This window comes from Episyrphus balteatus, chromosome 2 (assembly GCF_945859705.1).
Source record: "Episyrphus balteatus chromosome 2, idEpiBalt1.1, whole genome shotgun sequence".
In the NCBI taxonomy this organism is placed as follows: Eukaryota; Metazoa; Arthropoda; class Insecta; order Diptera; family Syrphidae; genus Episyrphus; species Episyrphus balteatus.
Window position 1 is genome coordinate 78765289 of NC_079135.1, and position 121896 is coordinate 78887184.

The following is a 121896-nucleotide window of genomic DNA, read 5'->3' on the forward strand; positions in this document are numbered from 1 at the left end:
TTATATTTTACCTCCTCTGGCAAACAAAAAAAAAAAACCACACAGAGTTGACCTTAGCCCTGGCAGTAACATCAGCATCAAATTTTATGCAATGGTAGCACGAATATCCCACTTATTTTTTTGTATTTTTTTAGTCTTGAATGGACAAATGTTTTTATTATCATTGTGTGTGTTGTCAGCGAAGGATATCAATTTATCTTGGCAATTTTTTACCGCCCCCCAATGTACCATTAGTGCCAACATAAACAAGATTCTTTCTTCTATTTTTTTTTTTTTTTGGCTTGTTGTCATGTTTGATAGGGACTTTCTTCGGGTCATTATTTGAAAGGGAGCTAGATAAATAAGCCGCATTGCGAGAAGAGGGATAAAATTGCCAAGATGAAGAGAAAAATACAGTAAAAAAGTATAAACGTGTCCGTCAAGTTGAGAAATTTTATTGCATGTCCTTGAAGCTCCTTAGCGCAGGCAGCAGAAAGAATGATAAAAAAGAAAAAAAAAAATGATACAATTGAGTTGTCCAAGTGTCTAGTTGTTGATGAAATCTTCAACATAGTTGCTATCCATCAGTTGAGGTAATAATTGAGTTGAGTTGAAGACGGGTGAAACTTGATAAAACAATTTCAGAGAAAGAACACTTCAAGATGATTGAGGACGACAGTTTCTTATGTGGTAGATTTGTTTGTTTTTTGTTTATTTTTTTCTAAGAACGGATAGGAATATAATATTTATTATGAAAGCAAAAAAAAAAAATTATTTAGAATTGTAAGTTTAAAAGATTGATGAAATAAAATAAATTCATTGGAGTTAGTTAACAAATTAAAAAAAATAATGTCTTTGGGTTGTTTATGCTAAAGTTAATTTAGGTTGGTCAATAATGAGAGCCAAATATAACTCTGATGGATTGAATATAATATAGTATAACATTCTTAAGAAATTCCTTTTAAAATGGTCGGATTCTTAGAAACTTTTTTTAAGTTTTATCCGAACAAAATGTCCGTCAAAAGCTTGTAAGACAGTTTTGTATAGGAATAATAAAAAATCATACGCAAAGTCCAGGGCCCTATTTCATAAAACTACAAGACTAATAATTATTTGTGAATTTACTTGTAGCTTGTAAATTATCAGCAAATTTCTGTTTCATAAAGAATTGGAATAGACTAATAACTACAAGTATCATAGACTTTTAACTACAAGTAAAATTTACAAGTGAGGCGAATATTTCTGTTTCATAAAAGTATGTATTTGAAAAATTTGTTTTAGTGATAGACTTGTAACTATAAGCGATTTTTACAAGAGCAGAAAAACTAATAAAATAAAATGCACGACTGGGTCGCACGAACTTGCTCTTAGAGTTAAAGTTGGCTAAATTTTTAAGACTTTTTATATAGATATTTGGAAAAAAAAAATAAAATAAAATCTGAAATCAAATTGCCCTCCAAAACAAGTATGCAGTTTTGATTGATATATTAAGATGTGTTAAAAAAAAATTTCAAAATCGTTAGAGCCGTTTTTTAAAAAACTAATTTTTTATAAATAATTTTTTGGAAAAAAAGTTTTTAAATAAAATTGGTATGCCATTTTGTAGAAATCACTAATCTAAACATCTAAAAACAAAATTTCAAAAAAATTCAATGTCTCGTTTTCGAAGATTTGATTTTTCAAAAAAAAAATTTCAAATTATTTTTTGGAAATTTTATTTTTGGTTTATATTTAAATTTTATAAAAAAGTTTCGTTGAAATCGAATAAGCAGTTTCGGAGATAATCGGATTTGAAAAAAGAAACGGTTCTGTGGCAGGTACCGTTAATAATGATTTTCAAAAAAAAATTTTTTCATTGAAATATAGACCTTAGCTTAAAACTAACATTTGAATTTTTTAAACAAAATCGGTATATGACAAGTACCGTTATTTTTGGTCCAAAAAAATTAGTTCCAAAAACCCCTCTGGAGAGTCGCCAAATAACGCTACATACCAAGTTTGACATTAATCGGTTCATCCGTTTAGGCTGTAGCTAGTTATGCAGACAGACTGACAGACTGACAGACTGACAGACTGACAGACTGACAGACTGACAGACAGACGGACTTCCGGGACCCACTTTTTTGGCATTGTCTACCATCGCAATGTCATCGAAAAATGTTATCTCAACTTTTTTTTTGTACAAATGCATAACTTGATATATAGTACCTATATCGCAAGTAAAAATCAGACGCAAAGTTCAAGTACAAGATTTTCACTTTGAAAAAGGGCGAGTCTCGCATTTACTTGCATAAATATCGTATAAATCAAAATCTAAAAAAAAAAAAAATTAGATGTCCTCAATAATTTTGTAATTTTTGTAAGGACCACCAAAATGTATGTAGATTGTAGAGTCAGCCTCAGCAGTTCAGGGTATTAAAACTGTTAAACGGTTTGTTTTTTACGAATCCCAAGACAGCCTAATGCATTTTTTGATTGAAAAATACATTTTTTAAATAAACTTTTGTTTTTTAATTTTGTTTTGTGAAATTAAAACAAATTGGTAAAGCGTGAGTTGAATATTAAGGACATCAGAATTACACAACCTGGTTTCAAATAACGTTATCATGTAAAATTATGGTCCGTAAACTAATTTAGCAGACAACCAATTTTTTTTAAATAATTCAGTGTATTTCAACATTTTTGAGCAATTAAACAAAAAATGTGGATTTTCCTACCAGAATTTATAAATTGATTAAGTTTTTGAAAAAAAAAAAATATTAAAGCTTCCTTAAGACTGGGTTCCCTTTTTCAGCAAAGTCAAATCTCATGTAAAAGCATTTGTGTGTATTAGTGAATGTGTTTCGCTCTCTCGCCATCGAATTCTCTGGTTTTTTACTCTCAGGATGTTGGTTATGGTTTTCATTCATTGTCTCTTTGTGAGATCGCCATCGCACTCACGCGTGCGGGGTGACATGCAAATGGATGTAGGTATACTACATAGATCTTTATATGGATATGGTGTTTGTGGACGAAAACTGGTTTGAAATTCAATATTTTCATGAAAGATTTCTGGAGTGTATACCTATTTATTTTTGAAATGAAAACTTGTTTCCATGTTGCTGTTGTGGATGGCATTTGAGTTTTTTGTGTATCAGAGAAATTTTTTGCATTATAATAATAATTATAGTTGTTCAGCGGAGAAGCAGGTAGAGGATGTGTTATATGGGTGCATTGATATAATATACTTGACAGTATCCTTTGTGTAGTTTGTATAAAAATATGAGTAGATGCGCAGAAGGATTGGTTTTCAGGTTCTTGCTCACTTTTCAGTTGTTCTTCGTTGAGCAATTTTTTATCTCGCACACGCGCGTGCCGGCTGACATGGAAATGTATTTACTTACAATATATAGAATGTTTAGGTTCTTATCTATATGTTGTTTGAGGATGGACTCGATATCAATCCAATTTACTTTCAACACCTTTTTAATAAAGATTTTTTTAGAGTTACCAATGCAATGAACTCAGTTGAATCGATTTTGTTTTTTATTTACCTATACCTACATTATTAGGAAACAAAAATAAGGCAGCATTAATAACACTGGTCAACAAAATTGAACTTTTTTTTTGCCACAAGAACCAAGATATACTTTTCTATAGGTTTTTGATATGCTGAACTCGAATCTGAAGTCAAAAAAAATTTGATTGGCCTCCGTTTTTGAGATATAACAGTTATAAAATGCTGAAAAACGTCATTTTGGCTCTTTTCTAGCTTCTGTTTTTATGTGGGGTAATTCATTATAAACAAATTTGTTGCCAATAGCATTTTTCTGATTGCGCATTTGAGCTCAGCAACTCAAAAACCTTTAAAAAAGTATATTTTGGTTCTTGTGGCAAAAAAAGTTTAATTTGTTTGGCCAGTGCTATTTCTGAGTCAAAGACCACTCCTTAAATTTTAAATATCTCGGGAAGTAAAAAAGATATTGGAAAGATTTAAACATTTTTTGAAAGAATAAAACCAGTTCTTATAGGAACCGTTACAAATTTTTTCATAAGGAACTACCCCACATAAAAACATAACCTCGAAAACAGCCAAAATGACGTTTTTCGGTATTTTCTAACGGTAATATTTCAAAAACGGAGGCCAATAAACATTTTCTGACTTCAGATTCGAGTTCAGCATATCAAAAACATATAGAAAAGTATATTTTGGTTCTTGTGGCAAAAAGCTTGTTGACCAGTGTAACTTATAAGTTACTTTTTTTTAAACCTTGAAATTAATTTTTCAACTATGTAATCAAAGTTTAGGGAAGTTTTCAAAAATAATTTTCAAGCTCAACACTTTGAAAAAAAAAAATGATCTATTTTTTCAAACTGATATTTTATTTATAAATTCAGATAGGCATTAGCTACTTTTTTGCTTGTTTCCTCAGTAGGTGTAATTTTAAAAACTTTGTTTTTGCTAAGGAAACATACTGAGCATCTTCACCTATTCAAAACTATTTCTATAAATACCATCAGGTGCATTCTAACCACAAATACACTTATATAACCCTTTACACATTCCCCCGCGAAAATATAACTATTATACCTACAAACCTACAAAAAAAAACCGAATCCGCAACATATAAACAAAGACTATGAAAAACAAAACGATATATTTATATTATATAACCCCGCACGCACGCGCGAGTGTAGTATAATAAACAATACAACCCAGAAATCAACCTAAATATAGAAATCAATCATTGTGCACAAGCACATGTCAAATGTCAATACACATTTTTACACACAAACAAATGAATACCACATATCTAATCCTTTACCTATATCCCCGCACGAGCGATGTGAATATTACACAATGCAAAGAATTTCGCTGACACAAAAAAAAAAAAACCCAAAAGTGTCAACTCGCAACCGCGGGTGCGATATTATAAACACGAAATGAATTGTTAGAAAAAACCCAAGAGTCAACAAGAACAAAACAACCCTTTTTGAAAACAAAAGATAATGATCTTGCAAAAAATATCTACTATCTACCTACTCTCTGCAGCATCTTCATAATTTCATGAATGATTTCTGCCTGCCTGAGTGAGGAAATAGGAAACAAAAAAAAAAAAGTACATATTATGTAAACACAAAAAACAAAAACAAAATATAACGAGAAAATGAGAGCGCAAGAGCAAGTTTTTTTTCAATAAATAGAAAAGAACAGAAAAAAAGAGTTCATCAGCGCCAGCTTATGCGTGGCATTCTTTTGAACTAAATTTGCATGTGTGCGTGATCAATGGAATTTTCAAAGTAAAAAAGCTAAAATAGACACTTTTTCAACAATTTATATTAAAAATACTGTGAGCAAAAATATATATTTTTTTTTTGAAACTGATTTGAAATATAATGAAAAAAAATAATAAAAATAAATTGTGGATGCTTTGACTGCCCCTTCCTCAAAAACAGAATGCAAATATTGGTTTATTAAAATCAAATTTTTAGTGTGTAAATAAAAAAAATATTTTTTTTTGGCAAACGGGTTGCATGAACAACTTTATTAACTTCTCATTAAAAAATACATTTTGCATTTTGACACCTTTCCTTCAAATTAACCGTTCAAACTAACTTCAAATTAAATTTTAGAAATTTTATTGGATTCTCCTAATTTCCCTTTATTGTTTTCTTTTTGTTTCATCTAAAAACACTAATAAACGGTAAAGTTATTCTAAGAAGAGTGAGTAAAAAAACATGAAATTACAACAAATTAACGAAGCTTTTTTTCTAATAAAAAAAAAAAAAAAAAAATCTGTTTCGCGTACTGCATGAAAACACATTTGATCATTATAAAACAAAAAAAAAATAAATAAAAAGTTTATAAACAACGGTGCCCCAACCAAAATTCTGATTCAATCTAAATTTGCAGGAAAAAAATCATTTTCGACCCTTATAAAAATCGCACAAGAAATGTTTCTAAAATTTAAATGATGCAAAAATATTTGTACGTTTATTACCTTTTCAAAAAAGTACGTTTCATAAGATTATCTTATAAACTGCAAAAGTTATACAACAATTAGTCAACCGTCTTCCATTAAAATGCTATGGAAACCCCCCCTTAAAAAAAAATATTAGACATAGAGAACTATGGAAAACACCTCTTTTCGCGTTCGTTATATCTCAGAAATTTCACGTTTCTGAGATCTCAAAGTGTTCACTAAAGGTTCATCACAAAAAGCTGCGATTATGTTTTTATAAAAATTAGGACAAACAAAATTTAGATTTTCATTTCTCGAGAGTTTTCTACGAGGAAATTCTTTCAAATCCAACAAAGCAAAACTTTGTAAATACAATTATTTGAAAAAATGTCATTTAAATTTATCTGAAATGTTAAGGTAATTATTGGGGATAGAGGCTATATATCTGGCGCCACTTGAGTTAATAAATACATATACAGTAGTGACCTAAGCACCCCAGCTCAGTGAAAAATGTTGTTTTTTTTTTTGTAAAAATTTCTTGTTCTTCGAGAAAATGCTTATTGGTAAGTTGTGTAATATTTACGAGTACTTCTTCTTTGCAACATTTATTTAGTTCATTTAACTAGTGGCTGTTACATCTTTAAAGACTTATCTGACCACTTTGGTTTTAATGCATATTCCACTTATGAGAGAGTGCCCTGTAATAAATATTAAAATAAAATTACAATAGTTTTGAATTAGACGCACAGTTTATTGTTTGCAAAAATACCAGACATAATATTTTTGGAAGCCATCCAAACTAATTCATTAAGTTTTATTTTCGCTCATATTTTTTTTTTGCAACTTATTATTTTTGTCTCATTATAAGTAAAGAATACTAAAAACGCTTAAATAGATTAACATACATATCTATGGAATGAATATTTTCATCTATTTACTGTTTGAAATCAAATAAAGTGGAAAGCAACTGGTTGCCTTAAGTTTTATTCTGGAATTTAATTTCTCTCAAAATGTCTGGTAGCGTCCCCATGAGTGTCAATAAAGAGGAAATTCACACTTTTCGTTTTTTTTTGTTTTATACTTTTTCCGAAAGAAAGGAATGGAATGCGAAACCCATTTCCACTGTGTGACTTTTTCAAAATGAAAAAGAAAAAAACAAAACAAACAAAAAAAAAAAAGAAACTGAAATAAAACCATAAAGCCACCACCACCACCACGTGGATGCGAAAAGCTTGAATTCGAGTACAATGACTGGCAATATTTGTGTTCTTCTTTCATCGATCAGGAAAGAAGAAACTGAAAATTTAATTCCATTGCTGGAAGCGTTAATTTTGCAAAGTGCATATCCTTCCTCTAGAAACAACAATGAAAGCATACGAACGATTCGAATCGGCCATATAATATGACTCCAGTTGAAAGCTGCCACGCTGAAACGCACAAGAGTGTATCATATGATGTGCGCCTTTGTGCGCCGATATGCCTTCACATTTCGAAAACCATCCACATAGCTTCACTCTTTTATATAGCTACATAGAAAAAACCAAGAGAAAAACGTTCCGACTTCCCATCGGGATTGGTTATATTGAAACTTTCTGTTTACTTGAACTTCAATTATCTGTTATTGGCAAACTGTCATGTTAACTATCCTGTCTTAGGGGCATTTTCTGCTTGAATCAGGTCTGTTTCGAATAGGTATAGGTATGTACTTGTACATACATCTGTCTGACTGTTTGTCTGACCGAGTATTATATACGACGAATAGGTACCTTCTCCACCCGACACAGATCATTGTGAGCTCTTCCGGGAATGCCATCATCATCATCATGCAACACAAGCTCCCCACGCTACGCTGACATGTTTATTAGAATGGTCTGTGAAAATGTCGACTTTGATAAAAAACATTTTTTCAAAATTAGTTTGGGGAATTTTCATTCACTTTGGTTTTCCTTTTTTTCTTCTATTTTCTTTTGTATTTTTTTTTTATAAAATAGTTTTGCTGCTCTATGTAATGTTAAATGAATGTGAATTGATTTCGATGATGAGAGCAAAACGATTGATAGGGATTTTATGCACAGAAGTTCTGAGCTGAACAACACAACGGAATATACGGGCCACGGGATTTGCATTCATTATTTCGAAAATGATTTCCGGGAGGCTTTAGAATTGCATTCACAGAGAAATAAATATTTGTTTTTTTTTTCTATATAGAAACATCGTTATTTAACTTAAGTGTTTGTTGATAGCTGTCTTTCTAAGGAATTTCAAGCAAATCATGAAAAAGTGTAGCGATAATCCTTGTGTTTTTGTGGGGTTTCACTAAATTCTATAGAATTTATATTCAAAGCGGGTAGGATAATATTTATAATTCTGGAAATCTGCACTTTTATATAGTTCAAATTTCAATGGAGGGATAAAATTGAGTGTTAGAGCGTTCAAATTCTGTGAATTTGTGATATATATTTTGTATTGAACAAAGAAAGAGCAAAATGGGTGGTTTAAAAATAGGACTAAACTTTCTTTTTTTGTATAAAATTCACTTCAGATAAATATTTAAATATTTCAGTGAAATTGAGAGTGAAGGTTAAGAAAATAGAATAACATTTTTCTTCACTTTTTACCGACTTTCAAAAAGGAGGAGGTATTCAATTCGTCTGTTTTTTTTTGTGTTTGTTACCTCATAACTTTGGACTAAGTGAAACAATTGTGATAATTCTTTTTGTATTGTAGAGCTAGTGGCTGCAGTGTGGTCCCATTTCAATTTCGTTCAGTTCTGTCCTTAGGAACTATTAGAAAAACCAGAAAACCCAGTTTTGATCCATGGAAGTCGGTTTTGTTTTTCGATAAAAATGATTATTCAAAATATTATAATATTTTAGTATATTTTATTACAGTAGAAAAAAAAGATTTTTCTTACAATTCCCTAATCTTAGTTTTAGCCATTTAATAAAGGCCATGACAAATGCCTTTATTAAATTTCTATTAGCATCCATTCCGAGGTTAAACCCTTATTTGACTGGAGTATTCAATTAATTTACAATTTGAACGATTTTCGGGTCACTGTGGCGTATGCGTATTATTTTTTTCTATATCCAATTTTTCTTTGTTTATATAAATTAGGCATACATTTACATTTTTGTAAAAGCCCCCCGGTACACTAGATACTAGATGCGCACAGTAGCAGACTTAATAGTCGGCTTGTTAAAATATATTTTACTTTGAAGGCAATTGTGTCGCAAAACAAACTTTTATTCGATCGTTCATGTTTTATGATCGCCTGATACTTGATCGTTTTAGTGTGCACACTTTCAAAAATTTTCATACTGATTAATATACCGATTTGATTTGTTATTGTTAACAAAACTTCGGAGTCCGAAAAGGAGTACATATTGCATCGATGTTCTTGTAAATATAAAATATATCTAATAGCTTATCTAAGTCATGAATAATAACACTGGTCAACAAGGTTTTTGCCACGAGAACCAAAATGTGCTGAACTCGAATATGAAGTCAGAAAATTTGTATTGGTCTCCGTTTTTGAAATATTACCGTTAGAAAATGCCAAAAAAACGTCATTTTGGCTGTTTTCGAGGCAAAGTTTTTATGTGGGGTAATTCAATGTGAATACATTTGTAACTGTGATTATAAGAACGTATATTCTTCTTTAAGAACCTGTTTAAATTTTCCCGATATCTCTTTTATTGCTCGAGTTATCTTAAGTTTCAGTTAATAAGCCAAAGAGAAACTAAACTTAATCTAAAGTTTAAGTCACTGGTCACAGAATTTTTGCCACAAGAACCAAAACATACTAGAGGTTTTTAGGTTGTTAAACTCGAATCTGCAATCAGATAAATTCTATTAGCCTCCGTTTTTGAAATATAACCGTTATAAGGAAATCTTTTTTTTGCATTTTATAACGGTAATATTTCAAGAACGACTCAAGTAGCACAAAAGTCTAAAATACACCAAGATATTTGGAGTATTTTTTGCACTTTCATGATATGCATTTTGAATATAAAAAATATACCATTTTCTCGTATATAATAAACTCCGCTGGTTAAAAAATTAAACCGATTTTGGTATATAAATAGAGCAGTGGTATAAAAAATGAACTGGTTTTTGGTGAAAAATTATTCCTTTGAAATTGAAAAATACACAATAAATCTATGGATAAAATACACCATTTAAATTATTCTGATTTATAATTTGAACCAAAGTTTATTTTTTAACCTTAAATAGTTTGATGAATTAAAATGTAGGTACACTATTTCTTATGAAAAAAATGAAAATAAATTATTCTCTATCACAATACAATTAACTAATGATTAAATATGAATTTGAGTGCCTAATTTAAAAACGAAACAAATTCCATCTACTTATTTTAGACACTACCCCGTCTAAAAATCGAGCGCCTCAAAAATTTCAATGAATTAATGATTTTTTTTTTCGATTTTAAAAATCAGTTTTTCAAAAATAATAATTTTTTTGTTGTTTTTACATTTTTTTAGAAGCGTTCTCTTATTATAATATAAACGAATCGAAAAAAAGTAAGAATGCGGGATATTAGGCCGATATAGTACTATTATAGTAAAATAATTAATCGCTGTTTTCATTATTTAAATGGCGGCCATGGAAAAATATGACGTCTCCCACTTATGCAGTCTGGTGAATTTTATGTCCACAGGGTGTACTTCCTACACCAAAGAGAGTGTACAAAATATACCGTTTCGGTTCATTTGAGAATCGAATAATTTTATGCACCAATAATGGTGTATTATAAAAACAATTGAATATCTGCGTATTTTTTGCACGGAATCTTAAAAGAAATGTTGAAATTTTGCCCAGAAAAGATGATGGTATAATTTTTATACCATCTTTTTTGATAAATACACCATTTTATTCAAATTTCTCAATTTTACACCAAAATTAATGAATTTACACCAATTTATACACCAGTGTGCTACTTGAGGAAGGCTAATAGAATTTTTCTGATTGCAGATTCGAATTCAACAACCTAAAAAACTCTAGAAAAGTATGTTTCAAAGGCACAAGAAGTACATACTGTCAACGAGAATCTGAACAGGTTTCCTCAGAAAAATTTCTCAAATTAAATTCTCTGTCAAAAAGAGTAGAACGAAAATTTTGTATTCCCTTCTTTAGCTACTGTCAGAAAAAATTCACTGAGACCTAAAAAAAAACAAATTTGGAAAACGAACCAACCCAACACTTACATATATTGTCAATGACGGAAAAAACAAAAAGCTGAGAAAGAATCAAATTTCAGGAAGGGTCATTTCTATGAAAGTTGAAGGTATCAAGAGCTTTGCGTTCAAAAGTAAGTAGGTAATATATTTTTTTTTTTTTCTAAATATTGGAGATATTTTATTTTACATCATGTCTATAAACTACCACAGTAAAAGCTATTTGCTGAAACAAAACTTAAGGATTTATGTTCTACATAAAACTAGCTCACTGGAATATTCAAGATTATCAGAAATTCCATTCGAATAGGAAATTTTCTACGAAACCTAAAAAAGCAATCATAAAATCTGCAATGAAACAGATTTTGTGATTGTGTTTTGGGGATTTGTAACAAATTTCCGATACAAATGGAAATGATGGCCGATTGCGAGTTTAAAACATGTATTGATCCGCTTCTCTAGGAAATAGTTGCTCTGAATTTATGTCTGTGATATCAAATCAAAGAAAATAATATTCTTATTCGATCATAAACCTAAAAGTGTAATTTTGTTATCCAGCCCATTAATACACGGTACTAAAATTTGATTATAGGTAAATATTGAAATTTTAGTCTCCTAATCTAAATTTTCTAAGAAATTGGCCAACTATTTACTAATAGGTCTTTTCCTTTTCGTTCTTATAGATAAAAAAGTCTTAATTTAAATTAATGTATCTAAACATTTACCTGCTCAGAAAAAACAACGAACTTGAGAAAGGACGTAGAAATAAATCAACAAAAAAAAATCCATCTACCAACCCAACACCTTTTATAAATATTAATACAAAAAAAGAACAAAGTTCAAAAAGTTCTCACAAGCAAATATACCTACTTTTGAAACGCCACACACAAATGAAATTTAATGAAACACTCAAGTAACACAATCCATCAAGAGCCACTTAGCATGCCCTCGAGTAAAATTACTCCAATTATTGTGTGCCGGCCGCGCGCCGCACTATCGAACTTGTTCGAGGGCGCGCATAACTATTAACGTTAATTAATTCATTGCAGGAACAAGAGCTCTATTCCACCAGCCATTCGATTACAGAATTCGAGATACATGCTAGCGCTACAACAGTCTACAGTAACTATGTATATAATTGCTACTTGTGCTCACTTTGCAGTTCTACTGCTTGTTGCCATTTGCCAGCTTTTGCTTACCCTAAAGAGCTCGCGAGTGGCAGACGGCCCACCGCAGACGCAAGAATCAATGACGACGATGACGATGACGACGACGACGTCAAGTGGCTAATTGGCGGCGCTGTGTCTACAGTGTCCGGTTACCAACCATTTATATTCCACAGTTTCGAACAGTTAATGGCAAGTAGCAGCCGTTTTTATTATATCGACATGATTTTAAGGGAATCCAAGTCCATCGTCCATGGCGGATTGTGAGACTTGAGTATTGGTTAAAATGGCTTCCTCTTCCTTATTACTTACAGACTACAAAACTGTTATGGTCGAAATCAACTGGTGGGAACAGAATATTATCAGCCACAGAATTGTCGAAATTCTATTGCTGTATATGTAGTTTATCTTTTGTTTGATTTGGTCTACTGGTTTTGGTAGTCCCTAAATTGCGAGAGATAACATTTTTAAGGGAAACCTTTTTATTAAACTCACCACAGCAAGTTTATAACAAAAAGAGCTTAAGAGAGCTTTGGAGGAATACCTAAAATATAGAATATTAATAACAACTTTGAGTATGAAATTTATCTCTCCAAAAATATTTATCTAAATTCAATGTTGATAAGAGTAAAGATTACCAAAAGCTAAATAATGCCATAGATTGGAAAAAAATTAATTAAAATATGTTGCTCGCAAAGGTATTTGCAACACGTAAGTTTGAAATTTCAATCGGTTCATGTAAGATAAATACAAAACTTGAAAACATTTAAAATACCTACTTATAACCAGCAAGCTGTACCGGTTGTAAAAATCGGTTTCAAAACAGTACGTTGCGTTAAAAATTCTTGTATCGAAGCTCGAGTTCGGTTTACATATCCAGGGTTTCCAGCATTTAAAAGGTTAGGTTTTCGGTAAGTGTAGCAAATATACCCCAACGGTTATTGAATCTCCTCACCAGTATAAGGTTGCTAAAAGTTAGCCCCATCTAAAGTCGCCTGCATTGAAAATTTAAAACTGATGCTAGGAACAACCTCCACCAAACAACATTAATCAAAAGTAATTAATTTACTTTGCAGCAGTTAGTGGTACCACTATACATACGACTCTGGTAGAATCGAATCACCAAAAAAGGGTGTTCTTTAGAGCAGTTTTTAAAGAACAGTGAAAAGCAGTAAAAAGAGTAGTTGGTCTTTTATATAGCTGCTTTTTAATTATTCTTTAAATAGCAATAAAAGCAACTGTTCTCTGCTCAGTTGCAAAGGAGAGAGATTGAAAGCAGTTATCGCAATGGCCAGCCTCAGCTCAAATCTCCAAAATTTGCGTCAGTGATTTTCATGAGGAATCCCCTGATTTTTCTGGGATCCACATGATTTTACAGGGGAAACAAAATCATTGGTTTTACTGGAGTCATCCTTGGCTTTACATAGTGGCAAAGCCTGTGGTTTTACCGAAGCAACTTGTGAAAACCCTCGATTTTACTGGGCGACCTATGATTTTTTATTTGGGAAGTAGTGTCGTAATGTGAGGATATGTGATTTAACTGAAACAAGCCGTGATTTGGGGTCATCCTTGATTGTATCGGAGAAACTCGTGATTTTACCTTTCCTTACCAAATTGTGATTTTTTCCAAGTTTTTGGTGACTTAAGGAACAAACCTATGTTTTAACTGATGCGACTCCTGATTTATCTTTACCCATAATTTGATAATTTGATTAGGGAACTTATATAAACTTCGGTGGTTCGTGATTTTATGTAGGCGACTCTTCAACAGGGTTGTAAAAATATCATTAAAAAAAAAATGCATTAAAATAAAAAAAAAGTAATTATTGCAAATAAAAACAAAACTGCATTACAAAAAAAAAAATATTTTAACTGAAAAAATATGCATTAAACAAATTTTTTATTGCAATTGAAAAATATTTGCTTGAGGAAAATATTTGTGTTGCAACTAAAAATATTTTGCAAAAAAAAGATGAACTGCAACTGAATAATATTTGCATTGAAAATACAAATTTTATATCAAATAAAAACATTTAGCATTAAAGAAAATGTTATTGCACATACAAAATTTTTTGCATTAAAAAAAAAATTAATGCAAAATTAATACATAGTCTTTGAATTTCTTACAATTTTGACTATATGACCATAATTTAGCTGTTTCAACTTTAATATTCAACCGAATGTAAGGCCGAATAATCAAAATTGTAAGAAATTAAAAGAAACCATTAGAAAAAAATTAATGCACACCTTTTGCATTGTAGAGGCGGATTTCATTCATTTCACTCATACAGGTTTTTAAAAACTCCGCTGTAACGAAAAAGATTCACTCACAATTTATAATTCTTAATCTTTTTCAAAGTTTTCAATGTTAGCCCAGGGTCGATAATTTTTGAAACCAAAAAAAAAATCAAAGTAGGATGAAACCCATCGAAAAAGGAGGTGAATATGATAAAAATGAAAGGAAAAATAAATTATGGGCGAGCCAAGTTGGGGAAGCGGGTGGGTTGCGTTTTTAATGGTAAAAAATGGTAAATCTCGATTTCCGACAAAACAACAAGTGCTATGGAAAAAAGTTGTATGGCAAAGTTGTAGGTAATAAATAGATCGAAAATTCACGTGTCAAAATATCAGCTTTTTTCAAAAAATCGGTGGGTATTTTGTTCGTTAAAATCTCTATACTTTCTGATGGTGTAAGCAAAAATTTACATTAGTATAGCATACTACTTGGAAAATGCAAAAAATTAAAAAAGCTTTAATTCGAAAATTTTTTTTATCATTATTTACAATTTTGGTCTAGGTACTTATTGAAATTTACCTTTTAATTATTCAAAATTTGTAAAATTTATCATTGTAACATATAATCTTACGGTTTTTGAGTAATTAAAGTGTAAATTTCAGTAAATAGGCCAAAATTGTAAATAATTATAAAAACATTTTTCGAATTAAAACGTTGCCATACAACTTTTTTCCATAGCACTTGTATTTTTGTCGAAAATCGATATCTACCATTTTTTACCATTAAAAACGCAACCCACCCACTTCCCGAACTCAGTTCGCCCGTAATTTATTTTTCCTTTAATTTTTTTCATATTCACCTCCTTTTTCATTGTGTTTCATCCTACTATGATTTTTTCTTACTTTTTAATGTTTTTGAAGGCTTCGGCACTGGTCTATGTGGTAATGTCACGTTTTGAAAATACTATCGATTCAATTAATCAAGGTGTTGATGTGGTAGTTATTATGTTTGTTAGGTACTCCTTCTGGTCATGAATCTACATATGTTCAGTTATTCTTATTAAATATTAATTTTCATTATGTTTTTATGATTGATAAATCCTTATGAAAGCTTAATCGACTTTTCCAAATGCATTTTACCTTCCTTTTCGAAAATTCTCAAGCAACAATATTGATATTTAAGGTAAAAGAACAAATCAATTAACACCCAATTTCTCAGTCTCAATGTATAGGTATTGCCGACATAACAAAACTATATAACCAGCCAATTGAAACGAATATCCAAAAAGCTAAACACTTTCAACTTCAACTCAATCGAACCGAGCTGAGGTACCCCAAACAACGATTACACTATAACTTCTCCTTTAACCATCCTACTCTACTCCACAATAAACAGTATACACACGCCTCCTGAGGGCCCTTGTCGACAATATAATGAACACGTAAGGAAAATATTTGTTTGTGCTTCCATTTTGGTAGCCAAATTGCCACATTCTATAAATTTCTCATACACCAAGAGTATGAAAGTCGAGACCAAACTTACCAAACCGACAACTGACTGCCATTCGGCCCGAGGACCATTTGCAATAAACGCACTACTTATTCATTGTATTCGAGTCGTTTCGTTTCGGTGGAGTGAGTTATGTGCTTTTAAAAGAATGTACCTATCTGCACATCTCTTCTACCTGGGAGTCAATTACATGGTGGGATACTACTGTTAAGTAGCACTTTCTTTGCATCCCTGCGGCAGTGTTTCAAAGAAGTGGTGATGGTGCTATCAAGCGAAACCAAAAGCCCACTTTTCACAATCCGTCGTGTTCTGGGCATATTTCAGTATGTAGTTACTTCTACTTTTATATGTATTCCACGAGTATAATACCTATACGTATATGTTGAATGTTGATGGTGCCGAAAGCCTCTCACACAAGATAATTCAGCCATCCTGCAATCACAATGGAATGAGGAATTTCTCCAAATGATTTTTGGTCCAGACCAGAGTATAGAGTCGAATGCATCTCCGCTTTGTCGGTCATTCCGTTGTAGTCGGCGTAGCCTAACCAGGCTATATGAACATGAATTCCTACTCCAATAGTGCAATCCCAATGTAAGGCATTTGGAGTGGGGTATAATTTTTTTTTGCAGAAGACAACTGTATTGCTTTATTGTGAGAGATAGAGAGAGGGAAAAAATAAAACAATGTAATTTTTTCTGATACACGTATATGAACTTTCTGGGGGCCTCTTTTTTGTGACGATCCACCAGGGTTCAAGTATGATTTATTATAGCCAAACTGCCATGCTCTGGGAGAATAATTATACTTTGGCTTGTTTTATCTTTATATAAATGAGGTGGAAATACCTGTAGAGTATTTTTTGGTCACCGATGGTATACTGGAGACTCTTTGCTATGATGTGACCTACGGGGACTATCGTTTAACTTGGTAACATGAAATTAAGCTAAAAGCTAAAGTAGATTATTCAAATTGGCTTATTTTTCTTGTTGATTCAAAAGAAAAGTGAAAATCGAAATATCACTATTGCCATATAGCTACACCGAAAAAAAACCTTTTTTTAAATATCAAATTAACATTTTTTAAATATCAGCCAAAAATGCTCTATAAAATGTGTTTTATGATATTAAAAATGTTAAAACAACATTTTTATTATCAGGATGATATTTAAATGTCACATTTTGGAAATTTTTTTTGATATTTTATTATCATTTTTTCATATCAATTTCTCATTCCAAATTATTGAAAAATATTAAATAAAAAATTCTTAATGTGTACCAATTTAAAGGCGCTTTGTGTTTTTTTCGAAGTAAAATGTATGATTTACTGAGAAAATTTGATCGGCACTAAGATTTTACTTCACTTAGTTTGGGAGAAAATAACAAAACAATTATATCACCTATGTATAATAGAAAAAATAATATCACCATTATTTTGTAAAGAATATTCCCTTTCAGTAATGTTTTGAAAAAAGAAAGAAAATTCTTAAAATAATAAAAATAATAAAAATGAAAAGGAAAGAAACGTAGAATCTAGTCAACATTGACATTTTAATAATTGTCAAAGTGAAATTTTCACTATCCCACCTGAAATTAAAAAATGTCAAAATGATATGATAAAATATCAAAATTGATATTTTAATTGTTGGACGACTTTTGTCACTGAAAAATGTTAAATTGATAGCTGTTATTATCAATTTTTTACTTGCGATATAGGTACTATAGGGCAAGTTTAGGATTCGTAAAAAAAATCGAACTCGAGATAACAATTTTACATGACATTACGACGATGGAGGAAGTGGGTCCGGCAATTCTGTCTGTCTGTCTGTCTGTCTGTCTGTCCGTCTGTCTCTATCTGGAGCTGCAGCCTAAACGAGTGAAGTGATTTTCTTCAAACTTGGTAGTTAGCAGTTTTTGGTGATTCCCTAGAGGGGAAATTGAAATTTTTTTTTATGACCAAAACTAACGGTACCTGCCATATAACGGAAATAGAAAAGTTAATTTTTTTCAAAAACGGCTCTAACGATTTTGATTAAAATTTTTGTGTGTACATAAGGGCCAACTTTTTAAATAAAACAAATATTTTTTGTACCGTTATTAACGGTACCTGTCATAGAACGGTTTTTTTCGTTTCTGAATATCTCGTACAAAATTAACCCGATTTAAATGAAAATTTTTATACAAAAGTGTGTAAGTAAAGATAATATTAAAATTTTAGAAAATTTTCAAAAAACGCATTTTTGGTTTTTTAAAAAATATTTCAAAATTTTTTTTTGAAAAATCAATTTTTTGAAAACTGATCAATGAAAAATTTTGAAATTTAGTTTTTATGTGTAAATTAATTATTTCTTCAAAATGGCATACCAACTTTTTTTTTGAAAAATGTTAAAAAAATTTTATATATAAAAAATTATTTTTTTAAAAAACAGCTCCTACAATTTTCAAAATTTTTTTTCTTAAAATACCTTTTTATACGAGAAATAAAATGGCATATTTGTTTTTTTTTTTTTAAGATATTTTAAAACGGAGTTTTATTAATTATAAAAACAGATTTAATTTTTTTATACTATGTACTTATGAAATTTCTTCAAAATATCGAATTTTAAATTTCTTGAATAAAAAGCTTTAACATTATAGTTACTTTAAGCATAAGAGCAAGTACGTGCGACCCCAGTCGTGCAATTTATTTTTTCGGTGTATGTATTTTTATATGCAATAACGGTGGAAAGATATTATGATGTCAAGCTGTTTCTTCAAATATGAATAACTATCGTTTTTTGATTTTTGTTTGTTTTATAGTTGGCACTAGAGGTCTCTATTACTCCATTTATTGCCATGAAACATCAGTGTTAACATGTCGCCAAGTAGCCATGTCACCTTTTCACCGTGTCATCTTGTCGGCATGTAGTCTTGTCGCCTTGTAGCTTTGTCGCCTTGTTGCTATGTCGCCTTGTCGCCATGTCGCCTTGTCGCCTTGTCACCATGTCGCCTTGATGCCATGTCTCCAGTTCGCTATGTCGCCTTGTCGCCATGTCGCCACGTCGCCAAGTCGCCATGTGGCCTTGTGGCCATGTCGCCTTTTTGCCATGTGGAATTGTCACCTTGTGGCCATGTCGGCTTGCGCCTTATCGCCTTGTCGGTCTTGGCGCCTTGTCGGCCCTGAGATGGCATAAAATTGGGGTTTTTGACATCATCATTATTTATGAAAAGATACTTCTTTTTTTTTCTTAACGTTCTAAGAGTGTGTAGAGTGTAGGATAAAATGTTAACCTTGAACTTCTTTAGACTCCTACAACCTACATACATACCTATATTATGTCAAGAAAAGTCTAATTCTCTTTTCGGACGCACAACCTCTGATACACTTATCATAACTCAATTGGTTTGTAAAAGAAAACGTATACGGAAAATTAATTCAATTCCAATTTGTATATTATCCATCCATCAATTTTTTGATTTATTTCAATATCACTTAAAAATATAACTAGCTCATTTGGTATTTGTCAATTTCAGTATTGTCCTTTATCCAAAACGTCTTAACATTATATATAAACCTCTACTCTCAAAGTCTTATTAATATTGCGGTTAATGAAGTGAAAAGCAAAATGTCAAGCACAAGTAGTAGGCCGATCATTTTTCAGGGCATTTAGATGGAATATGTTCAAATATTTTTCCAAGTTAACGTCTTTTTACCAGGAGCGCTATTATTCAAATGATGCCTGAAAGCACTTTACTGTAGGCCAACAAAAATCTTAAAATCTTCGACATCATTTGTTATTTCATTTGCCTTATAAATATGACAGTATTACAAAGTAGGCCCTGAAAATAAATCAATGTTTCTCTGAATATTTCTTATCAATTTATTTTTCATTTTCATAAGGGACTCAAATAGTATAGAATTAATATCATGGGGATAAAAGTAGCCCTGAAAAGCTCGGCCTATACTGGGATCCAATATCCCCAATCGTAAATATGACACTGTCCCTTCGACCAGTTTTTTTTTCTTCTTTTTTTAAGCATACAAATTTCTTATCCCTCATAAGCTAGTTAAATAAGGCTATTTGCACGCGCTCCACCCTTACTTATATCTGAATTGAGTTTGCCTTTGTCATATGGTTGCCTTGTCCACAAAAGAGGCAATTTACTATCAGTTGATTCAGATGGAATCCCTGGCAGTAGTATAATCGCCGATAGGAAATGAACCCTCTGAATAGGAAAAAAAAAAAAAAAAATGTTGCCGGATATGTTTTACGGAATTTTGTTTCTTTTATGGTTGAACTTGATTGGGTGGCTTTTAGCTGTGATTTAGATCCAATTTAAAGATTTACTTTTTTACTTTTACTTTTAACATTATTATACTTGCAATGGAGAGAAAAATTGACGAATAAGCTCAAGAATAATGATAAAGGAATGGTAACGTTTTTTTTAGTTATATGACAGTTAACCTGTATAGTTGTATCAAGGGTAAACTAATAAGTTCAAGTTTATTTGAGAATATGCCAAGTAAAAATGTCTTGGGAAAACAAAAATAGTCACACTACAACAAGAAGTATGGCTTTTTTATTTTATTGTAGTGACGTTATTTTGAAAAATGAGTATCAAAAAATAAAAAAAAAACACCTTTTTAACCATGATATTCTTATAGACAGTGTAGATTCTTGTTTCTAATCACAAAAAGAACATAGTTGCTGAATTTTAATAGGGTACCACTATTATAACGAACTTTTTCCAATATACACACATTTTCTCAACACCTCAAAAAAAACACCCTTTCGAATGAAAAAAGAAATATAGGTATAGTCTTAATTTATTCTTAGTTCCCATGGGAAAGACAACATTTTCGATACATTTTGTAAACGTTCCTTTTTTACCCTTGATTTTATCGGGCTTATTGAGGATTTTCCTTATTTCCCCAAAAAAAAAAAACACCCTTTCACCTAAAATAATTGTATAGACTGCTTAGATTCTTGGTTGTTACAAATGAAACATTTGTACCAATTTTCATTGGTGCAACATTTTTGTCCCATTTTTGTCTTATAACAAACAAAACTTTTTCACTAAGTTTGAAAAATTAACAAAATTCTTGGCAGCTGTTATGATATCATTCTCACACATAACTCAACCCATAAAAAAAAAAACACCCTTTAGCCAAAAATATTTTTAAGAACTTTATGAATCGTTTGTACCTGCTTTATCATAAACCTTCATCCCGAATTTCATCAGTGTATCATGTTTTTCACATGGGTTTCGATATCATTTTACCTGTTAAAATAAAACAAGCAAGCACTCGTATTGACTTAATTTTTATGTCGTTAGATTCAGCATCAAAAAATATTATAGAACCATGTGTCATATGATGATATTGACAAACAATTTTTGTCACTACATTTTTGACCTTCACTCCCTCCCTCTTCTCCGCTAAAAAAACACCCTTCCACCCAACATTTTTGAAGTTATACTTCTTATGGGAGGGTGGGTATGAAAATTTACTTTTTGACAAGAATGTCAAAGGGATTATGAAGCGATCACTCTGGGTAGTCGTTTCACCTTTAGAGTAGGCAGTACTTTAGTATTTAAAAATGCAGTACGCCACAGTACGGCAAACATAAAACACACAACACGTAGGAAGTTACATGTTTCATGTGGCAAGTTGCATGTGGCAAGTTGTATGTGGCAAGTTGCATGTGGCAAGTTGCATGTGGCAAGTTGTATGTGGCAAGTTGCGTGTGGCAAGTTGCATGTGGCAAATTGGGTGTGGCAAGTTGCATGTGGCAAGTTACATGTAGCAAGTTGCCAGGGTTGCAAAAAGCTAACATTTCAGCTCAGCTCACAGCTCAGCTCAAATTTGAGCTAGGTACCATAGCTTAGCTCATTTGAGCTGAGCTGAAAGTGAGCTGAGCTGAAAGTGAGCGCCCCAACTTCCAACGCCTATATCTCGGAATTTTGAAAAAAATGAAAAAAATTTTTTTGATGCCAAAAGGTAGCGGGGACTCTAACCTACATTTGGGTACAACTTCCATCCCTGTAGGTACACGCGTTCTCAAACCAGGAGAACTTAAAGGTAAAAAAAAAGTTAAGCCCGATTCTGAAAAAAAAGGCATAATGTGGCGGTTTAACATGGAAGGCGATTTTTTAAAAATCTGATAATGTGCAAAGCGTAGGCCCATGACACAAGCTATCATTTGGCACCACTCCCAAAAATTGCTCTCAAGCGGTTTAGCTTCCAGGAGCGTTCAAAGATTCGGGGATTTTTCGAAAAAAAAATTTACCCCAACTTTCAAACACGATTTTCTCGGAATTTTGAAAAAAATCGAAAAACCGGATTATACCACTTTCGGGTAGCTGAGAATATAAGCTTTCATATGGCACCACTCCCCTGTCTCTAGATCAAAGCCTTGCAACGCTTATATCTCGGAATTTTGAAAAAAATGAAAAAAATTTTTTTGATGCCAAAAGGTAGCGGGGACTCTAACCTACATTTGGGTACAACTTCCATCCCTGTAGGTACACGCGTTCTCAAACCAGGAGAACTTAAAGGTAAAAAAAAAGTTAAGCCCGATTCTGAAAAAAAAGGCATGATGTGGCGGTTTAACATGGAAGGCGATTTTTTAAAAATCTGATAATGTGCAAAGCGTAGGCCCATGACACAAGCTATCATTTGGCACCACTCCCAAAAATTGCTCTTAAGCGGTTTAGCTTCCAGGAGCGTTCAAAGATTCGGGGATTTTTCGAAAAAAAAATTTACCCCAACTTTCAAACGCGATTTTCTCGGAATTTTGAAAAAAGTCGTAAAACCGGATTGTACCTGATTTTTTTTATGATTAAAAAAGAAATATTTTACTAAAAAAATAGAAATATATTTACTATTAACCCTAGAAAGATAATCTACGTCTGTAAGACGTATGGCGTGTAAAGAACTGTTTTATCTAATTCAATTCAAATTTCTGGGTTTTTGTTAAATTGATTTGATTTATTATATCACTTCTTTAAAATAATCTAAGTAATGAGTTAAATAAATATGACAAAAAGTGTTAACATAAGACCAAAAATCTTTTTTAGAATCATACGTCTCTGAGACGTATATTATGATTATCTTTCTAGGGTTAAAAAAAACCAAGAGAAAGATCACGAAAAATTATCTGTTTTATTTATAAAAATATCCATGTGTTAAAATAATTCCATTAATAACTAGAACCAAACATCTTGAGCTATGGTGTTTTATAAAAGTTTAAAATATCTTCATATTTCATTATACTTTCCAAATAAAAATCAATGTATCCTCTCACCCATCACAGCTCAGCTCAGCTCACTTTACCTTAGCTCACCCAACAACTCAGCTCACCCAACAGCTCAGCTCAACCATCAGCTCAGCTGACTTTCAGCTCAGCTCAAATGAGCTGAGCTATGGTACATAGCTCAAAAGTCAGCTAGCTCAAAATTTGAGCTGAGCTGTGAGCTGAGCTCAGCTCACTTTTGAGCTTTGTAGCAACTCTGCAAGTTCCATATTGCTACTACTAGTGCTGAAGCACACTCAATTCTCATAAAATAACCATATCGCACATTTTATGCTCAATTCATTTAGTTTCGTTAAGCGTATACCGTACGTTCTGAACCGCACAACATGTGTAAATTTCACAGGATAAATTGAAAACTACATGGACGCAAGGAGGATGAAAGAATTAATTTATTGTTCACTTGATAAAAATGTAAAAAAACGATGTGTGGATTAATTAATTTAATAATAGAAATTAAAAATATCAAATAAAATTCATTTACATATACTGAATGAGAAGTATAACTTCAGTCGCGTGTACATGTGTACACACACTCTTTTTTTTTGTAGACTTTTTTGATCCTTGGTTCTTATCCTAAAAGGAAACTTTCTTTCAAGTTTCATGAGTGTAACAATTTTTTTTTTTTAATACCTATTTTACTTGAACTATTTTCCTTTTTTTTTAAACACTTTTTTGAAAATGGAACAATGCATTTTTATGAAACTTTGTTTTATTTTTATTAATATTTCATTTTTATTGGCATAAAGATTTTCACGAAATTAAAAACCGAAATTAGCTAAAGTTTCAGCTTATTATAGTAATTTTCAATTAGAGTACCCGACAATTAACTCAATGATAGCAGGATCGCGATCTCTTATGTAAGACTCCCAGCTTTTTTATATGGCTCCCCACAATTGGACCCATAAAAAGAAAATTAAATTAGGTCTCAAATTGGGGTATTTTTTCATAATGAAATAGGCCCCAACGAAATGAAAAAAATAACCCAGAAGGAAATGAAATAACCTCCAACAAGTTTTGACTTTTTTTTTGTAAAAAATGCAATAAACCCCAATTTATCTTTTTCATAATGAACTTTAACAAATTCTTTTCAATGTAAAGATCAGATCGTGCTGCAACTATCAGGAAGTCCACAATAAACGGTACTTTGCCAATTCTGTGTCCTCGATTAGCGGATTTTCATAAAAATTTTTGTGAAAGACAATTACTTATTTACTTTAGCATTTTCATGTAAATTATGAAAATTTAAACAAGGCCCTAAATTGTTTTTAAAATAAAATAAAATTAAGCCCCAAAATTAGTGTTGGAGTCCAAGGCCCCAAAAAATGAAATATCAACCGAAAATTTGAGAAAAATCGTTGTTGTGCTTTTCTTTGAGTATGAGGTTCGGTCCACAGGAGCCTCACCAGGCTTATAGCTACAACGATCTGAATAAAATTACTGAACAACAGAGGCAGTAGAAATCAGTGGGCCTCACCACAGCGAATTGATCACTACGACGACTCTATTTTATATAGCAGTTGCATTCTAGCCTTGGCTCTTCATGAACTTGTCCAGCCAAAATATCATTTGCTGACCGTTTACTCCTTTTCCTTATTAAAAAAAAAAAAAAAAAAACAATTATTAAAAACCTTCCACTTGTCAACACTTTTCAACTTTCATCCAAAAAAAATAAGATGCAGCGGGCGGAAACATAAAAAATGAAACATTTCCTCTCTTTCGACACAGATCCTTAGAAAGATGCTAAATTCTATGCAACATGTTATTAACATAGCAACCAACTGTTGTATACTCAGCAGCATAAAAGAAGCGCATCCAATAAGAGAAACCTTCTTTGCAGCTTCTGTCAGATTCAGAATTTTGTAGATACTTTCTTTACGCAACGATGACGATGCGCGTGAGAGTAGAGTACCAACCACTAAAACCTGTCAGAAAAAAATTCAAAGAACCAACTTCACCACACAACATCCAGTCATCCATTCATCCACCTTCTCTGAGCTGCTGCTGCTGGCTGGCTGGCTGCTTCTGTGTATCTGGATAATATGCCAACAATATGTGAGGCTGTGCAAGCAACCACGACACCGAGCAACATTAGTTGCATACAATCTCTCGTCGAGTTGAAATCGAATTCGCTTAACGCTGCTCAGGGTGTTTCATTGTTCATTGATACTTTTATTGTCACAGGTATATTCCTTCGTCTCCCCTCCTTGTCCTCCCAGAAAAGAAGTTGATTTCGATATGGTAGAGGAACGGATGTTGTGATGGGTGTTCGAATCAAATTATGCTAATGGCCCTGAAGGAACATAGTGCATCAGTCAGTGTTTTCGTTTTCTGAGCCAGACTGTGTGTCGCCAGCAAAGTAAACATTTTTCGTTACGGGTATTTTGCGTCGACGACGATATGACTCCGCTGCTGAACGGGAGTGACAACGTGTGAAGTTGGGAATAAAAGTTGGGAATTATAAACGACAAAAAAGAAAAACTAAGGACCAAAAGTGAATTAAAAAGCTCTACTACGTCGCGACGTGTAAATAAATTAATGAGAAAGGAATGCTCGTCGTCGTCGACCAGCATCATCATCGATTGAGGGTCGAGACTCTGCTGGGCACGTTGTTCAAGAACAACAATAATTAGCAAGTGCTGTTCCGGTCTAATTAATATCGCGAAGCAACAAACAAAACAATCCAAGAGAACGTGTGTGGATGCGAGAGTGGCGACAGTGCGCGACCGGTTTTTCGAAATTGTTCGTACTTTGCTTGTGTTTGTTCCATTTTTAGGTTTGTTGTTACTTGAAATTTGAAAAAAAAAGAAATATGTCCACTTTGAGTAGCCTCGTGGTGTTTTTGAACATTCTATTCGTGGCCATTGCATCGGACAACTCAAATGATCCCTGCTATGCCGATGGAAAGGCCCGAAAATGTGTCCCAAGCTTTGTGAATGCCGCCTATGGCAATCCCGTGGAAGCTTCTTCCACCTGTGGCCTTAGGCAACCCGAACGTTATTGTGAGGTTGATAGGAATGACCGAACCACTACGTGCAGTGTCTGTGACGATGCAAACCCCGAACTTCGTTTTCCAGCCACTGCCCTAACCGACCTTAACAACTCTAACAACGTTACATGCTGGAGGTCGGCTGCTGTCCCCATTCCCACAGCCGGCGATAACTCCCCTCCCGACAATGTCACTTTGACCATTTCACTTGGCAAAAAGTACGAGCTGACCTATGTTAGTTTGACTTTCTGTCCAAAGTCCCCCAAGCCTGACTCGATGGCCATATACAAAAGTTTGGACCATCGAAAAACTTGGCAGCCTTTCCAATTCTATAGCTCGCAGTGTCATAAGTTCTATGGTAGACCTGACCGAGCAAAGATAAGCAAATTCAACGAGCAGGAAGCGCGCTGCTTAAGCTCACAACGCTCATCGGGAGATATTCATCGGTTTGCTTTTAATACCCTAGAAGGACGTCCATCGGCAAATGACATCGACTCCTCGCTAGTGCTTCAGGACTGGGTTACAGCAACAGATATTCGTGTGATATTCCACCGATTGGATGTGCCACGCGACTTACTTGTCACTAATCGCTTTGGCATTAGCATGGCAGACGTCGTTGAACGCAAATACACAAACGACAAATCCGTGGACACCAACAGCGCTATCGAAACAAAATTCATGGGTAAACTATCAGCAGCACCATCGTCGTCATCATCATCAGCAGCAGCAGCAACAGCCGTGATGGGGATGACGATGGGGACATCTAGTGTTGCAGCTCTTGGCCAGCACTATGCCGTATCAGATTTCGCTGTTGGCGGACGATGCAAGTGCAATGGGCATGCATCCGAGTGTGTAGCCGACGATGAGGACGGCCAATTGGTGTGCGACTGCAAACACAATACCGCCGGATCCGAATGCGAGCGCTGCAAGCCGTTTTACTTTGATCGACCATGGGGACGTGCCACCGACACTGACGCCAACGAATGCAAAAGTAAGTACCATAGTATTTGTCATCGTCATTTTATGGGTACCTCGCTATACAGTACAAGAAGATAAAAGACCTTTTGTTTCATGTTTTTTGTTGTTTGTATTATTTTGTGAGAGATTCATTGCAGTGAGTGTAAAGTACAAAATGTGGTGTTTTGTACTTTGTGTAAAGCTTGTAGGTACATCATTACATCCACCCCTTCATTGCATTTATGGGTTACCACTATTGCCACAGTAAAGGATTTTTGAATAAAAAAAGAGAGAGAGGTTCAACAAAATTATTGCAACTAAATTGCATGTGTGAACTTGCTGAAGAAAACTGTTCCTAAATTGTTTTTTTTTTTTCAATAAAGTTTCAAGATATATTTTGCAGCAAATTCATTGCTCGCCTGCAGTGGGTCTTAGATGAACTTTAGCTTTTGTAACACACGTTTGTGTCTTTAATAATTACTAAATGATCTTTGACTCTTAATTTATAGGTCTTATTCTATAATAAAATTGTTGAGGATAGACCGCTCTTGGTGAAACGTGAACTGTACTACGGATAAGAAAATATTGATTTTTTTTTTACTTAACCCTTAACTATAGTGGTGAAAATTTGTGGTGTTTTGAAATGATAAAATAAAATACAAAATTGAATTTTTTTATAAATTTTGTTTTTAAGCATCAAAAGATAACAATTTAAAAAAAAATAAAAAAATAAAAAAAAAAAAGAGAAAATTCATTTTCAACGGTTTTTATTAACTTTTTAAAAGTTGATGTGGGTCCCCTGGACCCACCACTATAGTTAAGGGTTAAAGCCTAGTACGCAGTTCGAGCTAAATTTTAGCTCCCTCACAAATTATCGAAAAAAAATAACCGATTTTTCTATAATTTGTATGGGAGCTAAAATTTATCCCGATCTGCGTACTAGGCTTAATTATTGTCAAATTGGTTTCTATCGAAATTAATATGTTAGTTCCATGCTCTGGTGTCTGTATTTTCCATAGTGAGTTTTGCTACAAAGGGAAAATGTGTCAGTAGCCAATTTTTTCGCTTATAGTTCCTTATAGTTCTTTAATCTCATAGAAGTGTAGGTATGAATACCATCATGCTCACAGCACTTCCTTACCGACAATATATTACATAATTATTTATGGAAACGTATCGAAAATTGATCAGCGTGTCGGTAATGCAGTGTGGTTGTTAAGTATTTTTGTAGAGTTCAGTCTCAACTTTTTTCTCTTAATTTACTTCTCGCAATGTAATCGTGGGGAGGGGGGGGTATCTGTAGTGTGATATTCAGGTCTTTTTTGCGACCCAAATAAGTTGGAAATCTAATAGGCATCCTGTTTATCAGCACAAGGTTATTTTGATAGTTATATGAGTATTTATGAGGCAGTATTTGCCTTTCCTATGGAGTTTCGCATGATTCAAGATGATTTGATCCGTGTTTTTCTATAAAGAGTCTTCTTACTCATTTTTGTGAACTGCAGAGGAGTTATTTAAGTCCAGTTGATGGATTCTCAAAATTCTTTGATCGCGTGAACTTGAAAATCGAGGTCAACTAATACATTTACCGATCTTACATTTCTAAAATCAGTGTCAGGGTTATGCAGTTGTTATATTCTTCCAAATATTGAAGAACATCCCAAACGTAGCCTTGTCTACTCGATATGGCTGTTTACATCTTGTTGACTTCCGCCTTCGTTAGAAACCATATACCCAATATATTGGAAAGTCTCTATTTTATCTACCGGGAAATATTTATGACTTTCGCCCTTGATGTCATTTAATAATGATCCAGGATCCTCATACCGACTTTTCACGAGTAGATCTTAGTCGCACAATATGCCTCGGGTGACTTAAGTAAAAATCCTCAGGTGACTTAAGTAAAAATTTTCCCGTGCGGTCAAGCTGTTCGACGAATTGGGTGAACGTAAGCCTCAGGTGACTTAAGTAAGAGGAAGATTCTTACTTAAGTCACCTGAGGCTTACGTTCACCCAACTCGTCGAACAGCTTGACCGCACGGGAAAATTTTTACTTAAGTCACCTGAGGCTTACGTTCACCCACTTCGTCGAACAGCTTGACCGCACGGGAAAAACCGACATGTGAAAAGTTGGCATTATAAAGAGTAAGCATACGTCACAATGCCCTTAAGTCATTCAAGTAATAAAAATGTTTTAGATAAGATGTCAGAGTCCATCGTGTTCCTCCAGTTCCTGCCAAAGCCGAGGGCATTACATCGCTTATCAGTTATCATTTATAAAAAAAAAACAATTGGTGACTGTATGCAGCCCTGTCTAACTCCACTTTGGACTTTGAATTCATCTGAAAGTCTTTCTGTTAGCGTTTGAATTAGGGATGGCGGTTGTTAGTACAAAAACCGGTTTTCGGTTTTCCGTTTTCCGTTTTTTTTTCCTTTCGGTTAAAACGGCCGGTTCTAAACCGGGCCAATAAACCGGTTTTTGGAAAAACCTAACTTATCGACTAAAAAAATATTTTTCGAAGAAAATTCCTGAGCAAAGCTTTTTTTAGTTTGATTTTGTTATAAGAGTTCTTAACTCACTCTTAATAGGAGTTTTGAGGAATTTTTTAAGCTGAATATGAATGAAAATTTATTATTATATGGTAAGTTGAGAGAAGGAATGAATATGTTTTGAGGGTTTTTAGTTTTTTGTCTCATACGGATCTTTTTTTTGCTGGACGTTTTTTTTTCAGCCGGTTTTTTTTCGCTTTTTTGAGTTTTTTGTAAAAACCGGTTTAAACCGCGAGAACAAAAAACCGGAAAAAAACCGGTTGATTGAAAAAAAAAACCCGAAACCGGTTCAAACCGGCCGGTTTTTCTCATCCCTAGTCTGGATACATCATATGTTTCAGTAGCAATGAGCTTAACTGGGATACCCTTCTCCACAGAGCGAGTCAAACGCTTATCGAAGTTGTTGAACTGCACGTAAAATTTTGATCTACATAAATTCAACGCCCTTCTTGTTATCATTTCCAGGGTGTTGATGGATCAGTACAGGAGGCAACTGGCAACTGCAGGGAAAACTAAAATCCTCTCCAGTTTTCACATTTCAGCGAATTTCTCAATGAGTTGTTTCGCTATGTCATAAGCGCTCCTTTGACTTTCATCGCGTGGCCTATTAAGGGTCCTAACATTTCACCTGCAGATACAAAATTCATTGTACCTATTTCGTTTGCATGGTTCGTTAGTATCCTGCAGTAACTGGGTGTGAATTATATTTTCATAAAAAATCCAATACACATCAGGTTTATTTGTTCCATGTATATGGTAGGTATTTAATAGGACAGAACGATTGTTGTTTAATGAATCAGCACAAAGTCTAGATGTCAAAGGAGCCTCAAAAACACAATTTGCATGAAAATGCATTTAACTAGCGAGACATCCTGGCAACACTTACTTAGGTATACGCCTTTTGTTGTTGAGGTTAGCGCCGTCACTCTATTATCTTCATAGGACATCTGCCGTAGTTCATAGAACCCCCTTTTATATAGAAAATAAGTAAAATTAGTTTTCGCTAAATTTATTGTGGGTGAAATTGAATAGACGAGAGAAGGAAAACGAGACCACAAGGGTTGGTATATGGTATGGGTATGGTATGGTGCGTTGTGTTTTGGGGTGCGCTTTGGTGTGTTGTAAAATTGTAAGCTGGTAACGTAACGTTTCGTTGGTTGCAAAATCACTGTGAATAGTGAGTTTGAGTTTTGGTACACGTTTTATGCGAATGAAGCAGCATCAGCAGCACCATCACATCAGAGACATCGACATCTGCTCTTAATTTAAATTCAATCTGCAAATGGCTTAATGACATTTACCAAATTAGTCCTAGATACATTACGAGATAGTTCGTTTTCGTTGTGTTGTGATTGTGATATAGGGAATGTATGTGTGTGTGTTTATGTTTCGTCCTGATATTATGTGAAGGAGTCTTTTTACTCTCTCGCATATATGTACTAAAAGAACCTACTTTGCTATTCATAAATTGAGTTGTCGAAATCTGAATTGTTCCTTCATTCAGATTTAATGTGTGTGCGACTGTGTGTGTTCCACTTGGAAGAACATGTCTCGAGTCGGCCCGAAGCAGCTTCAACTTTCAGCTACAGCTATACACACCAGCTCTAAACAGCAATAGAAGCAGTTTTCCCAGCATCAGTAGCAACGTGCACGGAACAGACACCATTAATTAAAGTCGACAGTCAGAAGCAACTATACAAACTGGCATTTCTCTGTTTTTCTATTTGCTCTGTTGTTTCTTTCGTTTAGTTAGATACTCGTTCTTGTATCTCGTCGTAGGTTTGTATATATGTATCTTTTTTTTTTGTTGTATTTTTTCTTTAAATTCATTTTTTGTTGTTGTTGTGTTTTTGTTTGTTACTCCTTTTTGGCTTTTGTTGCACTCGCAGGGACTTGCAAATTAAATGGCAAATTGTGAATAGAGGACAATATGGTGGAGAGTGGAAACTGCTGCTGCTTGGGTAGCTGTAGCTGGCGCTGATGCCTTCAGCAGCCGGGAGCGTGGAGCATATCTGTTGAGTCTGTGTGCACAGCAATCTTGTTAGTGAAATGGTTGTTTGAGCTGAATGATAATAATAGTTGGTATAGAGGAGCTTGGTGGACGAACATAAAACTAAATGGGACGAGTTTATAGGTGGCGTTGTTAGTTATGTATGTGTATGTGTGTGTGGGGTGTGAAAGGAGTTAGATATGGGGTCGAAGCCGTTACAAGAACAAAACGAGAATTTTCAGGGCGGTGTAAATAACTGATGACTTCGCAGCCAGTTAGAATACTCACACACAATCACATTAATTGAGAAGATACGATGATTTGTGATGGACGTTAACATTTCGTTGGTTCTAGATGGTCTAGAGCCGTGTTGGAATGTTTGTTACCAACAAAAAAAGAATAAAAATAGCAACGTTGTGGATTTGAGTCATACAACGGTATTAATATGTAAATTTGATTGTTTGTACTATGTGTTGATGGTTATTTAAGGAAGGCGTTGGATGTTGATATTGGCATCATACGTAGCAGCGATTATTATCATACATATGTTTCATGTTTGGTCGGAAACAAGGTAGGTATATCAACAGAAAACAAATTAGACGATTAGGTAGTAGAGTTTTTTTTATGATTTTTTTTTAAATTTAATTTATAAGACTGCAAATGGTAGGTTATTAATATTATTCTCAATAATTTTGTGGATTCAAATTTTTAAAAACAAATTTTCGAAAAAATCGAAAAAATATCTATACTGAATGATTATTTCTTTCATCATTGTTAGTTTCAGAAGAATAAAGTATAAAATGTTATACTTACTACGCATTTTTCGAAGAAAACTGAAAAGTAAAAAATAAGCACGGGAAAGAAAAATGAGGCAGCTTTGAAAAAAATAATATCTGAACAGTAAAAAGATATCAACATTTTTTAAAAGTGGTTCCAAACAATTACATTTCTACTAAAAATTAAGACCTTAACAATGTTTCTAGCATTTGTATTAACAAAGAAATTAGCATTAACGTGAAACAGAGGAGTACGTTGAGTTGCCGGGGACCCAGGGCAAGACTACATTTTGGGGCCCTTTTGATGTAGAATAAACCTAAGAACAAATAAAAAAGTACCTACGAATACGCCCTATTTTTTTTTTTTGGACCCCTGATGTATTATTTGTTGGTCGCTAAGAATATTTAAGTAACATTTTTTGGGGCCCTAAGATAATACATATGTATATATTTTTTATTTAAAAAAAAAAACGATTTTATTTTTTGAGGGCCCTGAGGTAATATTTTTTTTAGATGAAATATTATCTAGCTGGCTACCAATTCATTACATATTATACTGAAGAATATAATTTTTTTCTCTAGTGCCCGAAATGATTCATGTCAAATATCTTATCTTTTTGCTTCTTTACTTTTATAATACCTAAGCCTTTTCTGCATTGCCTCCAGTTCGGGCCTTGGCATGTCGGGGGCCCCGAGGCATCGCCCCGCTTGCCCCAATGGTGTGTGCGCCACTGACGTGACTCAAGCTCTACCAAAGTAAGCGGGTGTTTAAATCATTGAAAAACAATGCCAATTTTGAAGTCAGAGACTTACTGTAGAATAACTTTTGACTATATGATATACCCAGAAATCACCCATCCAATTTTCCTTATCTTATTACGGGACGCCCTGTATTTTCGAAAAGTTTCTTACCCACCATTCTTCCGATATAACTTTGTTTTCGAAGCCAATGTTCTGTCTAACCGTCTCCAACTTTATGGCAGTGATTCAAACGGCGTGGATTCGGACATCAAAAACAACAAGCTTCTCTAGCCAGCTTCTAGTTTCACACCCCAAATTGATTGAGGTTTCCTTCCAATTGCCTGCACCACCTTAGACGAGGTCTTCCTCTACTGCACCATCTCTCCGGTTTGAAGTCGAAAACTTTTCGGACCGGAGCATGGTTGTCAATACGCTTTTCATGACCAAGCAATCTCAGGCGTTGCATCTTTGCTCTCTTGGATACCGTACAACCCGTCGAGTTCTTCTTCAATAACCATCAATACAGACGGAATCAAAAATCGTCCGAAGAACTTCTCTCTCGAACCAATCTAAGGTGTTTTTATTCGCCTTCGTCGAAGTCCATGCCTCTCCACCATATAGCATGACTGGGATGATAAGAGTCTTGTGTAGGGACACTTTACTTGCTCAAAGGAGGGCTTTTCTGATAATTACCGTTTCAAACCAAAGTAGCAGTGGTTGACAAGAGTAATCATCCGTTTGACGGTCTCCTTTCTTAAGGATCGGGCATAAAATCAAGATTCTTTCTTCCGGCCAAATTCAGCAGATGAGTTGGTTGAAAATTACCTTCACTCCGCCTATGTTGGGGGAATAGAAATGTTCGCCTTTATCGTTAACATTGAATGTTGCAGTCTGCCTTTAATTGCAGTTGGTTTCGTCATCGCCATCATAGAGATTGATGATTTCTCCAAATTCTCATCAGCATGGCTTGCGACTTACTATGATGTTTCCTTGATCGTCTTAACAGGCTTCAATTCTAGGCTCATAACGTTGAGATGTTATTTTTGGGTTGGTGATGAATGACCAAAACCCATAATCCCAAAGAGAAAATCCCCAAAGCCAAAATCCCCAAGACAAACCTGGGTATAGACTAAATCTCCAGGAAAAAATCTCAAAAAAAAAATCTCCGAGCGAAAATCCCAAAATTTCAGATGCGCAAGTTGTGTATCAAGCAACCAAATCGCGCGCGCGATTTGATTGCTTGATACACAACTTGCGCATCTTCATTTTGGAAAGACCTATTTTTACTCATATTTAATTGAATGCTGTGATAACTCGCCTCAAAAGATTATGCTTAGTTCAACTCGCTGTATCCTTCTAGTATATTAGAACCATTGTTAAGGCACACGAATGGTAGGTCAAACAAGGAAGGTTCAAGTCACGGTTGTTTACACAATTTATTTTTACTTGCGATATAGGTAGGTACTATATATCAAGTTATGCATTCGTACAAAAAAAAAAGTTGAGATAACATTTTTCCGTGACATTACGATGGTAGACAATGCCAAAAAAGTGGGTCCCGGAAGTCCGTCTGTCTGTCTGTCAGTCTGTCTGTCAGTCTGTCTGTCAGTCTGTCTGTCAGTCTGTCTGTCAGTCTGTCTGTCAGTCTGTCTGTCAGTCTGTCAGTCTGTCAGTCTGTCTGTCAGTCTGTCTGTCAGTCTGTCTGTCTGTATAAGGAGCTACAGCCTAAACGGATGGACCGATTAATGTCAAACTTGGTATGAATTAATTTTTTTGGACCAAAAATAACGGTACTTGTCATATACCTATTTTAGTAAAATTAAAATATCTCGAAAACGGCTCTAACGATTTTGTTTAAAAAATTCAAATGTTAGTTTTAAGCTAAGGTCTATCTTTCAATAAAAAAAATTTTTTTTGAGAATCAAGGGGCACGGTAGTGCCCAGCCAAGTTCTCTAGCACCTTTGGCACTACACCCTTATTTACAGGAAACAACTCAGGCCATTTTCGACCCCCCTCTAACTTCCACACCAAAGATGCTAGAAATTTCAAACTCACTACATTTGTTGAGCTCGTAAAAACCAAACTCCTCACAAAATTTCAGCCTCCTACGATGAGTAGTTTCTGAGATATAGGGCTTCAAAAATCGCAAAAACCGTAACTGACTCACTGATTCACTGACTCACTGACTCACTGACAGATCATCAAAATTATGGAGAACTTCCCGATATCGTAGAAACTTGAAATTTTACACGGTGATAGGACTTGTGGTGTATACAAAGGAAAAAATCGAAAATTTGAGATTTTCAATTCAGGGGGCGTGGCATCCGCCCATTTCCGCTGAATTTTCATCATATATTATAGAGCACTTCTGATTATCGTAGAATCTTGAAATTTGGTAGAATAGTAGAGCTGGTAGTTAATACAAAGGAAAAAATTTAACACTTGAGAATTTCAGCCAGGGGGCGTGGCAACCGCCCATTTCGGCTGAATTTTCATAAATTATTATAGAGCACTTCTGAATGTCGTAGAATCTTGAAATTTGGTAGAATAGTAGAGCTGGTAGTTAATACAAAGGAAAAAATTTAAAACTTGAGAATTTCAGCCAGGGGGCGTGGCAACCGCCCATTTCCGCTACATTTTCATAAATTATTATAGAGCACTTCTGATTGTCGTAGAATCTTGAAATTTGGTAGAATTGTAGAGCTGGTAGTTTTTACAAAGGAAAAAATTTAAAATTTGAGAATTTCAGCCAGGGGGCGTGGCAACCGCCCATTTCCGCTGAATTTTCATAAATTATTATAGAGCACTTCTGATTGTCGTAGAATCTTGAAATTTGGTAGAATGGTAGAGCTGGTAGTTTATACAAAGGAAAAAATTTAAATTTGAGAATTTCAGCCAGGGGGCGTGGCAACCGGCATTCCCGCTGAATTTTCATAAATTATTATAGAGCACTTCTGATTGTCGTAGAATCTTGAAATTTGGTAGAATGGTAGAGCTGGTAGTTTATACAAAGGAAAAAATTTAAAATTTGAGAATTTCAGCCAGGGGGCGTGGCAACCGCCCATTTCCGCTGAATTTTCATAAATTATTATAGAGCACTTCTGATTGTCGTAGAATCTTGAAATTTGGTAGAATAGTAGAGCTAATAGTTTATACAAAGGAATAAATTTAAAATTTGAGAATTTCAGCCAGGGGGCGTGGCAACCGCCCATTTCCGCTGAATTTTCATAAATTATTATAGAGCACTTCTGATTGTCGTAGAATCTTGAAATTTGGTAGAATGGTGGAGCTGGTAGTTTACACAAAGGAAAAAATTTAAAGTTTGAGAATTTCAGGCAGGGGGCGTGGCAACCACCCATTTTCACTGAATTTTCATCAAATATAGAGATTTTATATTCTACAGCCATACCTTGCAAAAAGTAGTGAAATCACAACAAAAACATTACTGTTAAAAAAAGAGCCAAGTTCTCCTATGTTGAAATTATGCTGGCACAAAAAGTACTGAGATGTAAAAGTGTACCAAGTTCTAAAGTTTGGGTTCAAATTCGTATCAATAAAATTTTGATTGTTTACTTGGCAATTTTTGAAATAACTTTAAAAATCGATAATTAAGAAAAATTGTCAAGAGAACAATCAAAATTTTATTGATACGAATTTGAACCCAAACTTTAGAACTTGGTACACTTTTACATCTCAGTACTTTTTGTGCCAGCATAATTTCAACATAGGAGAACTTGGCTCTTTTTTTAACAGTAATGTTTTTGTTGTGATCATTATTAACGGAACCTGCCATAGAACCGTTTTTTTCAAATCCGATTATCTCCGAAACTGCTTATTCGATTTCAACGAAACTTTTTGTGAAGAAGCATTTATATAATTTAAATATAAGGCAAAAATAAGATTTTGAAAAAAATAATTTTTGGATTTTTAAAAAAATTTTGAACATTTTTTTTTGAAAAATCAAATTTTCGAAAACGGGACATTGAATTTTTTTGAAATTTTGTTTTTAGATGTTGATTAGTGATTTCTAAAGAATGGCATACCAATTTTATTTTAAAACTTTTTTTCCAAAAAATTATTTATAAAAAATTAGTTTTTTAAAAAACGGCTCTAACGATTTTGAAATTTTTTTTTCCAAAAATGCATCTTAATATATCAATCAAAACTGCATACTTGTTTTGGAGGGCAATTTAAATTCAGATTTTATTTTATTTTTTTTTTTAAAACGAATATTATTTTTTTTTCCAAATTTCTATATAAAAAGTCTTAAAAATTTAAGCAACTTTAACTCTAAGAGCAAGTTCGTGCGACCAAGTCGTGCATTTTATTTCTATTCCGTTTTAAAAGAAGAACCTTTATTATTTTAAAATTGTCGTGTTTAGTTCTGGGGTCGAATTACGGCATACGTTCGTTAACGTATGGTTGCTACGTGTCCCTATCTTTTTCTAATAATTAAATAGAGACACAAATAGTGAAAACGTTAACGAATGATCGTATTCGTATACTGTAATTCGACCCCTGATTTTACTTTGACTTACAGTGTTTTTTTTATCATTCTATTACGTTTTTGTTTTTGCTAATTGGAGATTTTTGGGGATTTGGAGAAAATGGGAGAAAAAATTATTTATTACAGATTTTGTCCATGGGGTCAAAAATTTTCTGGAGATTTTATCCGATTGAGATTTTATTTTTTGGAGATAGTGTAGGTTTCCCGTTATTTTTACCTTCAAGATATTCAAATTTCCGAACCTCATTCCTGCTATGCATCCCTCTATTCCCTCAATCGCTCCTTTCTCGTGTTGCCTCTTTTTGTCTTGTGATCGAAATTTACCCCTTCCTTATCAAAACCTAGTTACGCCACTGCATCTCAGCCAATCTGTCTATTGAACAATTTTATGCTTTCATTGCTCCTTGTCTGAGAGCATGTTATTTTAACATGAAAACCATAAACTTTTTTTTTCGAACGGAAATAAAATGTTTTGTTTTTTTTTTTCCTTAAATAATGATAAATTGACTATAAACTTGATTGGAAATCAATCCTTTAACATTTAAGTATCTTATATCTCTAAACAAGACATAAAAAAGTTCATCAATGTTTATAAAATAAATAGCTAGCTAGCTACACTGGCACAGCAGGGTTGAAAAATCGTCTTTGAGCATTGTATCGAAAGTGAAATAAAAAGTGTATCGAATTGTACTTTTTGAATCTTTCAAATTTTATTAAAATACAATTCGAAAAATTTATTTTAAATGAACGAAAAACTTTAAGATAAACCAAAAACTAAATTCATTTTTTTTTTTTTTTTTTCAAAAAAATCGAAAAAACTTTTGAGGTCATTTTTGATTTTGATCTTTATTACTGTGATCCAATTTACAGTTTACAACTGCAAAACACTGATGTTTCATTACAACTCAAAATATGCAGAATTATTGCAGGTGTATTGAACTTCGAAATATAGGTTTTAATCTTATCGTAAATGGCTATGAAAATTGAGGTGAATTTTCCAACAAAAAAAAAAAAATTAAAAAACCTAACCTGTGCCAATTTTTTTTTTAATAAATCTCACATGTAAACAAAAAACTAATGTCCTGAAAAGAAAATTTTATTTCTTTGAAGAAAATTAAATAATGACTTTAAATTCATCCTTGACCGTTTAATGTTCTATTCAAATCATACGTGTATTTGACTAATATTGCAGTTTTAACAATATCTTAGAAGAATTGAAAAGAAAAATTGATCCAGAATACCTTTTACATTGATATAAGCGGAAAGACAGAACTGTATCGAACTTAGTAATAGTGTATTTGTGGGTATCGAAAAAAGTACAATCGTATCGACTTTTGCAACCCAGTGGCACAGTAGATACATTAAAACCGTGTTTGGTGTTGTTAACATTTATGTTTATTTGATTTATTTGAACCATCTGTCCATACAGTTCATGGTATCTATATGGTATGGATTTTGGTGTTCTGCTCGGTTTTTTTTTCTTTTTTTTTATTTATGATGGTGTTTAGCTTCTATTTACCTATTATTCAAGCTAACTCTCAAGAAGTCTTTTTTACCGGGCGCCATCCAAGATCCAACATGATTGTTTGTTCAAGAGTAGGTATAATTCAACTTTGAAAGAAGAAAAGTTGGATTAGCACATGCAACAATAAAAAAAAGAAGAAAAAATAAAGGCACGACATGGGGTCGAACACAGTGCATATGCAGTTAGTTTTGAATAAGACATCTCGAATCGAGAGGCTTTTTAATAAGATATGGTGTGTTTGTTTTCACGTTACACACGTATGTAAAGGTGTAGACTTTATTCCATAGTTGAAGCTGAAGGTGTCTTTATACCTTCATCTAGATAATGCTAGACCGATAGAGATAAGCAATCGGCATTGCAAGTATAAAGTGTGGAATAATAAATCAATAAGTACAAAAATTACTTCGTAAGAAGCAAGGGAATTCATAGAAACATGTTGGTATGTTTTTAGTTTGGATGCTTATTAGGAAATCCGGTTTGTGAATAAACAAACTTTGGCTGAGTTTAGATTTGTGCCGATAACGAAAATACAAAATATTCAATACGGTCAGCGTGGACCGCGGATATTTAAATTACCTACGATCACCAGTGTCAAAGGTACTTGACTTTTAAGGTCTAAATAACATTTATATGAAATACTACGATATTGTTTACTTGCTCAAACACATAACAGTTTCATTTATTTCAGCAAAGCAAAATATTTCGGAAAAAAACTCATCTCTGTGTTGAGTAAATATCAATCTTAAAGATCCGATTACTGTTGTTTAGCTGAGAATTATGAAATAGTACTTTAATACAAATAAAGGAGCACCTTAAATTATTTTAATTATTCTAGTGAGATGGAAAAAAATCGTTTTATGAATGCAGTTTTGTTAATTAATATTTTAGAAAAAGCACATAAACAAATAAGACAAAATAGGGGCGAACGCAGAAAAAAATTTCAAAAAATTGACTTATTATTATGTTGTATTATTAATCAGCCCTTTTGAGTATTACGTGGACAATTTTTCGCTCGAAATTATTTTGTTCTTCCGAAATTTAAAAAGCTATTGCAAGTTTCATCGGTAGGAAATTAGCACTTTTCACTAAACTGTTTTTTTTTTTTTTTTACCAAAATTTAATTGAGCTAGGCCCAATTCCTCAAGTGTGAGTTTTTCTGTGCCTTGTCCCCAAGGCAATTTACACTTTTTTTTCGTATACACAGAGAAACTCACTTTTGCGGAATGGGCTCCTGCTTACCTCCCATATTAACTGGAAAAAAGTTCAAAATACGAAAATACGAAATTCGGGATGCGAACAACTTGTCGCCTGCAACTCACAATACCTAGAAGAAAAGTGAAATTTAATTTTTCCGCGTGGAATCTTGTTGACGTGAAACTCACAATAGTGCTGAATATATTTTTTGGGGAACATATCGTCACTTGAAAAGCAAAGTGACTGTTGCCAACTTAATTCGGAACAAGTGCGAGCGGGGCCTTAAGGTAGTGGGTGGTTGACATGGGACTCACTACCAGAACGACTCAATGAACAAACCAAGCTCTGTCAATTTTTTGACTGTATAAAACACTACGAAAATACTCTTCCGTCTCGGTTCCTCTGTTTTGCGATAATGTGTGTACTTCCAATTATAATTTCATCTTATTACAAATATCCATAACTGCAGTAAATATATGCTTTTTAATCATTCTTCGTAAAGTAGTTCAGTCAATGGGAAAAAATATGAAAAAAGTTATAAGAGTTAGTTTGGATGCAGCATTGAAGAGGCGTTTTTTTAAAGTTATAATCTCAATATCTCGACAACGACTTGTGGCACAGGAAATTTGTGAAATATAACTATGTATCTATCTCAATTTCTCCCATACATTTACGCACTAGCTAAGATCGCATTCTTTGTTTTAAAAAAATCACTTAGATTTTATATAAAGCAACAAATTGTTAGTAAAAAATGATTGAATCCATCAGTTTTCAATTTTTTTTCATCCAGAACCCACCAATCAATCCACATTCACAAAGCGAAATTATAACATAATATGTATCTACTTTATACGTCCTAAAGTTTGGGAATTTCAGCAGCATATTAGTATTTTTTTTTTTTAGTAGAAAGAAAACTAAAATAATGAAAATAATTTCATAATTTTTGTTTATGTTTTGTGGAATTTATGAATAATATTCAATTTTAGAGTTTTTTTTGACTTGTACCTAGTCAAAAATGCGTTTCGCCCAGGTACAACAAAAATTTTCGGGGGGGGGTTTCAACCCCCAAACACCCCCCTGCGTTCGCCCCTGGAAATAAACAAATCTTTACATGTCCTCTTTATCTTAATAGTGAATATAACCTCCCTCGCTAGCCAGTATATATATACGGCTATGTGAAGTTGGCACCCCCAAATGATAATTTTTGTTCAGACCTGTCTGGTTCGATTGCCCAAGGTTAACTTCGATAGCTCACTCTTAGTTCTAAAATTATAAGGAAATTATTTTTTTCCACCTAAAAAAAACACAAAAAATAATTTTTTTTTATTTAGTGTAAAAATTGTTGGTTTTGCACCGTGGTTTGTTTGCCCAGGATAGCGCAGGTGTCTACGCTTGATTAAAAATTGTAAAAGAATTAGTTTTTATTCACCACAAAAAAAAGTACGCATACAAAACAGTGGCCTTTTATATATACATACATATATAATTTAGAAAAAATTAAATCCACTGGTACTGGTGTGGGTATTCCGCCTCATATGTTATTTATTTGACTTAGAATTTTAACTTGATTGAATGTAGTCCATATAACCTGTTAAGAAGCTAAAGTTGATTTGTTCTATTTCACCTTAAAAACCACAAAATACAAATAGTTTTTCAAGTGTAAAAATCATTGATTTTTTTGGTTTCCCATAAAAGAACTTAGGAAGGCGACTGCTTAGTGAAATCTATCCAAACATTTTTCAAAATTAACAACATATATAAAGTGGTATGAAGAGATTTCTTTTTCAGTAAACGAATAGAACTTTTAAGACTTTTCTCAACTATCCTTGGTAATTTCAACAAATTACATCATTTTTTTTCGTTAGCCCACCCTTAGTTCAAAAAATTATGACAAAAAATATTTTTCAAATTACCAACCTCTTAAAAATCAAAATTTGTTTTTTTTTCCAGTGTAAAAATTGTCCTTTTCCACTTTTTCTGAATTAGCCATGCTAATTCCAACAAATTACATCAAATGACATCAAAAAAATATACAATTACAAACATTTATGAGCGTTGTACACTTGTTTTTAGTAAATTTTTTAATCTAGTTATATTTATGTTAAAGTTCAATCAGATTAGTATTCAAATTTACAAGTTTACACATGCCTGTTAAAAGCTCATAACTGGTATGGTGTTGGGGTAATTTTATTAAATTTAAGCTACGAAAGTTATAAACCATTCTCCGGTAGTTAAAATTAATAGAATTAAGCAGATCAGGCCCATCAATTACACCCGTTATATAATTTGGTGAATAAATACTTAAACACATTTCTTTCCTTTTGATATGTTGGGATTATTCCCTACAATAACCAAACGACTTTTTTCATATCGAAATAGATATAAGTATCGACTCGTCCCTTTCACAATATTTCTTAGCGTCATGTATGTATCTGTTATGCAGCAAAAACTGTCGCCCAAAGTGAACCTAGCCTTATTTTAAGTTGTAATAGTCCAAACCCAAATTGACTTCAAAATATGAATGCTAATTCTCTAGGAATCTCTGTGAAGTCAATATTTTTGATGAATTCTTCTTAGTCTTATATGTATATAATTTCCGTATAAGTTCGCTCAGTCTTATAAAGGATTTTCCCAACAATTTAGTCTCTAGTTTAAAAATTTTTTTTTTTACCGAAGACAGAATGTATTGATGACTTTCTTTGAGAAAATTCATCGAATTTCTTTGAAACAATAAAATAACCAGTAGTATATTTCATTCATAAACTACCTGTATACCTAGAAATCATCGGGCAAGCCTGGCGCCACTTAAATGCATGCATAATATGAGAAATCAAATGATTTAAATTTAAAGAGAAATATTTTTACATATAATGTCAAAATGTCTTTAGGTATTATAAATCCTTAAGGTAGACAGAACTTTTACCTTTAATCTGTCAGAAACTCAAAAACAAAAGCCCACATAAATGACAGAACCGAATAAAGTATCTGACGTTTTTCATTTCCTTACGTTGTTTTGCTAGCAGAATATTTATTATTCTGGGATGTTGATGTTGAATTCTCGTCTTTTGTTTAGCAAAATCAAATTACGAGTGTACAGAGTGTATATGCAAACATTTTGTTTTGTGTACATGGTGCTTTGCCTTTTAATATTTTTCATTTGACTGTCAGCATGAGAAAACATCAAAAACCATTTATATATGTATGGAATGTCTTATGATGGTTAAAAAACAACACCAGGGGGTACCTCTTCTATACATACCAACATGCATACATGTACAAAACTGAAGATATTGTAATTTAAATATAAAGGAATGCAAGTTGTAATATACCTGTCTACCTTTATATTGGCAACTTTCTTTACTAAGTTCTCATTACGAGATTTAGTAAAAGGTATGTACTTACCTTTCTTTAAACTCTTTTCCACACAACATGTTAGCTTTTACAGACATATTTACATATAAAAATGCCCTGCATTCAGTTTTGTTGTGCGTCAAAGTTTGAAAGTATATGAAAATGATTCTAACCTCCATATCCGCCCTTCCGAAACCAAATCCCAAGCAACATGATACCTTCTAACTACGAAAATCTTAAAATATTATTAACCTTGTCTGGGCCGGACTTGGAACATTTGTGTTGCTTAGGGCTTGCAACAGTATCTCTAAATGAAATAACACAACAATAATGTCTGTTAATGATTTGTGAATGTAATCTATACATTCTCTTACATGCTATAAGCACATACCCATACGCCCAGACGGCTGCTGAGGAAAATCTAATGATTCCAAATTACATCCCCTCTTGTTGGCCACCCAACTCTCTCTCCTTGCCAAAAAAAAAAAAAAAAACATACGAAACGAACAACTCTTTATAACTCCACGACTCCAGGCCGAAGAACCAGGCATAGCACAACATGTCCCACAGTAGGTATGTATGCATGCCATCGGCTTTTGCAACTGGAGCTGGAGCTAGAGGACCATCGCAACAGCTCTCAAAACGAAGGCATATACCTTCACAGGCCCCCATAGAACAAGGCAGGCACAAAACACAACAACGACCGACGACGACTTGGAATATATACGTTGAGGACGATGATGACGACAACGATGAGGACGAGGACGAGTATGAGAACGAGAACGACGGATGCGATAGTATGTCCCGGGGTTAATTTAAATTATTATTTTTAAAGTGGGGTTGTTGCCTTGTAATATACCTTGCGAACAAGATAAGAGACTTTAATAGCACACCTACATGCCCGGGAAGAGCAAGAGATATAATGTTTTTGTTGCTGCTGTCCCCAAAGTCGATGTTGTTCTCGTCCTTCTGCCTACCACCACCCAATAGCGCGCTAAGTCAATTTTACCATAGATATAGCTTCCTGTGTAGAGATTGAATCAGAGATTCAAAGAATGACGATCAAATGACTGCCAGAGTGCATCATGTACACTTAGAAATGATGACGACAACGACGACTCGACTCTATACGACTATGACAACAACAACAACGTACGTATATAATTTTTCTTTTGCAACTCAAAACTTTTGCCACAAATGAAAAGCGAGTATCCTTGCGCGAATGGGGTGAATGAGAGGCGCGGAATTTCATTTCAAACACACAAAAAGGATTGACATCGGCCGTCACGGTGCAGTGCGGTGGGATTTGTTATATTATCGGGCCTTAGGGGAGCAGAAAAGTTTGATTAAGTATATCGCTATATTGAATATCGATATTGTTTTTGAAAAAAAAAAAAAATAACAGATGTTGTTAATTTTGAAACATCGATATTTTTCAATTATATGAGCTTTTTGAGTAATATTGGTACGTAAAATATTCTTATAAAGCAAAAAATCGATATTTTGCAATAAAACAATCCATATTATTGTTGATATTTTCACTCTCGATTATCAATATTTTTGTTTTGACTATCAACATTTTCAATTCAATTTTAGTGTTCTTCTTGATATTTTGAACCCCGTTCGTTATTTTTTCTATTGCTTGTTGCCTTAAAACTGTGGGAAAGTATTTCGATAATTAGAAAAATCAATTTTTTTTCAAAAAATTATCTATAATTTTAACAATCACATTTACCGATATTTTTTTTATTCGATAAAGTATTTCTATTTAACGAAATTATGATTGATGGCAAATTCGTCCGACAAATAGAAAAATCGATATTATTAACAAAAAAAATTTCATCGCTGATTTTTGTAATAACCAATATAGATATTTTTTTCGATAATCAGTTTTAATATCGATTAATTAGCGATGGTCTCAGTGTTCCGATAGAAAGGAAAATCGATTTTTTTAAAATTTTTTTAAGTGTTCTTCTCGATGTTATATATTTTTCTCGATATTCAGTTATTTTCGAGCTATCGATTCTTTTTTCGAAAAAAACTTCTTCAACTTGGTTTAGAGAAAAACCTGGCTATAAAAGATGGAGGCTTAGCGAAGTGCCAAAATTTATATCGGAAAAGATAAATATCTTAAAATCATTGCTGTTTTGTTCTTCTCCAAAAAGGCACTTATAGAAGCTTTCAGTAATTATTATTTAAGCTACTGTCCAGTCATTCCTGTGGGTGTTAGAATTCCGGAAGTGATGATTTTGAACTGAAGTACATTGTGTCAAAATCATAGTTGCAATGCTTCCACTGAGCTTTCTCTCTGAGGTCTTGTATAAATTGCCTTTTGTACATTGCAAATAGTCCAGTGTACCAACATTTAGAAGACCTCCTTTCCCAATGATTGGAGGCAAGAAAAATACCGTACGCTTAGAGAGAGAGTTTACTAGAGTTTAAATACTAGCCGAATTGCAAGAATTCATTGCAAAAGAAGATGCTGCAAATCGGTACAGCAACATTAACTGCTTTTTGTTTGTCCACTGCTCACTGCTTGAATTTGAATCCAAGTTTTTATCAGCAAGACGCCTTAACCGGAAGCCTTTTTCTTTCCGATACACCAAACATCCAATAGCGAAGTGCTCTACTCACCTGTGGTGACCTTTGTATGAAGTAAAACAACAGCTTAATTAACAGTAGATACATTGATATTTGAGGCGTTTTATCTTCTATAAGGCCTCGGTAAGCTTTCCTCAGAGGTGATTTTCAGAAGGTAAAACTTCGTTAATAGCTTCTTTTAAATTATTTAGTATGGTTCGAGAAGTCTTAGCGAATATCAGCAAAACTTCAGCAAGCCATCTTATAAAAGTAAGATAAGGTATTGACTTCGCAAAGACTACTTTATAATTTTTTATTATCTGTAAAAGTAAAAAGCCTCAGTAGAGTTTTTTTTTAAGCTTCTGTAAGAACTTATGTATAAGGGTATATTAATAAGAACTGTAACTTTCTTCTTTTTCCATGCAAGAAAACCTTATCGAAATAAGAATGTAGCTTCTGGAATACTTTTTAGAAGCTTGAAGCGGGTGGCAATGGTGCAGTGGATGAAGTGCTTGACTACTACCCTGGAGGTAGGTATGTAAATTCATATGATGCACCAATAATAGTGAATTTCTAAATTTCGTCCTTTTTGTCTCTTCACATTTTCTTCGATGGGAATATGAACTCAACAATTTTAGTGCATTTGACAGTTGGTTGTAATTCTTGTAAACCTAAGTGCATTAAAAACGACGTGTAACCATATCGATTTGGAAGGTTATTTTTCATTGAGTGGTTTTTTCCTTTTCTTTTTTTAAGAAGCTGGATCCAATGAATCAGGCTTTAATCAAACTTCCCGCCTAAAATCACTTCTCATGTGGTAATCCGCTTGTTGGTTAACACGACATTGTAGAAACAGTTGCGGCATTTTGCCAACGGAAAGCAAAAATCAATTGAGACACAGAAATATTTTCTTCTCTTGTTTTGTTTTTTTAAATTTTTTTATTTTTAATATTTTTTTTTTGTATTCCTTCATCACTCCGTTTGCCTCTCGGTTTGCCACGAAACGTTGTGTGTTGTTTCAAGACCTCACTTGTTCCGTGGCAAGTGCCTAAAATGCTACAAGTACTTTGCTTGACGCTTATAGTTGTTGCCTGACTCCATAACGGATACAGCCGAAGGACTTTTTTCCTTCCAAAAGGAAATGGTAAAAAAGAAAGAATAAAACGAATAAAAATGAAAAACAAAAAATAAAAGAGAGGAAAAACTTTTAACTCTGCTTTTGTTTGTGGAAATATTTTTTTTAATTTTCTACTCTCTTCTCATCGTCATCGTTGTCGTTGTTGGTTGATGGAGGCGGATGGAGAGGACTCCCCATCATTGCTTTTTATTCTTTAGTTTGGAGGAAGTTGGTTTTTCTTTCACAAAGCGATTTGCATTAAATTAATATTCGTACATTGGAAAGTGCAGAATTGAATACTCTTCTGTTTTGTATAGTAGCAGCTCTAGCTGCTCCTCTATACAAATACAAACAGTAGCGAAAAACTTTGCGATGAATTAAAAATCGTGTCCTTTAAAGTGACGACGCGATGGATGGTAGCAGATTAATAAATATTTGTTTTTCTTCTCTTTTGTTTAGAGTTTATAATTTTGTGTAAATAAAGTTTTCTTGAAGATGAGGGTCGATTTAATTGAAATGACTTCAATCTTTTCTTAATTTTTTTTAGTTAAGCAGAGGAAAGTGCTGTAATTTTTGCATTCTTATTACCATTAAGATTATGATATCCTTTATGTAGGAAAAGGTCCATTCCAGCCAGCATGCCAGAATGGAACGGCCCTATAATTCTCTCTGAGATGCGCTACTTCGTGAAATTGATGCTCTTTGATTCTTTGTCAAAAGGTAGTAGAACGTAATGGTAGTGTAGGCTGGAATTCAAACCAAAACCTCTGGCGTGACAGCTCATCGAACTAAAAAACCCCTGTTTAACTCTATTTCGATTTGTTTGCTTCTTTCCATCCGTTTGTTAAGAGTTCTTTAAGTATTTCCTTCCAATTCTTTTTAGATTCTAACAATTTAACTTATTCCACAAAAACGTAGATATTCCCGTGAAGAAGCTATGAATTTTGATGAGTTAACAAGAAGTATATCTGAAAGATAGTCGTGCTATATTAATAAACTATTAAAATATTTGTATTAAATAATTATTGTTTTGAAAATAAATTAGGTACGTTGTTCACAATGAAGATTAATTGCACAAAAAGCGTTTATCTTTATCTTCTTTGTCTGGTGTACATAATAAATATACAATTAAATAAAGTAGGTATTTCAAGGAACCTACACTAAGTTCAATATTCTCCTACTCTTCATAAACATACATATCGATTTGTTGTTTTTTGGAAAATAAAAATTCTCCCAAAACAAAATGATTGATATAGACAAATGATTCAAGATTTAATTTATTATTTACGGCATCAAAGATAAATTGTTTTTATTTTGGATATATTCCTTTTAATTAGCTCATCTGAAGTTCGCATATAAAAGAATATTTGTATTTCATCGAATTAATTACAGATACCTCTACATTTGTTAATTAATGAATTTATATTCTTTGAAAAAAAGTGCTTTATTAGACAAATTGTTGAAGATATAAGAACCAAGAAAAAAAAAAATAGAACCTAAATCAATTTAAACCTTGATCATTAATTATATAGATATTTGCAACTTTAATTAAAAAAATGGTATTTTAATTTTAATTTAATTCTCACTTAATTTTATGTGTGATCAATAAATTTAATTGGTTAACTCATTTATTGAGTTTTCAGTATCGAATTCAGCTTTTTGAGTCTGCAGTTTAAGACGCATAAACATAAAATATCGATTCTAGCCGTTATCCTCCTCCATTCCTCTTTAATTGCTTGTTAATTTGATTTTTAAATATCTTGAAAAGTAAAATAAGTATGAATACCTAGATTTTGAAAGATGGTTGAATTATGTAATCGACCTGTTTTTGGATTATTTTGTGAAAAATTTTGTTCGTGCTTTTTTTAGGATTTTCAAAATTCGAGCTCTAGTAAAATTTGATTTTTGAACGCATTTTGTCATTTTTTTTTCAAAATTTTTTTCAATACCAATATGTAGTTCATAAAAATGTTCAAATAAAACTGATTTATAATTTATTTGAGAAAAATTTTTGTTAATAAGTTGCGAAAACGCAACGTCAATTTTAAGGAAAAACAGAAGCTTTTTCAATTTTTGTTTTCACATTTCTTCTAATTAGATCCAAAACAGATACTAGTTCTAGTAGTGTGTAAAATTTCATGTTTTTTAGTCAACTGGAACTGGTAGCCGCCGGAAATGGGTAAAGAAAACTTTCTAGCAAATTCTTTCTTTCTATAGAACTGTGTAGGGGAAAGGTGCGAACAGTGAGACAGTGCAAACAGTGAGATAATCCATTTTTCTCTTTTCTGAAAATAAGCACAGTCACGCTAGTTTGGGCCAAAACGTTTATTTCCCCGTCTGCGTCTTTTAATTTTGTCCCGACTAAATTAAAGCTGTCCATTTTCCTACACCGTAAAATCAGGTGAAAGTAGAGTGTATAACACAAAAAAATCTGGTTAGGGGACAGAACTTTTTTTTACATATTTTATATGTTCTTTCATAAAAAAATATCATTGTAATAAGAATTCCTTCTCGTTTTTTGTAATTTTATATTTTTCCGAAAAATGACAAAAAGTAAACAGTGAGACATTATTAAAAAGCAAACAGTGAGACATAGATTTTTAAAAAATCTATTATTTTAGCATGACTTCAATATGATTTCTTAGTGTTTTTTTTTTCGTTTGTTTTTTGGCTTTTTGTTATTCTTTTTTTGAAAAAATGGGTTAAAATAAATTAATTAATTATATACCTGTCAATTACCTAATTATTTGACATTTTCGTTAATTTTTTTTTTCACCTAAGAATGTCTCACTGATCGCACCCCTTGCAAACAGTGAGACGTTTTGACTTTTTCTACATTTTAGTCCAATGTGATGCTCTCGTTCATTCTTTACCTACAAGTTTTTTTGCAACATTAAGATAAAATATGTCTTAAACTGACTTCAAAGTTTCGTTAAGGTATCTTGAAAACATTCTAAGATATATCAATATATCAAGATATATCCTCTCCCCTAATGGAATTTTTATCAAAAACTAATCTTTGGATTGTAAAAACCTTAAAATTAGGGGATTTATCGATTTTTTTATTTTGGACGGATTTTGATACTAGTAGTCGTATGTATATCAAAAACTGCCAAAAATCGGACTATAGGTAAGCTTTGACGCAGGTTTCGATGTATGCATTGTTCTTAAAAAACCAGTTCGATTTTTTACGAATTCTAAATTTTACTACTATCAACCTGCATTTATAATAACATAAAAATAAGAAACAATAAAAAGCCTTAATTGTGTACCTGTATTCTTAATTTTTCTTTTTTTATTTATTTCTTCTATAATTATGATAAATTTATTCTTTTGTTTAAATTAAACTATGAATAATGCTCTTGTTGACTTCTCTAATCATTGTTTCGTTTTTATAGACATAAAGTGTAACAAATTTAATCTCTTCGTTAAAATAAAATAAAAAAACTAATATAACTAATTTTCTTTGTATATGCCGGTTAACATAAACTTAATTTTAACTCCATTCAGCAGTTAACGCTCAGCATGATGACTATTTTTGTATACAATCACCAATTGAGAATCCGCAAACTTATAACTAGCCACATAAATTTTCAAATTAATTTGTTTGTTTTCCTATTGTGGCTTTTCTAGACAAAGTTACCGCCTACATCTTTTTTTTTTTAATCATAAATGAAATCTTTTAGTGTGACAATAAATTATTTTAAACTATTTTATTGATAATTTTGTTCACGATTATGTTGTGGAATCTGTGAACAACCGGTTTGACAATGTTTTATCTGCGCATAATATTATGTATATAAAAAAACATCAATGAAATTTAAAATATGCAAATTGAAAATAAAAGAACATTTTGGAATAAAATAAACTTAAATATTTAAATTATCAATTAGAGCAAATTTACTATTCATAGCTTTGTTTTGTGACATTCTACAAATCTATGCTAAAGATTTAACGTATATAGCTTGATAAATTATGGTTCGACAAAAAGTTATTGAATGTGCGTAGGCTATAAAATTTGTTATTGATTAAATTAAATAAATTTTCTACTTCCTGTATTTGTAAAACACAGAAATAATTGTATTCTATTTAAGAGCTTATTTATTTATTTTTAAGAGAAGTAATCTTCTTTCAACAACAGGTTCATGTTCTGCTCATTATGAAATAACATTTTTTGAGACAGTGAAGTAAAATTTCTTCAAGTAGGTTATATCCATTACAAACAAAAATTTTGATCATTACATCGCCTTTTCTTAAATATGTGCATCCATATTTTTTAAAAAAATGGCATCTCACAGATTTTCGAAAAAAAAAAATGAATGCAATTTTGAAAAATTTCCTCAAAATTAATCGAGTGACAAATCAAAAGAAAGGGTTCTTTAAGCTTTATTAATAACCGAAACCCAAAAATTTGTTGAAGGTCTGATTTTTTATTTTTACAGATTTGGAACTAAGTAGTTCCAAAACACTTAAATCTCATAACTCTAAAATTCAGTGAAAGTGTTGCCGTTGCTGTGATAATCAAGAACCAAAAAAAGCCAGAACTGCGACCTCAAAACTATAGTATAATGCGTTTGTCCACCTTTTGTATATATTTTTCAACCCAAAATCTTTGTTTGTCCAACATTCAAACATTTTTTAGATCAAAGTCTTTTTTTTTAATAGGAAGTACGAAAAATGAAAAATCAACGAAAACGCTCATAGAAGTAGGTAGATATAAAACCAATTCCAGTACTCAATGTCTTTATTCATACCAACAATAATTATCGTTTATCCACTCTCCATTTAATAAATATTCAAAAAACAATTTTTTTATAGCAACTTTCGTACAAAATATCATTTTTTTCTATAATCGCCCAAAAATTATTTTTAATCAAAAATTTGAAAAGCAATCGTTTGTCCACCTTGAGAAATTGATATAAACCAAAAATCTCCGTTTGTCCACACTACGATTATTCAAAAAGCAAATTTTGAATTTTTTGTACTGAAAAATTCATATTAGGAATACATAAATAATTGAATTGGATAAAAAAATATTTGAGTTACGATTGTAGCAAACACAAAAGTTACGCATACACCATAGTGACTTTCTTAGTATTACACAGAGTTATGTACATAATTTGATTTCTTTTCCATACGCAAAAATTATACACCTTAAATCATAAAAATTAAAAACATACAAATTTGACTTTGATGATGTCGTCCCTATTTTGTATCTATCCAATACAAAGTTCTTATTTTTTTAACAACACACGGCTTACGTCTAAGTGCTAAATTTTTATTTTGAGGACTTTTCAATTTTTCAGTGCAATTTTTTTATCGAAAATCTCCTAAACGTGATGGGGGGATCAAACCACGTTTTTTAGGGAACGTGATTTAAGATTTTATATCAGCGAACAAGTAAAATTAACATTTTGAAAAATATTGAATCATTTTATTATGGCTTGAAAACGCTCTAATTGAAAAAAGAGATGATGAGAGTGTTTTTAATAAGTTCATAAGAAGAAACGTAAAGCTTTTAATGTGAATGATAATGTTATTCAACTTAAAAGGTAGATATTGCTGAATTGAAGTTATTTTATTATACCTAGTTTCTATTCTTCTTATCTGAAAAAAGATCATGTAAAGTAAAGCAAGGGACATTTTAAGACGAAACTTAATTCTGATTTCATCACATACATAAAAAGGTGGGCTTAAGTAGGTATTAGAACAAAACAAATTCTTAAATATAACATAACATAAATTCTAAAGAACTTTTAACACCGTTTGTCCCTTTATTTTAGGTGTGTTTATCAACCAGAAAACCATCAATTGGATCTTATCAGAAAAGAAATATAAATTTGTTAAGAATCTGATTTGTTGACTATGTAATTATATCAAAGTTTTCACTTAAACAAAGTTTGTTGAAAACTTTGTGGAAACACTTGGGAGTGTATAAAAATGTCTTCTGCCATAATATATTTTGGTAACTACGAAAAAAAAAAATTGGTACTCGCGGTCAAAAATAAAAAAAAAAACTTTTCAATCGAGTTTTTGTCAAAGTTGTTTCCAAACAAAACAAAACACAATATCCTATTAAGAATCAGATTTGAACTACCAATATGAGTTCTGAAAACAAAAAAACATGTATAGGCATAATTCTTTTGACATTATCAGATAATTATATAATTTCTTCATGGAGAAAACTTGTATCTATACAACATACGTAACAAAACCATTAACAAGTTATTTTTTTTTTTCTGTTAACGAAATATTCTATCAAATAAAACGTGAGTAGGATGTATTCCATATAATAATGTAGGTTTCTATACAACGTATACAACTGACGTTAACGTTTAACTCAGTTCATTTCGCATGAAGAACTTACTTCCTACGCTATCTCTGGAATATAATTTGTACTGACAGATACACAACCTTTTCCATTTGATACAATCTACTTATTTTTTTTTTCCATTTGCCATCATGTCAGTCAAATTCGTATGGATTAAGTAACTTACCTATATACGAACGGACAATTTCCTGGGAAATCGTTTTACATGCGTGTTTCCGTTATAGTTAAGCAATTTCAACCAATCAACCAAAGCAATGCAATCGTGTGGTGTATAAGATGAAAACGAAAGTTATCCTACTAGCTGCCTACATTCATAGAACGTTTTATTCTATATTCAAGAAAATGTTTTTTTTTTCTCGTATGAGGTATTCCATTCAAGACTCACCCTAAAAGGTGTTCCAAAGAATATTTAAAGAGAAGTAGAAAATTATGATATTTTCAACTTGAAACGCAATTAAAAAAAAAAAAGACAAAAGAAGAAAACAAACACTCTTTTTCAATCTAATTCTTTATGAGCTTGCAGAAAAACGCACCTTAAATACCATCTATGTATGTATTAACTTTGTTTTTAAATCTAATTAAAGTTAAGACTAGAATTTCAATGCCGCAGAAAATGAATGAGTAATAACTTATCAATTATTGAACCAAACATCATTACTTCATAGCACCAAGTCCATTAATTGCCTATAAATTATCAATTAACAACAGCACCTATCAATTATATTGGTGTGTGATCTGGTCACATCATACATTCTGATTATTATTAGATATTATTTAAGTTGTATACACTTTTCAAAGCTCTCTCTCAATCGTAATACTGTAATTAATTGAAACAATTTAGCTTTAGTACAGGAAAGGCCATATGTGCAGTTTCAAATATATTAATTAAGATGCAAGCAATATATTCAAGTATATTGGATTGGTTACTTATAATTATGGGGTGATAGTAAAGGCATTATAACTACAAACATGAACATGAACACTTGCTGGAATAATTTTACTTGGAATCATAGTAAAATCAATAAAATAAAGGAGAATACAAATGTGAATGAACGTATATGAACACTATAATCGAAAGAAATATTTAAAGACTTTCAATTATATTTAAGTTTCTTTGAAGTGTATCTAATTTTTCATTTCGTTGTTCTGTTCATATTTTCTTAATTGTTTGGATATAAATGTATGCATGTATTGGAGTCAGTGATGTTGATACCCGGAATGGGTTTAAATTAGAAAGCAAGAAGGATATAGCGGCTTAGAGTGTAAACCTGCTAACTCTACTTTTACACTCGTAACAAAATTGTTAAAAAATAAAATATTTCTAAATGTTTGAATAAATTCAAGCCAGCGTAAAGTTATTCCATAGATTTCATACTATTAAATGTAAAAGAATTGATAAGATTTGAAAGCTTTTTGTATTTTTTATTTACAGCAGGTTAGCAGGTTTACACTCAAAGCCGACGATATAGTATCCTAATTAGTGGACACTCAAAGTTTTTCCTTTAGAAGGGCCAGCGCCCATTGTTGATTTGGACCTCAAACAACAAGGTTCCCAAGTCAGCTTCTTCCAACTTCGAACAGCAAATAGATTGAGGTCCCCTTCAGCTTGCATGGGCGAACTAAGATAAAGACTTCTTCTAAGGCGCAAAATTCTTCAAACGACAAGTTATGAAATTTTGATGTGCTGAAGGATATTAGTACGAAAAAGCTGCCAATTTTTTCAAATGGTGGCTCCAAAATTACTGTTCATCCTAATGAAAAAATATAAAAAATGTTGAAAACCAAATCCAAAAATGGCAAATTAGTAAATTTTATAAAAAAATTGGCTCAAAACATGATATAATGAAATAAAATGCACGACTGGGTCTCACGAACTTCCTCTTAGAGTTCAAGTTGCTTAAATTTTTAAGACTTATTATGTAAGAATTTGGAAAATGTAGGTACTATAATATAGATACAAAAAAAAAAAAGAAAAAAAAAACATAAAATTCTTAAAAAAAATAAAACAAAATCTGAAATCAAATTGCCCTCTAAAACATGCCCTCTAAAGTATGCAGTTTTGATTGATATATTAAGTTGCATTTTAAGAAAAAAATTTTCAAAATCCGTTTTTTAAAAAACTAATTTTTTATAAATCATTTTTTGGAAAAAAGGTTTTAAAATAAAATTGGTATGCCATTTTGCAGAAATCACTAATCAACATTTAAAAACAAAATTTCAAAAAAATACAAATTTGATTTTTCAAAAAAAAAGTTCAAATTTTTTTTTAAAATCCAAAAATTATTTTTTTCGAAAATTAATTTTTGGCTTATATTAAAATTATATAAATGCTCTTTCACAAAAAGTTTCGTTGAAAATTTTGTTTAGAAGATGGACCTTATCTTAAAACTTAGATTTGAATTTTTTAAACAAAATCGTTGGAGCCGTTTTTGAGCAATTTCAACTTTACTAAAATCGGTATATGACAAGTACCGTTATTTTTGGTACAAAAAAATGAATTCCAAAAACCTCTCTGGAGAGTCTCCAAAAAGTGCTAGATACCAAGTTTGAAGTCAATAAGTCCATCCGTTTAGGCTGTAGCTCCTTATACAGACAGACAGACGGACTTCCCGGACCCAATTTTTTGGCATTCTCTACCATCGTAATATCATGGAAAATGTTATATCAACTTTTTTCTGTACGAATGCATAACTTGATATATAGTACCTATATCGCAAGTAAAAATTACTACACTTAGGAGCAAAAAAACGGAATCAAATAAATTATATTATATTAAAAACAAAAATTGCCATGGATAAAATATTTTTATTCAAAGTCTCATGGTCTCATTTTAAAGCTTGTATTTTTTACTTTGAATTGTTGGTTAAAACATAAAAATGTATACGATAGTGTTACCGCTATCTGTCAATAAATTGCACTTCATATTTGTTTTAATGTTAAATTTTCCAGATACTCTCTGTTCTAATTTCAGTTTTTTTTTTCCAACGATAGTATTAGCGTTGTCTGTCAATGAATTGCACTTAATTTTTTTTAAATGTTAAATTTTCCAGATAATTTGTGTTTTAATTTCAGTTTTTTTTTCCTTACATATTTCATTTATGTTGGATGGATGGAACCAACTAACGGATTTTTGAGTTCTAAGCACTGACTTAAAGTTTTTGTTTCAAGCTTTTCAATGGTACCATAAACATTCATGTATGTCGATTACTTCACAACCAATTATCGTTTTTACAGAACGCAAAATTTGATTCCATTTTTTTGCTCTTAAGTGTATTTCCAGTACCTATGTATTTATTTTCGAGTCAAAGGTTGCACTGTTCTCTATCTCAAACATACTTCTAGGTAAATTTTCATGTTTAAAATGCATTTTTTTTAAATAGTACGTATACGCCACAGTGAACATTTTTGTACGTTTACTTTTTTTATTCATATTAATTTTATTTATTTAAGAGTCGTTTGCTGAATCAAAACTTAAGCAATTAAGTTCAACATAAATCCTTATGTGATAGTTAACGCAGATATAAAGTAAAGAATAAGAGTTTATGTTCAAAATAAATTATTTAAGTTTCGATCCTTTATTTTAAAATTTATTTTACTTGTTTATTTTGAAATGGTTTTTCTCTTTATACTAGGTAATAGTCTTTCAACTTTGCCAATTTTATTTTCAAGGTATTATTAATTTAGATTTGTGTCCTTTTTTCATATTTTTTGAATGTATTTGTTTATTTTGTGTTTGCTTTTCTCCAAAATGACAACACAAATATCTTTTGATATCTAATTTAGTGATGCCAGATAAGTTCAATACTTTTCTTTCTTTATAAAGTTTTTGAGTTAAACTAAAAACAAATGTTTTGTATCAGATTTAAGCCAGCAAAAATACAACAAAAATTTTCAACAGGACATGGCTTTGAGTGTTTAATCGAAATATTATAGCTTATTTATTATATTTGTTCCTTTTTCCAGCGTAATCTCATTTAGCATTTCAAAATGTAAACTTTCATAGCCAAATTAAATATTTTAAATAGGTTTTGTTTTGGTTTGGTTGGTAGTCTACTAAACTTTGAAAGCTGATTAATAATTTCACATTCAAACTAAATTAACATAATCAGTGATTTTAAGCTCATTGAATTTTATTATTTGTTCAATCTAAATAAATATTTTGGTATGAATTGAATTCAATCCTTAATAAATATTTATATATTTATTTCTTTTAATCACCACCCATTTATGAGCTCTTTGTAATACTCATACATATATTTGTTTTAATGATTTATATTTTGATATGAAATTATAATTTCCCTGTGTACCAACTAATAATGTTATTACAAAACAAAAAAAAAAAAAAAGACATAAAAAAACACAAAATGAAAATGCATCTGATAGATACAAAACGATTAAAATTTTTACATTTTTGCCATTATTTTATTCTGCCGTTAGATAAAGCTAATTGACTTCTCTCATTCCCTTAATTCGTTTTAATTTAAATTTAAACCAAACATACACACATTTTTTGTAGATCCATTGTAGGAGAGGTATACCCATATTACCCATATTTATATAAATCACCACCAGACATTTTGAAATGTTTTTTTTTTTTTTTTTGTACTTTTTTTTACTGCGAATTATAAACAACTACAAAGGACCAATCGGTCCAAATTAAGTTCGAATAAAAGGAAATTTTGCCATTTAGCCTGTGGATAAAAATGTATCGTAAAAATGTATGTTAACTTGACATGGTATTGCCCCCACTTCATATAAATGAATGGAAAAACAGGAAAACAACCTACCTAGCTTGCGGGTAAAAAAGAAACAAGGGTGCGTTTTTATTTTTTTCTTGCCCTCTCTGTGATGTGTAAAAAGCAACTACATGGATGTTTTGAAATGCGGATTTAATAGGGTGTATATCGTGTGTGTCTATTGTATCTATAGAAATGTATAGGTACATATAAAACTGTTGTGCGAAATGAATTTGTTAATTCTTTAAATCTGTCTTTCTATTCCATTTATTGCTCAAAGGATTGTTCTAAATGACAAAAAAAAAAAAAATCGATAGCTAAATGAAATTTAACAAAATGACTGTTGTACATTTCTGTTAAATGCTTTGAAGAGGTTTTTTATTAAGTTCTATTCTATTTTAATTCTAGTACTCTTTCACAAGTTTGTTAATTCTTCCATTTTTATTTATAAAAAAAAAAGAATTTAAACAATTAGAAAAAAAAAACAATTTAAAAACTCCTAATTTCAGAAACAAAAAATAAATAGTGTAAGGTAATAAGTCCCTTCTACATACTGGAAAAAAATGATTCTACCATGTAGGTAATTTTACTTGTTTTTTAATGGAAACGATTTTTAATTTGAATGTTTATTAATTTTTACCAACAATTTTTATTTCACTCTTCAGAATTTTAAGGTCAAACTATTACGATGTCCACATTAAAAAAAAAAAAAACTATACTAATGATTCATGTTACTTATTTTAGCAAATATTTTCTTAATCCACCTTCAAGACACAACAAACTAAAAACTATCTTAAATAATTATCTTTACATTAAATAAAAGACTAAGATACAGCCTTACAATAAAAATAAAAAAAAACCTACACAAAAGCATTGTAGCAAAGCAATCATCTCAATTATGTAATTAAGATTGTTTTGCTATAAGAGATTATCTCAAATTGATTTCCAAGCCAAAAATGAACATTTTCTTAAGTGCTGGGTAATTTTCACAAAAAAAACAAAAAAATAAACAACAAAGTTAACTACGAAATAATTGTGTGGTTTTTTTTTTTTTTTTACTTGAGTTGCGATACTTAAAGAAAACTTAATTTTCGTTTTGAGAAACACTTTTATTTTAAGATATAGTTTTTACTTTGTATTTGACCAGGGGAGGCCTTTATTCCATTCCTGATAGTGATTGATAAGTCTAGTAAATTGACTTGTAAACATAGTTAATACAAATTTAGAGTGATTGGAATAATAACACTGGTTTACAAGGGTTTTGTTGCCGCAACAAAAATATACTTTTCTGAAGGTTTTTGGTGTGCTGAACTCGAATCCGAACTCAGAAACAACTAATCAGCTCCCGTTTTTGAGATATTACCGTTAGAAAATGCAAAAATACGTTTTTTTGAATTCTTCGGACCTTATTCTTTTGTATAAAAAAAATTGTTTGAGCATATTTATTAACGGTTTCTATAAGAACTGTTTTCCATCTTTCGACACCTGTTTAAATCTTTTCAATATCTTTTATATTGCCCGAGATATCTCAAACTGAAGTAAGTGGGTTTGGCTTCATATATCATAAAGAAGATAATGACGTTATAAAATTTATAAAAATACCAAACAACTTACGATAAAAGCAGTAAAAAAGGTATCGGAAAGATTTAAACAGATTTAAAAAGGTGGTAAATAGTACTTATGAAAACCGTTACTAAATATGCTCAAAAAATTTTCCTTATATAAAAGAATAAGGTCCGAAGTACTGCATTTTCTAACGGTAATATTTCAAAAACGGGAGCTGATTAATTTTTTTTGACTTCAGATTCGAGTTCAGCACACCGAAAACCTTCAGAAAAGTATATTTTTGTTTCGGCAACAAAAAAAAGTTTAATTTTGTTAACCAGTATAATTTAAGCATCCAGATTTCAACGAAGTTCAAGCTGACGGCACCGGCGGCGTAAGTAAGCAAACCTAATAAACACTCTTAGCTTCAAGTTGATTTTGAAAAAAAATTCAAAACAGGATTTGAAAACTACAAATTGAAATTTTTGATAAGAAAATCGATGACTGAATTTACTCAAATTTCGTTAAAAGAAACAGTTTGATGCAATTTGAATTCATTTAAGAAATTTTTAAAACAAATTAGTTTATAATGAGAGGTTTGCCGAATCAGATTAAACCAGCACTTTTATTTTTACTTGCGATATAGGTACTATAGGGCAAGTTTAGGACTCGTAAAAAAATCGAACTCGAGATAACAATTTTACATGACTTTTCGATGATGGAGAATGAATTCTGTCTGTCTGTCCCTGTCTGTCTGTCCGTCTGTCTGTCTGTCTGTCTGTGTGTACCTCGACAATGGAGCGATTTCCTTCAAACTTGGTAGTTAACAGTTTTGGGTGATTCTCTAGAGGACAAATTGAAAATTTTTTTAGGATCAAAACTAGCGGTACCTGTCATATAACGGAAATAGAAAATTTAATTTTTGTCAAAAACGGCTCTAACGATTTTGATCAAAAATTTTGTGTGTAGTGTAGCACATTTCCTTTGGAAATATAAAAAATATTTTTTGAACCGTTATTAACGGTGCCTGCCACAGAACAGTTTTTTTGATTTATGAATTTTTCGTAAACGACAAAATATATTTCGACCAAAATGTTTGTACAGAAACGTTTAAGCTATCGTTATTTAAAAAAATTTAAAATTTTTCAAAAAACACATTTTTGAATTCTTAAAAAAAATTTCAAAAATTTTTTTTTTTAAATCAATTTTTTGTAAACGGGTTGGTAAAAAATTTTGAAGTCCCGTTTTTATGTGTAAATTAATTATTTCTTCAAAATGGCATACCAACTTTTTTTTGAAAAATGTTAGAAATTTTTTATACATAAAAAATTATTAAAAAAAACCGCTCTTTTCGAAAAAATTTTTCTAAAAATTCCTCTTTATACAAGAAATAAAATGGCATACTTAGTTTTTTGCAAAAGGTCATTTAAAACGGTATTTAATTATTTATAAGTAAAGATTTTATTTTTTTTTGTACCACTTATGAAATTCCGTGAACATATCGAATTTTGAATATTCCCTTATTTTGTTCAATGAAAAGTCTTAACATTAGAGTAACATTTTTGGTGTACTGAAATATGTAGAATTTAGTTAAATATTAATGTGAGCCTTAAATTTGATTATTAGTAGGGCCCAAAACGTATAAAAAGTAAAAAATATCAAAAACAAATTTAAATTGATGTGACAGCTTAAAATTAAAATTATTAGGTTAAAAAATATAATTATATATGTAGGTAATTAGTTCAGACCAAAAATTACATTTTTTAATACATACCTACTAAATTTTGGATTTTCAAAAAAAAATTTTTTTTTTTTTTTTGAAAACAACTAAATAATTAATTAAAAAGGACGGCACACAATTTTTTCTTAATTTTCTTTCAAAAGAATTAATGTTTTCTAAATTATGTAATTTTATGTGGACTTGAGGTCTATTTTCTTAATTTTTATTTTGTATCTCCTACTTCAACGTTTTGAGTGTACTTACACTCTTCTTCAAGAATTCTATTTAATCTTATTTAATCTTAAGAAATTAATCTTAAGAACGTTCAAGTCTTTCAAATATTTCAAAATTCAAAAATTGAAACTCTTGAAAAAGACGTTTTAATTCATCGATGAATATTTTTAAAAATACGTTTGAAATAATTTTCGAGGCTTTTAAATGTTCTTATCACATTTAGTTTTGTAATAGTAGAGCTTAGTTCTTAGTATGTAGTCGTTCGTTCGTAAAATAACTATTGTATCAGTCATCTCAAAAATCAATAGCAAAATCTGGATTATAAATTTCAAATGTGCCTACAACTACATATTTAAAAGCCATAATAATAGATAATACTTAAAATTTCAAAAGACTATTTATACATTCATGTGTGTTTATTTTAGCAGAGTTGATAGTTGATGAACCCTCATCAACTCCTTGTCACTAAATAGCTTAAAGTTGTAAAAGGACATTCCTATTGGGGAAATTTATTTTTGTTTACTTTCCATTATTTGATAGATAAATTTGCCTGAAGTAAATTTATGCTTAATTATTAAGGAATTTCAAGAAACGGTATTAGGTAAATAAAGTATCCTTGAAGGTATACTACTATAGTTCATATACATACCTTCACACCAGAATTCTTGATTCTTTTCTTCTTAAAGATTAAAGATTACAAATATTCCTCAATTCTTAGACTCGTTGGTAAAAAAGTGAGCCAAAACTTCTTATTTTAATATAAAGTAAAAACAAGGCAAAAGTGATTGAGCTAAAAAAAAACACCCGTTCAATCACGATCCGCTGGTCGTGTAGAAAAATCAAGGGCAATACAACGTAATTTGTTAAACAACACAAATCCACATTTAATCACTTAAATGGTGTTTTTGTTTAACCTAAACGTAACTAACCAAAAAAACTTAAATATAAGTGGGGTCAATGCATTAGCTGATGACTGTTTGCCACAATACTATTATAAATAGTATATCTTTAACCTCATTAACCTCTTTGAACTAGATAAAGAAGGAGCTTAGTGACCTTGATTAACCATAACAGGCGATCGTTATCAAGTGTTGGTAATTGTTATTTGTAGGTAATTAAGATAAGATAACAAAATAATTGTATTTAAAGTCTGTATACGTACACTATATTTACATTAAGGCCTTCCTTTTAAATTGTCTTTGAACAAAATGTCACACTTCTATGCAAGTTAAACGTGCCAACAGAATAGATAAAAGAGGAACAGGGAGGTAAAGTACATAGTGGTGGGCGCTTTTATACAACACAATTATTATCTCCAGATACAATCACAAATATCTCAAAAGCAATTCGAGATGAATACACAATTATTGTTGCTCACTATGATATAATATTATACCAACCCAACCTTTATAAATACATATACAACACAGAAGCCCTGCCTTTCGTTTGAACAGATGCGACGACAGTCGATAGTGATTGTTGTTTTCGATATTTAACTAGCGATTTGACGTGTCACATCGACGACGCCAATATGATATCCTGAAGACATGGTATTTTGTATATTATTTCTTATTCCTATGCATATATCGTATACCTACTTACCAGCCTATTGTACCTCCATGATGACTATTGAGTATCTAATATCTATATGAGACTGTTTAAACACTTAAGAGCACATGTTGTTTAATTTAATATTGTGTACGCAATTTGACTTCAAAACGTATATACTCTTAATAAGTTTAATAATTGCAAAGATAATGTGCCATTTAGCACATCCGGGGAACGACGACAACGGAGTTGAGTTGTGAGTTCCTGACTGGTTCGGGACTGGAAATCTAATATCATATTATTATATAGGGGTAAATGGTGGGTATATGTGTGTTACAATTAGTAGCGGTGGTAGTACATTAAATTGAAAGTGATATTGTGAATTTGTGAAGCCGTGTGTTTAGTAATATTAAGCAAAATTTTAACTAATTACTTGGTAATTGGGTAAAATTCTTAGAAACACAATATAAATCTCTCAGAAAGGCTTAATATAAATGTTGAATTTAATGAATAAATTGATGAAAGCTTATATGAAGGATACTTTAGTAAATTAAGTTTTAACGGTATCCATACGTTTGTATAAATAATTATTATAATGAAGTACAGGTGTTGCTTCTAGTAAATCTTAACTTTGGTTGCTAACATACCTATACTAATATTATCATTTTATCCTTTTAGCGATGAATAGGGAAAGGCTCTTGAACTTAAAAATGGTACTTAAGAAAATTAAGAGTTATGGTTTGATAGAGTAGCTGTGGAATCGATTTTGATATTTGAGTGTAAAAATCGTGTCAAAATAAAAAAATTTGTCAAACAACAAAAAGCATAAAAATAAAAAATATATAGAAAGAAAAACAAGGTTTTTGAATCGAATATCTGTAACACTAAAGCTGCAATACACGTAAGGCCCGATTCAACATAAACGTTAATAGTTCAAATAATTGCAGAAATTATCATTCATTTGATTTTGGTATGCATTTACACGAAATCACCAACAAACAATCTAACAAAAAATAGGTCGCATAACATTGTCACGAACTAAGTTTTGGAAATTTTGTTAGAATATGTTACAATAGTACAAAAGTCAGTTTGCTGCATCGAAACATTTCTGGAAACTGTAAGATGTGTTAAGAACTTTCAAATTTTCGGAGTTTTTTGAATACATATTATTTTAAAAAATGATAACAAATATTTGTCTGTAAATTTTGAAAAAAATAAACGACGAAATATACGAGATAAACTGCAAAATATGTACATTTTTGCAAAAAAAAAACGCAACGCCATATTTCCGTTTTCTGAATTTCTTGAGAAAAACTAAAAACATAGTTCTGTTTATAATCACTCAGACCAAATTTAATCGAAATCATTAGATCCGTTTTCCAAAAAATTGCGACACCTTGAAAACGTTATATTGGAGATTTACGTTAAATAGAAGATATTGAAAAAATAAAAAAAAAACGTGTTTTGGAAACTATACGCAAAAATCTTCTGTACCAAATTTCAAGCAAATCCATCCATCCGTTTCGGCTCTAGTTTCGTGTACAGATCGACGCACGGAAAACAACTTTTATGTTTATTCTCTCAAAGATCATGGATCTCCACCAACCAAATGATATCATAGTTAGAGAGAGAAACAGACATCATGAGGCTGAAAAATCACAGAATCCTTAACCGCTATTGTTGGCGAATTTGAAAAAGTATCTTTATATTATTCGTTGAATTTAATTTTCTACCACAAAAGTTTTCCATAATTTGAAAGTCCTCCTTAAAGTCAAAATTTCTAGCTACTTTATTAATGTGACCTTAATGTGTAAAAATGCCCATTTCTTTTAGTTTATGACTATCGATTTTAATTAGCTTTTGAACAGTAATTATCTTTTGCAATCTCAAATTCAAACATTGCGGAAGTGCATATTTCGAATATCATATTAACTCCAACAAAAGTTAAAGGGCTTACCCATTTTCATTTTTTTTATTATATTCATTTCGTTTTAAAAGAGGAAGATTCAGAAAAAAAAATTGCCGGAACCAATCGCAAATAAATTTCCGCAAATTAAATAATAACACAAATCTGGTTAGCAGTTTGACAAGTTCTATAAAAAATTAATTCGTTTCGTAAAACATTAAAAGTTAAAAACAAAATAAAATAAATGTAACTAGGTATATACAGTATTTAGTTTTTCAATAGAAAAAAAAGTTCCACATACACCCCAGTGACCCACTTCCATTAATTTCTAATAAATAGTTTGTAACTCATCATTAAATTAATTTTTAAAACGAATAATATGAAATGAAGATATGCACAACGTTTCAAGTCTTAAATACTTTAAAAAGTCAAACTTTAGGCATTAATTCCAAACTTTTTGTCTAGCAGGTTTGCCATAAAAATACTCAAATAGGAAAAAAAAAAAATTAAAATTAAATCGTAGTTCCGTTAAAGGTCAAGGATTTTTATTGTTTAGATCTCTCTCCTATACATAAATGAGGAAATTATTTGGATCAATAAATTATTTTTAAATTAAACTGTCTAAAAAGGAATACCGACAGCACCACACTGCTAATAAATTACCTCGTTATATGTATGCCTTAATCAGGCACCGCAAAGCTTAACAAAGATTTCTATAATTTGACATCGGCTTGTTTCAAGCAATTTATCTAATTTTTTATTGCAAAGATCTTAAGCAATAATCATCTGCAAATTATTGACTACTTTGAAAATTGCAAAGAAACATCATCACCATATCAAATTCATAAAAATAAACACCAAAAATTAATTCACGTTTTGCTGATTTTGTACAAGCTTCAAATTAAACTTAAATTTAACATCCACAAAAATGGTAAATCCACTAAAATTATGCATAATAATAGGTTTGCTTTTCTTATAATATCCCCAGACTAATGATGCATTTAGCTAAAACAACTCAATTATTTGAATATGTTGCCACGACCTTTAGTAAAAAGAGGTTTTTTAATAGTTCAAGTTAACAAAAGGCTAATAGTCTTTACCAACTAACTTATTCAGGGAGTGGTACCCTAACTAATGAGAAATTAAAATTTCAAAAGGATGATCCGCCCATTAACTCTTAGACCACCCAAATGAGTATTTCAATTTGAATGATGCAAGTGTGTGTGCTGCACCTGTCGTAAGGTACCTATTATAAATCTTTTTTTTTTGTATTAAAGACATATTAAAAGTTTCTATAAAAGTCTGACTTTAATGGTCGACATTGCTTTAATGTTTAAAACCCATAACGAGTGGAATCTGCTTTCGATTAGAAAGTAAGTCAACTTAAAAGAAAAGGATTTTCGTTCTTTTTTTGCAAAACTAAGCTATTTCGGAAATCATTAGTGAGTGACCCCCCAACCACCTTCTGAATGTAAAGGAAAGATAGAAGATGTTATACCATGTTATATGTACCTCCTCTGCAATAAGTCATAGAAGGTTTGGTGTGAAATTGCAACTGCGGCAAAGGTAAGTACATTCAATGTTATAGACGACGACGCAGACACCTAGGTATCAAATGTACAGTTCGAGTGTTGCTTCCATCTCACATAACATGTACCTATCGTTAGTCGTTGAAGTCAAAGCCGTGTATAAGCCATCGCGGGAAGATGCAGCAAGAGCAGCACACCAAGCATCAGCAACATCAGCAGCTTTCGTGCCTCAGGCGAAGTTCTTTGTCTTAGCTGTGATGTGCGCAGTGCATAGGTAGAAATGGTTTTTTGCTTTTTTTCTTCTTTTTTGTGGCGATGATGATGACGATTAAAAGAGTGTGTGTCGCTGACCCAAATGCGGGTCTTGCTCGCTGGCAAATGACAACGACTATAAATTTATACTCATCCACACCAGAGCCGTGACCAAGATTTTTATTTGAAGGGTCTTATATAATTTTTTTGACTAAGAGAAATTTCTTTAAAATGTTTACGAGTTAAAATTTAATTTCTGTCGCACCTTAAAAATATCGCAACTGCTTTTGGAGAACCCAATTCTTAAAGCCTAGATCCTTAGCAGCGGTTTGGAAATAGAGATTTCAGTCGAAATAAATTTGGTTATTCTTGAACCCCTTTTAGCTCCCCTTTAACGACAGGACTTGCTTACAAGAAACCAGAAATAAATGTTTACCTATATCTTGTGCCATGACATATGGTCGCGTTTTTTACTACATTATCAATATTTCAAATATTCACGAAAAAAAAACCATCGGTTTCCGGAGAAAATTAAAGAGGTCTAACATCACCTGAAGTATCTTTTCTTTTTGTATTTCTTGTTTTCATTATATTTTACACGATTGAATCATGTTAAAGAGATTTATTAAAAATGGAATTTGCATTGCAATCACCATTGATTGGGTTAATTTAAAAGCTTAGACTTTAACACCACTGGTTTGAGAAAGGACCTCTTCGAACTGCGAGAGTAAGATGCATATTTAAATGTACCTACATCAATTTTTTAATATTTCCTACGAAATGCTTTCTTTCTTTCTGGGTTTGTCTTCAGAATTGGATCGTTAACAATTTAAAAGGTTAATTTGGGTATCGTTTAAGATCAAAAATGAAGATCGATCAAATACTCAACAATACGATTCTCTGTTTGTACTTATGACAGCTGTCTCGAGATAACTTGGTTGGTTTAAAGCCATATGCTTCTGCATATATGTATTAAACGTTGAACAATATAATTGTTGATAGCATACTGTTCTTCTTCTGCATCTTAAATAATTCCAACTTCATCAACATGAGGAAAAGTAATTGATCGCTTAAAAATTGTAAAAATGCTTTGACTTATGAGTGTATTGGAGTGTACTAACTCTAGAACCTTTGTTGGTTATCAAAATTTATGACTTTGACTTTGATAAAAAAAAACAAAGCCTTAGAATTTCTAAGTTCTAGTTTTTTTTTTCACATAAGTTGCTTTTTGTAAACTCTGTAATGAGCAACGACTATTAAAGTTATGCGTGTTTTAACTTGAAACAGCAATAAAACATGGCATTACGATGATAGAGTTACGAAAAAAAGTTTATTCTGCAATTCTTTCTTTCGGTCATTCTATTTCAATTAAATTTAAACTTGGAATATTCATACACTGAGGGAAAAAACAAACTTAAAATCAACGAAAACCACGTTGATTCAACTATTTTTTGGTATGATTTTGCGTTGAAGACAAAAATTTTAAAATCAAAGTAGAACATCGTTAGTTTAAAGTGGTTTGCGTTAAATCACCGTAGAACATATTAAATTTTGCGTTGCGTTTTTTTCCCTCAGTGTAGCGTTTTTTTTGCTATTTCCTTCCATCTAGTTTAGAAAAACTTGTTTTTTTTTTAAATATCTTCTTCGGATTTTAAATAAAAATAGGTATAAATTTTCAATTCGAGAAAAAAATTTAAAAATTGAAACTCAAAGGAAGAGTGGCACAAGATCATTACAACCATTGTGTTCTCTATAGAACTTAGTACCAACTAAGGCACATCATTTATATTATTTTTTAGCAAGGCTTAGATTTATAAATACTACTCATATTCTTTAAGACCTCATCATTAGATTATTATTTTTGACTAAGAGTGGACATGTTTCTAGACCTTTCAGTTAATAATAACGATTTATTGCTGGTTTTATTTAAATCAACTACTTTACGATTAAAAATATGCATTTCATGGGTGTTTTTATTTTTATACAAAAGTGAGATAAAACGTTTTTGTAACAAATAGGTATTGAAGATTGTAATTATTATTTGGTTAATATTGTAGCTTGTTTATGAGTGACAAAAGAAGATTTAAGCAGAAATCAGAAATAAATTTCAACCTTTTTAAAGGTTCTTTGATAACTCTAATTTGTTTGCCATTTTCAATAAAGGTCATAAAATAACCTTTATTTAAAAAAAAAAGAAAAATTTCTGTCAAAATCTGAGCGAAACCTTTACTTTGTATTTTTGAATGTTTCGGTCAACCAGTGAGATTTATCGCTGAGAGAAAAAAATGAATCTTATCAAATCTAAACATCATCGATCGGTCTCCGAAATATTCGAATTTTTTTTTGTGCTCGTCGTCCCAGAGGCTCAGATCACAGTGGAAATGACATTTTCATCTTTACATTTTACTTAAGCGAAAACCTATTTTTTTTTTGTTGTTAAAATCTCAACAATTGAGAGATATTTAAAAAAATCCAAAAAAATCTCAAACATTAACCGAAACCTATTTAATGTAATGTGGTAACTCTTAGAAAGAACAGAGAAACCAATTGAAAATAAAGTTTGACTGTTATTTCTGGTCTCTGGTTTAAGGTTAATATTTTTTTGACCGCAACTTCTAGTACATATTTCCAGTTTCTCTTTTTTGTATGCAATTTTTCAACTTGGATATCATAGTTCCAAAATAAATATTAATATATTTTGTATAAATTGCTATATTATTATAATTTATTAAAAATCAACACGTTTATTAATTTTCTGGTATTTCTTTTCTTTTCAGGTAAGTTCTCCATAATAACATGTAAAGTTGAGTAAGTTTATTAATTTAGTAAGCACATTGGTTCCTTTTAATTTTTTCACTTCTTAAAGCCTTTTCAGCTTGTACACTAAATTCAAACAAATTAAACAATAAAAATCGAATTTTTAAAACAAACATTTTTTTTATGGAATGTGTTTGCTTACATCTCACCATTATAAAACATAATTTGTTGGGAAAACCGGAGTTCGGTAGGAGCCACTATCACCACCTAAGGAGGTTGGTTTGGTTTTCATTGTGTTACTCGTTTCATTAAGATTCATTTTAATACAAAATTACCTTATAAAATGTTTAGATAATAAAGGGTTCTAATTCAAAAAGCTGTCTACAAGTTCTATAATTAAAGTTGTTTTGTATCATTTTGTGAAAAATTTCGAAAAATTCATTGACTTCTCAATCGTTTTTATAGTTATTTCCAATAAAACGCATATGACAACTTGGAGCCGTCTATTCATTCCACGAATTAAGTTTTGAAATTTTTGTTGTAAAATGTTCTACTTCTCTTCTTTAACTGTGTTTTGTGTAAGTTTATTCTTTAACTTTTGTTACGTTCGTTTTGAGTTTTTGACTTCGTTTTTCCCATGACCAGAATTTGTTCAAAAATCCACTAAGCATTTGATATAAGTTGCATGTAGTGGTCATAATAGGGCCCCAATGCATGATAAATTGTATTATTTATTAATAAATTTTTTTTTTCTGGACTATTCACAGTTTCTTTTTGTGCAGAGCTTTGTAACTCCTTTCCCTATAGCCTTTTTCAACTGTATGCATTTCCATTGAATTCTTTAACTTTCTTCGGACCACCAGCTGTTCTACCAGTATTGGCGAAAGGATCCCGTAGAAAGTTGCGTGTCTTACTATGAACATTCTCCTAATTTAAAAATAGCGATCAATCGATTGATCTAATATAATTTTAGAACCACAACCTCCATTCACACACCGTGCTTGTCACCCTCCCGTCTACATAATAAAACAGATATGCCCCTTATTCTACCTTAGACTTCAATTTTCAACTTCCAAAGGACTTTAACTATTTAAAATTCAACCCAATTTAATTACTCTAGAGACTATGCATATGAACGTGCTCATACCTGCGTGATACCAATTTATCTATATTTACGCTTTCAAACCAGTGATAACTTTTCTAATATTAGACCTTGTAACATTATAACTTAACCCAGTTAAAAAAATCAATTCTTCGGGGCATAAGACAACACCACTTCCACGTCAAACACACATGCCCTTGTATATTCGTAGGAAGTCAATTTATTTGACTTTCATGCAATGCGTGCATACCCCCTACAGATTACAAGTCTTCTATACACTAAATAAAATCTTAACTACACAAGCCATCAACAAAGTTAAAATTTTCTATAGCTGAAATGAAACATGCACCTCCAAGTGGAACCTCCTCTACTCTAAACATGAAGTGTATACCAATGTTGAAGGAATCAATTGCTATTTATCATTGCACCGTTTTTTTCCATCGGCTTACGAATAACACATTTCACCACACACAACCGCTGTATTTTGCCACACCATTAAAGAATTATTTACAACTGTCCTCCCACTTGAACAATTTCTATTGCCATCCTTCTATAGAGATAGAGGTGTTGCCTTAACAAATAAACAAAAAAAAGAAAAAAAAATCATTAGAAATTCCAATGTCTTCAATCGATACCCCAAACAGAAAAAAAAATCAGGAAAAAAAAAATACTTGGACCGCAAATGAAACGCATGCTCGTTAAAGCACACACTCGTGCTAAAGATTTGCCGATGATGCCTTTGGGGGTCTGGAAGGCTCTCTCGTCTTCGTCGTCGTCTTTCGTTGACTGTGACTCTGATGCTGTACCGCATCATTGAGCCTCGAAGTGACAGTATTTGATTAATTTCGGTTGGGTCCCGTGGCGCGCCACTAACTTTTGTATTTATTTCTTCCAGCCAGCCAGGTGGAGCTGGGAGAAGGCTTTCCTTATCTCTTCGGGGAGAGCTAACAACAGACAAATTAAACAGAAGCCTAAACCTACCTGTGACAGAGACGAAGAGTTAATATCTCAATCCCACATGGTTGACGCCTAAAATCTGGAAAAATAACACGTGTTTTGTGTTAAACATCGCAACATGGAGGTGCAAGTCTTAACCGAGTCAGATGTTTTGGCGATATACGATGACCACGAGTTTCTGTGCGTTTACACATAAGCTCTTTCGCACACAGCACCTGTCGAGTTGATTGTTGCGTTAGAGATAAGAACTTTGTTTGCCATCATCCTCACTCACATCCTCGTCGTCGCCATCCCAGGGACATATAAATCTCCTTCCTGTCAGCCAAAATGTTCGAAGATTAGCTCTTTCTGAAACAATATATTCATAACAATCTCTTTGAAGTATCAGCGTTAGGTACATTAAAGCAACAGAGAGACCAACTAACTTACAAAAAAAAAAAACATTGCCAAAATTAATCTTCTTCCATACCCTTCCCATGGGACGCAGGATATTCGCATCCATTTGCTTCTTATCCCTTAAGCTCATTGAATGTAAATTTAATTCGCGTGGAGGAAAATTACGGAACGGATATATACATATAGAAAAGGCAAATTCTGTATGATCCTGGCTGTGATGCTGGGCTGAGTGTCTGGATGAAGAAGGAGATGTGTTGTAGATGTGGAAGATGATGGAAGATGGGGAACGCACCAACAAGATGGAAGGAGAATCTATGCACCAACTTCACCCAACCAAAAGATTATACTCTGATTCGGCAAATATTTTACCTTTGTGGCGGCTTTCAACACACAGAACCGATTTTGGGGAGTAGATTGAGAGGAGGAAAAGGATCAACGTATATTTGTTGATGGTAGTCGTGGTAGATAGAAGGTAAGGGATTTGTTCAACACAAGAAATGGATTTGAATAACATGAATAAATCAACCGATTTCGCAGGTAAACCATTTCGGAATTTGTAACGATAATGTCACGGAAGAGTACCTATCTATGTTTTGGTTGTTGGCGTTATGTTGGGGGATGGGAGGGAAGAAGGGAAGGGTAAGAGGACTTTGTTTTGTCTTCCGATGTTTGGGGTTATCGACACAAGGTCGTAGCTTTCAGGTGGATTGGTGGGATTTAGCAGCCACAAAAATATGTTTCCAATGATTAGATTTTGAGGTTTTGATATTTTGTAGCTTTACCGATGGATACTTAGACTTACGGCTAACGAATTTTAGAGTAAAAAGTTTGAGTTCAATTTACTTAAATTCAGATTTCGGCTTTCTCTCCCCCCAGAAAAAATTTCGCTTGCCCGACTTTTAGCGATATGAATTTTGAACCGGTTTTTTTACCCAGCTTAGGAAAACTTAATAATAACTACCTAGTTACCACCTTTTTGAAAAATGTAAGACAAAATTAACAGTATCCTTAAATTAATATTTATAATCTTCCATCGAGCCCCCCTCCCCTCAAGAAATATTTTTCAAAACAGCCCTGATACTGGGTGATAATATTCCTTTTATAGATACCTAATAAAAGTAAATTTGACTTTTTTTGAAATAAAACACACAGACAGATTTGATGATAGAACAGAATTATTAATAAAGGATATTTTTCAAGGGATCTCAGAGAATTATGAGAGAGCATTTTTTTGATGGAACTTGAGAAATATCAAAGTTGAAAAAGAAGAAGAAAGAACAAAATTGAAAGCCTCTTCAATAAGAGAAATTTATATTAACATTTTTATTATAATATTGAAACACTCAGTTTTGGGTTACTGTAATATTGTTTTAAATATTTTTGTAGGATCTACTTCAAACGTTAACACTTTTTAGAGTTATAAGGTATCGTATTTTAAGAAGGTTTGTTGATGTTTTAAGTTTTAATATTTAAATAATGGTTTTGAATAATTTATGAGGTACCGTAGACAATAGATTCTTAGTGGATTTCTAATTGAAATTAATTTTAGACGATATTGGGACAACATTACAGGAAATAAGGTCGTTAGGGAAAAATTTAATGTTTTGGAGTTATCTTTGACCCAGCGAAGTATTTTATTTATTAGTCGATGGTTAAATAAATACTCGTTATTGTGCGATTTTTTTTAATTTTAAGGACTTTCTGTTGTATGCATCTACAGATGTCGTTTTTGCCGTAAGTTAGGTAAATATCGTTTTGGTCTATGTCTTGAGTCTATGTCTTCTTGGCTTTAAACACCGTATGCTTTTGCCTTTTTATGTGGTTTCTCAAGGGTTGTTTTGTGCTGTGTTTTGTCCAAGACAGTATTTCCGAGTTGAAAGATTTTCCTAAGACTCAAGCTCCTTGACCAAAATGCCAGTTTATGCTATCATTCAAACAAATCTCTGTAGGTATACTGATGGATATGGGAATTCCGAAGTTTTTCTGCTTCTTGTTTTGTTTCCATTTTGATAGTATTCCAATCCAATACAATAGCTCTAAGAAAATGTTTTAACCAAAAAAATACTTCATTGAAATTTTTAAAACTCAAAAATGATTTCTTCAATTTTTTACTAAGGCAGATAAGGTGCTACTTTTGATACAAAAAATATTTTTTTGGGCTGTTATTAACGTACTTTTTACTAGCATACCAATTTGTTTGTAATTTTGGTAAGTTTTTATTTAATGTACATAACTATTGTTTAACCCCTTAACTGCCAAGCTTTTTAGTGCTCTGGTTTTGACATAAGATGAACGGTTGACATGGCAGGCAAAGGCTTAAAACAACGGCTCTTACGATTTTCAAAAAATAAAAAATTTTAATTCCTTGTTATAGTGAGGCGGCTTAGCAACAAAATCGTGCACTTTGTGATAAAAGCATGAAATTTATATCATTGGTAGAACTTAATATTAGAGTTATTTTGAGATATTGGGCCACCTTATATTCCATCCAGGAGGGTAGATACAAGAGGTTTTCTGTGTTGCACCCGCATTGTTGCATATCATAGTATAGCTAATGAAACATTTTTACTAATATAATACATGATTTCGAGGTAATTTTTAACGCCCTATCGAATAAAATCAATACCAATATGCCTGGACCATCATGTAAAAAGTTATTGCACTCTTTATGAATTGTCTTTTACTCAAAGAGCAAGAATCAGAATATTACCAATTTCTCTTTGAAAAAAAGTGGTAGGCTGATAAAATTTTGTAACGACGTTTCTTATGCCAAATAAAAAAGTAATAAAATATGTCCATCAAAATATTTCGGGTTAAAGGGTGTTTTTTTTAGCGGGAAAGAACACTTTTGAAATGGTACCATTGCACCACATGGAAAATTTTTGCATTTTTTTCAACCGCATATATATTTTATTCATGGTATGAGAATCAAAACTAATCAAAAAATGAATTATATTTACCATGGAATATTGAATTTTCATGCAAAACTTGAATTGCTTACTTTTATTTTTTATTAAATTTTCATACAAATTAATGTTTTGAAGGAGTGAGGTGCAAAAGTAAAAGTATGAAAATTTATTGTGCAGTTTGTTATAAAAGGATCAAATTAATAGGACTCTGAGTACAATATATAACATTCATTTTAAGATATTGGGCCACTTAATATTTCACCTATGAGGATGTACATGAGCCATCTTATAATCACAAATTTGACAAAAATTTATTTAAATTGCCTTCTGTGCATCGTCATAAACATCCTCAAAATATTTTTTTTATTTTATCGTTTTGAAGGCCAACAAAACTTTAAACGATATTTTTGTTATTTTAAAAACAGATTTTAAAAACGTAGATTTACACAAAATTTGATCAAAATGCAACTATTACTATTACTATTTTTGATCGCAGAAAGTGTTTTCTGATGGTAGATACTCACTCTCTAAACCTGTTGTGCAAGGGGTCCCACAGGGATCTATTCTCGGACCAATACTTTTCTGCCTTTCTATCAATGATCTCCCGTCTTGCTGTTCTCATGCCTCAGTCCATCTATATGCGGATGATGTTCAACTCCATCTATCAAAACCCTTCAATCAGCTGGATGAACTTTCGCTCTCCATGAATGAAGATCTACGTCAAATAAACGCTTGGTCTATCGCCAATGGGCTACTCTTGAACCCGGCTAAATCACTAATCATTCCTATATCCAAAAAAAAGTTTGATCTCCGCATCATTCCTGATATAAAATTAAAGTAGTTGAGCATTGTACTAGCCTTGGGTTTGTTATAGACCGTTCTTTATCTGGGTATAAACACACCAATGTAATCATTGGTCGTATTTACGGGTGTTTGCGTAAATTATGGCCCTCAGCTTACTATACTCCTGTTGAAACTCGACGAAAACTGGTAGTTTCCTTAATTATGCCATTAATTTGTTACGCTGAAATTGTTTATAGTGGCCTTGACTCACTATCTAAACGGAAACTTCAAGTCGCCTTCAATGATGCTGTTAGGTATGTCTATGGGCTTCGAAGACACGACCATATCTCTGACTTTGCTAAGAAACTCTTAGGTTGCACTTTACAGCAATACCTCGATGCAAGAAACTGCTTATTTTTACATAAACTTATACAACTTAGGATGCTATCTTATTTATATAACAGACTTTCATTAAATCGATCCACTAGAAGCAACAATCTAACCCCTCATCTATATAATTACTTGAATTCATCCCGTTTATTCTTCATTCGTGCTGTCAGACTCTGGAACTCTCTCCCATCAATAATCAAATTAATTGTAAATGTTAAAAAATTTAAAGCTGCAATTTTTCTTCATTTCTCATCCCTCCCAGTTTAACATTAGCCCTAATCCAACTTTGATCCTATTCCCAAATCCCAACTCCCACAAAGATTTGCTCATCAAAATTTATCTTTTTTTTATTTTTTCTGTTTTCCTAATCAATGTTAACTTTAACTATATCTAAGTACTATAAAAGATGTAATCTTACTGTACAAACCATTATTGTCAATAAATAAATATTAAATATTAAATATTAAACTATGCAACTATTTGTGTTAAAGATAAGAATAAAGCAAAATTTGTGTTGACATTTTTTCAATTTTTTTGGGGGTTACATCAAATAATTACGCACATTTATCTTGTAATCTGCAACTTTTAAAACTTTTTTATCTATAAGAGGGATATGGGATACTTCTGCCATAAATTGTTAAAAATACCGTTTTTTTAACTTTGCCCCCTTTTTTCATTTCTATCTCTTACCCTACTTCCTTCAACCTGCTGCGACGCAGCATAACGTGGGTAAAGTCTAATGACCTATTTTTTTATTTTGAAAATACAGCATTTAAAAAAATTACTATGTTTAAAAAACACTCCTCTGAAAAAACAATTTTTCATAGAAAATAACGACAAATAGAAAACTAAAACAATTTGAAATATTTCCTTGGAAAAAATTAAAAAAAAAAAGAAAAAATAATAAACAAATCAGTTTTTTTTTCAAGATATTTCGGTTTTCATTAATAACGACAATTTGTAAATGTTAAAAATAAACTGGTTGATTTAATAAAACATTCAATTCTCATGTGCATATACAACGCAACATAAGAAAGGATCTACAACAACTTATATGAACAAATCAATGATGAGAACGAAAACAGAAAATGCAAACAAAGAAAGTTATGTAAGTAATTTTTGTTTTGTATTGCATTGTGATTCTTATTATATACATTGAAAGTTATTTATTGTCTCCTAAACCGATATACGAGTATGTACAAACATAATTTTCGAATCTAAAAAATCTTTCATAATTCCTATTTTGGTTGCAAGATGCAAAATACTATTTGTAAGTAAATAGTATTTCTTCTATCTCCTAAAAGTTTAAAAAACAGGAAAGACATTCGTGAGCGTTACAAAAACTTTTTACAAAATCATTTATTTCAAAAGTAAACTTTTGACCATTCTCCCTTACAAAAAAACTCTTGGTTACTTATTTACATATTAAAATAGTTCGTCATTGAATCTTGAAATAAAGTTTCTTTTGTTTATGACTCAAAATAATATCTACTTTCTTATTGTTCCATCTTTCTTCTTTAATTTTCTGAAAAATCTCAACAAAACAAAAATAAAGAAAATATAAAAACAAAAATATTGTTGCACAATTTCTTAAGATGCATTTCCGGTTATATACATTTGAAGCTTTTGCCACCATGTAGCTAATAAAATGATTTATTTCGTCTCTCTGTATTCAAATATGAATTTCTTGGTTTGCCTTTTGTTAAAGCTAACTTTGTGTTTTTTTTCCCCTTTCTCTGTTATACATCCTCCTCCGATGCTGGAGGTGGGTAGTGATGGGGTTGAGAACGATGACTTTTGCCTTACCAAACCAAAAAGTTAAAGTGTTGCAAATCATTGTTTAATGGCAAGAAACAGAAGTTTTTTCTGTCCTTATACCGAATCTGTTTTTATGTATGAATGGGAGTGAATGCGTGCAGGGTGTTTATGAACTTGATGGCGAATTAATGTAGGGAACTTCCCAACGAGAATGTGTATGATTCGATTAAGGATCACAAAAAATTCTTATAATTTTTTATCTGAAAGAAAGTTAAGCCATTTAATCGTTGGATATCTTTTGACTTTTTTAAGATTGAAATATTCTGAGGGAAACGAGTTTTCTTGGGAAATTAACGTTTGTACTTTTTTTTGACAATGTCAATTTTAAACACCCTGTACGACCATGAGTAGAAATGAAAACTTGCATTCTAAAATTCTTGGTGGTAAATTGCTTGGAAATAGTTTCGGAATGTTAACATTACTTGCACACAAGAAAACCAGAAAACCTTTCTTCGCAAAAGAAGACTAAAGGCTATATTTCTCCACTAAAACGACTATGGCTACGCCTGCAATTTATGGGTTCAATAAAACTTATTTACTCTAATGTTTGCTGAAAAAGAAAAAAAAAAAAATTAAAATTTATGTGACTTTAAGTTGAACTTAATTTCCATGTTTCAATATGTAAGGAAAGACAAAGTTTCTTTTGTGGGTTGTTATCTTCTGATATACTCGTACAATCAAAATGTTTAAGATAAAGAATAGGAATAAGAGTCGATAAAGTTGCTTTATTTTGATGTGTTTTTGAAGAAATATTTCATAGTGTCGAAAAGAATGATTCCACCTTTCAAGAATTGTCGGTTATTTATTGTGTGAATACCATCTAATTTCTAAGAAATTAAATCAGGGTCTTGTCATTATATCTTTTCAGAATCGTTTTGTTAAGAATATGCAAAGCAATTTTGATGATGTCACAACAGTTCTCGGTTAAATGTGTCAACTTTGATTAATCGAAATATCGTTTAAATTAATTTGTACCTGACGAATGAGGTTTAGGAATGTGAAGCTTATTTCATTTGTTTTAAATTAGCATATTTTTTTCTTTGTTCATGAAATTCAGATTTGTATACAAAGACACTTTTAAAAGGTCAATCTGTAGAAAAGCAATTAGGAGATTATATCAACATCATGTGCTTTATGTCTGATATTTTGGATAAAGTCCAATATTGTTAAAACTAATTCTTCAACTTATAACACACATGATGTCACGGTTAATTTTGTTAACTGTCTTAAATAATAAATTAATGTAATCTTAATTAAATAAAAATGTATCATTTATTACCCCAAAAGTTTTAAGCTAAATTCAACAATAAATATCCTCTTAATGCAATTTTGAAACTCTTAATCCTTACATACTAAATGTTGTTTATTGGAGTAGATGGTATGGTATTATATGGTAAATGAATACATCCTTCATAATCCCATAAGCCTTAATATTATTTTTACCCCTGCTGACACTACTGGTTTGTTGAGTAAAGTTTTCTTACAACTCAAAAAAGTTACTTGGCTGCATTAGCAAGCATGGCGTATTAATTTTTGTAGACCAACTAACAAATGGGTCCCATTAATAAGCGCATGACATAAAATTTACCAAACTTGACTCATATTCTTCAAGGTAGTGGTATGAATTGATAAATTAATGACACAGAATAGTGAGTTTATATTTAAAAAGAATGAAGGTATGGATTCTCAAAACCATTTTTATTTGCCTTGAAACGAAAATTGGACAGTAAAAACAAAAATTTTTTGTTTCAATTATTTGCTATAGGTAGGTATGTAGGCACTAAAGCATGTTTAGGATTAGTAGATAATTGAGGTAACAATAAGACACAAGACTACAAAAAATGTGGGTCTCGTCATTCTTTCTACGAGTGTAACGATCTATAGGGTAGAGTTGTCTATTTTCGGCCGTCTCCAGTTTCCGGCCACCTTTCGGAAAATCGTTATAACTAGGGATTTCATAGGGTTTATTCCAAAATTTTGCTCTTATGCTGTTCTCTTATTTGTTAGAACAGCATACGAGCAAAAATTTGGAATAAACCCAGTGAAATCCCTAGTTATAAAGATTTTCCCAAAGGTGGCCGGAAACTGGAGACGGCCGATAATAGGCAACTCTACCCTATATGTCGTGTTCGGGGCGATTCTCTATCAGGGTTGTACAAAATTATTTTATTTTTAATGCATTTGCTCTATATTACAAATTTTTAAAAAATATTTATTGCAACTAAAAAATATTTGCATTAAACCAAAATTTTTATTGCAACTGATAAATATTTGCATTGAAAAAGAAAAACATTTATTGCAACTAAAAATATTTTGCATTACAAAAAAAAATGTATTAAAAATGATACAAATTTGCAATGAAAATAAAATTTTTATTGCTAAAAAAATATTTAACATTGAAAAAAAAATTTTCTGCATTGAAAAAATAATTCGATGCAAAATGTGTGCATTAAATATTTTTTTTTTTTATACTCGTCCAATACTTATCATTTTGACTCTTGACCTTATATTTATCTTTAATATGTATTATAGTTGAAAAAGTTTATGTATGGTCAAATAGCCAAAATTGTAAGAAATTCGACGGTCATAAACAAATATAAATTTTTTTTAAGGAAAAGGTGCAACAGCTATGCAAATTTGTAACTGCTTGCGAAATGAGCAAATTTTGTAGATATAACTATAAAAAAAATGAAATTGATTAAATTTTCATTCATTCGTGGTTGATTGTTTACGAAAATGTAAGATGTTGAATATACAGTGAACTAAAAAACGATAATATTTTATGAATTGGTGGCGATAGAATAGTGAAGCTATCAGCCATTTCGGGCTTATCCATACTTTACCGGACACCATGTACCTATAATCATCTACGCGAAATAATTTTTTCAATATCAAAACATGATAATTGAAAATAAACAATAAACAGCAACTTATTTATGTGTAGGTGCTTTAGGGCAAATTTTTCAATAGTCAGATAAACCTCAGATAGAGCTTATTCCTAGGAATAAAAGTTTTTTTTATATTGACATTTGGCAGTTTTTATTCATCTGATAGTCTAACTGACTATTGAAAAATCAGGGCTAAATCGATTATTTCAAGTTAAATAAGTACACTTATCTTATTAGATTGAAAAAAATTGTATTTTCATTTTAAAACTAATTTCACATCCTTTTATTTTCAAGGTATAGGTAAGTCCGAAAGCGTTTTTATTTTATTTTTTCAGTACATACAAAACAGTATTCTGTAGCAAGGAAAAAGTTCTACATATTATATTTTTTTTAACGGATTTTTCTACACACAAAATAAGAAAACAGAATGTGTTTTTCTCAAACCCAACTTTAAAGATGAAAAATAATAAGATCTGTGCATAAATACTATTTTCTTATTATTTTTGTAAATCTAAGGTGGTTTTGCGATGAACGATTTAAACTTTACCAAGGTCAAAGTGAATAAGTATTGCATAAGAACATTTAAATATCAGTTAATCTGCTCCCAAGGCAAGATAAATTTCTATCTTTCATTTTACAACCATTCCTTCTAATATACAAAGTTTGAATTCTATTTTTACTTCAATATTTAGAAAACATTGATTTTTTTTTTGTTGCAGGATTGTAAAGTCGTCTTCTAACCACACTTTAGAACTTTCATGTTTCATCCCTTTTTACCACTTAAAACTCATTCCAAATGCTATACATATAACCAAATCATTCCTTGGTTTGGAATTTTAGCCGGAAATCCTTTACTTTATGTTTTGCTATTTAATATCATTCTTATATGTATTCCTTTTCGTAACATAATTTCAATTATTTCATTAAAATTTTCAAAATTCCTTTTCACTAAACATTCATAATGTAAACATTTTTTTTTCTGCTGAAAAACGATTTTTGTCACGACTGGCAATGAAAAACGTGAACTGTTTGCCAAATTTTATGAAATTGAACAAAAAAACAAAAATAAATAAAATGATAATCTAAATCCACTCCGACATTACCTCTACATCTTCGTTGTCTGAGAATCCAACTTGGCTTTCAACATTGTTGTAAACAGAAATATGAATTGTCATCGCAAATAAATGGGGGTGGCGTCTGGTTTAGCACACGAAAAAGGAAATTCAACAATTTTTCATTTCATATTTTTTTTTGTCATTCCCCTCTCTCGATTAATTTTTTACATTTATTTCTAATTTTACTGAGATACTTGTTGTGTATATATTTTGTGAAATATTGAGAAATCACCCTTAATTTCAATTTATTAACTTAACATTTATTAAGTTTAAGCAATTTTGATACAATGTGTAGAAATGTGTGAAATGTGTGAAAGTTTTACAAGGAGGAAAATAAATTGGGACAGATGCGTTTGAACGTTTTAAGTTCTTTCAAATTGGTGGGTGGATATGAATTTATTGACTTTTCTCATTGTTTTCGTATGCAATATAAGCAAAATCTGACCAAATGCCAAATCAGAAAAGGGAAAACACTTCTTCTCGATGAATTCTTTGATAGTATTGTTAAATTTAGATTACTTCAAAGGCACTTTATCAAGTTAGGAATCTATAAAGATGTGAGCATTTGAAAAGTATTGAACATTTCAATATCTTATTTCCAACTTAATGAGAACACAACTCAGAACAACAACAAGTTCTACTCACTTAACCTAAATATCAAAACATAATCATGATCTTGACGTTCCTAACTTAAGAGTATAAGTTTCCTTAATTAGAAAAAAGGGATGAAAAATTTAGTTCAAATGTTTGGACAAAAATATTCATAAATTGCCATTCATACCATTGAAGTCCTTTTTCCCTGAAATTTATTTAACAATGATTAATTATTCTGGACGCAAATGATAAAACTACAGTGCTGTGTGCATTCTATTTTGTCGATATTTTCTGTTGTTTGTAAATTTTGCCAATTGATTGTATGAATCAATTTTTTCATTCTGAATTCAACTAGTTTTGGAAGCAAAAAGATAAAAGTCAAAATAAATGATTAATGCACTGAAATCGGAGCAAATTAACAAGCTTGTGAGTAAATAAGACAAAAATCGTATGAACATAGAGATTTTGATTATCTCTTCTAGGGGGGATGTTCAAATTTCTAAAAAAGATGCCTTAAAATACACGGAGAAAAGACCACCTTAAAACAAACGAATTTCTTCATGTTTTTTTGCCAAGATACATATGTAACTATCGTCTTAAGTTGAGCGGAAATCACACACTTTTGAGAAATTAAAAAAAAAAACAATTTTTTTCTAAGACTTTGGTAATTAATTTATGAAACATTATATCTCTCTTCAATTATTTTTTAGCGATACCACGCTTCATAGGTAGAAAATTTTAAGTTTGAATATGTTCCCTTTGCATTAACTACAATTCTACCAAGTTTCAAGATTCAAGGGTATTCAGAAGTATACTCAATTTTCAATCCCAATTTTTCGATTTTTTTTCCTTTATATGTACTTTAAGATCCATCACCATTACATCACATTCTATGATAACGAGAAGTTTTCCATAATTTTTATGATATGTTAGTTACTGAGTTTGTGATTAAATCAGCTACTGTTTTTTGCGATTTTTGAAGGACTATTTCTCAGAAACTACTAATCCTACGTAGCTGAAAGTTTCTGATGAGCTTGATTTTGACTATGTTAGCAAATAAAACGAGTTTGAAATGTTTGACATTATTAAAATCGAAGTTAGAAGGGTTCGAAAAAGGCCTGAGTTGTTTCCTAGAGAACTTGGCTGGGCAACTGGAGGCAGAAGATATAAAGTCTGATTATAACCAAACTTAGGCCCATTTGCTGAAACGAATCTTAAATATTATATTTATAATTTATATTATAAATTATAAATTTTTTTTACCAAAATCACTTTTTAAACCTTTTATGCAATAAAATACACAAACCTTGAGTATATTTTTTCTAAGTTTTACCCTCTGTAGGCACACCTCTTTTTTGTGACGTGATAGGCACACCACGGGTGCGAATTTGGTTTATATTTTTTCATGTCGCTAGAACTTTTTTCGGTCACAATATTTTATAGAGAATCAAGTATGAAATTGATGTAGAATATTCCGAAGAATTCGAAAATTGTATTCACAATTCCGAAAAATATTTTCACCCTTATAAAGAGACTTTTTTGTGACCACTTTTTTGAAAAATCGTAAATATTTTATTTTTGTCCTGCCAAATTCGCACCCGTGTGCCGACAGAGGGTTCATAAATATTTTTTTAGAAACTTAGAATAAACTAAGTAAAATATACAGGCTATGTTCGACCTATAGCTATGGTTCAAATTTATGATCCGTATGCGCAAATGGGCCTTAATATTATTGTTCTATTCACAGTTTGGTACCATTTCATCGCTGTACCCGTAAAAAAATTAGCAAAAAAAACTTCTCCATACATTTGTGACCCAGCCTAATGGGGATCTTTATTGTCATGTTTGTTGAAAGCATTTATACTTGTCTTTGTTCTCAATTGCCTTGAAAGTCTGTACTACAGCTCGATGAGAGCCGCTAATGATATCGATTATGTCGACCGTGTTTCCAAGCAGTTAAGTGATTTCGTTCGTGCTCGGTAGTTCTTTAAACACATAGAATTGTTTTGTTTTTGAGTATGTAGTTGTAGTAACAAATTGTTACCAAAACCGGACTTTTTTCAGTACATTTTCGCTACGACAGATCAACCCTAAGTACCGTACTGTTGGCATCTTAAAATTCTGACTCAAAATGTGAAAGTAGGAACTCATTTCATTACTGACCTGAACCATGGTTGTTCATTAGGGTGGGTAAAAAAATAATCAAAGTTCTATTTATTTTGATTTTATACTCCGAAAAATCGATTACCTACTAGACTCCTCTAGAATATTCTCACCAAATATGAACTCTCGAAAATTTTCCATTTTTACATCAATCTTCTACTAAACAAAAATCATTTTTTTATAAATCGACTTTTTAGCAAATTTCTTTACATCTTCTGTTAGAAAATTGAATACTTAAAAGATATTTGAAGTTCAAAAATCGAGAAAATCTTTAAAAATTCGTTTTTTGTTCTTAATTTGGTAACAAATTGAAAAATTATAATAATCAAACGGGCAAGACATATTCTTGTAGGAAACAGATTGCTCCACAAAAAAAGGTCTTGTTAACTTTTTTTATTAATCTAACCATTTGAAAGATATTCGAGGCCAAAGTTAAAAAAAAAATTGTAAAAACATTTTTTACTTATTTATTATTATCATTGACAAAAAAGTTCTTGGCATCAAATTGATAGCTTTAAACGTTTACAAGATTCATATCAAAATCGCAATGCATACTGGTCATAAGAAAGCTATTGAGATCAGTGGGCATTAGAGTTTGGATAAGAATATCTTCTACATCGTCAGTAGGACTGATTTCAATCTTCTCTAAAGTATGAAATTTAAATCTTTTCAACAAAATAATATTCCACAGCTCTGTAGTATGTACACAAACCAGTTTCTGCTATCTAAGAACTAATTTTACGCTCGATAGCAGTCACATAAATTGGACGGATTTGTTCAAATAAAACCTATTTTTCGAAATTAATTACTGCTTTGCGTATATTTGCGTAAACATAACATAAAAAACACACTCATGCTTCTCGTGTGTCAAATTCTACACACGATAGCAGCTACCTACTCGTTTAAAAGGAAAAGCATCAAAACGAAGCACTGGTGCTTCGTTCCTCCCATATCCGTTGTCATTCATCATTTCTGCCGAATACCTCTGCTCGTATATTTTAATGCTGGGAGGATTAGAAGATTGAAGGACATGTTGAGCTTTTCCTTCTTGACTGATGTGCTATCAATCTGAAAGAAGAAATGTCCTTTGTTCTGGAAATTCTGAAAATATTTAACATTAAGTAATGAAACTCTCTCACTCTTTGTGAAGTGTGTGTATATTCCGTTTAAATAAGACTAAAGAAGGTATACATGGGGGTATGAGAAAATATACAACAAGGCTTGTAAAAGTTAACAAGAGAATGAATGATTTGACAACAGCTGGTGTTTCTTTTTTTAATCGTATTTATTCCTGATGGAAGGGTGAAAAAGGATGTTTTTCATATACTACGACTTTGTATATATGCATATAAGCAGTTAATAATCCCAACAGATTAGGTACTGCTTGATATAGGCTTAATTTTGCTTCCCTTAAATTCTCTAATCTTTACCGAAGCACCATCATTATTCAGTTTTTTTAATGGCTGATTAGATAAACTTAATTCATTTTGAGTAGAGCTAAATGAAAGATTAATATTTATAGGGTTTTTCCTAGAAAGTCGTTTGCCATTAAGTGTTGGAATTTATTGAGGGGCTAAATGGAAATGGAGAGTCAACTAGCAGAATGATGGATAGATGTCTTGTAGGGTTAACAAAATATTTTACAGCACAGCAGTTGTTACGATAACAATTAAAACGAGGAACTATTTATAATAATATCCTAATGGTGCAAGTTTTGTATTTAAAAGCTAATAAACTGTCCATTAAAACTGTCTTATTGTTTATTTTAAGTTTCTTTTTTGCTTCACATTCTAGATATACACACGGAAGATCGAGGGCTTCCATCTTCCGCCCCCCCCCCCCTTATTGAAAAAAAAAAAAAAAATAGTAAATTTGTTATAATTTGGTTTAAAGTTTCGAACTATGCCATTTAGTTTCTAGTATAAGAAAGAATTTTTGGACAAATTTGTTTGAAAATCTTTGGATGCATTTTTATTAAAAAAATGATTTTTTATAAACACTTTTCAAAATAATTTAAAATAAATTTGCTATGTCATTAAAAAGGAAATATAAAATGACTCATAAAAATAAATATTCAATTAAAAAAAAACTTGAACTTTTTTTTTAAATATTTTTTTGAAAAAAATATAATAATTTTAAAATTAAAGTTACTGAAAAAAACTTGACCTTTTTTTCAATTTCTTAATTTTAAAATTAGAGTTACCAAAACGTTTTTGTAAATTTTTTTGTTGAAATCGATCATATCGCTTAGGAGAAAGTCAGACATCAAGAAAATTGACCTATGCTGCAAGTTCCAGTAAAAACGCTTCAAAATTTTTTTTTTTAAAGGAAGATCTTATTTTTGAGAGACACAACTTTTTCAATTTTGGTTATAGGTATTTCCTTTTCCTATTAAAGAGATTTTTTTGTCAGAAATAAGAAACAGATTTTTGGAATTTGAGTATTGTGTTGAGATAATAATCAACAGAATCCAATCATGAATCAGCAAAGCGATATGTACTTAAAGTGGTATAATGAATATGTGTACTTAAAGTGTAATAATGAAATCATCGAAGTTTCGCAACAAAATCAATCAATCTGCTGCTAAGAAGTTGTGAAAGAAACCTCATGAAAGTCTCTTCTTAAGCGAACTTCTATAACTAACTTAAACGAATATTTTTCTCGATAAAACTTCTGTAAATAGTTAAAATGGCTTGTAAATAGTTAATCCATTAATGTGACGTTTGTAAGAAAGTTACTTTAGAGGAAAGCCTTTAAAAATCTTTATACAAAATAAAAAATTCAATCTATATTGTTAAAAAAAGTTGTTTTACAATAAAAAAGTTGTTTTACAATAAAATTTTCCACAAATTTTTCAACATTTTTCCATTTTCAACACTTATGTACAATTCCCTTAAACTGTATTTAATTAAAGCAATTACATGTAATTGGTACAGTGAATTTGAACTGTGACTTATTACACACCATGTATCGATTTTATCATAAACCTTTGATTCTAAGTCAATACAAGGAATCCTTTATGAAAGATAAAAGTTTTTTTTTCTCAGTTCAACACAATACACCGATGATTAAAGTCAGACAAAATGGAAACATAGCTAGATCTGTAACACATCCATGAGTATAGTCCCCATTGTATAGGTACAAAAGTTTTTTTTGTCTCACCATGATAGTTCGACTATAAATACTTCCCGTTCCCGTTTATTTATAGGTATCTATTCTTTGTGGAAAGTCTGATAACTTCATTTGTTAGAAAAAGAGACACAAAATCCTTTTACCCTTCCATGTGAGTATATTGAAGAATCAAGAATATAAATCTACCTTACCTTCGCCTACGCTTTAAAGACTTAATATGGTATTTCTCTCCGATACACCAAGGACACAACACAACTGAAATATCCTTTGAATAATAAACTATGTATCTCAATCAAAAATGAAAAATGCATGTAGTATTATACATTATAGGGTAAATGCACATTGATTTGATCATTTAATTGAAACTATAATGTTTCAAACTAAGGGTTCTTTAAGTCTTCTAACTGTGTTTTCTTTAACCTTACTTAAGAATTTGAAGACTGAAATCAATTTAAAACCAAATATAGTAACTAAACCGTTAAGCTGGTTTTGGAAAACTACCAACAATTTTCTGTTGATTTACCCTATTCCAATGTAGGCCTGATGTGAGAGACTATAGACAATCTAACACCTCCAGGTCACCCTCTAAATTAATTGCAATCTCTCTGTTCAAGCTTCCAACTTCCAACTACTCATCTATCTGTCTGTCTACCGCCTTCTAATGTACATATATATACGAAGAAGAATATATATAGCTTGCCTTTGCATCAATAAAATAGAGACCTACAAGGTTCCAGCTGCGTGCAGAGAGCTGTTGCAGAAAAGCTGTTAAGCATTTGAATTATGTCAAATATCCTTTTGTTGTGTGCGGGACTAGAGGCGTCTGGGAATTGCATTATACATATCGGTATGGCAAGAGCAATAACAAATATTCTTTATGGCACCTCATAGGTTTTCTTTCCAGTAGTGGCAACATGAATCCCAGTCCTCAACCTCCCTGATCCCCGTCCAAGTATATCAGATATGTGGTATCTTCATTAGCAATGGTGGCATTGCAAACCAGAACGAGCGCAAAGGAGGAAGTTCCTTATCCATTCGTCGCTGTCGTATGGAACCGTGTGTGGGTATATCTAAGAAACAAGACTGACATTAAATGCAGTGAATTTGATGGTTACGGCGGCAATGGCGACGAACGGCAGCGGAAGTTCTTGATGATGGTGGTGGCGTTGGTGGTAGCAATAGCATCAAACCAATACCGTATAGTTAACCAGTCCACTTGGATTTTATTCCACCAATTTAAGTATCGGCATTGGGTCATTGTGTGAATAAAAATGTGCACCATATTTTTGTCGATATGGCTTTTATGGATACACGGTCCATGGGTTGTTGTTCGTCAGTTCTGATAGCAACCCTGCATGGTGTCCAATTAGTGAGTGAAAAAGTAATTTATTGCGCCAATACCTCAGAGGGAGAGAAAGAGTGAAACAGAAGACCTTCTTTCTACCATAGTTCAGTTCTTCAGACTTGTGATATTATACGTTAAAGGGGACAAATTATAATCTTGGTCATATAACGCTGCCGCCACCGCTGTGGGTTCTGACAAATTAATAGCTACTTACGTTCGTATACACAAGTTGTACAGAATTAGTCACAACAATCCGATAAATGTCATTTGCGGATGGTAGTTGGGATACGAAATAAAATGACCGTCTCGTTAATAACATTTTATCGTTTTCTTTCAAGGAGATAAATAAATAAATATACCTATACAGAAAAACAGGAATGAAACCCTGAAGTTCGAGTTCAAGTTTGTATGTAGGAATGTAAGCTCTTACATAAAGCCCCTTTCATATTTATCTTTTAATAAATGACACAGTAAAAATGTACAATTGCGACAAAAAATACCCATAAAGACTGGCAATTTTAATGTTCATTGAATATTACAGACATTATTGCCATTCTTATTGTTATTCAGACATTTTTTAACATTTTGTATGGCCCTTAAAGATCCATAGTATCTTCTGTTAAGTACTTAGGGATGTATTCAACCACTTCTAGGAAGTGGAAGTAGTAGATCAAAAGTATTTAAATACACTGTGAGAGCTGAAATGTAAAGTAATTTTTGCAATGAAGGCTTCGTCTTGGATGAGAAGCTAACTTAAATATTGGTCTGTCGGAAAAATGCAGTTTAAAAGAAATAGCTTACAATTTAAGCCGAAAACGATACATTTGACAGTAGTCGCAAATCCAATTTGGAACTTATGTATACCATCGAGACATAATGTGCCAATTTTGTTGAAAGATAGAATAATTTAAGAAAATTTTTATAATTGACTGACTTTAATACAAATTATTTATGGGTTCACTCCACTTTTAAAATGGAATCAAAAATCTCTATTTCTGCTGAGTAAGTATGCATTGGCTCCAAGTCGGAAGTAAAGAAGTCAGACGAAAACAAAAAAATTCATTTAAATAAACTAAGAAGACACTTATGCAATTTTAATTTTTTTTTCTCTTTCTGTTCTTAAATTATTAAAATAAAAAAATGTATAAATATTAATATTAATATTTAAATGAAATACCTTAACTACGAATTTTTAAGAAAATTGCTTAAACATTTTATGCTTACACTAGCTAACCCGGCGGACTGCGTTCCACCTTTTCTAGTAGGTATTTATTTCCAATTTTTGTCATCTCCCCAAAGCCTGAATAATTCAATCTTGTCGATGCGACATTCGAAATGAGATAGTTTGCGTAATTATCTAATTTGGGCTCTAGTGAAAACAGGCTATTAAACAGCTTATATCTTTAGTTCTATCGATCGCACCGTTAAGATTGATATCTTTAAGCTGAGGATAAATGAAAGAGCCCAAGTGCTTATATTCAGAAAGTGAATTTGTGTTAATTTAGCCTAATCACCTTGATTGGAAAACTCACGTTATTTAACCCCCCGAAAACCATATAAGTCCGCGATAAAGCTGCCAGACTTTTGAATTCGTTAATAAAGCCCATAAGGCTATAAAACTGCATACTCACATTTCGGTTATACATCCACTCCCAAAATTTGCTCTGGGCTCTTAGACTATATTGTTTTTGCCAAAGATACCCGTTTTCCACAAAATGTGATTTATTTGACATCACAATGATCAAACATTCATATTTTTCGACCTTATCATTTATGTGTATGAAAAATAGATGTTGGCCGATTCTCAGACCTACTCGATATGTGTACAAAATTTCATATAAATCCGTCCAGCCGTTTCGGAGGAGTTTTATAACAAACACTGCGACACGAGATTTTTATATATTAGATATACCATGCCCAAATAACATTTCAGCTTTGGTAAAGGTATTACAGAAGCAACATTTCAGCTTCTTTTTAACTTTAGTAAGGCTGCTGGGCATGGAAAAAAGAGAACGTAATACAAGTTTGACACTTTAAAAGAATTTACTTGTAAGGTCTATAAGAAGCTTAAACGGAGCTTTACCGAAGCTTTGAGATTTGACAGATGGCTTTGGAAACTAAATTATTCAATGTGAAAAACAAAAATCAAATAAAACTTGGTAATTTCTGTAAAGCTTCTATAAATTCATTAACCAAGCTTATCCGAAAAACAGGCTTTCTTCGATTAAGTTTCTTTAACAGTATTTAAACAAACAAATTATTATAAGATAATAAAAAAGTTCGATCTTCTATAAGCAATTAAATTCAGAAGCAAGCTCAATGTCAAGCTGTTTAAAAAGTAGTACCTGCGAGATTTCAATTTATAGAAGCTGTTGTTTTAGTTGGGTGTTTTTGGTGGTTTAGAGAAATTTGTTTTTATATTAAGCACATGTATATTTTCTTACAAAACAAGAAATCAATTAGGTACGTCAATTCTGCAACTGATATGCCAAATTTATTGATTGCGGATTTATTTTTACCATTTTATTACCAACAAATCCATTCAATAAAACCAATAAAATTATACAATTTTATTATTAAATCAATTAATTCAAAATTATTCATTAAATGCTATAACCATTCATTATATTATTTATCTGCTTTTCGTATTGACAAAACCCACATGCATAACAATAAAATCTAAATTATAAATATTATTTGAATTTTGTCTCTCTAATTTTAAAATAAATACACTGCTGCTGCCATAGACATACCAATTTTGAATCCTTGAATCTTAAAGTATATGGAAATTATTTGAACCATATTTCGATAAATCACATCAACCTACGCTTTGAATATTATCATAAGTGGTTTTGTAAAATACCTACTATTCCACGGTATATTGCGCGTATTCAATGAATTTCGAATTAGAATTAAGAATATTGTCATTCCAAAGTAAAATTAATTTTATTTTAATTTAATAAATGTGAAATTATAAATCGATAACTCATCTCAAAGTATACAGATAACCATAAAATAACCCCAAATGTGCGAGACACAAAAGGCTTTTGCATAGTTTTGAATATTAAATATATAACGTGTTTGAAAAGCATATTTACGGCTTGACTATAACTGCCACCCAAGGGGAATTTCCGGCACAGTTAAAAAGACGAAAAAAAAAACAAAACATAATTTTGCATAGATTTAGAGTTAGTTTTATTGATTTTTTTATTTGTTTTTTAACAATAAATGTTATGAATCTAAATTTTTATTTGCTGTTTGTTGTATTTATGAATCAAATTTTTAATGTTTTGGAATAGTTATCATTTTTTTTTTAACAAAGAGAGCCTCGTGATTTCGGAATAGGTTTCAGAATTTCGCTAATACATAGTTGTTTATTACTATAGAATTGTTATAAATTCTCCAACACGGCACTGACATTTGGGCAAAAAAGCTTATTTTATTTCACGAGACCATTTTCAACTGATTTTGTTCTTCTGTCTTTTTCATACATAACATTTAACTGGTCATAGACAGCAATACCATAGCACAAAATAAAAAAATATATACTCTTTCTTCAAATGTTCGTTCTTGTTGATTCTCATGTTTCCATATACCAAAATCTTTTTATTTAATGTTTTTTTTTTCTTCTTTTGTGTTTTTTTTATTTTACCATTTATTATTGTGAAATTGTAGTTTTTTTAGGGGACTTTAATTTTATACATTAATTTTAAAATTTGCAATGTATTGTTCATACTAACCCCAGTGTTGAAATGAAGAATCAATACAATTATTTAGTTCGCTTACTTCTAGATTCTATACTTCACTCTATCGGGCTATAAAAATAGTAAAAGGGTCCTGCTTATTTATGCAGATACAGGACACTAGCAACTAAGTATCTTTACACACTGACAATGAGCAATAAGAAAAAAAATCGACAAGATAATATCGACGCAATGACCAAAACGTCCCTCTTAAACATTATTATCCTCTAGTCGTAATTGTTCCTTGTGATATTATTTCGTTGCTGTTTATACCCTTGGCAGTACTTAAACGAAATGATCAACAAAACCTTGTGGCGTTTTTTGTTGTTGATTTTTTTTAACTGTACAACACCCCTTTTCAAATTGTTTGCCACCCTCAATACCTATTATCTATTCATTTAAATCCAAACCCTCTGGGGAAGTAAAGTTAATGGAGTTTTCGGTTTTATCATGGCAAAAGCAGACGTTTTATTTTCCACCACAACTCGCCCTGCCACTGTGGATATTCATGCGCATTTTAACTCTTTTTCTTCCTCCCAACTCCATTTAGCAACAAACTCTTTGTGGCAAACAAGTTGTAAGCTGTACTTAAAAGTGTATACTCCCTTCCTCCATCCATTATGCAAACTTGCTATTATTGAACTCTAAATTGCAACCTTATAACCTTAACTTTGCTGCACTTCTTGTCAGACACAACGTCAATCTTCTACACGCTTAATTAGCTGCAACACCACAGCTACATCAGCAGCAGCAGCACTATACCCTGGCGCTTGTATTAATTACAAACTTTGTATGCAAATTAATTAAAACATGTTCGACCCACAAACACTACCTAACTGGCTCTGAATCAGACGTTTAAGACAAGTTTTTTTTTTTAGAGATAAAATTTATGTGGGCACTGTGATGGAATTGTCTTGAATATTTAACCATGTTTATCTAGATATCTTTATGGTTATCTTTTATTGAAAAATAAAATGAAGAAAAAAATTCACTAAATGAAAATTGAAATTGAAAACGGTCCCCGCCCATACGGAACAACATAATATTGACTTGTGAACTTTCTGGTAGCTGTCAACAAAATTATTTTGAAAACTTTGGAGTTGGGATCTCGTTTTTCATGTTCACGTCACATCATTATGCGAAAGAGCTGGTTAATTTGACGTTAACGTTATTATGAAATATTGTAGGTAAATAAAAAATTTACTTATGTAGCTACCTACTTTTATGTTGAACTTTAAATATTTTGAAACTTTTGGCGGATGTTACTTTTGCGAAGGAAGTTTTTATTTACTTCGTCACCTTTTTGTAGCAATCTCGTACGTGAGCCAACAGTTCTGAATAGTTTATTGGATTTCCAAATTTCGAACAGTGATTATTTAACACTCTTTTACAAAAAAAAAAATAATAAATAATAAATAATAATAAATAATAATGTTAAAATATTAAAGCTTTTTATCTAACAAAGTTATAGAAGAATCATTTTAATTTTTAAAGAATTTTTAGAATTTTTTTTGTTAAATTGTTAAAGCTTTTTTTCTTAAATAAATTCTTTATTTACATACACAATTGTCGCTGACATTAAAAAAAAAAAGAATTGTTAAGTCATTCTTAAGAAATAATACAAAAAATTAAACATTATTCTGCTCATTATTCAATATTCATACCTCATGTTCCAAGGTGGATTGAAAGATAAATATAAGCTACCTATGCTTTTATTTAGAAATCCTGCTATAAGTGGGAACATGTGAATTTTTTTTTTCAAAGGTGCAATAATTGAAAAAATTGCAACAGAAAAAGTAAAAAAAGTCCAAGTATAGGAGCAACTCAAGAAACTGATTTCAAAATGGCGGATTTGACGTTTCAGGTTGTTATTCTATAAATCAGAGATTATTACATACTGTTTCAAACTATCAATGAAATACCCCGATGGGACAAGAACTCAACTCATGCACTCTTCACCTTCTTAAAAACCAAGCTTGAGCTACCAAGCACTTGTCCCTACTGCACGGTACTAAAAAAAAGCTGTAAACTTTTATTAATTTTTAGCTTTTAAGTTGGAAAAGGTTTATCTTCTTGCAGCCTTGTATAGGTCTTGAAAAAAAGTTTTGAGTTTAAAATTATTTTCCAAAAATTTCGGGGTTTTAATTTAATAGTATTTCCAGTAGAATATCTTCTGTAACTGAAATCGATAATAGGTTCTTAGTTTAAATACTCAAAGAAGGTGTTTATAACACAGACTTGACAGACTTCTTTAGAAAAGTTGATTTGTCTGTCATTGATTGCACTAAAATTAAAGCAAATTGTAGATCCTTTAGCAGTTAGCACATGCCTTTTAAAGCTCAAATACATTCTAAACCTATTTTAGCCTGCAAATATATGTAGTAGAAGATCGCACTATAGGACGACCTATATTGAAAAAGATATTGTTAATATATGAAAGTCACACATACAAACAAAAAATGTAAAAAATCTGCAACTCGAGATATATATGTACATTAGTTAAAAAGTAAAAATTGTGAAATTCGATGTTTGACAAATAATTCACCAAAAATCAGCATGAAATGTAATTGAAATAATTTCGTAGATCGTCGGTCTCATAAGGAAACCTCATAACTCCACCTTTTTTCGAAAATGACTGTCAGCGGAGCAACCCAGAAAATTTGAAGTCATTCCGAAAACTCTAAATAGACTTAAATTCAAATTTTGCACAGCACGTTACTTACTCTGTTGTCTCTCTACTCTTTCGTCACTCCTGTAAAATTTTGATTTTGGGAGTTACGAGGTTTTCTTATTAGGCCGAAGATTTGTAGGTATGTTATTACAGAGAAAAAATCAAATTACTTGACACCTATCTGCGAAATTTTTGATTAAACTTAATTTTTTTTTTTGTCTTCGGTGCTTTTTTAGAAAAATTACAGATTTTTACATTTTAATACACTTTATAACAAAAAAAAAAAAAAAATTTTAAATCTTTTTCTCGTGACCTAATATACAGGGTGTCCCACAGTCACCGCCCCAAATGAAAACCATGGATTCCTGAGGTCATTTTAAGTCGAAAAACTTAAGAGGTAATTTTCTCGTTTTCGTCCCGTTTTCGAGTTACCACGGTTTTTATGATTTTTGCTCTCTTGTCCTTTAACTGGCCTTATCTTTGCCAAACTACGTTTGATTTGAAAGATTTTTTTTACAACCAATCAAGAATTTATTACAGTTTTAGTTTGTCTCAAAATTTTTTTTTCTGCGGACAACCGTTTCTCCACAATTTTACATCAAACACAATTTTCTTCGTTTCTTAAGTTGTTTTTCACACTTTCATATCATTTAAGTCAAAAAAACACGTTAATGAGTATTAATTTTTTGTGGTTTTTATTAAAGCCCAGTTTATTTTCATAAAAAAAATAAGTTTTATTTCATAAAAACGGTTACTGAAAGTAATTAAAAAAAAATAAACAAACTAAGTGAATTAAAAAAAAAAATAATTTTTAAATAAAAAAATAATTTAAATGAATTATAAACTTTTTCTGAGCTATTGTGGTTAAGAAAAGAACAAATAGATAAAGCTCAGAAAAAGTTTTAATTCATTTAAATTAATTTTGTATTTAAAAATAATTTTTTTTAATTCACTCAGTTTGTTTATTTTTTTAAATTACTTTCAGTAGCCTTTTTTATGAAATAAAACTTATTTTTTTTTATGGAAATAAACTGGGCTTTAATAAAAAAGAAAAAAAATTAATACTCATTAACGTGTTTTTTTGACTTAAATGATATGAAAGTGTGAAAAACAACTTAAGAAACGAAGAAAATTGTGTTTGATGTAAAATTGTGGAGAAACGGTTGTCCGCAGAAAAAAAAGTTTTGAGACAAACTTAAACTGTAATAAATTCTTGATTGGTTGTAAAAAAAATCTTTCAAATCAAACGTAGTTTGGCAAAGATAGGGCCAGTTAAAGGACAAGAGAGCAAAAATCATAAAAACCGTGTTAAATCGAAAACGGGACGAAAACGAGAAAATTACCTCTTAAGTTTTTTGACTTAAAATGACCTCAGGAATCTATGGTTTTCATTTGGGGCGGTGACTATGGGACACCCTGTATTTTGTAGGGCATATTGAATATATTAAAGTTGCAAGCTTTTGTTTTTTAATATACCTCCAAAATCTTCCCATTTCAAAAGCGGCACCATTCTTTTTCATTTTCAATGTCAATTTTTTTTTATTCGACAATAATCTCTAACCATACAACCTCTCGTACTGTTATGACGTCAGCAGAATTTATATCCTTTATTGAACAGAATTTGTTTCAAAGTATAAATTTCAGAATGTTGGGTCTTGAGGAACTCCGCCAATTTCAAAAATGTCTATTTCTCAATTTTCAAAATATTTGGCAATTTATACCTCCTGTGAAGTGTGCCCTAATTGTTTTTAGCTAAGGACTACCTTTAATTTATTTTTCAATTTAAAAACGGATGTAGATAAATAAAGTTTAAAAATCACTTTGTTGTCATTAAAAACTTAAAGCGGAAATTTCTGTTACTTTATACGACATTTTTCTTTCTCCCAACTCCCATCCACACAAACATAAATTCCTCCTTGGGGCAAGTTAAAATAACACATGTTTCAAATTTGGAAAAACCTAATTTCAAAAATTTGATTAAGTTGATTTTTTTTGCTTTTTTTTTTTTTTTGGTTCACTTCGTCAAAAGCAATATGCCAACATCATAACCATGTGTCCGGTACCTCCTTTGATTTAATTATACCTAAACACGAACGCACATTCTACGGCCATTTTATGTTATTTATGGAGTCGACTATTTCGAGGAGCTGCCAATAATAATCGCCTCTGGCTTCTGGTTGTAAAATCTGTCCAGAAGCACACTTCTTTCGATCGTATAATACCCTAATTAGTGCCTCATATTAATTTAAATATTCAACACTTTTCATTTCACAGTTATTTCAAATTTGTTGTTGCTGTTTTTTCCATAAATATACTCGTACATCAATTATTCTCCAAAAGAACAACATGATTTACAGAAAAGACCATTGTCATCGTTTTTTGTTGCGCGCAATAATACACACCATAACAGTAAAATATTTTCCAAAAAAACTGCTATGTAAGTGCTGTGTACGTTTTTCACGAGACATCGTTTTCATAATGCTTGACGATGACAGCCATGATGACAGGCCCGAGGGCGCAGTCTTCGAAATCAGCGACCCTCTAGGGAATGATATGACAAATTTATATTGTTTGCAATTTGTATAATAGAATTGCGATATAACGTAAATGTCGTGGGTGTGGGGGCATTACTCGTATATGGGTAGGGGTATTCATTTCAGTTTAAATAATGATAGGGCAAGTTTGAGCTTTGATATTTTTTAAGGTATTATTTATTAAAAATACCTTTGTTATTAAATTATCCCACGCCTCTTTCCCCCCCAGATACCGCACGCGCTGGGGTCCATTTACACCGAGTATGATGGCACTTGCGGTGGCTAGTCATATCGGCACTTAAATTAGAGTTTTTTGAAGAAAAAAAAATAAACACGAGATAAGAGCGGGGCTGCTTATTACAAGCAGATACAAAATGTAAAAATAAATATGTAACTATATGGGAGCATGGGGAAACATACAACCATATAGAAAAAGAATTAAGATAAAGTATTAAATAAAGTTAAAATTTAAAAATAAGTAAAAAAATTAAAAAAGTGTAGAAAAAAAAACAATAAATAAAATAAAAAAGCATGCTTATGCACTTGTTAGATCAGTAAAAAAAATAAAAAGTCCAGTTTCAGTTTCTCTTTTACTATTTCACTATTTACTAATCTTTACTAATCTTTAGGTCCAAGAGGGCTATGAAATACCATATAGTAGGTTTTTTTGTGTGATCTTGCTGTTATTACAATCAAAAATATTACAATTTTTATTAACATTCCTTAACATTCTCGTAATCGGTTCATTTTTGCCATAATCAGTTCTATGAAGAGCTTGATGAAATTGCGGGGTCGTTCTGAGAGAATAGGAACTTACGTTAAAACTAATTTGCTCGAGGAGGGTGGAGTTTTCAATTACATTACATAAAATTTGGTGTATGAAAATAACATCGGCAACTTCGCGACGTTTTTCTAAAGATTGTAAGTTAATGAGTTGCAAACGTTCTTGATAAGGGGGCAAGTTGAAATTATCAACCCACGGAAGTCCTCTTAAGGCAAAACGGAGGAATCTACGCTGTACTGCTTCAATTCTCTTGATGTGGACTTGGTGATAAGGGGACCAGACTTGGCTAGCATATTCAAGTAAAGGCCTCACAAACGTGGTATAAAGTGATTTCGTAACGTAAGGGTCAGAAAACTCTTTAGACCAGCGCTTGACGAAACCTAAAGCAGAATTAGCCCTAGATATAATATTGTCATAGTGGGATCTGAAGTTAAGTTCATTATCACAAATTACACCCAAATCCTTAATGGTTGTTACTCTTGAAACAATACATTCATTGATAAAATAGTCACGTGGTGGAGGACGGAGTCGTTTGCGGGAATATGTGATTGCTTGGCATTTTTCAACATTAAGATCTAAGTTATTTTTCTGACACCAAACAAAGAAATTGTCTAAATCAATTTGCAAAAGCAAAGGGTCGTTTGACGATGAAATTGTCCTAAAGATTTTCATATCATCTGCGTACGTAGAGACTTCACAATGCTGAATGACTGATTCTACGTCATTGATTGTCAAAATAAAAATTATGGGGCCTAAATGACTTCCTTGTGGGACGCCCGACTTTGCAATAAATGGATCTGAGATTGAAGATCTAAAAAGTACTTGATATTTACGATTATAAAGGTATGAATTCATCCATTGAATAAAACCGGGAGGAAATCCTAGAGCTTTAAGTTTAAACGATATAATTTTATGTGATATTCTATCAAACGCCTTGCTAAAGTCTGTAGCAATGACATCAACTTCGTTCTTATTTTCTAATGATTTCAAAGTGTAGTGTTCAAACCTATCATCATAAGATTTAGAAAATAAGGATGTCGTTGTACATTAGGAGTGTATTTGTATACAGGGTGTTTCTTAACACAGTAAATTTATAACTTGCTTAACTCGCGATTTAAGTATTTACAAACACGCTTAAGTAACGCATTAATGTAAGCAAATTAATCGGGAAATAGTTAAATACCGTTCGCCAGCCTAAAGTCTTTTACTTTTATTACAAATTTGTTACTTGCAAGAATAACTTAAAGTTAAACCCGAGTTAAATCCAAGTTAAACCCGAGCTAACTCCAAGTTAAAGTGGACCTTTCAGGTTTTGATGGTTTTTTTTCCATAATTGTAAAATTCTTTTCTAAAAATTGGATAAAAGAGTCAACCTGGTGAACACCTGAAATTCAGTCTAGATATAAATGCCTCAGCTCAGTAATTACCTTGGCAACCCCAGTTATTACTTTTGCAAAGGCGGTTCCCTGCCCAAGAGGGTGATTTTAACCAAGTTGGGGCGAGGAAGGTTGGTAAGGGCTTAGAGTCCACAAACACAAACCTAAAAGTGATTTAGGGCCAAGATAAACGCCCCATGAAGAAAAAAAAAACCTTAAAGTGTTGCAACTTCCGGAATAGCCTCAATTATAAAATAAAAGCGTGCTGTAAAATGATTTCATTAAAAAAATATGCTAATCCATATCTGTTTTAATATAAAAGGGTAATACCTTCCAATTATATTGCCACGAGGCCTAATGCTCACCCTGTAGTAATAAAAACAAAAACAAAAAAAATGTGCGCTTTTCCTGCTGCATAGGAAACGTTTAAGAAACACGCACTTAAAAATAATAACGATGAGCATTTTCTCCATTCCCGTGCCTCCAATATATGTGGAAAGATTGAGCCGTTGCGTTGTTGTTGACGACGACGAAGAACGTCGGTTGGGCGCCCTTCTGCCGAACGGTTTCATATATTGCCCGAGGCCCGGCGTGGATATGGTGATTCCCTTTGCACAGCTATGCGGGTTATTCGTGCACGATTCACTAATCTCTGATTATTTATTGGACTTCAGGGCAATTTGTCGGAGCTAAATTTCCTTGCATTCTTGTGCTGTTCTCAGTTTTGTCTTTTGACTTGCTTCTCCGACGACCCGCGAGTAAGTAATTAGTTTTTCTTTTTTTTTCTTATTTTTCATAGTCTTGAGAGTGGGGGTTATTATGACACCTATGGTAGTCGTCGTTATAGTCGGCCTGGTCTAAGAAAAATAATACATCTGTGGTTACGATTTATCATTTGGTTTGGTGTTGGGGATTGAGGATATGGGGAAAGTCATGTGTGCGCCGGTTGTTGTCCAAGTTCTCAATGGTAATGTTTTATTTTTATTTTTTTTGCTAAAAACATAACGTTAATGTTGCGCGAAGATAGAACGTTTTGTCGGGATTATTATAGCCCACGTATGGTAATATATCAAGAAAGTCGGATCTAAGAAGCATTTTGAAGTTTTTGCATCATTCATTTGGGATTATTCGTAGAGATATAATACAACATACATCCTTGAATTTGCAAAAAAGTTATTTGCATTAATAAAAAATTGTATTTAGATACGCTTGCATATAACTAGAAGATACATGTATAGATGCATGATTTTATTTATAGATAGAAATTTTGATGGCCATTTAGATTTGAAATACTCAAACGAGTGTTCTCACTTAACCTCTGGCAGAGTTTCAATACTTGAAACGGTACAAATTATCAGAAGAAAGTTTCATTGTAGAAGTATGCATGTCATGTTTAAAGTGCGGGACCTGAATATCAAGTACTGATAATACGCCTGTTGCATTTGCTACTAAATAAAGTTTGGCTCCACTCAAATAAATCAGAATTAAAGTTAGCAATTAATTGTTTTTAGGAGTCATTGGTATTTCTTATGGATTTTTGTATAAAAAAAATTAAATTTTTAAAAAATCGGTTTTTTAATTTAGTATTGAGTCATTATTGACGATGATCATTTTTTCTAATGACCAAAAAAGAACATATTTTATAACAGGGAATATACTGAAAAATATTTTAAAATTATATAGCAGGCTGATAAAAACTGACTTGTTTCAGTGGTATATGAGAGTTATATTCTTTATGGAATTTTAAAACTATTGAGAGTAATTTAAAAACCCACATCTAAAGACCAATGTTCTTTTCTTCAGAACCTTTGTCAATGACTTCGGTGATTTTGTGCCATGTTTTCTACTTAACCTAAAGAGTTATTCCAAGTTGAGGCTTTTTTTCTATTATTGGCTGAAGGAGCTGAAGTACAATTTAAAAAAAAAATTAACAAAAAAGTTACGCATACACCCCAGTGACCATAAGAGTTTAACAGTGAAAATCCTAAATTTGCTACCGTTTTTAAGTAATAAGTGGACTGGTTAGTCCATAAAGGATACATATGTACATTCTTACATAACAGTTAAAATTATTTAAAATTTAAATGTTATGTTAACCTAAAAATTTCACAAAAAATGTATGTATGAATATTAAATTATTAAAAAAAACATTCGTTTTCAAAGAATACAATTTTTAAAAATTATTTGATCTTAATAAGAAAGTGTGCCATTCTGTTTTGTATATAAATATGCGTTTGTTTAAAAAAAAATCTAAACCGTAAGAGACGTTTAAAAGACAGAAATAAAAAAGATTCTACTATATTCAGTAATTAAAAAAAAAAAAAATACAAACCTCACTACGAAACTTTTTGAAAAAATGTGCACAAAGCAGTTTTTTGAGCTATAAGATTTATAAACGGTAACATAATTTGAAAGTTGAGTTGAGATTTTTTTATGAAGACCAGAAATGTTTGGTATATTCCTAATCGAAAAAACTTATATTTCTTTATTATATTTTCTAATAACCTGTTGTAAATTTTTTAATGCATAACATTTTTTTTGAAAATGGTACAGTAGTAACCTAGGCAAATCCAATGGTCCTTAGTAATAAACCCGAAATTAGCAAAACTCGATTTTAACAAAAAAAAAAAAAAAAAATAAAACTTGAATCTAACTTCTAATCTTAGAATTGGCTTCGAAGCGGGTCACCTAAAACTAAGGTGATTTTAAATAATAGCACGCTTTAATTTGGAAGTGAGATGTATGTTTAATTTTTTTTACTGGCCAATGATTTTAAGATAACCAGTTGCATTCACATTTAGAGTTAATAAAATTGAGAGAATCTAGTATGTGAAGTTAACTGCCACAAGATCGAAAAAAAAACAAGAAAAATCATAAAAATAAATAAATTTTCAAAATTTTACAAAAAACGCCTCTCCCAACAAGTTTTATGAGTACTTATGAGAATTTTCTCAATTCTATTTTCTCTGTATTTTTATCCACAAGAATTAAATATTTTCATTCAACAATAAAAAAAACAAGTGTGTGTACACAAACACATGTACACGCGACTAAAGTTATACTTCTCACTCAGTATATTAAATGATTTGTGTGTTTTTTTTTAATGTACTGCGGCGTACTTTATTTTTAAATACTAAAGTAGTACCAACTCTAAAGGTGAAACGACAGCCCTGCTGCCTAACTGTCTTGGAGATGGCGATCGCGTCATAATCCCTTTGACATTCTTGTCAAAAAAACAAATTTTCATACCCACCGTCCCATAAGAAGTATAACTTCAAAAAACAAAAAAAAAACGTTACGTATACACCACATGGAACCTACGATTAATTTTAAAAATTATAATAATATAATAATGGTCAGACAAATTTTCTCCTAAAATTCTAGTTATTTAAATTTTTACAAGCTTAGTAGTTTTGTTAATATGTTAAAGTTAAAAATAAGTTAAAAACGAAATACCTTCCTCGTTCGAAAAAAAACTTTTTCATTGAATTTGACGTGCACCACTTGATTTCTTATATAAAGTTGTATTTTCAGAAGTAAAAAACCAAGTCATTGTAATGCTGTTTTAAGCTATTTATTAAGTAATAACTTTTAAAATATCCAAATACAAAAAAATAAAAAATATGTTTAAGAAAAAAATCTAAAATATTTAAAAAAATTGAAAATGTTATATTTTTTAATTTTGTTCTCTATTTACATTAAAGTTGCTTTTATTTTACTAAAAAAAAGCTAACTAGTCGTTCGTATAGGAGAAAAAACAAAGTATGTATAAAATAGAATTCCTGACCCATATTTTTCGTCTAGTTTGGATGTGCTTCGAAAAACAACTTTTTTGTAGTTGCAGCATAATATTCTGAAAATTATCAAGATTTTTTTTATGTTAGCATCTATAAAAACCAAAAAATTGATTTCAATTTACCAATTCAGACAGTTTACATACTTTCAAAAATCCCTTATTGTAATCTTCCTTAAATTTGATTTTGTTTAATTCAGTAAAAATAACCTAAAATTCAATAGTAATAATTATGCCTCACAGAAATTTATTTTCTATTGTGATATGCTTTTTGATGTCAGGAAGCCTATTTAACTGAAGAACTCATTTAATTTATTTTCAAATTAAAAGCATGTTAAGTGAAAGGGTATTCAAATTTAATAATATATGTAATCAACTTAATTTTATTTCTATTTGAAACTACTTAAATACCCTTTTCTCTGTAACAAAGACCTTTCAAAAAAAAAAAAAAATTATAAAAACCGATTATTTTTCTTGAAAGCAATATAATACAGTGAATTATGAATGTGACTTTATCCTTTTGAAAATTTGACATTATCCTTGTTACTTTATGAAACCACCATCGTCATAAGGTCAAATGCCTATCATACTTGCCCTTCAATTTTGTTTTGTATAATATGTATTAGAATCCAATAAAAAAAACCTTATTGTTATTCTAAGAGCTACTGAAATCATTAAACAACAACATTTTATATTCTTTCATGTTAAATTGGAGACATTTTTACAAATAAAAAACTGTTTTTCTTTTACCCAACAAAGCAATCAATAACAAAAGACAAATAAAATACAAATTGCCAAAAGCATTTTGTATGGTATATCTACTACATATATATATATTTCGGTATAAATATAGGTATCCCTTTTTTTTGGAAATAATCCCCACAAAGAATTGGGGATAATACCGTCCAAGTTGAGCCCGAATAATCGCTCAACCGGCAGCAACCTTCTTGTGTAACCCAAATCACTCAAAACACTTCCGCATCAAAAAAAAAAAAAAAATTGAGAACAAAAAAAAAATATTGAAACGGGCTTGGTAATCAAGTATTCATCAACTTTCCTCGTAGGGATGTTGGCAAGCCCAATCGGCAATCAGAAATAGGGACGAAAAATCCTACAAATATAGCTGAGTGTTGTAGGCCAGGTGGAGCCGTTTTAAAATTCAAACCTACCTAACTATAGGTCTAACCATATACATAACCAACCTGAAGCGCATATCCGAATGTGCTCAGGATGGATATATCTACTCACTTGTATCTTTCGAGTGCTATATCCGATCCAGGATAATTCTCTTTTCATTTTTGGTTTGGCAAAACACCGCAGTGTGGCCGGTTTTCAATTGAAAGGATTTTTTTTTTTGCCGACTGTCTGTCGTCATAATGAAAAAATAAAAAAAATGAAAACAAAACAAAGCAAAAAAAATCGCTTCCAAGGTTACCCCCTTATACCTTCCATATGTAGTAACTGGTGTAGAGATACATACATACATTTTAGCTGTATATTCCTATATTTGCTGCTGCTGCTTCTTCAAATTATTGATGGGGTAACCGATGTAGACGTGAGTGTACACACTTGGATGGAGATATCTGACAGATGATACGAGTGTCGAGGGAGTGCTGCAGCACCATTGTAGGGAAGGATATTTTATTCGATTTGAAGAGGATCTAAAGAGGACAAGCAAAAAGTGTGATATCCCTGTCCGAAGGACATAAGAGCGTCAATGTTGGTCCTTGTGGGGTTGTCTGCTTGTCCTCTTTTATATACATTCATATAATACTCTCGTACTATCATATTCTTCGCATGGAGGAACATGTGTTGACCATCCACTCACTGGAGACAAGAAGGAGAGAACTCACTTGGTTTTAATGCATTTTTAAACAAGTATGGGGGATTCTCTCCTATCATTTATATAGCATTTACACTCTGTCTCATTGGATTTGAGATAGAAATATATTTGGAAAAATTCCAAATGTATACAGTACAACATTCATGTGCAAAAAACGTTAAAACTTTTTAACAAGTAGGTAAAGTTTCCTGCTAATAACGAATAATGAATTTGATTAAAGTTGATGTTTATATGAAAATGTTGACAACCAAGTAAAAGATACGTATTTATATTTAGAACAGTTTTAGAACAGGACTCAACATTTTTGATTCTTTTTCTTAATCTTAAATCCACTAATTTGTAAAAATTAAAATTATAAAAAAAAATGTCTAATGCATTGCGACTGTCAATTACAAATTTTTAAAAGTTGATAAATACTGAAATTTGGTGTTTTAAAATCAAATTTATGGAAAAACTAGTCAACTTTTTAATGGAATTGTTCAATTACAATTCAATTCGTAAAAGTAAACATCATTTTCTGTTTTCAAAACTTTTGAGAATTAAGTAATAAAATGTCCAAATTTAATTTGTATTAGCTATTAAGTGATAGTTGCTAAAAGAAATAAAGGATGAATAAATAACCCTGGCCATTTCTAGCAATGTATCTTGTACACAAGTCATCAATGTCGTATCTTTTGAATACAGTAGTGCATTTCATTAATTTTGGCGTGAAGATTTTTTTAAATAATTTAAATAAATTTGAAATTCGGATTTTGTGTATACAATTTCATGTTCTCACTTTTGGTCAAAAAAGGGTTTTGGTCCAAAGGAACTTAAATATGCTTTTTTATGTTTAAATTTGAATTAATATGAAAGGACTAAAACACAAAATTTTTTTTTTATTTTTGGGGATTGAAATATCTTTGAAATAGATAATATTTTAATATGTTTAAGACAAACAGAAGATCAACTTGTTTTAAGTTTTCAAAAGGTCTCTTTGTTTTCCTTGTAAAAATGTTTATCTTGGAACCACTTTTGGTATTTTATTTTATAATTTTCGAAAATTTAAAAACATCACGAATCACTATGTACTTTTGAAAGTGCCCTTTGAGTTGATACTTTTTCTATCAAACACTGAAACTCACGAAAACAGGTACTAGTCAAAAACGGTTTTTTGGCTCTAATAAGTAGGTATTCCCATTTTTAAAATGTTTCAAAAAAAAAAAAAAAATTGCAACATTTCGAAAATAATCGGGAAAACTTTCAAAAAACTATTAAAAAAAAGGATTTTTGGATGAAACATTTGGATGAAACTTAAAAATCGAGAATCGACGCTTTGATTCTTTTGTGAAACCTTGTTGTTGTGCAAACTATGCATGTCTTTCCGAACCTAACATCTTGTAATCTTGCCTTAAAGCTGCTGCCAAGAATAATCTTGACGTCCTACTTTGGGTACTTAGCATAACTCTTGAGTTTTTACTGTCATAGTTTTGTTAAATATAATTTAAAAATTTTCTGAGATATGATTCGAATTCACTAAATCTTGTATTCCAATAAAAAAAATACAAGAAATATCCTAAAACAAAGGAGGCTGAGTGTTACCATCACTCAGCATTTAATATCATCACTTTACACTTATAGTTCGATTTTGTATAGATAGTTGTAGAGTCTATGAAATATCAAAAGCAAAAAACTTTCACACTTTTAGACATCGTATCGGTTTATTTATTAAATTATTTCTAATCGAATCATATATACCTATTATAAAGTCGATATTGAGTAAAAGTTTTCAAATTAAATTCTGAGGGTAAAAGTTATGGTCGAAAAGATTTATAAAAACCTCTAGGGGGTGCCGATGCCGGCCACTGCCGGCCGCCGCCGCATGTACTATATTGATTTCTTCTCTCTTGTTCGTAGGTAGACATCAGACTCTTTTTATAGAATTGATGGGTTGACTTAAAGTGCTTTATGGATGGGCCAATTAAAATACCAACCACACACATACACACACATATTCACAATATATCTCTTCTCTATCCAATTATTCAAATCCCTTTAATCAATTTTATCTGTGACCCAATGAAAGTTTAACCATTTTTTTAACATTTTCTTTATGCTTTTTTTCCTGTATTTTCAGTTTGTAATTGTAATGGACACGCACGTCGATGCCGATTCAATGTGGAGCTGTATAAATTATCTGGTCGAGTATCGGGCGGAGTATGCTACAATTGCCAACACGACACCACTGGTAGATATTGTCACTATTGCAGAGAGGGCTACTACAAAGACTCGACAAAACCAATTAATCATCGAAAAGTTTGCAGACGTAAGTTCTATTTATGTGAAAATAATTTTGTATCAATTTGTCTCTTGGAATTTAACCGGCCATGAAGGCCTATTGTTCGGTCGTAATATTAATATTTAGGGACTGGTTGCAGTCAGTTTTTTTGATAGAAGTGATTTATCTATATTTAACTATTAACGTTTTTGCAATCTAGATAAAATTTATACTATCATAGATTTGGATTTCAGTTTAATGCGAGAAATACTTCAGGTGAATGACATGGATAAATGTTCCAGAAATTGTTTTGTAAGGAATTCCTTTTCTTGCTAGAATGTTGCTTTGGTCAAATTACTCTAGATTTTTGGAAAACTTTTTATTCAATCCAGCCTTCTGGTTTAGTCATAATTCAACATTCCATTTTGCTTATAAACCAAATTTCGATGAAAGCATCAAAGAAAATAAATTTTAAATAAAATGTCAGACATTTAAATTATATTACTATCATGACCATTCTTAATTTGCCGTTTTTATTAAATTTCCAAGAGAAATGCTTTTATGTTAATTTCAATGAAATTTAATACCCAAAATGTTTCAATTTATTGCATAGAACTCATCGTGTATCATTTCAAATAAGCTTAACCACTATGAAAAAAAAAACTCTTTGGGTTTTGTAGCATCAAATCGACATATAGACATAAATAAATGAATTTTAATATCTTATTTTGTGTATTTGTCTGCCGTCTCTCTGGTTTGGCTATTTTTGTCTATATAAAGTGGGCCACACACAAGGTGCATTATGGTGGTTCACACCATTCTTACAACAAGTTTTGTATTAATTTTATCAAAAAAAAAACATGGTTGAAGAATTTAAATCAATAGTTTGTAGGTATGTTGAAGTAAAATAATATAATAACTCTGATAAAACTTTTTTTTGATTTAGTTGCACGGTTATTGAATATTTCTTCTCTGTCAAATTTCAAGCAAATTCATGTTATTCAATTATCCATTATATCCTAGTCTCCTTTACAAGTGAATGCAAACTTAAGTACATTCACAGACTTTGGCCTTTTCATGAGTTTTAGCTTCAAATATCATTTTCATCTTCTTTGGCCATTTCTTTACGAAAGTTAATCACACTAAAGGAGAGAATGTATTGTCCTCTTATATTAAAAAATATTTAAAAAGATGCAGTAATGAAAAAGAGAGCTTGTCCGAATGGACACCATAGCTACGGTGTCCATTCGCAAAAAGAAAATTATTTTTTTAATTTGGCACGAAAAATGCCAGAAAGTTTAAACCTTCTTTAAGAGCTATCAGCTATATGTATTTTTTATATGCTTCTTGGAATTTTTGCATTAGCTTTAATTCTGAGAATTTTTTTTAATTTGTGTGTCTTGAGGCAAAGCATTTAATAAAAATCTTAAAATAATTAAAAAATTACAATGTTTTACAAAATTGAATATTTAATATTTCTTGGAACCACAAATTAAATACTTTTCCAAAATATTTTGATCAAAACATTTTTCAAATCAAATTCTTTTATTTACTTCCGAGATTGTATAGTTTCAACGATTTGACAATCTTCCTTATTATCAGAACATCTGTCAAATCCGGTAGTTCAGATTTTAAGCGATGTTGATAAGATTCGATAAGATCGAATGCAACATTGACAAAAAAATTGTTTTGAGGTTTTATTTTTAGCTCTTAAGGACCTGAATAAACTTGCATCGAGACATTAAAGTGAAATACACTTTTTTATTACAAAATAGCGGATAGAATGAACTTTTGATTTCAAAAATTGAAGTTGTTGTAAGAGTAAAAACTTCTACAATTTATATACAAATAAATACAGTTCAACATTTTGCATTCAAATATGCCCTACTAATTGGGCACTCCGAACTTTTAATATCGAAAAATATTAATTTCGGAAAAAGTTGTAGATAAACCTACTTATATTTTTTAAGAGCAACATTTTGGAAACCATGATAACATTTAATTGGTTTAAAGATGAAGCGGGTCAAAATTCGGAATTCAAAATCCTGCTTTTTTAACAAAAATTTCTTTTTTTTTCTATTCGGTCTTTCAAAATTCTGCTTTTTAAGATTCTTGAACAAAAAAAATCTGTTTATTCTGTTTTTTTATTTTTCATAGCATTATGCACTTACTAAACAAAATTACATCTCATTTATGTAATTCAACTTTAGTACTTTCCTTGTTTAATTGTAGCAAATATTTTTTTTAAATGCATAGACTTACTTTCATACAACTCACATCAATATACCGTTGAAAACTAAATAAACACAATGTTGTGTTATACAAATAATTCATTTTTTATTAAGTTTTTCGAATATTAATTTCGAATATTCATTTATAAATTTTCAATTATTTTTCGAAATTACAAAATAAAATAAAAACATTTTGTTAATATTTTTAAATTTATTGCTTTATAATTTTTTTCTTAGTAAGTTTTATGGCACAGCTGAATGTGTAGAGTTATTGACGAGTGCCTTAAAAAACTCTATTTCTAAGGATTAACCCATTTATTATTTCTATGCTTATTGTTATTAATAATAATGACAAAAACACAGATTTTTTAAACCTTATAAGAATTAGTGGAGTCAAATTAGCTTTATACCTCGGAATCCAGGGAAAGTCGATGCATCTGAAAAATTAGTATAGAACTGCAATATAAAAGGGTCAAATAAGAAAGTTAAAAAAAAAATTTCACCGCTCTCGATTACAACAGTTTTTATGGAACGTTTACTGTCATTCCGTATGCAAGCGTCAATCGGAATTGCTGTCTCATTTTAGATTTTGCTCAAACTTTGTAGGGATGTTCTCTAGGACTGTAAGGAAGCAAATCCATGATGATTTAATTTTAAGTTGCGTGGTTTCCCCGCTACCCGCATTCGAACTTTTTCAGAAGGTCATTTTTATGTTATTATAACTTTGCGTCTACTAAAGATATCTTTTTGTTTGAAACGCCATTTTAAAGCTTAAGAATAGTAATTTTTGAATATATATTAAAAAATTACGTAATAATTATCCCTGAATTAAAAATATTTTTTGAAAAACTGGTAATTTTGCTGATTTCTCATGGTTTTTGACTGGCTCCAGAACCTTGGCTATTATATGTAGGAAGCTTATACTTAAGAAATATTAAATAAAGATATTTTTCAACAAATTACATCTAAAATGAATGATGATGGCTGTACTCCTTATGTAAAAATTTTAAGTTCAAAGTTTTGAGTTTTTTGAAAAAATATTTTTTTATACTATGATTTTTTACGATTTGACTAAAGATAGAAACATGAAACTAACAGTGTGTTAAGTTGAAACTTTTCACTTTAAGTCCTCTAAATAAAATTGTGTTATTTTCATATCTTCTTAGTTTACCGCTGCACAGTGTGGTAATTCGCCAATCTGACTGGACAAAATAGAAAAAAAAAAGTTTAGCCACATGATTTTAAATCATGAGTTGAGCTTCTCAATACAATGGGTAACTGTAATTCATGTTTTGTTTTTTTGTTTTCATCTCGGATTAGCGTAAGCTAAGCTTGAAAGTTGGTTCTTGTCAACAGTTGGATGGAGATAATACAAAGTATTCTATTTTTCGCTTGAGTTTGGTTGCCGATTAAAAACGCTGTGGTACTTTTTTTGTTGTAATTGTTTTTTTTTTGTTGTTAATCTACATTTGGAGGTAAAGTATTATAATTTTTATTTATTAATTAATATTGCAACTATTTAAAAAAAAATAAGTTCTGTAAGAAGGCTAGGAAGAGCAAAAAAAAATATCTTTGTTTTTCAAATAGAGGTAAAGTTAATTTTTCCGCATTTTTCCGGTCTGAAATTAATTAATTAATGTTTTGTGGAGTGTTGTCATTAAGATTAGCTAGTTACATGTCTCGCGTTTTCTCGACCGCCATACAACTTTTTTCACTTTTCAAAATGAAGTCAAGATTTTCAAAAAAACAAATTTTCAAAAAATGTGTCAAAACTGCCAAATAAGATCGAAAAGACAGTTTTTTTGATCTTTTAATGAGCAGGTATCATCTTTGGAACATTTTTGACGATAAACAAAAATTAAAAACATATATAAAAGTTTTGTGCTTCAAATTAAGCGAAAAAAAGACAAAAAAAAGGTGGAAGACACATTGGACCGCTCTTTAAACATGAATTTCATTTTACTTGACCAATATTATGTGGTAACTAAATAAACAAAAACAGTAGATAGTGAAACAAAAGTAGAAAAGAATTTTTAAAAATTAAAAAACGGGAAATATATAACAAACGGAACTTTAAAAGTCTCCTAAGTGCACCTATCCATTAGGAAATAGTTAAAATCAGTAGAATCGCTCTCCGCAAATTTGAAAAAGCATATTCCAATAAAACCGTAAAGGATTTATCGAAATTTTCTTTGAGTGAAGGCTCAAAATGTATAAAAGATTAAGTTTTGATCCTCTGGAACCACTAAACCACTGGAATTTTCAACTTATGAGGCATTATCATTTATGAATGATGCTTTTCTGTCGGAACATCTTAAACAAGTTCAATGCAAAAAGCAAGCAAGTGTAAAAGGCCAGAAATAGGGTCACGAAGAAATTTATAAAATTATTAGCTTGAAAAACATCGAAGGTAATATAAACACAGCTGTTTTTAATAGGCCCTTATGTTTCAAGTTTGCATTGCACAAAAAGGAGTTACTTTTTTAAATTATCTGCAGATATTTTTAAAGGTGATGCCATTTTGTATAATTGTGAAACATATTTAATTAAAATCATTGCTAAAATTTTAATTTAAAGCATGATATTGAGAAAATAAATCATGTATGTCACCTCTCAAAAACGTGTGTAAAAGTTCTATTTCTTAATAAAAACTAATTATTCTGCCTCTCTTTTTTCGTAAATAGCAATAGAGTTTTTATTTATTGAGATTTTTCAAGCGTTTTTTAAAATTATGAAGTATATCCAATCATAGAATATGTTTATGGAAACATAAGTTCAAATACTATAAAAATGCATTTTCTTCATCACTATTTTGACCCACTTTTTGCAGAAATTATAGATTTCTTTTTAAAAAATCTTTCTTTTTTATAGAATTTTATCTATTCACATTCATTTGTTTAAAACTGTTTACAAAAAAAGTCATTTAACGCGAGTTATTAATTTTGTCCAGCTAGATTCGTGATTGGCCACACTGTGCGCTGGTTTGAAAATTCGCAAAATTGCTAAAAAGCCAAAATAACCCCTACTTAAGGCTATGATTGCACTATGTTTGACATAAGATAGAAGCATGAAATTAATAGTATATTTAGTTCGTACTCTTAACTTAACACACTGTAAGTTTCACATTTCTTCGTTTAGTCAAATCGTGGAAAATGACAGTATAAAAATTAGCTTTTTTAAAATACTCAATACTTTGAACTTAAAATTTTTGCATAAGGAGTACAGCCATAGAGTTCATTTTAGATTTATTTTATTGAAAAATATCTATATTTAATATTTGGTAAGTATAAGCTTCCTACATATAATAGCCAAGGTTCTGGAGCCAGTCAAAAACCATGAGAAATCAGCAAAATTACCAGTTTTTCAAAAATTATTTTTAATTCAGGGATAATTATTACGTGATTTTTTAATATATATTCAAAAATTACTATTCTTAAGCTTTAAAATGGCGTTTCAAACAAAAAGATATCTTTAGTAGACGCAAAGTTATAATAACATAAAAATGACCTTCTGAAAAAGTTCGAATGCGGGTAGCGGGGAAACCACGCAACTTAAAATTAAATCATCATGGATTTGCTTCCTTACAGTCCTAGAGAACATCCCTACAAAGTTTGAGCAAAATCTAAAATGAGACAGCAATTCCGATTGACGCTTGCATACGGAATGACAGTAAACAGTCCATAAAAACTGTTGTAATCGAGAGCGGTGAAATTTTTTTTTTTAACTTTCTTATTTGACCCTTTTATAATGCAGTCCTATACTCATTTTTCAGATGCATCGAATTTCCCTGGATTCCGAGATTTTACAAATTTTATGTCTAATTTGACTCGACTAAATTTTTTTATAAGGACTAAAAGCTGTCCTATTTTTATGCACAGAAACATTAGCGATGCTATACCGCTATAGAGAAGTTAAAATATTTCCTCTGTTAACTACATCGAAAAGTCATAAAATTCTTTTATTTCGTATAATAATACACTACTGGAAAAAATTAAGGGATCAAAAAAAAATTCCAAATTTTTGGGCAAATTTCAACAGGCCGTAACTTCGAAAGAAATGGTCGTACAAGAAATCGATAAAGAAGGAAATTGTAGCTCCAAGTGTCTAGTTTTTGGATTAGAACTTTAAAAATTTTTAACCTCCGCGATTTTTGAGTAATCGTAGAAAAACCAGCAACAAAAAAATTTTCAAAATTTGTTTAGTTTTTTTTTTGGTCTACGGGCGTGGAAAAATGTTTTTTAGCTTAACCACTATAAGGATCGGATTCTTTGTTCATTTAGCTTTAATTTGGTTTTTTGAACACCTCGATACGTCCACTTCTCGCCGAGATATCGGTCTTCAAATGGAAAAAAATCCTTTGTGTTTGATTATCGATATCTCAGCAACCAATGATCGCACAGAAAGTTAAAGGTGGGTTTCAAGAACTTGAATGAATTCTCCTTAACGGCTAGCCATTGCTTTTCCAAAAAATCAAATTAATCCAGCCGTTTTTTTGTTTCACTCGATCGAATTTTTGAAAAAATTAAAGGATCACGTTTTTTGCTCTGAAAAGCTCAATTTTCTTTTCTCATTTTGTAATGAGAAAAAAAATTGTTTTTCCTAGCTTTTTCCACATTTTTGCTCCAGAAAAAGCTTAAATTTAAAACAAAACAAAATTCCAAAAAAAAAAAAAATTTTAAAAAATAAAATTAACCTTATAGTGGTTAAGCTAGACCAAAAAAAAAACTAAAAAAATTTTGAAAATTTTTTTGTTGCTGGTTTTTCTACGATTACTCAAAAATCGCGGAGGTTAAAAATTTTTAAAGTTCTAATCCAAAAACTAGACACTTGGAGCTACAATTTCCTTCTTTATCGATTTCTTGTACGACCATTTCTTTCGAAGTTACGGCCTGTTAAAATTTGCCCAAAAATTTGGAATTTTTTTTTGATCCCTTAATTTTTTCCAGTAGTGTATAATGTTTAGTAAACATGTCTTTCAATTTTTTTTTTATTTCCAATAAATGGATTATTTATTTTTTAAATTTAAGTCTTATTTCATTCATCGAATCAAAATAAGCGTAGGAATACCTATTTGTTCGTTAATTTCTAGAAAATTTTGAAATATAGCGGGTAAAATTATTTTTCAAAAAACTATAATATTAAATATAATATATAATTTTTGTCCGTAAATGTATAACCATCTTTTAAGTGAGGTAATCCACTCAAAAACCCTTACCGCTAATTCAAGGTTTTCTAAAATTCATTTCAGCAGTTTTAGAGATAAAATCGGCACAGTTTTAGAGATAAATGTGGACACAATTTCCCAAACCATTCCTATCGATCTTTTTTTTATCGTAAAAGCATATTTGATTTGATTTTTCAAATCCTAAACTTAGGTAGAGGCTATATCGCAAATATTGGCTCAGTTTCAAAAACCATTATTTTTGCACTATTGCCTATTACCTACCTGTGCTGCAATACTATCATTCACGAACACTAAAAATGCCGCAATATACCATTTTAATGTCCATAGATGTTCAATGTCATGTGTATGGCTCCCTTTATAACATAGAATACCGTCCATCATGTCCATGCTGGTGGTATCTATTCAAATTTAAATAATATCCCAATCCCACACAACAAAAGTGTGAAACACGAAAAAATAAAAATTTATTCAAAATACCAACCAACAAAAAATAACAAATATACCATCTACTGACACAATTATAAAAAAAAAAAAAAACTTGTTTGAAATTCCTTAAACGCAAAAGCATCGATTAGCTCTGGAATTTTTGAATATGTATCTAAAATATACCTGCCAAGTGAAAAGTACAAAAAAAAAAGTTTTTGAATAGTTCATTGAAAGTAGGACCATGCCTATACTTTTCATCTCTCCGCACAAGAAGGTTAAAAATACCACAATATTTTCAGTCCCTCTCCATGTATTCGAGAGGTTTATTAAAACTTTCTTTAGATTGGCAGCAGGTGAAACTGGCAGCAGTTTTTTGTTATCCAAAAAAGTTTATAGATTTGATGGTAATGTTTGTTGTGTTTTTTTTTTTCAAAGATACAGACACGTTTACATAGTTCTAGAAAGTTCCCTTTTTCGAGATAATGCTTTGTGACTTTTGATGTTTTTACTCTTTTCGAAGTTAAAAATATTGTTTTTTTTTTCTGCTGTTTTTTTTTAAATAAATATGCAGGCCCTTGAAGCTTAAGAAAACATTTATTTATCTGTTGTTGTTTTTCTGTTGAAAGAGGGTGCCTTTGTTTTTCGGAATGGAACGTGAGTGAAAGTTTAATTAAGTTGTTTAACATCGTGGTATTTTATATACGGCAATCATGTTCAACAAGACAAAGTTATTTTAAGTTTTTAACCCGTTCCAACATGGAATACCTACTAAAAGAATTTTACCAAACTCATTTATAGCCCTCAAAGTTTAACCATAATGAAGCGAAGTTGAAGGCTTTCGCGTGTAACTTATGTTTTATACTCATGTTTAAGGGCTTTCTTTAACTTTCTTGTATATTCTCACATTTCGGACTAAGAGATTTTGTTTAACCTTGGATGATGAATCTTCCTCTCATGTCTTTGAACTTTTATTAAATATATTTTTTTTTTTTAATATTTAGGTTGCGATTGTCATCCAGTTGGATCAACAGGGAAAATTTGCAATCACATTTCCGGGCAATGTCCTTGCAAGGATGGAGTAACTGGTCAAACATGCAATCGCTGTGCTAAAGGATATCAACAAACCAGATCTCATGTGGCGCCTTGTATAAGTAAGTTCTTTTTTTTTAGTAAACAAATACATTTCTCAACTAAAAGAAATTTTTCTTTATTGAATGAAAATTTGTAGAAATTCCAACTGTTATCAATGCAATACAAGCTGAGAGTGCTAGTCAAAGCACAGATGATAGTGGAGCTGACAGAACAGATGATATGAAAACATGTAAATATTTGAAATCATTTCGACAAAGAAAAAATGTTTTAAGATTTCCTTTTTTTTTTATTTTACATTATTTGCTTATTGAAGATTGTGGAAAATGCAAAACAAGTCCGAAGAAATTGAATTTGAACCGATTTTGCAAGGAGGATTATGGTAAGAAAATTTAAATATTTTATATTGTTTTTATTTAATTCATAATAAATTTATTATTAGTTAAATTAGTTAGTAAGTTAGTTAGTAAAATTATCTCAAGTAAAATCTACATTTGCTGCAGAAAAAAAGCAAATAAATGTTTTTAAGTCCATCCTGAACGAGTCATAAGACATTAAACGCGGTTAAAACGTCTGTCATGGGTGTTTTTGTAATCAGGGCGACGAGGGCGTCAGGATCCAATTATTTTTAGGTGGTTATCTTCACTAAATCAATTTTCAAAAAAAATGTACTTTTGATGCACTTTTCTCAGCAAAGGCGCAGACACATGCTGGCAGACGTTCGTTTTCGTCGTCACCATGACTGGCACTGGGACTTATTCTAATATTAATATCAATCGGTTACCTCTCACGCAAAAAATCTGCTCCCGGCTCTTAGACTATAACAATTTAAAATATTTGCCAGAAATGTTCAGAAACATTATCATAATATCGAAATAATCGGCCTTATCACGAATTCCATTCGTATCGGAAATTTTCTACGATTCCCGAAAAAACAATCATAAAATCCGACCGTAGCTACGCGTAGTGACGATTTGTATGAAATTATTCATTACGAACCGATTCCGTGATTGTTTTTTTTTCGGGAATCGTAGCAAATTTCCGACACAAATGGAATTCCTGATAAGGCCGAATAATACATTAAGCAAATTAGGCTCCATTGATGCCTTTTTGTTTAACTGTTACAGCTACATAGGCTATTGATTAAGGTGCTCAAAGGTTCATGTCGATAGTGGCCTACTATTTTAAAATACAGATGTTTTTCCACAGAAAGATTAGGAAGGTACCTACTCCATAAAACATGGACAGTTTCTAAAACGAACTGTGTGCACAATTTTAATCAATTCCTTCAACTCTTATCCAATTTTGAAAATCTACTCCATTTCTCTAGTTCTTACTTTTGAACAATATTTTCGCAGATTTCTGTTATTACAGTGTACAATAATGTAGCTAGTAATATAAAAGTTAATTTTGATAGCTTTTAAAGTTGCCGAAATCGATTGATTTTGACCTTCATTCTTTAACCATTTAATCTTACTTGGATGTCTGAAAAATTGAAACGAAAAGTGAAACAAAACCCATATTCAAAGTTCGATCGAAGGGGGTGGGTGGGCGAAAAAGTGGGGTGGGTGTCAAAAATCGTGGTTTTTTACGATTTCTGTAAATAGTAGACCTGCTATCGAAAAAAGTTAAAAGCAAAAGTTGTAGATCGTAAAAGTGTCTACAACTTTTACTCAAATCATTTTTTTTATATAACCTCAAAATTTAAAAAAAAATGCAAAAATACAATTTTTTGATTTTTTATTTTTATCTTTTACAAAAATGGTTGGATTATAACAAAACTTGGTCAAAAATTACGTTGTTATATATTGTATCTATTTAAATTTTTTCTGAGCAAAAAGTTTATTTTTGGATTTTTGACGAATTTAATTTGAAATAAATTGCACGACTGGGGTCGCACGTACTTGGTCTTATGGTAAAAGTTACTCTAATGTTTAAGCTTTCCATTGAACTAAATAAGGGAAAATTTGATATTTTCACGAAATTTCATAAGTGGTACAAAAAAAAAATAAAATCTTTTTATATAAATAATTAAATACCGTTTCAAATTATCTTTTACAAAAAACTAAGTATGCCATTTTATTTCTTGTATAAAAAGGAATTTTTAGAAATTTTTTTTTTCGAAAATCGTTAGAGCCGTTTTTAAAAAAAATAACTTTTCTATTTCCGTTATATGACATGTTCAATGTTTCCTCTAGGGAATTACCCAAAACTGTTAAATACCAAGTTTGAAGGAAATCGCTTTATTAGTTTAGGTGGTAGCTCGAGGTACACACAGACAGGCAGACAGACGGACAGACAGACAGACAGAATTGCCGGACCCACTTTTTTGGCATTTTCCATCATCGTAATGTCATGTAAAATTGTTATCTCGAGTTCGATTTTTTTTACGAATCCTAAACTTGCCCTATAGCTATAGTACCTACATATATCGCAGGTAAAAACAGCCTTTTTTTCAAACTAAAAAGTTAGCGAAAAAATTTTAGATTTTTGAAAAGTTTGGAATGAAATTATTTAGATTAAAACCAATTATTTAAGATTGTGTGGAAAAACTATACTTTTGTTTTATGAAATATTGAGGAAAAATGAAAAAAAAAAACAAAAAAAAAAACGATTTTTAAGATCGATTTTTTTGTAAATGACAGTAATATTGGCGAGAAATAATTTTCCATAGAAACTAAATTATACTTTTCTAATGGCCTTTGACCTTCTTAATACCGTTTAAAGTTTCTTAGATATTGAATTTTAAACATCCAAAATACTATTTTTGTGATGTTTTGCATGGTAATATCTCAAAAACATAATGTGATAGAATTTTTTTGACTTCGGATTCGAATTCAGCACACAAAAAACCATTAGAAAAATATATTTTGATTTCTATAAAAAAAAACTTTTTGACTAGTGAAATCGAACAGGGCAGAAAAACTGGGAATATTGTGAGTTATGACATTTTGACAATGTAGCTTAATTTTCTTGTGGTGAAATATCATTAACATGATGACGTGATGATGTAGATTAAACTTGAGGATTTAAAGCTAAGTAGGTAAAAACTTGCACGAAGCTTGACAAACAAATAAACCTACTACAAATTGATTTGTATTTTTTTCAACGAAAAGATCGTTCAGAAGTGGGATAGCATCAATGCAATATTTTCAAATGGTTTTTTACTCTAATTTTCAATCGTTATACGAAAACACAACTGATATTATTTGGACTTTTTTTCTTAAAACAAAATAAGACCATTCTGTAGTTTACAAGAATTTTTATAAGTGTTTTAAGTAAACGTTTTTTTTTTGTCAAAACAACTTAAAATTTGAGGAAAAAACTGATCTAACATGTTTTATATATATATATTTTTTTAATTTCCAGCTATAATGGCAAAGGTTGTTGGTCATGACCGAGCATCAATGGAAATTAGCACTGAACAATACTCAATCGAACGACAAAACGAGATTTTTAAATTTGAAATTAACATCCAAGCGATTTTCAAACGAAATCCTGCATCTGGAACGACAAGTGCTCTATTGGGACGTGGACCAATGGTTTTATTAGTGCCACGCAAGAATCTCGAATGCCAATGTCCGAAGATTAAATTAAATAAGTAAGTTTCTTAAAATTTGTTGTTCTGTAAAAACAACCTTTATTTATTGATTCAATAAATCTAAAACCAATACAAAATTTATCAATTTTTTTCTAAATAACTTTGTTATATTTTTACTATTTTTCTTTATTTTAGATCATACTTGATTCTCGGACGAGATTCTGAAGCAGCTCCAGGTTATTTAGCTGTTGGACCGAGTTCGGTGGTATTCGAATGGAAAGATGAATGGTCGTTGCGAATGAAAAGATTCCAACGAAGATCACGCAAATGCAGTTGAATTGAACCGGAAACGGAATACGTCAAAACAGACTTTAACTTTATTCACTTGGATAGAATTCGATTCGTGTATAAATTGTACAGCATAGCAAAGTTTCTTACATTTTTCGGTATAATGCTATAAATTTATCAAAATAATATGACACAATTTTACAATTATTACAAAGATTTATTTTCATCAATAGGGCAGCTTTTATTTATTATTTGTTTTTATTGTTTCGTCCGAACAGTCACTTCCGTATAACTGATATGATTTTTTCCTAACAGTTGACTTTCCAATCTCAATTTTAGAGTTACAATAAATGCATTCAGAGTTCTTCCTATTTCCTCGTTTTAAA

The 121896-nt window shown here is 31.2% G+C and overlaps 1 protein-coding gene across 1 annotated transcript; it reads left to right on the forward strand.

Moving 5' to 3' along the window:
• Positions 1-25480: 25480 nt before the first annotated feature.
• On the forward strand, positions 25481-121693 carry LOC129908867 (netrin-B). Its single transcript, XM_055985678.1, has 7 exons — positions 25481-27301; positions 108610-108798; positions 117594-117743; positions 117821-117913; positions 117998-118063; positions 121051-121282; positions 121418-121693. The coding sequence occupies exons 1-7, from the start codon at positions 26134-26136 to the stop codon at positions 121557-121559; spliced, it is 2040 nt and encodes a 679-aa protein (XP_055841653.1). The 5' UTR covers positions 25481-26133; the 3' UTR covers positions 121560-121693.
• The last annotated feature ends 203 nt before the right edge of the window (positions 121694-121896 follow it).

Bases quoted from the DNA above. Each gene is read 5' to 3' on its own strand.
- LOC129908867 (XM_055985678.1), top strand. From the start codon at position 26,134: ATGTCCACTTTGAGTAGCCTCGTGGTGTTTTTGAACATTCTATTCGTG. The intron at 27,302-108,609 runs GTAAGTACCATA...CTGTATTTTCAG, and splicing joins TGACGCCAACGAATGCAAAA to TTTGTAATTGTAATGGACAC. The intron at 121,283-121,417 runs GTAAGTTTCTTA...TCTTTATTTTAG, and splicing joins CCGAAGATTAAATTAAATAA to ATCATACTTGATTCTCGGAC.